The 114,004-nt window shown below is 40.4% G+C and overlaps 3 protein-coding genes and 1 long non-coding RNA gene across 7 annotated transcripts; 2 read left to right on the top strand and 2 right to left on the bottom strand.

The window, feature by feature from the left end:
- Positions 1-420: 420 nt before the first annotated feature.
- On the bottom strand, positions 421-66,794 carry PDS5B (PDS5 cohesin associated factor B). Its single transcript, XM_081860066.1, has 35 exons — positions 66,633-66,794; positions 51,848-51,971; positions 47,884-48,087; positions 42,599-42,685; positions 42,313-42,410; positions 39,610-39,736; positions 37,053-37,133; positions 35,745-35,885; positions 33,739-33,854; positions 32,511-32,605; positions 31,552-31,697; positions 30,271-30,422; positions 29,184-29,297; positions 27,643-27,724; positions 23,071-23,119; positions 21,876-22,015; positions 21,674-21,789; positions 20,394-20,499; positions 19,535-19,695; positions 18,400-18,523; positions 17,824-17,982; positions 16,924-16,992; positions 15,521-15,657; positions 13,580-13,703; positions 13,204-13,408; positions 12,329-12,443; positions 11,862-11,994; positions 10,262-10,381; positions 9,539-9,601; positions 8,608-8,753; positions 6,241-6,340; positions 4,706-5,148; positions 4,512-4,613; positions 4,118-4,256; positions 421-3,024 (listed from the first exon to the last, which is right to left on the bottom strand). The coding sequence occupies exons 2-35, from the start codon at positions 51,953-51,955 to the stop codon at positions 2,989-2,991; spliced, it is 4,338 nt and encodes a 1,445-aa protein (XP_081716192.1). The 5' UTR covers positions 51,956-51,971; positions 66,633-66,794; the 3' UTR covers positions 421-2,988.
- A 9,462-nt stretch (positions 66,795-76,256) lies between these two features.
- On the top strand, positions 76,257-99,528 carry LOC309340907 (NEDD4-binding protein 2-like 2). 2 transcript variants are annotated; one of them, XM_081860111.1, is made up of 11 exons: positions 76,257-76,410; positions 77,946-79,255; positions 81,048-81,175; positions 81,879-81,967; positions 82,344-82,420; positions 83,422-83,565; positions 91,090-92,798; positions 94,810-94,895; positions 95,157-95,202; positions 96,872-97,052; positions 99,341-99,528. In XM_081860111.1, the coding sequence occupies exons 2-10, from the start codon at positions 77,946-77,948 to the stop codon at positions 96,943-96,945; spliced, it is 3,663 nt and encodes a 1,220-aa protein (XP_081716237.1). In that variant the 5' UTR covers positions 76,257-76,410; the 3' UTR covers positions 96,946-97,052; positions 99,341-99,528. The 2 variants fall into 2 exon arrangements, with proteins under 2 accessions (XP_081716237.1, XP_081716238.1); XM_081860112.1 differs by lacking the exons at positions 91,090-92,798; positions 94,810-94,895; positions 95,157-95,202; positions 96,872-97,052; positions 99,341-99,528 and having other exon boundaries at positions 76,262-76,410; positions 83,422-85,061.
- Positions 92,495-99,344, bottom strand: LOC309341330. 2 transcript variants are annotated; one of them, XR_014156219.1, is made up of 5 exons: positions 99,186-99,344; positions 97,788-98,695; positions 96,560-96,648; positions 94,951-95,060; positions 92,495-92,633 (listed from the first exon to the last, which is right to left on the bottom strand). It is a non-coding gene; the product is annotated as an uncharacterized lncRNA (long non-coding RNA). The 2 variants fall into 2 exon arrangements; XR_014156220.1 differs by lacking the exon at positions 99,186-99,344 and having other exon boundaries at positions 97,788-98,794.
- A 1,448-nt stretch (positions 99,529-100,976) lies between the features above and the next one.
- N4BP2L1 (NEDD4 binding protein 2 like 1) lies at positions 100,977-111,671 on the top strand. 2 transcript variants are annotated; one of them, XM_081860771.1, is made up of 5 exons: positions 100,977-101,419; positions 106,330-106,457; positions 107,740-107,828; positions 109,758-109,834; positions 111,382-111,671. In XM_081860771.1, exons 1-5 carry the CDS (start codon positions 101,178-101,180, stop codon positions 111,623-111,625), a joined length of 780 nt encoding a protein of 259 aa, XP_081716897.1. In that variant the 5' UTR covers positions 100,977-101,177; the 3' UTR covers positions 111,626-111,671. The 2 variants fall into 2 exon arrangements, with proteins under 2 accessions (XP_081716897.1, XP_081716898.1); XM_081860772.1 differs by lacking the exon at positions 100,977-101,419 and adding an exon at positions 101,674-101,922.
- The last annotated feature ends 2,333 nt before the right edge of the window (positions 111,672-114,004 follow it).

Here is a 114,004-nt window from a genome sequence, read left to right as displayed (position 1 = left end):
GTGATGTCAACCCAGACTAGTCCCTGAACAGCCCTCTGGAAACCGCAAGGTAAAATGGGTGAGAAATTCAATATTTAATAACAAGCCTAAAACTGATGGAAAAATGTGTGTGTTCATCCCCCTGCCCCCCGCCCGCCCCCCGTAACAGAGATTGCAATTGTAATCTAAACATATCTAGCATAACTGCATTTTTGGGAACTGATGCAGAGAAAAGTATTAGGTAAAACCTTTGGAAGTTGTTTGAAGAGTTTTGCCTTTTTTAAAAAAAAAAAAAAAGTACAGAGAGAGTGAGAAATCACTGTTTCCAGTTGCACTGCAGCAAGAAAATGGTATCTTTAAAATGGATTAGTATGATTGGCTGCAGACTGTTGCAATATAACTTACTGTAATCATAATAATTTCATACTTGAACTTGTGACAGGGAGTTCAATTTGACTGTTTAATGTTATACAGTACATACTATAAACTGAACATAATTGAAGAGCACGCTAACTGAATCTTAGCGTATAGTCTCTTTATACATTATTTTACTGCAGCTACTGTATGCAGATCTCAAAGTGTTAGTACATAAGATATTCATTATACGTGTATGAGGAGGATAAAACCTAAAAGGTTTATAAACATTGTCATCTGCACCTGTTTTCCCAATTACACATTAAAATGCAAGAAATGAACATTTAAACTGCAAAACTATAGATTAAATTTAAACATTGGCATTTTATGATTAACTGATGTGCAGCAATATCAATGGAAATATGACCAAACTATGTCCATGCAAATAAATCTTCAACAGTCTGCAAGTCGTTTCAATATCTGTTCCATACTTTGTATAAAATGGTCTTAACATATATACTCCGTAAATGTTGTCAGTGCAATATTGTCAGTGAAGAAAATGTGGTGCTAACTTCCTTTTCCCACCCCCCTAGGATATAAAAACTCTCATTTGCACTGCTAAACTTTGCGAACCACTGAGGTTACTTTGTGCTAGGGAAGTTTCTAAGTGAAGTCATCTGAGCTACCTTCAGCTAATGTTTTCAGACAGCTGTTTACCCAGAACTACAGGCATAAAAATATAGGACAGCTGAAGAACAGTAATTACTAGCTAAAAGAGCCACTACAAAAAGCACTTAATCAGAACAGCTTGATAACACAAACTGTCTGGCTTTGTCTATTGCTGCTGCTGAATAATAATACAAATCAATACAAATTATATAATAAAAAAAGCTTAGAAAAAAGTTGAATCACCTCTGAAAAATATACTTGCAAACATGTTTGCTAACTACCATGATGTCTCACATCCCTTCCCCAGCATATACTTCCTTGGAATTATAACTTAAAAGGATGCCTTTTGTTAATTTTATGACAATGTCCCATTATTCCATGAGATAAAATATTAATAAGTTAAAATTAGATTCTTTTACATTTACTGCTAGTAAGCAGGAGGAAAACAGCATGTTAAAACTATAAAGTGTGCTTGACTAAGCATAAATAGTAACCTATACATTTTGGTTCAAAGACAGTTTGTAAAACTGAATACAGGAAAATGCCTTAAGGAGTTTTCCCCTAGTTGTTTTTCTTTTCTTTTCTTTTCCTTTTTTGTAATTTTACTCCAGAAACAAAGTTCAATCACTTTAAGGTAGGACATAAAGTGAAGCTTCATACAGATTTTGAATACCCTGACTGGAATATTCTGCAGCTGATCATTCAAATGAAAACACGGCCCTCCTAAGTCCCACCCCCTAACTGCCCATAACCTCACTCACAAAAATAAAAATTTTGGTTAACAAAGAAGAAAGTACAATAAACTCTTGGTAGAACGTTCTTCTCATGAGGCAAGGTAGCATATCCTACAGCCAGATAAGACTTAAAAAATTACATTGCAATTTCATTACATTTTTCTCATAAACATGCAACTCACTGTGAAATACAAAACACTTGGCTCTGAAGAAAGAACAGCTTTATAAAGACAGACTGCATCAATAAAATTTTCTTTCCGATTTTTACATGGTTATAAAACCTGCTTTTTCACTAAACTTCAGGTACCAGGTTTCATATTATAATGTAATAATTTGCTCTTTGTGAACATAATGTTCAAGAGGAAATATACACATTGACATACTAGACTATTAAAAATTCAGTTACAGAATTTTATTGATACAGCAGATTAAACCAATAAGGAAAAATAAGGGGATAGGATTTCATTACATTATTTATTAACACATAAAAAATTAACATATTAAATCTTTTTCTTTTTTTTTTCTTTTTTAATGCTCAATGCCACGAGAGGTCCAGGAGTCTGGAATCAATACTGAGGTGCATAAAATGAATCGACTTTCACAAATCTGCATCTGGCTGTATTATTTTATCCCACATCATTCAAAATCAATTTGGCACCTTTGAAGACAGATGGGTGCCAAAGGTAAACACTGGATTAGATACATAAAGATAAAGAGATCATGTATTTCCTTTTTCAAGCAAATAGTGTCAGAAGTGTCACTATTTGTCAAGCTGATAATTTGTTCACAGTTAAATGCCAATAAAAATAAAAATACAGACACTGACAGATATTGCTTGATATCCATTCTAACTCCCCCCCAACCCTCCCTTTTTCGAAATAAACATATCTAACAAACAGTCTGGTACTGTCAGGTTTAAAGCCGCTGTAAAAGCTATACAAGCACTTTAGAAGTCAGAAACATTTCTTTTTTTAAAAAAGGATTATTTACAGGTGGTTTCTTTACTCCATGTGTTTATATAGCCAGTGCACATTACACTTCACAAGAACCCACAGTTAATGATATTAACATGTGTGTGGCTTATGCTCGTGAGCTACGAACTCCAAATGCAAGGGGCGGGAAACAAAAGATTGGTCTAACTTCCTTCAGCAACCCCACTCTGAGCAGCAACAGCTTCCTTCAGCCTTAAACTATGCATAATAAGAGCATTCTTCAAAAAGACTTCACTCCAAAGGCTGGGAACGTGGATTGTTCATCGCCTTTCCCTTTTGGATGTCCTCCGGCTCACCTGAGGGAAAAACACCAGATGAAGAGTTATAGGCTCTAATCCAGAAAAGAGATCTGTCTAGCTAAACAGGCTTCCACATGACTCACCACCTGCTCCATCAAGAACCAAAAGCAGAAATGCAACGCACAACCCAAATTCATCTTAAATTGTGCAGCTGGGTAGCCAATGGCTCCTTATCAACCCTGGTTTGTACTTCCAGCTACCTTTTAAAACAGGCATAGGCGAACTCGGCGCGCCAGATTTTTTTTGAACTACAATTCCCATCATCCCTGACCACTGGTGCTGTTAGCTAGGGATGATGGGAGATGGGAGTTGTAGTCCCAAAATATCTGGAGGGCTGAGTTTGCCTATGCCTATTTTAAAATAACCTTTTAAAAGTATGATTTAGATATAGGAGAAAAGAACCATTACTACATGAAAATGTTCTGCTCCCTGAAAAGACGATGGGTCTAATGCCAAAAAACTAGGGCTGCCATTCATCCGTCAAATGGCGTCCGGACAGAATTTTCGAAAATGGCAGGCCATATCAGAAGAGTTGTTTTATTTCATGAATTTCCTAAAACAGAACTTCACGGGGGAGGGGGGGATTTAGGAGAGATTTTGCAAAAAAAGCTCAACAACTTTTTCACTTTTTGAAATATGGCAACCCTAAAAAAACTTCTTCCATTTATTTCAGAGGGGTATCGTGAAAGAGTTGATTTCAATGGGACTAGGCCGAATCAAGAAGATGGTGAGGCTTACTAGTAATATATCATGTAATGAGTGCTTATTTGGATCAAGACTGAGAACCAGCTCGCACAGGTAACTTAGATTCCCATTGTGCTCACTTCTCTTGTAGTGTGGCATGTAAATGACTGGCCTACCCCACAATAAAATCCATTCATTTCACTTCCCACAGTAAATGTAGGTACAGAAGGTGTCTCTTTGCTGAAGATCAAACTTTAAGACATGATGTTAAAACAGGCAGACAAGCCATTGTTTGTTTCTGTATCTCTTGAACACTTGTAGTTATATGTAATAAAATAATTCAAACTGGGGGGAAATGAAAAGAACAGATTTAATAGGTAGCTGTAATACACAAACATTTGCTTACTCTGACTGTAGAAACTTCCTCTTCCTCCATTGTTACTTCTTGGGGAATGTCCTGAACAGGGGAACTACTTTGAAATACATCCATCTCTTCAGTTGATTCATTTTCTTTACTTGCTGTTTGCTTTGACCGTCCAGCTCTTCTAAAACGGCAAAGCACAAATCAAGTGTATTAATCAAGGAGTGTTAAGCACAGGTCATCACAGCATTTAAGCAAAACTGAACTTATTTCCCGTAAGCCCTTACAGTGCATACATGTTCAAAGGTTGCTGCAAAACTCTGGAGGGACATTAAGAGCACTGCCCAGCAAGTTAACAATTTTGGCAGAATTATCTGAGGTATCAAAAATTTTAAAACTAAATTCAATGTACCCTATATTAAATTCGCCTCACACCCACCCTTTTTTCTGCTGCGACGGTGGTGTTTTTGGTGGTCTCCCTCGCCTTTTCTGTGGTGTCGATTGGTTCGATTCAGTTGTACTTATTTCAGATGATTCAGACCTGTTTGGGAAGCATATTTCAAAGTTACACAGCAGATTTAGAATTAAAAGACATTGAAAGTTAGAAAGCGGATATCAAAACAGGGGGAATACCTCTGTTGTGCTTTCCTTGGCGTCTTGTACTGCCGACCTTTTGGCTTCTGCTCGATATTTTGCATTTCTTCTTCCTCCTCCTCCTCTTCCTCCTCCTCTTCTTCCTCTACAGGTTTTACTGGTGTGGCTTTTTTCCTACCTCTTTTAGGAGCCTTTACTACTGGCTCTTCCTTTTGCGTAGCAGCCTTGGGAGGTCGCCCTCTTCTCCCCTTCTTTGGTGGGCTATTTTGCTCATCTTCACTTTCTAGCACATCTTCCTTTAGTCTCTTTTCCTCTGACCACTGAGGTTCCTCAGACTCTGAAATGGCCGCTGCTCTCTTTCTCCCACGCTGACCACTCCTAAGTTTTGGTTCTTGTCCTAGTTTATTCAGGTCGTCTATACCCAATTTTTCTTCTGAGTCTGTAATGATTTTCTTCCTTCCTCTGGGCTTTTCCAGATCTGACTAAGGAACAAAGAGAAAATTACTTCTCCTATCAAATATCTTCAAGATTCTACTTCGGAAAACAGATTCAAGATCCAGTGACGCCCCCCTAAAATGGGTTGCAGTATTTTATCCTTTTAACTTCAAATCTTCTCTCTTAACCTTTTTGGCTTTACAGTCATACCTTGGTTTGAAGTAGCTTCATGTTAAGTATTTTCGGGTTGCGCTCCACAGTGACCCAGAAGTAACGGAGCACGTTACTTCCGGGTTTCGCCGCTTGCGCATGTGCAGATGGTCGAAATGACGTCACACACATGCGCGCAAGCAGCGAATTGCAACCCATGCACGCACAGGCGCGGGTTGCGTTCGCTTGAGGATGCGAACAGGGCTCCGGAACGGATCTCGTTCAGATCCAGAGGTACCACTGTATTGTGAGAGCACATAATCTGAGGGGGAGGTGGTTAAAAGCAAGGTTAAAGTGAGTTGGGGGAGGAGTTAATAGCCTGCAGCAGTTCTACTTCGCTGCCTGCAATCTCTGGGAGTTCATGACCAGGACATGTAAAAGGAGCATTTTCAATGTACTGGTGGAAGAGACTGAAGAGAGTGAGATTGTGACTTTTGGATTAAGGCTGGTTGCTGAGGCTTGATTATGGGTTGTTTGTGTCTCTTTGCTTGTGGGTGTGGCAAAGCACATGATCTGAGGGGGAGGGGTGTTTGAGGGAAAGGCCTGGAGTGCTGTCGCATGGTGTATGTAGGATCAAGAGACATGGGCGGCAAGGGAGCTGTTGCAGTGACTTGCAACACCGGTGCATGTTTGGCCTCCTGCCTGAGAATGTGCAAAACCAAACCTGCAGCAAGTGTAACCTATGGAACCCAAACAGCTTTGCATCTTCTTAGTTCATGTTGTCCCCCTCCAGATGTGGTTGACTCCAACTTCCATCCTTTTTAACCATTGGCCATGTGGACAGACACTGACCGGAGTTGGTGCTCCGAAAGCAAATGTGCTAATTTTTAAAAGCTGGTGCCATTTTAAATTTTCAAGTGTATTCTTTTCTTTTTATTTAGATACCTACTGGAGGGGGGGGGACCACAATACACTTAATTCATCCTTACAATTTCAGAATCATCTCTCTTGTCATTCTTCTTTCCAGGCAAAGGCGAAGCCATTGTATAGTCTTCATTTTCGCTGTGGTCCATTTCAGTACTATCAAGTCTATAACACACATATTCAAAGACTTTTTAGAAATATAATTAATACTGCCACTTCTGATTTAGAATCAAATTAACAATGGCTTCAGGAAAAGGCCCGAAGCAACAAACTGTTCTTAATGGATTTTTAGATAACTTAAAACTGCTAAAACATATTTCTATTAGCCTCCAACATAAATTTATCATCTATTACGACAGATATACCTGCATATTTCAAGAATACCGGGGGTGGGAGAACAGGTGCTATCCCATAAATATACTATGCCTCTTGAAGACCTAGCAGGCAGAAAGTCTACCTCAGTGCACTGTTGTCCTGAAATACACTTTTTCCCAAAGGAAGGAATGGCATCCATTCACTTAAAAGGAAGACAATAAAGGGGTACATTCACTGGGGACTAAAACCTGATCCAAGTGACCCCAATGCATGAGGAGTAGCCGGGGTGGGGGCAGCTGCCCCTCCCAAATCAATACTAATCTGAGGTTTTGCCCCCTAACAAAAGTCTGCCCCCCCCCAACGAAAATCCTGGCTATGCTCATGAGAGGAACAGGAATACCCCTCTCAAGTAGGGCAAAATAGCTTCCCTTTTGTTCCATTTCAACTCAAAGGAAGTTACTGAAAAACAAGCCATATCCATACACCAGCTTGTTTCATAGGATGCATTTCTTTCTATACAATAGAATTGTAATGATGCTGGCACACTGCAGCACGATGGCAGAGAAGCCAGTGGGCAGCCCAGGCAACTAGCATGGGTGGTGGGTAATCCAGGAGAGACGCAGAGGAAGAGCCAGGACAGCTCATGGCAAATCTCCAGGAATCGCCCTGCTCTGTCGCTGCTGTGCACCTCCTGCCAATGCCACCACTGCAGCCTCAGTAGCATCAGAGCAGGATGGTTTCTGGGGAGCTGCTACACCCAACCCTTCTGTTCCTTTGTGCCTTGCCTGAGCCATGGCTCACTTGAGCGGTGGGGGAGGGCAGTTTGACCGAGCAGGTGGACAAGCAAGGCTGGAAGGGGGAGGAAACCTGTGGCAGACAATGATGGCAAGGGAGGGGAAATAAAGGAGCTTATTTTTCTCCTTCCCTGCAACCCCTTCCACCACTGTTGTTGTGGAAATCTCAAGGAACAAGCCTGCAGGCTTCTTCCCTCCTCCCACCAGGGGCAGCAGCCCCCATTGCACCTGTGTTTTGTCTAACTCCAGCAATAAAGGATTTCACTTCTGCACTTTCTGTGTTGCCATTTCAGTAAAGAGCTCTGCAGTTCTGTTCCACCCCACCCAACTGGGAAGAAAAATAATGGCAATCTTGTATAGCAAGATAGGGAGCATGTAGGATTCTGCCTTTATAAAGGACCCCATGCCCAACAATGTCTCTCCAGTATGGAAGTAGCAGAGGGAATGGCAGGGTCTCAGTAGAGGAGAACGTTCTTTGAACTGCGAAGGCCCCGGGTTCAAAACCCTGAGAGGCACTGCCAGTCATAAAGCAAAGTTACAACTGTGTAAGACCAGAGATACAAGAGTTCTGTGAAATTATTATTATAGAGCACTTTCTCTTGGTACATGCTAACTGAAATTCTCACGTTGTTTAGCACATTATCCTAAGGAACGTTAGGCTGAAATACAGCAACTTCAGCTTAACTGAAGCCACACAGTACAGCTAATGGCAAAATTTAGACCAGGCTTCCTCAACCTTGGCCCTCCAGATGTTTATGGCCTACAACTCCCATGATCCCTAGCTAGCAGCACCAGTGGTCAGGGATGAAGGTCGATTGCAGTCTCAAAACATCTGGAGGGCCAAGGTTGAGGAAGCCTGATTTAGACCTCAGCAAAAACCTACTTCAAATTAAAAAAATATGAAAGTAGCTTAACATATAATTCTGTAACTTAGCATGCTTTCGAGTATTATTGTTACATTATTCTGGTAGGCCAAGTTGTATCAAGAACGTCAACATTGATAGATTCATTCATTTAACAGATGTGTCAGGCAATGATGACAGCATATGGCTGTCACAGAAATGACATAGCAGACTCAAAGAAATAGATTAGAGCCAACATTGCAATAAGATTACCGTTAGTGGCACCCATCCACCCAACTGTGGCTATCTGAAGATCCAATTGCCAATTCGGCTGCACATTTTGTTGCATGAAGTACAAAAAATGACACTCCTTTGGAAGTTAACACTAGTATACCACTAAATAATACCAGTATAAGGGAAAGTTTTATATAGGGTTTATATATTAACTACTGACAAGCTAATCGTTTTGCTGTGTACCCACCTCCCTTTGATTCTTCCAGGTGAGGATGGATTTGAATTACTGCTGGCGTTGCTTACGGTTTCCATTCGTGAAGATTTGGATTGAGACTGCTTGCCAGCTGACGATAGAGGCTTATTAACTGCTCCAAGAACGTTGGCAGCTTTGGGCTGGTGGAGGGGAAAAGCACATTCTCAGTTTCAGCTTATTATTTTTAGTATTAGGAATATCCGTCTCTCAGGTAACAAACCAATCTTCAAACCTGCAGTAGGCAATCCCAGAGCTTGAAAAATTAAGTTTCAAGACAAGACAAAAGGCTAGACAAACGTTGCAGTTTTTACCCCTAAGGTGTTGCAGTCTTGCGCCTATAACAGTTTCCACGAGCAAAGTCAGACATATCCTGGCCACAGTTATCCATGCCCTGCTCTCAAGACTTGTTCACTGCAGTGCATTATAGCATTTTGTACACTGGAAATGTCTATTAATTCAAAATAGGTTGCTAATTGGAAATAGGGACTAGGGATAACATCCTGCCAGTTTTGAGACCAGGCGGTTGCCAATTCAAATTGTACCTGGCTACCTGAAGGGCAACTTTGGTCACATGTACCTGCCTGTGCATTGAAATCACTACTGTAGGGCCTTCTCCTGATGTTCCCCCCCAAAAAATTAGGTGGGATGTGGCACCACATTCTGAAATGCTCCCCCAAAGGTAACTTGTCTGGTTTGTTCTCTTTATGTTTTCCAGCACTAGACAAATAACTTTATTATATTTTCTAGGCATTTTTAAAAGCCAGCTCCCTGGTACTCATGTGTGTTTCATCTAAAAACCACCATCCTAATCTGCAGGGTTTTTTCTTCTTCTTTTTTTAAAAAAACCTCATTTAATAAAAAGGGGGGAGTGAGACAAATAAGTTTAATTTGGTGCAATACTAAGTAGGTATATACAAAAGCCCACCTTTCCTGGCGTGAAAAATGATTTCATTTCTGGAGGCAGATAGTTTTTGGTATTACTGAAATTCTGCAAAGAGAAACAAAACTAATTAGAAGAAATATTTCGATAGCAGTTTAGTCAGTATCCTTCGTTGGCTCTTGGGAGCCACACTAGTAAAAAAGCTTTATTGTTATAGGTATCAGAACAGATTTTTGATTCAATATTATGATCACAGTAGCAGATAAATTTAATGAAAAACAGCCAGTTTCCCAGCAGCACTTTATAAAGACTGAATACCCTGTGTTGTACACAATATTATGGAGTAGAATTTATTAATCTTTCAAGTCTATAAAATTGAGAGTCCTCCAGATACTATGTTGTTTTGTTACCATAGAACAGTGGTTCTCAACCTGTGGGTCCCCAGATGGGACTACAACTCCCATCATTCCTAGCCAGCATGACCAGTGGTCAGGGATGATGGGAGTTGTAGTCCAACAACATCTGGGAACTCACAGGTTGAGAACCACTGCCATAGAACAAAACAGCTCCCCTTTGTAATAAGTTGCACTTACCATGAAACGTTATTCTGGTCAGCAAAGAGTGGAGCACGCAGGTAAGTCTTCACTCCTCTTCTGGAAAGCAGGGTCAAAACTTTTGTTCTTGCCTTCCAGAAGAGCTAGCCCATACCTGTAGGCTTCACTTCTCAATTGAACAAGGAAAGGTCCCAATCCACAAGCCAAATTTTACCTTGTCTGGTTGAGTGAAATACCGAGCTGGAAGTACAGGGTCTTTGGGTGATTCCAAACTGTATGTTGTGCTCTTTGATATTATGATGTTCATTGCTATATCACACACCGTGTAAAGTTTCTGGGGAAGGGAAAGAAAGTGATTTTGAACACTATCAGAAAACATCCTAAATTATAACACAAAAGGTCTTGAAAGGGTCAAACTTACGAGAATTATTGTTTGAGACAGTCAAAATATCTAGAGTACTATAACTAAAGCAAGTTTTGTATGTAAAAGCTCATATATATTTTGTAACACCATCAATCTACATGAGGGCAATGGATATTGCAGCGCATGACATAATGTCACCTCTCTGCTCAGCATATGAATGCCTGCAAATATGGAATCCAGATTATCTGAGGGTTAAAATGGTCCAGCCCCCAATTTCAGTTCTATAAAAAATGGAAGCAACCTTCAGTATAAGAGGAAAGTAGAATACAAAGTTCATTTTATCCTGAAAGAACACACTGCCCAATATGTTCCACCTTTTACAGCACTTTAACTGGTGTGTCGGGATTCACTAGTGAGTCACAGCCTGATCCAAGTGGATCACAGCACAAGCAGGGCAACCATGTAAATATATAGTAAAGGATTAAGAAATGGGGTCCCCAATTGCTTGTTTGGGGTTAAAGTGGGTCCTGGATATGAAAAACCTGAAGACACCTGTTTTACAGCACAGCCCTTATGAGGAATATGAAATACATTTTAAAAAAGCTAACAAAATTTATAAAGCAGCAGCTTAAGAACATCTTATACAATTGTCAAGCACAATTCAAGCAAATCAGCTGGGATGTTCATGAACATCCTATGATATGATAAAGGGCTGTTTCTTTGGATTTTTGGAGTCAAGGCTGATTTTTGAACAACATATCTCACAGAGAAGCATAGCTGATAAGAAGCAGCAGCAGCAGCAGCAGCAGCCCTGTGTTGGGCAAAAAGATTCCTGCAGTGCAGGGGTTTGGACTTGATGACCCTTGTGCGTCTATGATTCTCTCTATGATTCTATAATTGGAGGAATTTATTATAAAGAATGACAGAGCAAGAATAAAGGATTGCATTTATCTTACAACGATCTTGGGAGAGCTAGTGCCTATTGTTGAGTTAAGATGGAATCTGTTAAAGAAACTTCCCCAAGGAATCAGAAGCTATCAACGAGTTGCATGAATCTGAAGAATCATAGCTGAAAGCAACTTTTTACTTGTGACCCACTGGTTCATAGACTTCATTGTTACTTGCATGTGTTCATGTTGTTGATATGTTTTATTCGTATAACATAGATACTAATTGAGTCTATTTATTGCACATGAACATCCTAGATAATCACAGCTGCTCAGCCAACCTTCACAAAAAGCTTAATACCTAATAATATAGTACTCTTGAAACAGGAGAGGCACTGTGCAAGTGTCTAAAAATCATAATAGAGTAACTGATCTCTCTCTCTCTCTCTCACACACACACACACACACACACACACACAAAATTCAATGATCCTAATTCCTGGGATGGAGACATGTTAGGTCTAAAACTATCTGCAGCATCCAAATATTTTAATTCAACTTACTTCGTTCATTTTTGGGTCATCGGGTCCTTGAGCATCTTTTGTCTGTTTAATGTTTTCTACCATTTTTCTGATAAATGCATGGCTATTATTTTCATTTTTAGACATCAATATTTCTAATATGAACCAAAGACACCTAAAAGAAAAATTCTTTATTAAATATACAACTGTCAGAAAACACAACCATATACTCTGCAAAAGTGCATGGTCATGGATGCTTTAGCTTAGTTTCCTGCATTGCAGTGGGTTGGACTAAATAACCCTTGAAGTCCCTACTAACTTTACAATTCAATGATTCTCTATTCACAATGGTTAAAAATAATTAACTGATTTCTCTAGTCTGGGAAAAGAGAGAATTGAAAAAGCAATTTCCTTAGCAAAACTAATACAAACTACAAATCAGCATATGAAAACAGACTGACACATACTATCAATTGTATAACGTATCTGATCTTTTTGGAAAGTCTTACTCTTTAATATCTTTCAGTTGTTCGATATCTTGAACTTTGACATAATCGGGATCATGAGCCAGAAGATGTATAGTATATGGAACAACATACTCTGGTAAAAGCGACAAGAGTTTTTCTGAAAGTGCAAAATTGAGGGGGAAATAAGTAAGGTTTAGACTGCTTCATAATAGCGATCAAAGAATATTCAATTTATATAGATTCCAATACAAATCATTTTCAATCTCATGCAAATACATCCACAAAGACAAGTGCATATATGCGAGGGGCCAGAAGAATCCAACTTCTGAATGAAGGCTTAAAAAAGGTGCAGCCCTAAACCTAGAAATAACTGAGAGGCAACGACATCAATATTGGGCAAAAGGCAACTTTGGTCAGAAACCTTGCTCCTGCACATACACAGCTGAAGCTTCCAGGAAATTTAAGAAGAAGAAGAAGAAGAAGAAGAAGAAGAAGAAGAAGGAGGAGGAGGAGGAGGAGGAGGAGGAGGAGGAGGAGGAGGATAGTAGTTTGGATTTGATATCCCGCTTTATCACTATCCTAAGGAGTCTCAAAGCGGCTAACATTCTGCTTCCCTTCCTCCCCCACAACAAACACTCTGTGAGGTGAGTGGGGCTGAGAGACTTCAGAGAAGTGTGACTGGCCCAAGGTCACCCAGCAGCTGCATGTGGAGGAGCGGGGAAACGAACCTGGTTCACCAGATTATGAGACTACCGCTCTTAACCACTACCCCACACTGGCTCTCACTGGCTTTAAGGGCAGCCCCACATACAGCACAGGACAGTAACCTAATCTAGAAATGATTAGGCCGGGCCTGTGTCATTGTGACCATCAGAATACCCTTTGCATACTTCTGCTTATTCCATTTCATTTCTTACCGCTAACTGCTGCATGCTGCTTCAGATATTCCCTTCTCACATTGATGTTTTTCACAAGGCACTGTCTCGCATGCGCTCTTCTCTCTTTTACGGGGTCTTTTGCACACAGTGCACATATCGCCATATACTCTAGTGGCAACCGTAGCCTTGCTAGTCCTTTATGAAGTTTCTGAGCAAATGCTTGTCTAACCTGGTAACATTCATCCTGGGGGGAAAAAAAGATGTTATACAACAATGACTTGTTCCCTATATGCTCACCTTTTCTTAGAAGTCCAACGTACTTTGCTGCACACGTTAACACTGTAAAATTTTGACTGTGTCAAGCTATGTATAATTAGCATGCAAATGCCCAGCAATGCCCTTCTGTTTAACTTACATTAATAGCTAATGCACACAGCTGGTACTGTTCTAACGTAATGATTTCGTGATAACAAGGCTCCTGGGCTAGCTTCACAATAGCACTCGCAGCAGCTAGCCTCAGACGAGACATATCAGGTTTGCTGAAAAATAAGAAACGGAATATGAACTAATTAGGATAATAACCATTAGATTATTGTGCAAAGGCTCTTGATGCTTGGCTCACATTTGTTTTCTCACAACCCCCATTATGCGTACCCGAAAGGCAGGAAGGGTCACCTGTCAAGATCACATGATCTGCCTTCTCAGCGTGGGAGTATTCAAACAACCATAGCTCAGCTTATAAAGCAAAGATGAGCGCTGGCCTTCACATATCACCATCAGTAGTTTATTTGGATGCCACTTTGGATGACAAATTTGTGTCCAAAGCGGCTCACAGCGTATCAAATGAACAATAAGTACAGGTAACTCGCATCTCACCCTTATTTCACTAACGTGGTTGCAGCTTTGTGCATTTGGCCAGGAAGTAATTAATTCAATCGGAAGTGGGTGGGGCGGGCCAAAAGATGGGGCAGCAGGGGGTCTGGGCACAGAAACACCCCCACCTTCTCTTCCTTTCAATGACAAGAGCAGCACCAGCAGCCTCTGGAAGGAGCCAATCAGCAGCATGGAAAACCCAGCACAAGGAGACCCAGATATATAAGCGAGTTTGAGGGCTTAACAAAAAAAAGTTTGTGGGTTTGCAGGGAGAGAAGCAGCAGCAGCTCGAAGAGGATCGAGGAAGGCTAAGGGGAGGAGGGCAAGTGAAGCTGAAGGGAGGGGGTGATAGGTCACTTGCCAAGACCTCATTAAGTAAGCTTAACAACCAGATCTCAGGAGGTGGAAAGAGTTCTGGGGGATCGTGCTAGCTTTACACAATTTTGCTTATGTGGACGATGGCCAGGAATGTAACCTCCACGAGCTACCTGTATTAACAATTTTTAAATTATATATTAAAGCAATTAATTGCATAAATAAATACAACTTTTTTAAAAAGAAATACAAATAAGCTAACCTAATTTAAAAGCTGAAACTAATAAAAATAATAGCAGCAGAAAAATAAAAGATTTCCATTTGAATGTTCCAGATGTTTCAACTGTATCCAATAGCTTGGATCCGAGACTCAAACTTTAAAAATCCAAAGGCCTCTTCATGCAGCTGTTTCACTCCTCCCTTTCCCACAATTAATCCAGGAAGTCTTCAGTTAATCATTGAACGGGAAACTATGGTTGCCAAGCTCTGGGACATGCCAGGCTACTCAACCATGGTTTGACATTGGTTTAATCATGGCCTGGGTTGTTCCAAAGCTCAGACAAAACATAAAATAATGACTGATTAGAGACTTTTTGGATTAACTTGTGATTTGCAGAGAAGTGAGGGGCAAAGGGGCTGTGTGCATGGTAAAAAGACCTTCTGCATATCTTAGCTTAACAAGCTGAGATATAACTGGGCCAATTTCAAACTATAAAAATTGTGACCCAAACTTGTTTGCTTTCCTCTTTCCTTCCATTTTTCTTTGGTGCACAGTGTATTAGACTGCGCAGAGTCTGTGGGCAGAGACGGTCTTATCTTCTGATTTCTCCACAATGTTTACCAAACTTTATGTGCTTTGAAAGTGATAAAGGACAACAAAAAAATCCTTAAGAAGAAAGAAAAACTGATAGTGTCTACTACAGCTTCAAGAACTTGGAATCCACAGCCACATGTGCAAGTAAACAGAGGGGCCAGTTGGCAGTTTAATAACATCAATTACCTGTTTAAACACTACCACCCTCCATGTTGACCACATATGTGCAGCAGCACACAGCAGCATTCTGTTTCGCAGGCATATCACTGGATCAGAGCTATAACATGTTTCCACTTTCTATGCCAGCTGAAATAAATTACCCCAAAACTAGCTTTCAATCCATTATTTATATACCTAATTTTCCCCTGTTCTGTCAGGTCTCCATCACTGTGCAATATTGTTGATAACAACCTCAGGGTAGAAGTTCCTGATTTACTGAGGTTGTTCTTCATTCCTATCAACCATCGAACCATCATCTTGATGGCCTGGATCTGAAACAAATATGACAAACAGCAGAGGCAAATTATAACAAGTACAGTAGATCAATATAATGTCTCTGTAATTACATAGCAGGACACTTTCCTAAAAATGCTGTTCATTTAAAAAAAAAAAAAGCTTTATAGGAAACTGCATAATCTGGTGAATGGGAACACACACACACAAACACGTATAAAATCTCCATCCCACCAAAAGCAGCTTAGAAGCTAATTCACATCAAGTTGTGGCTCTTCTTTTTGAGTAAGTTGCTTCTTCCTCTCACCTTGCTGTTCCACTGACTACTGAAGATAAAAGTAAAGGTAAAGGGACCCCTGACCATTAGGTCCAGTCATGGCCGACTCTGGGGTTGCGGCGCCCATCTCGCTTTATTGGCCGAGGGAGCTGGTGTACAGCTTCTGGTTCATGTGGCCAGCATGACCAAGCCGCTTCTGGCGAACCAGAGCAGCACATGGAAACGCCGTTTACCCTCCCGCCAGAGCGGTACCTATTTATCTACTTGCACTTTGACGTGCTTTCACACTGCTAGGTTGGCAGGAGCAGGGACTGAGCAACGGAAGCTCACCCCGTCGCAGGGATTCGAACCGTCGACCTTCTGTTCGGCAAGTCCTGACTACTGACTACGTCCCTGACTACTAAAGATAGTAGACTATAAAGCAGTCTCCAAGTTCTAATCAGATCCATCCAGCATGGTCAATGGTTGGTGATCAGTGCAGAATTTGCCTTTGTGCCTTTGCTAAGTTTGCAGGCCTTCCTGACCAAGTTGCCCTACTTCGAAGCACACACCATATTTAAATGGTCAACCAAGAATGGCTTCTGTGGCAGTTATCTGTTCTCTACCACCCTAGTGAGTGTCTTGCTGTTGTTCTTCCAGCCATAAGAAAAAAACCTGCCCTACCAGAGAGGCAGAAGTCATTAAACACAACATGTATTTAGCCACCGTGTGGTAGGCCTCGAAGAGAAGTAAAATGGTACATAGAGAATGACTGACAGGACTAAGGAAGAATCACAAAGCCTGATAAAGTAGGAAAGACAGGGGGGGGGGGGAGGGAAAAAACCCTGCAGGAACTCGCAAGACATTTTCGTCTTGCGAAGCAAGCCCATAGGGAAATTCGTTTTGCGAAGCGCTTCCAAAACGGAAAACCCTTTCGTCTAGCGGGTTTTCCGTCTTGCGAGGCGTTCGTCTTGCGGGGCACCACTGTAGACAAATAAAAAAAAAATGTGATAAGAATTATGTAAACACAAGTATTTAAGTGACTCACCTTTGCAAGTGTCTCAGGAGAAACCTCTTCATCTGGCACCCAGAGCTTAGTTGTCTTTTTACCTGGCATCTGAATAAAATTATATGATTTGTTTCATATACAATATTCAGAGAAGACCACTGTTATTTCTCTACTTCATCTTAATATACAGCTTCTGTATAGATATATATTATATTATTCTTATGAACCAAACCAGGAATACAGGACTGGGTGCCTATGCATACACCAATTTAACCATGTAAGCTAAATGGATTTTTCTTTTACCAACAAAAACCACATACTCGGAAGGCATGGATTATAGTTGCAGCAACACTAAACCATCGCTTGTTTTAGCCATGGTATGTTGAGTAAGTTAGGATCCTGCACACCTAATGCTGGCTTGTTTTCTCTTGTGGAAAAAATGCTGTATATATGTTCATGTTTGCAAGGAAAAACATGTTCTGTGACTCCTGAGAGCTAAACAAAACTTGACTTAGCATTGTGTCAAATGCAGTGTTTGCGACACTTTATAAAAGTTGAAATCGAGGATTATAATTCAGAGATATGCATGCTTTGAATTTATGAACACTGTAATATTCAAGAGAATCCATGTACCAGTTTGTGATAGCAGAGAATCTGGTTTTCTGTATTTTAATAAAAAGGGGGAAGGGAGGGATGAAAAAGAGATGATGGGGAATTTTTTTTCAAGGATTTACTGCTTTGAATTAATATTAGGTTAAAGTAATTTGGTTACTAACCCAGGGAGGCTTATTTGACACAGTCTGAAAAATATATTTATGCTTTTTGCTCATGTGAAGAAAAGGTTTATGCAGACATTATTTAAGTAGTACTTTATTTTTCCTGTTTCTGAATTTCTTGCTGTAAAAAATAAAGTTATGAGTAAAAAAAAAAAGTACTTACCCTGTCATTCATTAACAAGTCTTTAACAATAAAGGTGGCCACCAAGGTCTTTAATGGGGCAGCAAACTGATCAGGTGCCAACAAGGCTATGTGGCCAATGGAAACCAGAGGTGTAATCAGGTGTTCAAGGTTGGTTGGATCTAGACTCTTATGCAGTGGCTAAAAAATAAATACAGCCATTGAGTATTAATAAATATTAATGAAAGTAAACTTAATTGACACACCCTTAATTAGCAGTCTTTTGAACTAAGTTAAAAATAATCACTTTTGTTCAGAACACAGAAACATAGGAAACTGCCTTATATTGAGTCAGATCTTTGGTCCATGTAGTTCAGTTCATCCAAACCCAGAACGGTCTCCAGGCAAGGAAGATGTCCTACCAGGGTGCTACAGCTCTTCCCCAAACAAACAGAACAAGGAATGGAACCAAATGTTCTCCAAGAAGCACATTTTAACTCCACACATAACTGCAATATTTTCGGGTATCAAGCATTTAGTTATGGCAGTTTCCCAGAAAAATACAAATCCGCTCTAAAATTCCCCTCCCCCCACCAAGAACCCCCCCCCCCCAATTACCTCAAAAATCTGTGCAAATTGGGTTTCTTTACTGGAAAATATTGCATGGATGCAGTGAATAGCATACTTGGCCTGGCGAGGCGGTCCTTTCTTAGCTTTATGATGCAAAACTGGAAGCAAAGCACTAAAAGTAAAAAGTTTTTTTATTAATGTATATCTGTCACATTTCCTTTGTTTGCTTTAAATAGATATAAATGTAGCAGTCAAAATGTTTTCTTTTTTCTTTCTTTTTTGCAATGTGGAGGGGGAGAAACACGAAAGCTATATTCAAGTACTTAATTTTTCTTCCACAGCAGTCTGAAAAAAAACAGGTCTTCCCTGAATGCAGAGAGCAAATCCACCAAGCCAAAATCCACAGTCTGTGGTTATCATTTTGAAGATCCATGGATGTATTTCCAGTCTCTCAGGATAATTGGTGCACCGAAATATCTGTCTCGTTTGTATTAAAATCTATGACTTTCCTTTCTAAAATGTTTTTTTACTTTAAGCAATATGAGGAGCATTTCTCTCAGCACTATGCTAAGGAAAACCGAACAATGCAGGCCTCAAGTTGACTGTGAAAAATAAAAGTCAACCAATTTCAACAGAAATACATCATCTCCAGCTGTGTCCTGGCAACTATCATCAGCAGAGCTTGCTTTGTTTTAACATAATGGCCTGGTTCTCAGATAAAATTAAACCACAGTTAACATAAACTATGTTTTAGAAGCATGCTGTTGTGCCCTGCTCAAAAAGTCCACACTTGGTTTCTTTCCTGATCCACTCCTGCCACGTCAGGCAGGAAACAAGCCCGTCTGATTTGTCGTTTATATGCGAACCCAGGCTCATACTTTGTTTCGCTTCAAACAAACTACAATTACAAGCCAAGGTTTGCTCCTTGCTTATTGTTTATGAATTTTTTTGGGAGAGAAATAAACCACGATCCCAGATTCATATATAACACAAGCCAGACTTTGGCTTGTTTCTGTTCCAGGGTGGTGACAGCACCTTGTTATTTAGTGGAAGCAACAGGTGCAACCCAACGTCATCAAAATTAAGTGTTTCATTACTGACTTCCCTAAGAGCTAAATTCTGCCCAAGAATTCTAAAACTGTAATTTAATATGGACGGCCTAAAGGTACTGTATTTAACTCACGATCTGATGTGTGGGAAATCCTCTTCAATTTTGCCCCCCGTGTTCTTGAAAATTTGCAGTGCAGCTTCCGCCACCTTTTCATCATCCATTTTCAGACAAGCCAGGAGGGATTCAAAAGTTTCAGCTGAATGGAATGAGATAGGGTGTGTAAACGAAAGCACCTGCAAAGTAAGCAATATGGTTCTTTTAAAGTTTATTCTCACAACACCCCCATACAAACCAAACCATTATATTACTATATTTACTCAGCTCAATTATTAAAGTAATCTTTTATATACCAGGAGAAATCAACGGCAAGAAATACATCCACTAAATGCCAAGTTGTAGCCAGTGGCAACGCTTCAAATAATATAACAGCAGCTCTCAACTATAAAATTAAAATGCACAGGGAACATATGGCAAGACAGACTAACACAGCACTCATTCTCTCCATTTATCATCAATAATATGATCTGGCTATGCAACAGCTGCACCCTAAATACGACACACATCCCAGCCTACATAATACTCACATGTTTGTCTCATGCTTTAGACCAGGCATGTCCACCAGGTAGATCGTGATCTACCGGTAGATCACTGGACGTCTGCGGTAGATAACTAGCAGATCACTGGCTCCCCCCAAAGAAGCTGAACAACTGTGGCTCCCCTAAAAAAAGCTCAACATTTTACCTCCTCCCTGAAAAAACCTCAACAGCTTTGACCCGAACCCCCCAAAAAAGGGGTAGATCACTGCCAGTTTTTAACTCTGTGAGTAGATCGCAGTCTCTTGGGAGTTGGCCACCCCTGCTTTAGACCATCCCAACCACAGCTTCCATTTTTCCAATAAAGTTTCTCACTAACTACAAGAGGAGTTCTTTACCTTAAGCAATTCAAGACCTGCCCTGATTGCCTGATCAGTCGGTACACCTTCATCCTCGTCATCTGCTGTTCCATCTATAGATTTGTTCACTTGTTTAATTAGGGCACTAACAAAGGACAAGATCAAAGTTAATCACCAGCAGATAATTTTATACTTGCTGAGCTATAGCTAGTGTTATTTACATTACTAGTACCAAAACATCCTTTTTGGTTCCTTGCTAAAGTTGCATGACATATTAAGATAGACATTTTCCTTACTTAGCAAGTAAATAACTATACATTCTTAAAAAGCTTTGATTAAATCTCAACTGACAGTACTGATTGTGATGTACTACTATGAATAACCCATAGTCGCCTTTGTAAAAGGAAAGGACCGTCCTTTACCTTACCATGAGTAATACTTTCTATTACCTTTATGTTTTTTATAGCTAAGCAAACATCCTAAATGGAAAGCCAGAACACTGAATTAATGGTAATTTAAAGTGATTTTTAAAAATTTATTATTAAAATTATTTAGGTGATGTCCATTATGTTGATCATAAACATTGTTATAAATGCACAGTTCTGTTATTCAGCTATTGCTGTTTTTACCGGTTACAACTAGTGATGAACCCAACACCTTACCCCTTTTGGAAGCGACAAATTTGGGAGAAACATTTTGTTGATTTCATGGGTGGAGCAGCTGTACCTATTCATTGTTTTTTGTAAGGGAACATGCTTACTTTAAAAAACACATCTTACCTGTAATGTTGTGAGAATTCACTGACACCAAAAGAGGACTTTTCTGGGTAGCTGTGATTCCCCACCTGCCCCATATACCTCTCGAATAATGCTACACACAAAGTACGTAGCATAATTTCAGCAGCCTTTGGGGTGGGAAAACTATGGCTGCCCAGAAGAGCTCCTCTCTTGCTGCTCCTGCTAACAGCAATGACTGCAAAAGCCTTTCTTATCTAGTGCAAAAAATTAAATTAAATTCTAAAACAATGAATCTATTGCCACCATAAGCAACTCCCTGCCCCAACACATTGCTAATATGTTTGGCCTCCACCCCTGAAATTTCTCCCTATTCAGAGGACTTACTTCATTTTTCCTTATGAAAAGTGGTAAAAATTTAATTTCTGCAATTTTCTTTGTCTCGGCTTTATAGTTATTACTATTTATAATATAATCATCAAGAGAGGAATAAAGTAAATTTTCTCATCAATAATAAACCTGTCTGTGCAATACCTCCTGCCAGTTTTATTGAATTTTACCGCTAAATTAAGTGAAAAGAGGTACCTGATAGATTCTGTATCAATGTGCACGGGGGCTATCCTCTCCAGCAGGAACTTTATCATTTCCAGAAATGGGTTTGTAGGTTGCTTGGGATTTCCTAGCTTCTTTGTAATTTCTCGCTGCAATATTCAATGTTAGCCAACAGTTAATTGACAGACAAGACAATTCAATAGCCAAAAAGTTATGCTTTAATACCTATTCTTACCACGCATCCTTCAGCTTGTTTGCATGAACACGTTGGGCTAACAAGTGTTTCCAACTGGTGCTTAATTTTGTCGTCATCTTCGAGAACTTGTGTGAATTTCTTCATGAAATCTTGCGCTTTGCCAGGATCTGGCAAGTTTCCTTTAAGGGAGTGAAATATGTTTAGGTTCAATGGGACTTTTATATCACTTAATAGAAAAAAAATTAAGAAGCCTAATACTTACAAATAAACAAAAACCCCACCCCAAAACCAGTTGTAGTTAGCTTCTACTGTGGCTGGCAAGCTTCAGTGATGGGCCACTTTGAAGCATCTTAAGTCTGTGGCAAACATAGTAAAGGTAAAGGGACCCCTGACCATTAGGTCCAGTCATGGCCGACTCTGGGGTTGCGGTGCTCATCTCGCTTTACTGGCCGAGGGAGCCGGCATACAGCTTCCGGGTCATGTGGCCAGCATGACTAAGCTGCTTCTGGTGAACCAGAGCAGCACATGGAAACGGCGTTTACCTTCCCGCCGGAGCGGTTACCTATTTATCTACTTGCACTTTGACATGCTTTCGAACTGCTAGGTTGGCAGGAGCAGGGACCGAGCAACAGGAGCTCACCCTGTTGCGGGGATTCGAACCACCGACCTTCTGATCGGCAAGTCCTAGGCTCAGTGGTTTAACCCACAGCGCCACCCGCGTCTGACAGAACATATTACAGTGGTACCTCTGGTTACAAACTTAATCTGTTCCGGAGGTCCGTTCATAACCGGAAACCATTCTTAAACTGAGGTGCGCTTTCGCTAATGGGGCCTCCCGCTGCGCACATGCCTCTGGCGCATGATTTTCACTCGCATCCCAGGGCAAAGTTCGATACCAGGAGCAGCTACTTCCAGGTAAGCTGAGCTTGTAACCCACAGTGTTCACAAGGAGGACAGTTCGCAACCAGAGGTATTACTGTAGTTAGATACCGCCCAGTGAAAAAATATTCCCCCACTACTTCTCAGTTCTAAATTTCAAACCACTAACTGTACTGATTATGTATGTGCTTATGCTAACAATATTCTTCACACAACTTGTTCTGGGGCATTTCAGACCTCACTGTCTTAATACTCCCTCCAAATTAGAAAGTACCTGAATCAACAGTTGAACAAAACAATTAGCAAGGAAACAGTGTTAAAGTATTAAAGCTTTAAAACATTTTTAAAAACTTACTTGTTATTACCATCACTTTTGAAAATATAGCTTTACTACTGGCATCTGTCTGGAAATTAAATGAGAAAGCACTTTTGAATGTCAAGACTTTGCATTGTGAACTCACACAGCATCAGATATAATGCTGCACCATCATTTCAGAAATAGATAACATCATTTCTATACATCATACTTATATAGAAGTTGAATACAATATAAAGCTGGATTTTAACACAGAGCATAAGGTAATTGTTCAGAGTCCACTGCTGCTCTGAAAACCATGATGGGTATATAGATATATATATGTGTGTCAGGGGCTCAGGAGCAGAGGCACAGGGGAGAGAGGAAATGGAGAGTGAAGGGGAAGAATCTGAGGGCAGCGTAGGGGAGTATGACAGTGGCACGAGAGATTCCATGAGCTTCTCCAGCGAATCAGAAGATTCCCAGAGGGGGGCACCGAGGGCCAGGGCAAGGGGGGTCCCAGGGGGGATGCACCAGAAGCAAGGGGCCAGCGGGGACTCCCAAAGCAGCAGCGGGAGATCAGGACCAGTTCCCCCACCAGAGCGTAGTGGGGGGGAAGAGTCCCATGTATCAGGGCCAGCGTCACCTCCAGCAGGGAGAGAAGATGAGTCAGGGCTGACCACGCCTCTATCGGAGAGTGAGGGAACGGAGGGGAAGTCAGGCCCAGCTAGCCCCCCCGAAGGGGGAAGTAGTGACAGGAGCAGTGTAACGGTCAGGAGAAAGGTTGCCGGCTGGGCGCGCGCGCCAAGTTCGGATGTGCAGGCGTGCGGGACAGTAGAAGACCCGGATTGGGAACCAGGTCCTAAAGCCCGCCGGAGGCGGGGGGAAGACTCAGGGGACTCAGCGTCAGAAGAGTCTAGAAAGGGCAAGACCCCAGCGGACAGGCGGACCCAGAGGAGGAAAGAGCAAAGGAAGAGGTGGAGCAAGGCTAGAGTCTTAAACTGGTGTCTGGGGGGAGGAGATTCAGATGGAGCTTCAGCGGTCTAGAGTTTGAGACGTAGAGCTGTGCGCCGCGGTTTTGAAATCGAAACTGAACTTCAATAAAGACTTTTGTATATAACAACGGACTGGCGTTGGTCCTTGTGAGCTGGGACCTCGGGCAGCTCTGACAATATGCTACATTCCTAAGCATATTTACTCATAATTGGTTTACATTTTGACAAGCAGGTTTGTGCTGTTGGAAATCACCAGGGGAAAAATTAAAGACCAAGGAAAAGACCAAGCAAGCCTAATAATAACCCCAAAATGTGGGTTTCTGCAGTAGCCACCTAACAAAGACCATAATCTACTCTATTTTTACCAGTGTATTTCTTTTTATAACAGCAGGCAAAACCATCTGTAGTGTTTCTTTAAACCATATTCAGGTTGCTGCCTTTAAAAGTATATTTATCACCTTACCATAATATAAATAGTAGCAACAGTTACAGTGTTGCCAATTTGAAAAATTACACAAAAAAGTTAATGCAAAGAAAAATACTAAGAACCAGCCCTCTTTGAATAACTGAATTCCATTTAGCATTCTCCAACCTGGTACTCTGTGGACTACAGGTCCCATCATCTGACCATTGGCCATGCTGGCTTGGGCTGGTGGGAATTATAGTTCAAAATATAGAGGGCACCAGGTTTGAGAAGGCAGCAATATGAACGTTCCATTTTATTTTATATTAAAAAGATGTTTTACATTATCAATGATACTTGTGACTGTGTTATTTCATTTCATTAATTCAGTGTGCAATAAACCGTTGCTGTTTTTCTAATAAAATACCATCATAATCCAAAAATGTTCTCATTTTTACATTGCCAACACATGAACTCCCTACTAATTTTATAAACAACTGCCTATAAACAGGGAAGTATGAACACCTGTCAGAAAGGGGCAATCTAGTTATAATGGGAAAAGGAGGACTCCTTTATTTTTTAAAAAAATTACTGAAAAATACTTATTTTTAAAAAGGAGTAAGATGCCAGCATGTAGCAATAAATATAATTTTAGCTTATTTGATTGAAACCGGATAGCTGTCAGAAATGATTTCATTCGCCATATCCCTATCTCACTTCATGCAAAATTTCTCAAAATGTTTATTTTTTTTAAGCCATCAATAAATTCTACAACTCAGTTTTGACTTTTGAGTCAACTGGAAAAGAATGGAGAGGCAATGTTTCTAATGGCAACCGCTAAAAGTTCTGAAGTACAGTCTAGCCTACAGAACAACTCAAACAATTCAGACCCATCATTAAGTGGGAATGAAATCCAATACTGGTGCTGAAGTCTGTCAGGTTCTTGCTGCAAAGTTTTCCAGAGGATTAAGCACAAACGAAGCAATTTATTTGAATCAAGCTTTTCTACTCCTTATCAGAAAAGCCAGGCAGCATAAGTCACTGATTACCTGTCAGAATTCTGCGTAATCTGCTTTAAAGACCCTTTCACAGATCACAGATTTAGATATACAATCCCATGGAAAACATGCTCCTTCCGAGTTGCCATTACTACCACAATTTTGCTGCTTAATAGACTGCAGAACACCATTTCTTTAAAAAAGCTTTGATAGTTACTCTAGTATGGGGAGCTAAAGAGGGACAACAGAAATTTGAAATTATTCCACATATTACTTGCTTAATCTTAAGGAAGAATGTTTCAGGATGAGGGGAAAAACAATAATGGCTCCATAGCAACGCATACAATTCTGAGGCAAGGGATGCATTCCAACACGTCCATCAAATTTTAACGTGCAAATGTCTTGTCCATATCCATGCATCACTCCGTGCCCTAAACAGCAGAGCTACAGTTACAGATAGGTAGCCGTAACTACATTTTGCTATCACTTTTGCTATCACAGAGCTACATTTTGCTATCACTTTTGCTATTTTGAACACAACAGCTCCACTTGGGAAGAAGAAAAGCTGATAGCAAGTCTAGGCCCAATGGTTCTTCTTCAATTCAGGATACCACCTCACACAAGGATGAACTATACTAACCAACGGTTATGCTCATCCTAGCCTAAGAGCAGTTTAATTTCCAACTGAGCCCTGAAGGAAAGTAAAAGACTTAACTGCCAAAACAGTTCTCTTTTTAATTCACTACAAGCTCTCTAAGAGTCATTTAAATATCTTTTCAAGCAAACAAAAATTCTCATGAAGAGCCATACTGAACCAGACAAGAGGTCCACCAGCATCCTGTTTCTCAAAGGAACAAGCCCAACACTTCTGGTTGTCAACCATCTAAGACAAAGTCATCACCAAAATCTTGCAGCAGTAGCAGCAGCAGCAGCAGCAAACCCCATTAATTATATGCTGTGTAAAATACAACCCCTCGTTTTAATGTTGAGAGGGGTGAAGAAATCTCTCTATTTCTTTATAAGTTTCTATCACGTCCTCCTTACTTGTCTTTCATATAAAAAGCCCTAAGAAGCCATTTTTAAAAATCCTTTTCCTAACAACCACATCTCCTCCTCCCATTATTCCCTAAGCCTCTTTGGATGTCTTGGGCTGTTAAGCCTCATCTCGAGGACTGTAAACTCTCGTTTGCCAAAGTAAGCATGTTTCAACCTTAGAGGTACAGAAACATTCTTTCCAAAGCTTCCAGATTAATATACAGACAAGTAAATCCAGATGTACACTGAAAGCTTGTTAAGAAAAGGAAATCAGTAGTTTAAGGACCAGCTCTGATCTTAAAGGTGGAGGGAGATTCAAAAGATCTTCTGCAAACCTCCCCTCCTCCCACTTAAGATCAGAATGAAAGGGAATTATTACAGGTGGGTGGACCCACTCATTTGCGAAATCTGGCCCACTAGGCAGATCCTGATCATAATCTGTCCTGTAGAGAAAAATGATTACCTTCCCCTGAAATAAGTCATACTGAAAGTAGAATTAGTGAAATCCATGGACTGAAGGTCTACTCCAAGTATGATTTAGTTTGACACCTTATGGCTGTCCTGGATTGTAAGAAAGATGTCTTTACCAGAGAGTCAATATTAATAGGGATATTTACTGCACATTCATTCACTCACTTCATTGTTATCCTGCCCTTCCTGCAAGGAACACATACATCGTTCTCATCCATTCAGCCGATTTTATCTTCACAACAACTTTGTGAGGTAGGGTAGACTGAGAAGCAATGAGTTGGCCCAAGGTCATCCAGGGAACTTCATTGCTGAGCAGTGATCTAAGCATGGATTTCCCTGGTCCTAGTTCAATAGTCAGCTGACAGTCCTTTTATTTTTATTATTGTTATGAAATAATAAAATTTAGTAAACACAATTAAATAAATGTTTTTAATGCTTTTATTTTCTAAAACACCCTAATCTCTCACATATTTATGAACATGTTAAAAGGACGATATACGATATCTTTATTGTCATTGCCCCATACAGAATAATGAAATAGACAATAGCTAAATAGGATAATTGCTGCCTTAAGAGTCTTCATAATTTCTACTTTCCTTTTGCTTATTTGATGCTTCTTAAAAGGGATAGCAGTTTCACAACCACGGGTGAATATTGAGTTTTCTACAAGAATTAGCATGAACTAAGTATTTTGTAGTATGCACAAAAGTTAAAAAGGAAATAAACTTACTTTGGGCTGCTTGATTAAGTCAACCATATCCTTTACTTGGTGCCGCAGGAGATTTTGGCATTTCCACATTTCATTCAGTGCTCTGATAGTTAAAATATAAAGAAACAAATAACTGATATAGTACTCATCACTGCAACTTCCTAAACTGTTAGCACTATGAATAGGGAGAAACTTCCAGTTAACAATTCACCTGGCTATGAGCCTTTTAAGGCCTACTCTTCTGCTGAAGAACTAACAATATTTTGTTCTTGCCTTTAATGCCTTTAGCAAAATTTATATTATTCAGATTCATTTATTTGGGGCTTTTTTGCATCCCTTATTGCCTGCATGCATTTCCTTTGGCAATGTTTGTGTTCCCTTTTTCCCTCTCATTTGGATGACACTTCCATTTTTTTATCTGTAATAACTTCCTTAACTCTGTTCATTACCCAAGATTGTATCCTCTCATAGCTTTCCTTATACATTCTTGTTGAGCTTCTATTACTGCAGTTTTGAATACCATCCAAGCATTCTGGAAAGATTGGTCCCTATTGACTTCCTCTTTCAACTTCCTTTTTATCAATCCATTCCCTTCAATTATTTAAATACTTTGGGTGATATTCAGCGAAGCTGTACTCAGAGCAGACCATTACGATTTAGTCATATTCATTCATCTACATGAGCCTACTTTGGGGAAATGTTAGTTGACTACCACCCACTAAAAGCAAGATACCAGCTAGGGAGGCAGTTTGAAGTTTGGACATGTGATTCTCTTCCTTCCTTTTTTACCCTAACAACAACCCTGTGAGGTAGGTTAGGCTGTGAGAGACTGGGATAAGCCGAGTGAGTTTCTTGCTAAGAAGGGATTTGAAACCTGGTCTCCCAGGTCCTAATCCAACACTTTAACCACTATACCACACTAGGTCTCATGTTAGAGATCATTGGAAAGGGACTAAAAATAAAACTGTCAATATCAGAATGCCATTATACAAATGTTTCTTAATTTATGCAGTGTTTATACACAAATTCTGATACAGAGAAGCAGCTAAAACTTTGCACATAGTGATAGTTCGGATTATCCTATAATTTCTATCAGTATTGTTTTCTAAGTGAATTGTACCCAAAGATGCTAATACCTATTAGACAATAATTAATGACACCCATCATGAAATAGTGGGTATGTGGGGCAGACTAGAACCAAATTCATTTTAGCCTTGCCAATTTGTTTCCAATTATAGAGTGAAATAAACCAGTTTCAACTCTGTTCCACCCATAATATATTTGCAATATAGTTTGAGGAAGCACTAAATAGCCTGAGAAAACTGTAATTCACAATCAAAGTAAACAGTCAAAAAATATGAAAGACGTAGCACGGTCTCTTTCCCATTTTCTCTTCTTTCATGTTCAAGGATGGATTTTGATAGAAATCTTAACCTACTAAATACCAAGCACAGTCAGTATCCAGATATTATCCAAGCAAAAATTCTGTCACACTAAGATTATTAGCTCTATTAGCATTGCAAACATCATTATTAGTTCCAAATTTGTCATGTAAAACGTACTTAACAGCATTTGAATCCAGGGTGGCGTAAAGGTAGTATAAACATTTCATTCTTTCATTTGTTTCCAAATTGTGAGGGACCATATACTGAGCAAAGATGCGTTCCACCAGCAGTCTAAAGAGAGATAGTCAATAATAAGCCTCTGTTATATGAAACAAGATTGAAGTTACTAAAGCAAATTTCTCAATATCCACTATGATTAAGTGCACATGAAAATTAAATTGATACCAAACTGATCTAAGTAAGTCAAATTTAACAAATAAAATCAGTAATGAAATGTTACAAACAGAATTCTACTTATTTAAAATATTTATAAGATCTATAGAAATACACAATTGTTTGATTCAGATGTAAATAGAAACTATTGTTTTTGCCAGGTGAACAAGCTTCTAGAAAATTTGAGGCTTACTCCCAGATAATTATTTATAAGATTGCAGTCCTAGTCTCTCAAGCTCTGCTTTCCCTTCTCCTTTTTGAAGTACCATATGTGTTTATCAAAAGCTATCTTTTTTAAACCAATCACAGTTCCCCATTATGCCTGAACTGGAAAAACTGTGCCTTACTTAAACTGTGTTGAGAACAAACCAGGTTAAAACCTTGAGTTCAGATCCTATCTTGCTCTCAATAACCACATTATGAAACATAAGACCTCAACTCCAGAAAAAAAGGGCAGATCAAGATTTGTTTAAAAATTGTGTCTTTCAATATCCTCCTCAGAGGAGCCTACAGGAAGTCTCTAGGCTGAAGCAAGTTGATTCACATAGCTGGAAATCATGGTTTTCCATATAAGAACCCTATGGCTTAGTTTAGATATAAGCTTCATTTGATCAAACGAACTATGTAGGCCAAGTATGAATATCACACCTATTTCTATGAATGCAAAAGAGTTCTGGCCAGATAATTCAGTACACTTAACATTCCAAGTTCCAAAAGCAGTACAGACTTTGGAATTGCTGTTTGAATGCCCTCCTAGACTCAATGAGCTGTTTGGGTTCTTTTCTGACTTTATTGCTATTGGTCAGGAGGCATACTCACATAAGACAAAAGGATGAATACTTCCTAATCATATATATTCAGGTCAACCTACCGATCATCAATACTGTTTTGATAATATATATGCAGCAGCTTGTCCTTTATCCAGGCAATTTGTTTTGAAGCTTCTTTTCCAGCTTCTGACTGCAAGGAGTACTTCTTGTATATCTGTGCAAGTCCCATCATTGCTTCTTTTCTCACTCTCCACTAAAACAACAACATGTCTCAAACATCAAAATATACCTTTGTTTCTAAATATATTTTCATACACATTTCAAAATTTTGGATTGTTGTAATGTGCTTTACGTGTTGCTGCCCTTGAAAACAATCTGGAAACTATAATTGCTAGGTCCTTCTCCGTGGTGGCACCCTGACTTTGGTATGTCTTCCTCCAAAAAGTGCATCTGATGCCAACTCTATTGTCATTCTGGTGCCAGCCTCCAGGCCTTTATGAGTGGTTAGGTGCTGCTTCAATGACTTTGTAATGATTATGCTGATTTATTTATTCTTGCTGTTAACTGTTTTATTGGCTTTACTGGATATTCACTTCTACTATTGAGTGTTTTAATATTGTTGCTACCTGCCCTGGGTTTGAAATGAAGGGTGCTATGCATCTTTACACAACGCGGGCAGTATACTTATCAAAAGAGGGGAGTTTGCTACAATAAGGTAACAAATTAACACAAGGAAAGAAACAGTATTCAACCAGATTTTTTCCCCAGCTCGCTCTCTCTCTCTCTCTCTCTCTCTCTCTCTCCGTGTGTGTGTGTATTAAAACCAACAGCCAAAAATAATAATACACAGTTCAATAAAGGTTGTTCCCTATACTTTTGCTCTTCATGCACTAAGATTAAGTAAGTAGCTACATTGCTTTTTCGTAAGATGTGCTACAGACCTAATCTGACATTTGAACAAATTATAAATTCAACTAATCCACTAAACCTAATAATCATAATAATAATAATCATACACTGGGTTGTTTTAAAGTACTATGGCTAAGGCAGAACAAACTAATTACAAAGACTTCTTTACACATTACAAAATCCTGAAGGCACTTCTGTGTGGATCATATAATGGAATCAGTTGCACACAAAACTTCCACAGTATTCACAACAAGTTCACTGTTTATTTTACTCTCATGTTTATACAATCTCATAATTTAGGAAATGCAAGAATATGTGTGGGTAAAGTAGATAATCACAGTATGCAAATATGCAATTAGTCAATTCTTGCGGGAAGTCTTAACGGAAAGGAATTTTTAACATGCTTGAATTAGTTGCCTACTCTTGGACTAACAATGACTCGAAGTAATTGACCTACATATACAATGACTTACCCGTTTGTCAAGCGTCCGCTCTCTCACAAAGTTAAGAAGATGATCATTGACTAGCAAAAGATCTTTCTTAGCAGCAGTAACTATTGATACAATAACATCATGCCTGATAGCTTCTTCAGGGTCATGAGACCTCACTTTAAGGTATTCTGCACAAAAAAAGACGCCCTAATTAAAACTTTATACTATTATATCGAGTATCCTAAACTGACGTATACTGATGCTGACACACTAGTCCCAGAGAATGAAGGGCAAAAGCTTGTATAATGGGAGACACTACAACTACAATTTAATATTCTCCTCTTAATACAACTATAACTACAATTTAATATTCTCCTCTTAATAAACTCGCTGCCTGTTATTATCTGATAAGTTGTGAACAAAAGACTTTAATTCATGAAAATAGCTAATTTAATCACTACGGTGTTATATTTGCTTGTCCTCTAAGAGTTGAAGAATAAGATGCTGGCTACAGGAGCCTTTAATTGTTTTTAAAGGCTTTTATTTTTAATGGTATTATTTTATCACAGCTGTGCTTGCTGCCCTGGGCTCATTTGGAAGGGTGGGATGTTAATTTAATAAATAAGTTCTTCATGGGAAGGCTGCTTTAGACTAGGTATCTTCAACTTTTTCAAACCCAGAACATGCTTTTGACCCAAACATAAATTTGGGGACCCATTTCTTAATCTTTTACTATATATTTGTATAGTGGTAGTTTCCCTGCTGTGACCAACTAGTGCCTGACCAACTAGCGCCTGACTTTATTAGTCAGATTAGGCCACAGGTGAGTGTGAAGGCTTGCTTCCCTACCACATGCAGAAAAAAAAGATCAGGAGTAAATATCAAAAACCAGGCCCTTTGTAAATGCACTATAAAAACAGTGCTGTTATTTTGCTGCTACTACTAAAAACAGAATAAATGCTAAGAGTTCCTCTTCTTTTGCAGACTCAATTTACTGATACCTGTTAAATCTTTTGCTAGATCTGGATGGTTCATAAGGCAGTGACTAGCAAATTTCACACATTCAAGACGGATAGGTACATGGATATCATTAAACCTGTTTAAAAAACAAAAAAACCACAGTATGTTATCCCTCGTTTCAATTTTCATCAAAATGCCATACCTATTGCTTCAAAGAATCAAAAGATAAACAGTCTGGTAAACATGACGGATTAGATCCAGATATTTGCAATCAGAAGAAATTCTACAGGTATTACGTAAACTGTTATAACAAAGACTTAGAAGAATACTCTGAAAAGATATCTCAAGGTGCTGTGCAAGAGCCTGGAAACACAACAGCTGATTCCAGCTTTGGCAAGTCTGGATCCAACCCAATATTAATAAAGTTATAATGGCAATGAAGCTCCACTGTTCAACTTTCTAATGTCATACAATCTGACATCCAAAGCTTCACTTGCTTATGACATTACTAAGGTATTCACTGTTCAAGAGAATGCGCTATGTTCCATCTAGCTTGGTACTGTCTACACTAACTGGCAGCAGCTTGCCAGGGTTTTAAGCAACAGTCTTTTCCAGCCCTACCTAGAGATGCCAAGATTGAACTTGCAACCTTCTGCCTGCAATGCGAGTGGCTCTGCTACTGGGCTACAATTCTCCCCCCTTAACCTGCTACCCAACTTGTGTCTGATAAATCAGGCTTGGCCATTTACATCCAAACAGATACTTAAAAAATGTAATACTTCAGCCTATTTCTCATTTTAACCAAAGGACAAATCAGCTGGAAGATATACTCTTTAAGCATGCATCTCTTTCATGCAAATGTTTATTAATATATGCATTTGTCACCTAATTAAAAGTCTAAAGCCTTGTTTTTGTTACTGTTCCTTGGAAAGCTCCACAAGTGTTGAATATTAATCAAATCCAATATAAACACAGAATTTATTATTACAGTGTTGTGGTGTTGACAAGAGTCAGATTAATCTACGTTAGCAGAAAGAAGTGAATGGCAGTAAACTAAGTAAGATGGTTTATAATTGTAAGGTTTGTGGAACCACAGATGAAGATCTAGCTTTATTTATGTCAATTTCAGAGGATACAGAACAAATAGTTCATATGTATCTATAGCTCATATTAGACATAAAAGAATTTCTAAAATGCTGCAAAATAACAAAATGTTACATTAAATTTCAGTATTTAATTCCCAAGGTAAAGGAACTAAACAATTTATACCTCCCCAGATAGCACTGCCAAAGTGGTTTGTTTTGAGATGCCAACTCTGAATCCTTTGCCCCAAACATTTTTGCTAGTAATTTTACAACCTGCAGGCGTTCTTCATTGTCATTGCTCTGGAAAATAAAATAAGTTTCAATATAAATATATAATGCATACACAGAGAAAGAGACAGACAAGACAGACTCTGTAAAAACAGGTTGTCAAACAAACCTATTTCTTTTTTTAAAAAAAGCATACACATATATCAATCTAAAATTTAAATAGGTAGCAAATAATAGAAGTGGAAATGAACCAACAAACAACAAAGTCAGTTTATAAAGGAAGTGATTAAACCTGTCCAGCCATATGACTCTGATAAACAATTTACGAATACCATTTGAGGACCAAGGTATCACTCACTTATTATACTTCTCATATGTGCTTAACTTAAACCCAGTCCTATGCAAGTTTACTCAGAAGCAGGTCCATTATGTTCAGTGGAGCTTGCTCCTTGCTAAGTACACCTAGCATGCATTAGAAGGCTACAGTTCAAAGTCCTACTTTTGCTTAGGTATAGTTAATAACATTAGTTGTGCATACACTGCCTGCTAGTGCATCTGCTTCACTCCTCCCTACCTCCAGCAATGAAACAGTCCACAGGGTGGTTGGTTTAGCCTTATGTTCAAACATGTGCCCTTGGTTTATTTCTCCCAAGCAAACTACAACTGGGAAGTTTAGAATATGGTCTGGAGAAAAACAAATCCTGAGAACTGGCTCAGATATATTATAAGACAATTGCATTGTGGTTTGTCTCCCTGCTGGAGGCAGGGAGTGTCAAAGTGGAAGAGCTCCAAGTTACATGGCACAGTCTGCGCTACTTTCCCATAGTTTATGGCTCAGCATTGCGTCCAAACGCTGTCATAGACACTAACATAGAGATGGATGCTATTGCATGCTCTTTCCCCGCCCCTTTTCAGCCTACAGGGCCAATGTTAAGAGGTATGGCAAATAATGACAAAGTGGCATTAGCTGAAGTTAAGACTACACATACACCAGAATTCTGTTTCATTTCCCTTTTCCCCTCTTCATTCCAGCTGCTTATGTATACTCCAGTGCTGCTCCTCTGCTTTTATCCCACAGATGCAGAGGGCAACAAAGAAATTATTTACGACCATGTGCTCCTGTGTTCTTTGCAAGCAGATATATGGAGCGTTGAGGGGAATATTAATTCACCAGCTTGCCAACTGAAACAGCATCTGGACACAGTTACTGCATGTAAAGAGAGCCAGTGTGGTGTAGTGGTTAAGAGCGATAGACTCGTAATCTGGTGAACCAGTAATCTGGTGAACTGGGTTCGCGTCTCCGCTCCTCCACATGCAGCTGCTGGGTGACCTTGGGCTAGTCACACTTCTCTGCAGTCTCTCAGCCCCACTCACCTCACAGAGTGTTTGTAGTGAGGGAGGAAGGGAAAGGAGAATGTTAGCCGCTTTGAGACTCCTTCGGGTAGTGATAAAGCGGGATATCAAATCCAAACTCCTCCTCCTCCACTCCTCCATTGCGTATAGGTAGTGGACCCGGAATGCTGCAGGGCAGAGGTGGGGAGCCTTTTCCAGCCTGGCCCCCTTCAAGTCATGTGGTGCAATGGGTCAGTGCAACTGGCTGTTAACCAGAAGGTTGGCGGTTCTAGGCCACCCAGGGACAGCTGTGAGCAGGATTACTGCACTGCAGTATACTAAATGATCCTTGCTGGTTCCTTCCAACTCTATAATTCTATGTTTTCAGGGGCCACAGACCAGTGAAGAATGGTAATTGGAAGGGGGTGTGGCCTGAGGAGAATCCCAAGGGCTAGATAAAGAGAATTGCTACAGGGAAACTAAAAGGAGCTCATAAGGAAAAGGAGTTGACACACCAATGTTCACTGAGGTGCAATGAACATGCTGTATGAAAAGTTGTGTGCTTGTTGCCCCACACCAGAAACAACCTCCCAAAGGATCCAGATTTGATACAACTGATATAACACTTACCTTTAGTTTAAATTCAAGCTGTGGCAAAACTGACAGTAAAAGATGACTATCAATATTGTATAGCTCCAGAATTAAGTCAAAAACATGCTCCGAGAGATCGCTGATAGACGTTTTTCCTAACATAAGCACTTGATTAAAGAACTGTAAGACAAAGCAAGATGTATCAACATCAGAAGCAGGTTCTCAGCCTCTCTCAACAATCTATTCCAAGCTGTTCTGGGGAAACACCACAAAGGGCTATCAAAATGCCCAGAGGACAAACATATGACCCCCAAACTCCCGAGTAACTACCTTCTCACAGTTGAAGTATTTGGAAGCCCATCTTAAGAACAAACTTCTATTTTTAACTTCAGCTTAGCTCTTCATATTTCTAAAAGTACATCATTTGAAAGCTAACAAGTACTTTAAGAAGGCCCACTAACCTAGCATTCTACCCAAATGCCTGCCATCTTAGATTTCTGGTAACTAAGCTAGTTAACTGCAGGAAACAATAACATACTAACCCTACGTAGGAGACTTACTCTAGTTTCAACTGGTTTTACTTGCTTAAGCTCATAGTCTAAATTTCCGAGTGCCCTTTAACGCAATGAGCTTTCAAACGTAAGAGAAATCGTATTTATTTATTATTACATTTATATCCCGCCTTTCATCCCAAAGTATTCAATTTTTGTACAATTTGTTTTAAAATGTACGTGCAATGGAAACCACATTTATGCAGAATAAAGGATAACAATTATTGGACACAGCTGAAAATAAAACATTTCACAATCTACATTAATAATTCTCCGGCGGAACACTGCTGTGCCTAGAGCACTGCTATGACAGTCTTTTTCATTTCTGGCAGACAGACTGTCTTTTTCTTGTACTGAAACAACACCACAAGCTATCGGGAAGTTTCAGAACTCAAATGAAAGCACTGCTCTTAACCTTTAAAGCCCTAAACAGCTTCGGACCCAAATTATTTGTTGGATTGCCATATCAATCCACCCATTAACCAAGAATGCCATCTAAGGCCTTTCTCCAGATCCCTGCACCATCTGAAGTGTGCTAGGTAGCAGCTGGAGAAAGAAAGAGTGCACTTTTCGTGTGGTGTTCCATGTGGAATACCTTCCCCGAGAAGGCCTGCCTAGAGACCATGTTACTATTATTTTGGTGTCATACAGAAACAGTTCTGCTTTCCAAGGGTTCTAAGCAGTTTTAACTTAGGACAATTTTAACTGACTCTATGGATGTGCACATACTTAGTCATCATCAAATTATACATTTTATTCAGTTTCATCTGCACAGTCATTTTAAATCCTCACTTACATTAGTAATGTATGGTTCAATAGCTTGGGCCGTCCTCTTCAGTAAAGCCTTTGCCAAGTCATATGCTTGTTTGTTTAAGTTCTGAAAGGTATATTTCAGACAGGAAACGCTGTAAAAGTGTGCTTGAAATGTATGCTCAGATACAAATTAGTGAATTCATGTAACTGGCTTTTTGCAAATCTTCACAAACAAGATGGACAAATGCCGATTTTAAAAAAGGATACTACAAGTATTGCACACACACAAAAACCCACTATGATTACAATATATAGAAACAACTATAGAGTTGGTCAATGCAGTGTCAAACTTTCAAAGCTCAGAAAAAGGCTACTATGCAGGCTGCAATCCTGTTGTTGTTGTTGTTGTTGTTTAGTTGTGTCCGACTCTTCGTGACCCCATGGACCAGAGCACGCCAGGCACTCCTGTCTTCCACTGCCTCCCGCAGTTTGGTCAAACTCATGCTGGTAGCTTCGAGAACACTGTGCTTATCTGGGTTAAGTCCCATTGAACTCTGGGACTTACTTCTGTGTATGCATGCATAAGAGTGTGCTGTCGGCCATAAATCCTGGTTTCTGCTATCTTCCATCTCTCAATCTAACAGTTTTCCTTGGTTTAGTTATTTTTCAAACCAATAATTATCTACATTTTAACATTACAACTGACAAACTAAGTTATGTATTACTATTTATTGTTTTATGCTTCTTAGCAAATCACCAGAACTGCCAGGACTCCGGAGATTATACAGTATAAATCACTAGGATCATTTATAAAGCCCAGATGAGTGATCCTGTACTCATATTCTATGCTGTCCAGCTACCTGTTCTTCTGAAATGTGTTCAGTTCTCCAATTTATGTCTACTTATTTAACAGCACCAACATTACTTATCTGTCCAACTGAGAAATACTATTTTGCTCACTACCAACTCTTGCTTTGCTGTACTGTTTTTAATATTTGGCTGGGAGCCACCCAGAGTTGCTGGGGAAACCCAGCCAGATGGGCAGGGTATAAATTTATTATTATTATTATTATGAAAAAGTTCGGGACACTTACAGCAAAGTCTAATGCAACTTTACTCAGAAGTAAATTCAACTTTGTTCAGCTGAACTTGTGTATAAATAAAAGCACATACAACTGTAGCCTTAGCCTTTGAAGTAATTGTTTTTGTACAGTATCCTTGCATGGATACAGAAAGAGCCTAACAAAAATCTGTCTTTTGCCTCTAAGCAAGTGTAATTCTGCAGTGTATGTGGGTTGCACGTCCAAAGGTTTGGGATTATGTTTCAAGGTTGTATAAAAGCTTTATTTAGTTGCAAATGAATATTTAGTTGTTATAGTAACCAGTTAACACACATCCTGGTTCACAAAACATGCAAAAATGAAAATCAGAAACTCAATTTAAATTGCTTTTTTTCCTTGATGGTATTAAATTATTTAACTCAATTAACCCTGTGAAAAACGGAGTCAGGTTAAATTCAGTTATAAAATACTGTTGAACAATAGCTAGATCAATTTCATTTCAAGATCAATTAATAATGACTAACTGAAAAGTGTACCGTGTGACTCCTAAGATGTAATGCTTTCAAATAAAAATTAAAAGCCAGTTGATACTCTTGTGTTTTCCAGATATTAATAGTTCTTTGCATCCAGAAATCTGAAACAGCTAATTACACTTCCGAAAACTGGGAAAACCAACATGAAATAATATACATGTAGCCAAGGCAACTTTTCAACAGTCCTCCAAATATGGTGCCTCAAGAAATAACAAAATGGCAAATACACGCAGTCTTTATACTCTTGACCAAGCAATGAAGTATTGATAGGATTAACCACAAAAAGGTAGAAACATGAGCTTTCCCTGTGCTATCTAGCGTTGGGAAAAACAGCTTTCCTTCCCAAACGTAATTGTTTTTTCCCAAATCAGCTTCAGGAAAAGAACAAATATTTGGCTGCGACACAGCTAGTCAGAACAACGGAGACATAGAGAAATAGTGTGATTTGCACCCTTATGTTCCAAGACTGCAAGACACCTCAAGTACTTGAAATATGAACATTTATATTAACATGATTTAGTTAATGTTAGCCTTACAAATTATTATTCAGAAGGGTCATCCATCTGCCTACGTAGCGTACTGTAGTTGCACACAGCTTTTCTGCCTGCACTCCCCTATCCCAATAAGCGCCACAACAGGGAACACACTTGCCCCTCTTTCTAGAATGGAAGCATTACTAACAATGCCATTTGAGGACAGAAGAGGAAAACACACACGTGAATGGTGTTTGTCCAGTGCTATCTGCCATTAAACTCAAGCAACTCAAGCAACTCTGAGCTGAAACAAATGCAGTTCTCCAACGTCTCACAAAAAGAGAGTTGATCTCTGTCTAAGAAGTGGGAACAAGGGATGGAGATCTTGGCCAACTTTATCGCTTCAGTTTGGCAGTCTAACCCTCGTTACAGAGCCACGAATAAAAGGTAGCTGCACTATAACTTTGCCACATACATGCCACTAAATAAAAGTAATGGAAGTGCCAGGAAATTAGGAAAATGTTACTGCTTACCTTATGTGCAGGCACCAGGTTAACTAAAACTGTATCCAAAAGCTCCTGAGACACTGTATCACCTTCACAAATAATAGAGCTCATCAAATCCACCATATGCATATGAACCTTTTGATTATGACCATTGCTGAAATCAAGAGGAACAAATGAAATGTTTAAAAAGGATCTTAAAGAGAGGGGATATATTGAAAGAGAGTCTAGATTTCAAACAGAGATAATAAATAATGATTGTAAAATAATGTCAAAAATGTATTAAATGTTATTGGAATGGCAAACAAAGGACGAAGAGATCAAATCGGTTATGATACATTGGGCCAGGGATTTTGGTTACAATATACAATTAGCAGACTGGGAAAAAGTATGGAATGAAAATATGAAATTCACTGCATGTATGACGATAAAGGAAAACATTATGAAAATGGTATATAGATGGTATATCACCCCGGTTAAGCTTGCAAAAATGTTCAAAACATGTAATAAGTGTTGGAAATGTAAAGAAAAGAAGGGTCGTTTTTCCATATGTGGTGGGAGTGTAGGAAGGTGAAGGGCTTCTGGGAAATGATATATAATGAGTTGAAAAAGATGTTTAAATATACATTTGTAAAGAAACCAGAAGCTTTTTTGTTAGGAATTACAGGAAGAGAAATCAATAGAAGTGATTACAAACTTTTTCAATATGCAGTGACTGCGGCAAGAATTTTAATGGCCCAAAAATGGAAACAAGAGGAACTACAGACAGTGGAAGAGTGGAGAACGAAACTTATGGACTTTGCAGAATTAGACAAAATGACTGGGAAAATTAGATACCAGAAAGATCACAAGTTCATCGAGGACTGGAGAAAGTTTACGATTTATCTGGAAAATATTTGTGATGAACAGACAACGCTAGTCGGTTTTAAAGAGGCTTTGTGATGAGAAAAGGATATTGTAAAAGAAAACGAGGCGAAAGAATATTATTAACTGGCAATATATTATAAAGGAAATGCGTACCAAATATAAAACATGAGGATTGTGGGAGGAGCTGGTGGAAGTCAAAAATTTGTAAATTGGTGAATATGGTTATGTTTGAATAATTTGTAAAAGAAAAAATTGTAAAAAAATCTAATAATAATAAAAAAAGAAATCAAGAGGAACAGGTTTTCAGCTCATTAGCACAATATAATTCACTATGGTTTAGCCATAAGATAAATAAGTAAAATAAACTATTATTAAATTTATCCAATATTTCCTTCAAGGAGTTCAGAGTAGTAAACATGATTTCCCCTCGTTCTATCCTCACAACAAGCTGAGAGATAGGTGACTGGCCCAAGGTCACCCAGTGAAATTCATGGCTGAGGGGGCATTTGAACCCTGGTATCCCAAGTCCTATTCTGCTTACTAGACAAAATCATTGAATTAAAAGTCACACATATTTTCACACTTTTTTTTTTAATTTGGAGGAATGTGGCCCAGTCCATTTGTCATGGTCATTCTCTGATGTAAAATTAGTGACAATGTTGTAATTTTTGCTTTTCACAACTCTAACATCAAATAGAAGGCTCAGCGGAGGTGAAGTCAATACATTACACTACTAAACTATGACTAGAAATGTCCAGATCTGGCGATCTATCTTGGTTGATATTTAGTATGGTGTTTCTGCAACTGTTCATGACCATAAAGATATAATCTATGAGTTGTCATAAGAGTTCTGCGCATGGGCCCCCTGTGTGTACACAGAGACTATAAACTCATTTAAAATCGAATATTTAAGTGCAATCTTATATATCCCTACTCAGAAGTAAGCGCCACTGAGTATAGTGGGACTTACACCAAAGCATGGATGGGAAACAAACTGGTAGCCAGTGCAATTGTCTCAGCATCAATGTTATATGTTCAGATCATCCTGCCCCAGTCCCCAATCTAGCTGCTGTAGCCTACACCAGCTACAGTTTCCAAGCTGTCTTCAAAGGCAGCCCAACATATAATGCACTGCAGTAGTCTAAATTATGAAGTTACAGGAACATAGACAAGAGAAGTTAGGCTGCCCTGTTCAGAGAACTAACAGGAGGACACACTCCTTCCCTCTCTCCTGCAAATGTCACCATACAGAGCAACTAAGGTAGTTTCTGTACAAATATTGGGTCAAAACCCAGATTGAAATGGATCTAGAAAATCAGTTTCAGCCAAAAGAACCTGGATCTGGCCCATGACCACCTGCTTGAAGACCTTGCCCACGAAGGGGAGATTAGAATGTACTTCATGCCTTCCCTTTTCAATTCAGCCCTGTGGATTTGTCTGCCCCATCAGTCTAACATCATATGATGTCAGGTGGATGTGGTTTGAGTCAAACCATACTGCTGGCCAAATGGAGACATCTGGCAAGTCAGAGGTTCCCTACCACTAGCGTATAGGATTGCAACCTTAATCAATTACTTTAATGAACAGTGCATCTGTGGCTTGGAAAACTCAGGGTGTTTTAAGTAGCCTGGGCACCTGTAACTCTGGTACTGATCCCTAACAATTTGAAATACAGGCAAGCCCCGATTTGTGCATGGGTTGCATTCTGGGTCATTGTGTGTTCCATCCCATTTTCCAGCTACTTCCAGGTTGCTGCGATGTGCGTGTGCATGGTCACATGAAAGTGTGTAAATTAGTTGTTGCTTGTACTATTTTAATCCCAACCTTTCCATGAATAAATTTGTTGTTAAAGGTATATATACTTACTTGATTACAGAAAACAATGTTCTGTACAATTGTGTGAAAATTTCATTGCTATCTTCGAGTTCAAAGCATATGTTGTAAGATTTAACCCACGCAATGTTCTATATAGGAAAAGAAGACAGTTAATGTATCTGGAACAGCAACCTAACAAAAAGATAAAAGTTAAGTCATGTGGTGTCTACTAGCATGATTTTGGATCTCCACCCATTGAGATTTTTAAAAAGTGAACATTTTGCCTGTTTTAAAGCAACTGTGGATAGCTTATGAATAGAAAATAATTTACACTTGCCTCAAGCAAATAAAAATATCTATTGAACTGTGGACTTTTTGTATCTTCTAATCCTTTCAATTGTCTTGTTATGAACATAAATATATCCTGCAAAGGAAAGAACAGGTATTTATTCCACATACATAACAAATATATACTAGTTGCATAAGCATTCACTTCAACTGAAAAATCATTTCTCTATGAACTAGAATTCGTAACATATTTTAACTAACCTCTTATTCTCACAATCAAAGTCTGAAGCACATAAAAAGACAGAAAATATTAGGAACATCAATCAGGATTTTGCAGCACTTGTTTTCACTTTAATTTTATTCTGAATCAGGTTTTGAGCTTTCAGTCTATTACAGTGAATAATGACAGAATGAAATCCTGGTAATAATTATTATCATTATTAATTATTGAATTTGTGGGAGAGAGTCCTATAGTTTAACTATGCACTGCATGGCAGGAAGAAGTATTTTTCAGCAATTTCAGGAGCAACAAGAGATGCAGTGGGAAATCATGGGAACAGCTCCTCAATCTTTCCATGACTGTTCAATTCACACACATGGTCTGACCATCCTAAGCCTTTTCCAAGGGAAGCCAGAACGGATTATGAGTATAAAAACTCATTTGCGTTTACCAACCTGCAGAAAGCAAAATAAACGAATTTTCACAACTCTCCATACAGAGTGCACACAAGTCTTGAAATGAAAAGGGCTGCTGGAAGCAAGATTTCCTAGATACAGCCACCAGGGGGCTTTCCTTCTGACAACTTGTGTGCATAACAGCCCCCATACAGTGTGTGAGCCATTCAAGAGGACAAACCAAGTGTGAGGGAGCTGTCACCTAAGAAGTTTTAAAAAATAGGGGATGCTGAGCAGTAGCCTAGAGAAGAGTAACAACTGATAACGAGAATATACAGATGGAGGTGCTGAAAGACACGAGGAATCAAAAGAGCTGTCAAATCTGCAGACACATGAGTCAGAAGCGTAAGGCACAGTGGAGGAGCAGGTTTCAGAGCTTGGCATTTCAGCATCGCCTCAAATAAATCCAAACAATGAGGTGGAATATATGCTCAAAATAATTTTGTCTTCTCTACTAGAAGGTCTGGGTGTCCAAAACGTTGGCACAACACCACGTCTTCCAAAGCGCTTCTCGGTTTTAGCTCTATGTCTCACATGCTAGAGTCAATGTGGCAACTGGGTCATTGAGAGCACTGCCGTTTGAGAGGTTTTGCTGAAGAAAACTCTGCTCCTTGAAAAGTTTACACGTATTCTATTGGGAAAGTGAAAGTTAATTGGATAGGGTTTTTGTCCTCCCTTCTTTCGCTTGTTTGAAATGCCTTTTCCCAAGTAATTTGTCTGGCTAAAATCAAAGTACTGTAACATCAGCACTGACAGACATGCATTTGAAAAGCTAGGTTTATGAAATATATTGTTGTTGGGAAGAAACATTTCAAAATAATTTGTCTGGGAATCAAGACTGTTGACACTGACAATGTTAAAAAAGCACTTTCGAAAAGCTGTGCTTGTGAAATACATCGTTGCGATGAAGGGAGTAAATGTGAACAATCTAGTAAAAGAGGACTGTGAAGCTAGACATCATTTCTTTTAACTGTTGACTTATAAAAAGTAATACTGAACACTTTCAAAACACACTACATAAAGGTTAACCAAGTAGTCATTTCAAGTGGAAACGAATGTACTTGGCAATTTAACATAACAATACTATTGCCTAAAAGAAATGTACCAATCTAAATTTCAACAGAGGGGGTAAAAAAATGATGATGAGGGAAGCAACAAGGGAAGACTATGAATAAGTCTAGTTAGGCTTCAGTTCACAATCAATTAGCCAACCTGAGTTAATATGGTACCAATCCACTTACTTCAAACTGGTCTTCTACAGTCAAAGTGAGTTATCTGAACTAACTGAGACATAGACCGTAGCTTCAGAAATTTCAGTGTTGACAACAAGGTAAAGAGACCTACACCTATCAAAACCATGTAGCTTCATTCCAATATAACTGTAAACTTTTTAAATAGAGTTTACTGGGGTTTGTACATCTGAATCAGATACAGCTCACTAACAACAACAAACTACAACCTTTATGGCTTGTCAATCTCAGACTGTGCTAACTGTATATTATCATTATCTTTACCTTTTATTAACTTGCTATCCTAGTTTGTTGCTGTCCACCTGCTGACCGAAGACACAAATGAAGAGGAGCTAAAAAATTAAACTCCTCACACAGCTAAGGAACTCTCACTGGTGCTATCTTAGACCTTGCACTGTGTCCTCTCTCTGCATGCTAGGAGACTCCTCTTTTCTTTTTTTTTACAATTTAGTACACCATCCAACCTAGAGCTGTATACACATGGCCTCTCTAAACTTTTCTCCTATATGTGGGTGGAGAAATGGGGAGGGGGAGGCATTTCACTGACTTTCCCCAAAGAGAGTAGAAATTATCCAGTAACATCTTAGGGCTGAGGCTCACTGTTAGAAGCAGCACTGTGCTGACCCTTTACCAGTACCACAAAGCAGAAACCACATCTGGAACTGTAAAGTGGATTAGTTTCCCCACTCCCAACAGATCAGTATTACATCCAGAGCCATGTAGTCCTTTTTTCCATTCTCCCCAAAACACCTGTATGTGAAAATACAACAGCTAGCTTTTCACATGCAGTAGGATGTGGGAATTGTTGGGTTATTCAAGCAAACTGATTGATCAATCTATCCCACAGCAATTAAATTGCCAGATTATTGTTCTAGAGAACAAGAAATCTACAGTCAGACTTGGTGAAAAGAAAATAAGGTTGTTGTTTTTAAGAAACTTTTCTGGAAACAATGTTTCCCACACTTGGGACTCCAGCTGTTTTTGGATTGCAGCTCCCATCATCCCTAGCTAACAGGACCAAGTTTGGGAAACTGATATAGAACAAGGCAACTTCAAAAAACCAATCTGTCCATAGTAAGGAGCATAAGGAACTCTAAACTGAGTTCAGACTCAAACTATGTATTAACAGTAAATAAATTCACAAAATTATCTTTACTGTATTTCTGCAAAAACCAGGAAACCACTAATTATAGGAGAACCATTTTCTTTAAAACCACTGTTCTGAGAACTGTACAAACACAGAAAGATAATCAGCATAATTTATTCTGCATCTTTAAAATGGATTACAATTAGGGTTGTGTGCCAATTAAAATTTAAATCCATTACTCATGTGTGTTTTAGTTGATTAATCTGTTAGCTAAATCTGCATACATTTGCATATGGGTAAAAGCAATATTTCAGAAGAAAGAGGCGTATTCACTTGTTTTTACATGATGCACACATTCATTGTGCCAGGTATCATCATTCCCATGAGTCAGAGAAATGGGGGGAAGTGCCTTCCAAGATAGTCCCTTCCTTTTGCAATTTAAGTACTTGTATTAAAATATTTTTCTAAAAAAAATCTTCTGTCCAATTAATCATGAACACATTTTCATCTGATTGAAAGGATTTAAAAAACAACACACTTACAGCCCTAATTAAAATGAATGTCACATATAATGGTTTTAGAATCAATAAAAGCAGCAATAAGCCACTCAGAAGTGCTGAAACGGAGGATAGAATAGCTGAAAAAGACAAGGACTTTGTTATGGACAATAGCAGCCAGACACTTGTAAGGAACTGAACTGAAAAACTAGAGTCCATGACACACAACACACCATTTTTGATGCCCATTCCATTACAAAGATGCAGCACTCTGCAACTCCTTAGAATTATTATTTTAGGAGGAAAAAGAACATATGTAACTGGAATAATCCACTATGGTTTATCATAATGTGCAATCCCCTCTTCTGGCATGGCCACAAGGAAATGAGAAGTCCTTGCTTCAGTTTCAATTAATCAGAGTTAGTCTTATATGGTAAACTGTGGCTAATCTTAACTATGATTCGCTTGTTAACTTCAGCTTAAAGTTGCACTTGTTTCAAACAAGTTCATAACAATTAAATTATTGTTATAAATGAATCGCAGTTGAGTTTAACCCATTTTGCCAAGCTCAGATAAAACAACAAGCTGCAGTTAATCCAAAACAAAAATGAAAGCTTCTGAACCCTTCTTCACAACCACACTGGAGGAGGAAAGGTAAGAGGAAGACCCCCAAGGAAAACCTAGGCTCTTCTCAACAGAAAACCTGAACCATACTCTAGGCCCTGATAACATTATGATGAAACTACATTTTGCCTGGCGAGTTTATAAAACAGTGCCCATGTCCCTAGCAAATGGCCACAAAATGACACTCATTTTCATTCACTACAGGACAATGTTTTTCCAGCAGCTTCTTGACAGCGCTATCATAAAAGAGGCAAATGGGAGTCAACAACTAAGTTCCATAACATACAACTTTGTCATTTATTGTACAGATGCATGAGTCTAGGAAAACAAATACAACAAACTGCAGACAATATAGCTGAGCAAGATGGAACTGCTGAAAGCCATAAACATAGATACTACTTGCTAAGATCAGAACACTTCATAATACAGAAACATATCTCTACCTAAAATTCAAACTACTTTAGAATTCACGTAGTCAAGGGAAAAAATGCCAAATGACTTGCCATAATTCGACCCCAAATGCCATAATTTAACAAATTAGTATCTTTTGATAGCAGCCAACTGACAATATTTATTATTCATATGAACACACACACACAAATAACTTTACGGTCATTAGAAGGCATACAGAATGCCAGTGGTTATTAATTGTTTAGTTTTTGCCTGTTGGAATAGCTTTAAACCTACACAGCTCCCTTGCCAACAGCTACTCAAATAAAGTTCTCATTTAAGGGTCATAGGAACGCACAACTGCATTTAGCACTTGCAAAATTTTATTTCAGGATTCTTTTAACAGGCAAAATGTCCCTGCTTATCGACTTTTCAATTTTCCTAGGCTTTGTTTTGCAACATAGATCAATCTGTGATAAATAACAGGCAACTGTCACTCCAAGCCTAAATACACTGTAGCAAATATTATCAGTATTTCCCTTCAAACTGGGCCTATAAAACCAGACTACACCTTAACAATTCCCACACTGATCCTACAACAAATCACTTAAAAATACCTAGCTAACTTCTGAAAATGGAGCCAGTGCTTTAAAAAATATTTAATTCACATCAGTTAGAATATGCAGTGTGAAAGCTCTGCTGAAGAGTTCTAACCTCTCGATTGTTTGTTTTTGAATGTTTAGAAATAAACATAAAACAGGACTACTGCTCATCCGAAGTCACAGAAAATAAGGATGACATGCAATCTTACCTTAAGTTTATCTGGTGACGTGTATGGTGCTTCAGGAGCATATATTCTAAAAATATCAGCAAGACAACAAGCTACGAGCAAGCGTACATCTTTATCAGGATGCTTAAGGAAAAAATCGGAGGCAAGATGTAAAGCGAGATTTAGATAGAGCTCCTTTTCTTCTTCAGAGTCCTGGTCCATATCCATGAATGTTTTGACAACCATCTGCCAAAAGAAAGTTCCAAGATAAGCAACATTCTCTAGAAAAAAAACAGCCCATATTAAAAAAACCACATACATTAAAAGGGCTATTTTTCTTTATGCGCTTCTTCATTTTCCTGACTATTTCGACTTTTCCATAATGAGGGTAGAATATTGTAAGCTTCAAAATGGTTGAATGTCAAAGTATTTAATCTACAGTCATGTGACAAATAATATTTGCATTACATCTTTGCTAATAGAACATACTGTGGTACCTCGGGTTAAGTACTTAATTTGTTCCGGAGGTCTGTTCTTAACCTGTAACTGTTCTTAAGCTGAAGCACCACTTTAGCCAATGGGGCCTCCTGCTGCTGCTGCGCCGCTGGAGCACGATTTCTGTTCTTATCCTGAAGCAAATTTCTTAACCCGAGGTAATATTTCTGGGTTAGCGGAGTCTGTAACCTGAAGCGTATGTAACCTGAAGCATATGTAACCTCAGGTACCACTGTATCAACATGCAATGGCACTAGGAATAAATACACAGCAAAGATGGTTGCTGCTGACAGGAATGTACAGTCAAAATAAATCTGTATCTGACAAATAGATTCTGGCTAAAAAGGTTGCACTTGTTTAAGGTGCCACAAGTTTGCTTTTGCTGCAGCAAATCAACACAATCGCTCTTCTCACTTCCCTTGGGGAAGGGCCATAGCTCAGTGGTACAGACAGTCCTGCATGTAGAAGGCCCCAAATTTTCTCTTCCGGTAAGAGCTGGGAGAGACTCTTGCCTGAAATCCTGGAGAGCTGCTTTCAGACAGTGGAGACAATACTGAGCTAGATAGACCAGGGTTTTGATTCAGTGTTTGGCGGCTTCCTATCTTCCTATATATAAAAATGTAAGTCTGCCATCGTACAGCCCCTGTTGGGAGGATTTGCAGGAGCAAAAGAGAAGACAGGTTGCACAAATGCAGTGAATATGGTATGTAAGTGAGAAGGGAGAGACATTGAAAGGGGGGGAGTAGTGGTTTAAAACAATGGCTGAACTTCAAGTAAAGCATGGAAAGAGAGGAAAGCAACAGAGGTTTGAGAGAAATGGGGATAGAGGGGCACACAGGGAACTTGTGATTTAAAACAACAGAACTGTTTGAATAAAGCGGGGGTATAAAAAACTATGCTTTTTCAGACTGTCATTTAAATATTCATTTCACTGGGAATCTTTTGATATATATATTAAAAATCTATGTTAGTCATTCTCAGAGTCGAATCATTGATATCAATGACTTGGACACACTGATTTCAATGGATTTATTTATTATTTTAAAAGAATGTAACAAATTATTCAAGCTTCTCTGGAGTTCAGCTTTGTCATTCAAAGTACTTTACGAAAACTTTTGAAGTTCACTTACACGGCAACAAAACTTCTGGAAAATCTAACATGAAAAAGACTGTATTCTCTAACAAAACATATTTATTACCATAAAATATTGCAATATTTTTTGCTACACACAAAAACCAGCAACCAACCTCAAACACTAAAATTATTAAGAGCAATTTTACTCAGGCCTAATTACAAAATTACAAAGAAAAGAGTACGATTAAAGGTATACCTAGAAACTTATTTAAAAACCCAGAAGGCATCAGGTGTTTACTCTATTGAATCAATTTTGAAATTTCAAGATTTTGTAATGCGCTTGGTTGCATGAAGCACAAACAGCTGTCTATCCATATCGCCCTTTTACCAGGGGGGAAGCTAATTTATATCTGAGAAAACGTAAGCGAATCACGAATCATTTGGCCCCATAATTGTATCTTGTCTTTGAAGTGTAATATAAATGGCGTGTGATCAATTTTTAGGAGTCTCTTTTTTCAAATATTTAAAAAGTAATCAATTATGTACTACTTAACACTCTAAAGATCTATACAGTTCTTTCCACGAGAGACTTATTAAGGCATCTATAAGATGATGACATAGAAGATTCCATAAAACTAAGTCGGAAACTCCACTTCTCCTTCTCTGGCCTCTGGTAATGCTGATCTCAACCAATGATTCAGCTAACTGCAAATAGGAATCCAATTAAGATACCAGCTGGGTACTGGATTCTTTTCTGTGTGCAGAGAGAATAGGAGAAGCACACTGTGGAAGCAAGAAAGGGTGTAATATTTAGGCTGCACAATGTTGGGAAAGCGCCGGTTTTCATACTCAGCAAGCAGCCTACACATGATGGAGCATAACCATGTCATTTTAATATGCACAGGTTTCATGCATGGTGGGGCAACAGAATTGTACACATACATCCAGCCTAGGTCGTGTCTCAACTGCACCTCCCCTTGTATTTGTGTCCATAGACCCAGTTCCCAACATGTACGATACTGTCAGCATGTATGATTCTCTCAAAATTCAAAACGTGCCTGCTGGTCCGAAAAAGGTTGGCAGCTTCACCTTAGACCAATAAATAATAACTACACCCAATAGGATCTATGTAAAAACTATTACATTCAATTGGGTATTTAACTAAACATTATATTCAAATTTTGACTTCCATGTCATTATTTCATTCTCCGTTTCCCACTATCTGTGAATTTCAGAACATACAGTGGTACCCCGCAAGACGAACGCCTCGGAAGACGAAAAACTCGCTAGACGAAGGAGTTTTTCGTTTTCTTAGCCGCTTCGCAAGACGCATTTCCCTATGGGCTTGCTTCGCAAAACGAAGCTTGCCCCGCAAGCTCTGGGGATAGTGGGGAAGCGCAGCGCGTCTTCCCCGCTGTCCCCGGACCTCTTTTGAAGCAAGGGGCGGCAACGGGGAGAAGCGATTCTCCCCGCTGCCCCTTCCCTTGCTTTAAAACAGGCCACGCGCCTTCCCCTCTGTCCCCGGACCCCTTTTGAACCAAGGGGCGGCAACGGGGAGAAGCGATTCTCCCCGCTGCCCCTTCCCTTGCTTTAAAACAGGTCCAGGGACAGAGGGGAAGGCGCACGGCGCTTCCCCTCTGTCCCCGGACGATCTCCATAGGAACGCATTGATTGATTTTCAATGCATTCCTATGGGAAACCGTGCTTCGCAAGACGAAAAACTCGCAAGAAGAAAAAACTTGTGGAACGAATTAATTTCGTCTTGCGAGGCACCACTGTACTGTACTTACTGTCACTGAGCTAGCTATGACATCTTTCTCCTTCTCCCCCCCCCCCGCCCCACCCCCACATATTTACCGAAAAACTGTGACAAACTCTTACCTCTACAGATCTGAGCAGAAGAGAGACTTAGGGGAAGGGGACCCTTGTTTGAAAGTTTGGTAGATGTACATGATGAGAATGCTCTGCCAATTTCAGCAGCAAATTACCGTATTTTTCCGTGTATAAGACGCCCCCATGTATAAGGCACCCCCTCTTTTTGGGGACTCCAAATTAAGAAAACACCCCCTTAGCAGACAACCCCCAATTTTAAACCTAATTTTTTGGTTAAAAAACCTAGTCATACACGGAAAAATTTGGTAACTACAGTTCACTATGACACATTTCCATCATGTAATAGAAAAATAGATTCTGTGGGGAAGTTTACATTCATTGCTGTAGCTCTGCCAGCCCTATGTGACACAGCTGAAGCCATCAACTGCCACCCCCCCACAACTCACAGTAGTGTTATTACTGTTTTTATTTGCAAGTAACAATATATTTTTTTCTAGTAATGTTAGCAGTAGTAAAAAAAAAAATTTCTAAAGCACAGGAGAGAAAAAATATAAGTGCATGAATTAGAACTGTCCAAAATGTGTAATAAAACTGGTCACTCACTTTTAACCGCCGCACCATCTCTTCTTTAGAAATTTTATCAGATATTTCCTTAACGCCGGGTGGATAAGTAATTTTTCCATCATTGGCTCGAGTCTTTGAGTGAGCCATGATGCTGGTTTAAAACCTGAAACAGAGAAAAATTGAATTAGATAATATTTAATATCCATCACACCGTGATCTAATTTCTTTTTGTTCTGTTTTTAAGACACTGAAGTCCAAGTGGCCAATTTTATAAAGCAAGGAACAAATTTAAGTGACGTGCAAACAATTCTACCTGAACTGTGCTACACTTTCACACATCCAATACGTATGCAATTGTACCACATCTGCTAGCAATCAGACACCGAACAAGCCAACTAGCTCAATATGAAAGTTACCATAGATATAGCCAAGACAAGAGTTTACAATCTCATTTTAACTAAACCTATATAATTTTTCCTCCTACTGCAAATGTAGAGAAACTGACATTTTGACACTTTTAAGAAGCGGGTCAGGGATTCAGAATAAGAGAAAGCAAAAGAGACAGCCATAATGCATAATTTCAAAAACGGAATTAGTTAATTTATAATTTAATGTCTGAATATAGCACATGCTTCAAAGGACACTCTTAATCTCACCTCAACAGAATCCTCCTCAAGTTTTAACTTTTCTACATGTAGACAGAAATACAGTGGTGCCTCGCAAGACGAAAAGAATCCGTTCCGCGATTCTCTTCGTCTAGCGGTTTTTTCGTCTTGCGAAGCAAGCCCATTGACAGCTTAGCGGATTAGCGCTATTAGCGGTCTAGCGGCTTTTAGCGATCAGCTGTTAAGCGGCTTATCAGCGGAACAGCTGATAAGCGGCTTAGCGGCTTAGGAAAGGGGGGGAGCGAAAAAAACCCGCGGGAACTCGCAAGATTTTTTCGTCTTGCGAAGCAACCCCATAGAGAAATTCGTTTAGCGAAGCGCCTTCAAAACGGAAAACCCTTTCGTCTAGCGGGTTTTCCGTCTTGCGAGGCGTTCGTCTTGCGGGGCACCACTGTATATATATCTAGAAACATGGTGTGTGCATACACACACACACACACACACACAGTGGTACCTTGGGATGCGAACGGGATCCGTTCCGGAGCCCCGTTCGCATTCAGAAGCAAAAATAACTAGCGACGGCACGTCTGTGCACACGTGCGTCGTTTTTCGTCGCTTCTGCGCATGATGTCATTTTGAGCGTCTGTGCATGCGCAAGCGGTGAAACCTGGAAGTAACGCGCTATGTTACTTCTGGGTTGCTGCGGAGCACAACTCGAACACGCTCAACATGAAGCATATTCAACCCAAGGTATGACTGTACATACATACATATATACATACATACATATATACATATACACATACATATATATATATATATATAGACACACACACACACACATATGGAAATTCTGCTATATGAAGAACATTTATCCAAAATAATCTGTGATACAATACATCCCTAAGAACAAATGTGCCTCAGTGGATCGATTGGCACAGGAGCCCTCTTTCTTCCTACCCAGGCTGACCCTTCCCACAATTACTTCAAAAGAAGTAATTTGCAGGCCAGAAATCAAGACAGAGAGATGGTTGTAACGTATAGCATACAGTTAGCAAGCACCAACTTCCCATTACAAGAGTGGTTGGCACACACTGGTGTACATGTTGTTGAGGATGAATCAGGGCATGGAGAGCCTCCGCTAAATACTCTCACACTCCCCTCCCATAGGAGCTACTGTACCTCGTAAGGGATAAGCAAGTTCCCTGATAAGAAACATTACAAGATGGAAAAACATACACTCATATTAGAATTGATGTCAACTGTGTCTTTTAAACTACTATAAAAAGGTAAAGGGATACCTGACCATTAGGTTCAGTCGTGGCCGACTCTGGGGTTGCGGCGCTCATCTTGCTTTATTGGCCGAGGGAGCCGGCATACAGCTTTCCAGGTCATGTGGGCAGCATGATGACTAAGCCGCTTCTGGCAAACCAGAGCAGTGCATGGAAACACCGTTTACCTTCCCGCCAGAACGATACCTATTTATCTACTTGCACTTTGACGTGCTTTCGAACTGCTAGGTTGGCAGGAGCAGGGACCGAGCAACGGGAGCTCACCCCGTCGCGGGGATTCAAACTGCTGACCTTCCAATCAGCAAGTCCTAGGCTCTGTGGTTTAACCCACAGCACCACTCGCCCATTATTTCATATAAAACTATTTACAAGGTGAATAAGGGATAGAAGATAAGCTAGGCATCTATCATCTATCTATCTATCTAAAATAATGAGAAAAGAGGAAAGCAACTCCCAAGAGATGCTGCAGCATTTGATAATGGGAGACACAGCAAAGTATATAGTAAAAAGTCATACCTCTTATCATATGAAAAGATGCTCATACTAAATCTAAGGTAAACAGAATCAGAAAAGTTTCTTGGTTATTCTAGCTAGGACCCCTTTTTTAAAAAAAAAGCATGTCAAATACTACCAAAAATACACTGTGCTGCTTTGGAATACTATAAACTAAAAATGAACAAAACAAAAATTAAGATTATACGCTAGATGCATTTCCACGCACAAGAAAACAAATGCAACAAAAGTTAAGAAAGCAGAATAAAAATGTACTAAAATCCTATTAAAATAAACAAACAAGGAAGTCATTTCTTAAGGAGCCCTGAGCTCAACAGGATTATTCTGTATGCGTCTTGCTCAACCACAGTGTCACTAACTGCCTCCTTCCACTAGCAAGCCTAATAACCCCCAGTCTCCATTCCACACATATTTACTTCATGTAGCCCTACTCAACCCACAAGTGGACAGAAAAGGGGTATTGGTTGGGAAATACGTTAGTGGCCATCCTACCCTAAAGATCCATGATCCATGTCATATTTTATATAACATAGTAAGAGTCAATACAAGGTACACACAAGACCTTGTAATTAAAAGATTCTAATTTCTCACACTTTTAACCATTAGATTGGGAGGGGGAAATTCCTGTGACAGTAAAGAATGTGAATACAGTACAGTGGTACCTCGGGTTAAGTACTTAATTCGTTCCGGAGGTCCGTACTTCACCTGAAACTGTTCTTAACCTGAAGCACCACTTTAGCTAATAGGGCCTCCTGCTGCTGCCGCACCGCTGGAGCACGATTTCTGCTCTCATTCTGAAGCAAAGTTCTTAACCTGAAGCACTATTTCTGGGTTAGCGGAGTCTGTAACCTGAAGCGTATGTAACCTGAAGCGTATGTAACCCGAGGTACCACTGTACATAGTACCGGTATATTGTTAGTGTTGTGTGCATAACATATATTCAGTTTAAAAGTCACAGCAAATCATGAGTTGTAAAGCTTAAATGTGGCTTGACATGATACTGACATTGAGAAACCATGGTTCAAGAGTGACCAGCTAATTAAAAAGTGATGCCAAATTTTGGAAGCAGATCTAGAAGCATAGTTTCCGCAAGCTTTGTTACGGCGTGATGTTGAAAGTGACAAACCATGGTTATGGCCATTGTTCTACCTCCTGAACCTATTGTGCCATAGTAGGTGCCAGAAAAAGTAATGACTGGCCATCCTGGGAAAAGCAGTGACACTAATTTTCAGTTTGAAGTAGCTTGAGCATTGATATCCTTGCCGAAACTCAAGGTTTTGAGATATTTCTGCTGAAGAGAAAGAATAGGAGAACAGATGTGGGTGTGAGAACCATGTGAAGCCTTTAGTACCATCCTTGACCCAACTTCCTTCTCCCCATGCTCAAATAGGCCTGTTAGAGGCCTCACTCACTATTAGAGGTTCTGCTACTTAGATAAAACATTGAAGCGGTACAAGCATAAGTCTGGTTTGGGATGTAAGTGGAATTCATGGTTTTCTCCTACAGGTGCAAGGTTCAGGTTCATGTGCTTTCTACTTCTGCTTCCCCGCACAGAATCAGAAACAGTGTTCAAAATTATTCAGGCACCAGGTACATTTTGCAACTGGCATGGGTCCAATTGTGACTACATGGAGATATGTGGATGCCGGGATGACTACTGATATCTCCATCTGGCTGGCCCCTCCAGCTTTCTTAATCACATAAGCAGAAGACCTTATTTATTGCATTTACAGTGGTACCTCTGGTTATGTACTTAATTCGTTCCAGAGGTCTGTTCTTAACCTGAAGCACCACATTAGCTAATGGGGCCTCCCACTGCTGCTGCACCGCCACACGATTTCTGTTCTCATCCTGAAGCAAAGTTCTTAACCCGAGGTACTATTTCTGGGTTAGCGGAGTCTGTAATCTGAAGCGCATGTAACCTGAAGCGTATGTAACCCGAGGTACCGCTGTATATCCCACTATATATATTCCATCAATCACCATCATCATCACACCCCCCACAAAGGCACCTAGACACCACCTAGTCACATGTGATGACTGTAACCTAGGTTTAATGTACTATTTGGCGATTCGCTTATATATCTGAGTTTCTCACACACTGCAGGAGAAGCTTCCGCTAACTAACCACTGATGCTTGTTATGTCTGAACTTGGGGGAACTGAGGGCTGTAGTTTAACATACCCTCTTAACCTCTTCCCCTCAGAACTGAAGACATGGATCCAGTCTCCAAAAAGATGCTCCCAGCATGCCATAGGGCATACTGCTCAGCAGCAAGGCCACAAAAAGAATTTAAACAATCTAGATCAAAAAACTTACAAACACAGGGGAATAAACTACTCTGAACTCTTAATACCGAACCCTTCTAGCACATGTGGACAATCTTTCTTTCTGTCCAGGGGCATGTTCCCTCAGGGATCATTTATAAGTGGCTGTGTGATGTCAGTGTGAGAGGCTGTAGCCAGTGGTAGGGCAAGAGTCAAAAGTGTGTGGAGCCAACACATTTTTCTCCTCCTATCCATGACCTGCTTTCCCCTCTTTCTGTCACCCTCTTTTCTTGCTGGGTCTTTTTCTAACACTTTTGGGAGGGGTCTTTTCCCCCACTTTTCTTATCCAGCGGTTTGCTGAGGCAGTAACAGATTGCTGAGGTCTGAACTAATTGCTGATATGTGCTTTTTAAAAGTTCAGAAGTCACATAATTTTTGGCCAAGGATCACAGGTTGCCCACACCAGCTCTTCAGGGAACACTTCTATAGGGCATACCTATAGAATAGATGTGGGGGGGGGGCGGAGTATCAGTACACAGATAAAGGAAAACTGCCTGCATTAAAAGCTGTGCAAAGAATTTTCACAAATCATGACTTACAAGAAGTCACTTAAACCAATGAAGGTGTAACACCTCTTAAGTGGAGTTTTTCCAGTATCAAAATTATTGGTTCCTAAGCTGTAAGGGTGGCATGGGAAAAGCCAACCCATTGAAGTGTGTGATATACAACTGGCATTTCAGTTGCATGTTGTTGTGTTCCACAGATTTGTGGTATTCAAGAATCCCAGTTTTCATTCCAAGCACTATCTTGGATCTACACAGAAGCAATAACAACCAATAATAACATAAACTCACTAAGAATTCAGTCCCCTTCTCCGCAAATTAATTTATAGAGTCAAGCATGTTTATCTCAAAATTTTCACACTCAAGGCAACCAATTCCAGAATAAATGAATTCAAAAGCAGATTAAACAGCTGCTTATTACCTAAAAATACATGCCATAGGCCATAGGGTATCTAAATTCCAGCTGTCTTCCACACACAATGGAAGCTAAACTTGGAATGTGTCAAATTTTTCAGTAACTAGAAGTCACTTGCTTTTAAAAACCCAAAACAAGATGCTACAAACATTTGATTTTGTATTTTTAATGCCACTGAACAAGTGTCCAAGACATATTTAAGTTCTAAAGAATGTTTTATTTAAGATTTATAAACTGCTTCCCAACAAACATTCATAACAATCTACAAACAGATTTTTAAAGCATCAAATTTCGAAACTCTGCATAACATGCAATATAAAATGGCTGATTCACTCTTCAGGGAAAGCCTTCTTAAAAAGGTAAGCAATATTGATTGCCGCCCCCCCAACAGTGAATGCTTGAAAAACTTCTCCAAAGGAGAGTAGCAAAAAACCCCACAATAAATTACCTGTCTGTGACTTGGAATCAACCATATTCCTGAAGATACAGTAGTTAACCACAATCCTCAGATTCATACAACTTTCAGGGCTTAATCAGTTGATTATCATAGCATTCTAAAGCAACAAATTACTAGCCAACTGAAACTCACCACAATGCTCCCCAAGAAATCAAACATTATTAGTGATAAGTAACCTTCATCAAGAAACCATGAAAAGGAACCTCTCTCACACAGCTCTATTAACTTGCCACGCAGTTTCAAATATTTAACAACAGAAAGGAAGCAAATATGAGCAAAAGACAACAAAGATTGCTATTAACTGTATATAGTTCCATTTTACAACTGACTGGCACCAATTTATATAATCTATGCTGACAACCCTGTTTTGTAAAGAAACAAGATTTCATCTTAGTCCATCAAGTTTGGCAAAAATACTACCTACAATGTGAGTTCAAATGTCTCGCTGAACAATATCATAATGCAATCACTAGGACCTATATAGAATTTAGATATTTGTGAAACCAGCTATGTAGGCTAGAAGCAAAACTCATCAGCTGTGATGACAATCCTTAATTTAAAAAAATATTGCAACTCTTCCCCTAACCTTTTGTGTGGATACGAAGAGTCTTCTGTATACGAAGTCATAGGTCTTCAAAACAAATCACTGAAAATATTGATAGGTCAGAGATGAGGACCTCTTTTTTCAGTCTAAGACAGAAGGTAGTAGAATTCAGTAAGTGCTGGAGAAAGTGATTTGACTATTTAAAAAATGTTCTGATCTGGTGACTTTACTACAGTTTCAATGGTGGCACACCCTAAGTTCAAGGCTGCTTAGGATTTGCTGCCTCCCTTCCCGCTACACCCCATGAAAAGCCCCTCCAAGTGGTCAGGGGACACTCAGGTATATAGTCTGGGATACAGTGTGGGGAAAATGGCAAAGAATCAAAGGATGGGAGAAATCACCAAAACTTAAGCAAAAGCAACCTGCCCACAGAGACTTCCTAAACCTACTCAATTTTTGCTGATTCACCACATCTCAGACTGTTCCTGATTGTCTCCATACCATTAGCAGAGACTTTTTAGGGTGGCATCAAGACCTAGAGCCATTGTGTAAAGTGTCTCTTGGTTGGTTGCAAGTGGTTTCAAGCCTATAATAGCCTTGTAATGCTATAGTCAATGTTCTTATTGCCATGTTGCAGATGCATGGCTGAAGCCAAGGCTGAAAGTGACTTACCTAAGACAATAGTATTTAGTGTCCACATCCCATCAGTTGAGGACAGACAATTGGTTGTGGACATACTCAGATTATGGAACTTCGTGCCTTGGAGAGTTAACATCAAGCCTCCTCTCTTTCGGTCTTTTGCAAAACAGTTTAGACACTTTTTATTCTGGCAGGCATGATCTGCTAGGACAATTTTTAATGGTCTGATCACTTGCCTTAAGGTGTTTTTAACAACTGTGCCTGTACCTTGCATAATTGCATTGGTATGTTTTATAAACTGATTTTGTGAGTTGTTTTTAGCCTGAATACTGTGTTATACTAGAATAATGCAGTATATATTTCTATAAATTCATAATAGTGAGTTCATGGCAGAAATGAGATTTTTACCAGGCATTTTCCATAACTCAGTCTCAGTTCAACCCCACTGTTTGTATAGGCCAGGGCAGAAGGAAGGAACAAGTGGGAAAGTGTTTCTAACCCTGGCCCTTGGTGGACACCTCCATTGCCAGTCGGGTTCTGCTGACAATGGAGGTGCCCTAGGTGGACATCTAAATTCCCTCCAGTGCAGTAGATTACAGGGTTGCATTGCTCTTCCCACTGCCCTTTCCTGTATGTTTTCCAGCTTAACAATATCATTTATGAAATTAGTTGTTCGAGGATGTGCATGGTGTGTTTTTTAATGCTGTACCAAAAATGCATATAATTAAGCTTCTTCATGGCCACGGTCAGTTCAGACCCACCAGCAGATTTTGTTAGTGCACATCACTTGACACATCCTTACATTCAGTCTCCCTACCATTTTGTTGCCCAACAACCCCACACAGGGAATATCCTCTGCTTTTCAGAGTCTGCTTGAGATTGCACCATTCTGAAAGCATCTCTGCAATCTACAAATATACTTCGTTACTTTGATCTTTGGAGTTCTTTTAAGAACTGAAATGTGGACACCAACAGACTCCGAAGACTAGTTTCTTTTTAATTTTTCAGTCAGTTCTACAACTTTATCCTCTTTCATCCCCATTTTACACAGTTCTTCACAATTCACTTCCCCAAAACACTGCTTCACATATGGGCTTTTCTCTCCCAAACTTCCTTGCAATTTAACATATGTTCAAGAATTTGTTTAGCTTCCCTGCAGTTTCCTTCCCTTCCTTCAGTGTTTTCTTTTATACTGACATCTTTCTCCAGAGAGTTTCCTACTTCTAGTGTGTTCACTTTTTAATAGTATCAGTTTGTTCCACAAGTACTTTCTTGGCTTGCCTTACTGTCAACTTACATTTACTATGCCATAATTTGTGCTTTTTATTTTTCTCATTTTAGCGATGCTTCATTTGTACAGCTTTTAATGCAAGTCACATTTCTTTCTACAGCCTCCTTGACTGCAATTTAACAGCAATTTCAAGAAATAGTACATTATAAATATAACTGTGACTTTCTTGATGATTTCCCACTCAGCTGAAAGTTTGGTGGTGTTACACTCACTGTTTTGAAGCAGTTGAACAGGATATTTCACATCAAATTCAAGGCACCATGGGATTTAATCATAACTCTTGTCAACCCAAATCTGCAATTATTTATTGTGTCTTAAGCTTCTGGGTTTATCACAATGACATTTCCCAGTCAATTTTATTATATCAACAAGGTGGCTCCTTGATTTACTTTATTTACTTGATTTATATTTATATATAAATATTTATATATTTACTTGATTTATATATTTACTTGATTTACTTGATTTACAATGACATTTCCCAGTCAATTTTATTATATCAACAAGGTGGCTCCTTGATTTACTTTATATATACCATCCAACTGTCAGTCAATGAGCGGACCATACAGTGTATTTAGTACTTATTTAGCTGGAATTTCTACATACACTGGTACCTCAGGTTAAGTACTTAATTTGTTCCGGAGATCCGTTCTTAACCTGAAACTGTTCTTAACCTGAAGCACCACTTTAGCTAATGGGGTCTCCTGCTGCTGCCGTGCTGCTGCCATGCAATTTCTGTTCTCATCCTGAAGCAAAGTTCTTAACCCGAGGTACTATTTCTGGGTTAGTGGAGTCTGTAACCTGAAGCGTATGTAACCCAAGGTACCACTGTATAACAATTCTGTGGATAAGTTTGTTTCCTTTATTATGGTAGGACAGAACTTCCAACCCATGGGCCAGATTATATCAATAGGGGTAGGATTAGCTATGGCTCCCATCATCCCCAGCCAGGATGGACAATGGTCAGGGATGATGGGAATTGTTGTCCAACATCTAGAAGCTACCCCAGTTCCCACCCTAGTGCAACCAAATATTGCTTTGAGCAAGGATCTTCCTTGGGAGCTCATCTGGAGTTGAAGCCAGGCTGCAAAGTAAGGTAGGAAAAAACCAGGAGCACACTTTAACCATTCAATTTTGTGGGGGTGAAAGCACCCCCCTGGGTCACTTTTCACTGTGCAATTCACAGTAAGCAGATCTAAAAAGTAGTCCTTCTAGGACGCAAACTGTCACCCACACAGCATCTTCAAACTTCAGCACTTACCACTTACCATTTTTCTACTGGAAACAATAGAAAATCTGTAGCATACAATGCTCCCAAAATGAATCACATTTTGCCATTAGGGTGTATTTACTATCCTAGTCACTGTTATCATTTTTTCATAGAAAAATGGTCAGGGACACATCACCAAAGAACACTGAGATCAGTTTGCAGTTACATGACAACGGATTAACCAAATTTGCAATCACTACTCCAAGGACCCACTGTTGCAGCGCAGATCTATCAAGAATGACACAACTTTGGCCAAAGGTATTTTCATTCATTTTACAGAGAGCAAAACAACTCATGATTATTGAGTGTCAATAGGTTGGCACAAACCACATAATGTTGTTTTGGGGATGTTTCTCTAACCTAGGACAACTTTCTTGCAAATTTCTAAATGGGTTTAGGAAAACACCCAGAAATAAGTGTTTTCTGGCTCTTAGTGTTTGTGTATTGTCAAACACACTTCTTACACCGCAGACAAAAATATTTTCTGGGGTTCCACTTCTACCCCACAATACATTGAAAGTTTCATTGAAGCAGACAATACACCTCCAAAAACTTACTGTGATTGTTTTCCCCTGACAATGGGACAGTGTTTTTTTTACTAGAAAAAGAGGAGCAGAATCTCCATCCCTGTCTTACAATTCCTGATTTATTTAACATGCAGAACAACAATACTGTCAATGTAAGTTTACTTGATTCTCTCAATAATTTTTAAGTACTAAGTATACTTTCAGTTTCAGGTGCCACAAGTCACCTGTTTTGGCTCTCTTATCATCAGGAAATAGACATATATGTTTCTTTACTCTTTGTTTCTACATACAGTGGTACCTTGAGTTAAGTACTTAATTCGTTCCGGAGGTCCGTTCTTAACCTGAAACTGTTCTTAACCTGAAGCACCACTTTAGCTAATGGGGCCTCCTGCTGCTGCTGCGCTGCCAGAGAATAATGTCTGTTCTCATCCTGAAGCAAAGTTCTTAACCCGAGGTACTATTTCTAGGTTAGCGGAGTATGTAACCTGAAGCGTATGTAACCTGAAGCATATGTAACCTGAGGTACCACTGTATTTTTGTAGACATTACAGTACATTTAATCTTCACATTGAGATCTCAGTTTGAATGCACTGATTTTAGTTTCTATCTATCCACCAGTGCTTTGAGAAAATAAATTGTCCCCATTTCCTTAACCTGATCAGCTTTGCTAGAAGGAGCACCAGCAAATGAGTTATATTGCAGTTCTACATATGTGCTCCCTCCCCCAAAACATCCCTTGTTTTTTAATAGATTTAAATTCTTTATTCTAACACCAGCATTACATTCATGCATTGAGATTTCACATCTTTGCCTGTCGTCTCACTATGAGAATCTGGTCATAACCTATGTAGCAATCTAAATTTGGCTTCCTGGACTTCCCAACTAAATTATCTGCCTTCTCTAGTAGCCTAACTAGTCATTTTATGATATCAGAAACAGTCACACCACACAGGAAGGTAATGTCATGCAATCAAGCTACCCATCACAAATCTATCTATGTCTATCTATGTCTCTAAGGTTACTACATGGATCCTACACTCTATACTATGGGGAAGTCTAAGCCATTGCAAGAACTCTATCACCGTTAGAGAAATGGTGAGGTTATAGCAAACACAGCATGGAACATTTTCTGATCCACTTTCCTCCTCTGTCTGGATTCTGCAAATGTTTTTTTCAATAGAATAAATGGGCAAGAACTCTTGAAAGTGCTACATTCCAATGTGTTTGCCATCAGCTGAAAATTCAGTCATATATTTTCTCTATTTTTAATATTAGACTACCACCAAACTATATTTTAACCTCATTATAAACTCTTTTATAATGGTAAAGCAATGAAGCACAAGGTTGTGCTCTAATAATGTAAGAAGTGCCAGATAATAGAAGAAGAAACCAAATTCCTCAAGCAACACTATTCCTAAACATTTAAGAACAGTAAGAGATATTATGAACATTATTCTTAAGAGCTTCAGCGGGGAAGGATGTCTTATTTTAGCTTGAATCTGTTTAACAGGACAACACTACTCAATTCATGGCAAGACTCTCCATAGGTGAATTTTCTACATTTACACAGTATTCAGGAACTTCCAGTCCAATTCTAGAAATGTCTACTCAGAAGCCCCATTTACTTCACTTATACTTACTTCCAATAAGGAAGTGTGTAATTACAGCCTTAGATAGTGCTACAACTCTTACAAATGTAAACAACGTTTTAGAAACAGTCATTGACTTAAGGATGCAAGCTGATTACATTCTTACCTGGCACTAACAAGAAAAGTATCCATTGAAACGATCTCCAGCATTTTGATTCTGAGTAGTAGACTGCATCTGACCTTGCAAACAGTGAAGTGAAGTCAGATACAGTCACTCCCTCTAACATTCCTCCCTTGCCCCTAGCAGTAAAAGCAGTACATAAAAGCAGTTAAAAGGTATGGGAGAATTAAAAGAGAGTTGCCTTTCCTAAGGGGACATTTGAAGTAGGTGACAAGTTAACTTCCTAGGGAGAACATACCACAACTAAGAACCACAACCAAGGTTTTCCCCCTCTCTGAGAAGGAAAAGACAGTTTCATTCACAAACTTCCTAGTGACAGTATGGACACAACACACCATACAAATAACAAGTTTCACCTATGAGTCCCCCTCACTTTTCCTGCTAGGTAAATACAACCATTGCTTTAATCATATTTGCCAAATACACACACCCCAATTAGGTAGTGGAGGGGAAGAAAGGTAGTGAAGGAGCGTCTCCACCCCCATCGTTCAGCCCGGACACCGAGGTCCAGCGCCGAGGGTCTTCTGGCGGTTCCCTCACTGCGAGAAGCCAAGTTACAGGGAGCCAGGCAGAGGGCCTTCTTGGTAGTGGCACCTGCCCTGTGGAACGCCCTCCCATCAGATGTCAAAGAGAGAAACAACTACAGTACCTGACATTTAGAACACATCTGAAGGCAGCCCTACTTAGGGAAGTTTTTAATGTGTGATATTTTAATGTATTTTTAATATTTGTTGGAAGCCGCCCAGAATGGCTGGGGAGATAATAAATTATTATTATTATCATCATCAAAGCATGATTTCAGAAAGTGGTTATTAGACAAAGATCACCAGGCAGTTCACTATTTGCAAGTCTACTATATATAGATTTATGACCAATTTAAAATAATAAAATAAGAAACATTTTGGAATTGTTTCTTAATTAAAAGATACCAATACTACATATAAATTTGAATAGTCATCCTCAAATACTTAAGCATGGCATTTATGTTTTTCCTGAAGTAACAGATTTCACAGCTAGCTGCCAATGAATACTATTTAAAGACATTACACCCGTTCAGAATAGTATACTTAACACATGCAAAATGGGATTGCTGCAATAAGCTCCACCCCTGATTTTCCACGTGTAGACTGTACCTTATGCACAATGCCGGTGTGTGTACAAAATACAAGTCCTAGCTTGCATGTACAGAGCCCACTCTCTGTGTATAAGGCGCAATTTACTCATGAAGGATAGAGGAAAACCAAACTGCCAAAACCTTGTCGGCAGACATCTGCACAGCGCTAACACTATCCCTCACAATGCAGCAGTAAACAGAACTACCCATGTAGGGTTTGACAAAATATTATTAACATACCTATAACTGTAACAGAAAAGCAGTGTCATCCAAAAATGCATTAAATCCAAGTTAATGAACAGCATAACCGTGCAAGACATACTTCACATTGCAGTTAAAGGTCTCCACAAGAAATCATTGCAAAGTGAAAATATCGTGCACCTGTGAATTCCTTTACTTTTAACAGTAAAAAAATATATATCACTGCAGGAGCTGTACTAGTCATCTTGTTGATCTGAGGCTATACCCACCCCTGATCTGTCTTTTCTCCATTAACCATGTAAGGAGCAGAGCTGCAGAGAGAGAAGCATCTTTATTTACTACACTGCAAGGCTGAAATTTCAGGTCCGGGATCCGTGGATCAGACAAACTCTCTTTCAAAAAGTAAAGGCTATCCGAGAGCGACCTATCACAATGATGGCAATCCACTGGCCGGAGGAAAAAGTGCGAGAGGCCTCTGTTCAATATATGAAGCAACGGGTGCAAGGCAAACTAGCACGATTTGGATATGCTATATTCGAGGCAAGCAGCGCCCACCCCACTTCCTCCGTAAAGGAGGGAGAGAGAAAGAGAGAGAGAGAAAGCGACACGCCTCCAATGCACGGCAAGTAAAGAGAGCATAAAAGGAGGTGGGGGAACGAGCCTGGAGTCCCTTTTTCCCCTTCCCTCCACCGCCATCCTTAGCAGGCCCCAGCCAATGGCAGCAGGAAGGGGCTGAGCTGGGGCAGGGTGCCTCTGCGAGGAGGAGGAGGAGGAGGAGGAGGTGGGGGGACTAGGCCAACTAGGGAAGCCAAAGCACAAGGCTGCTCCGGGGCTCTCGGAGCCGCTCAAGTCTTGCAAGGAAAAGCGGCTCTATTGGGGCGGGTGGGGAAAGGGCAGCCGCGCCACATTTGAGGGTGCAAAAGCCTCCTGCCGCCTGCAGCTGCTGTCTCTCTCCCAGAGGCAAGGATTGTGCAAAGGGGGACCTGGGCAGGGGAAGAATGGGGCGGGGGAAGGGCAGGCGGAAAAAAAATAAAAATAAAATGTGTGCATTAAAGCGGGATGGGGAAGGCAGGCAAGGTCACCCGCCACCACGCTGCTCATCCTCCCGCCACCCCCCAAAACACAGACCCACAATCGCCCCACGGAGGAAAGGGCGGCAAGTTCAATATGCAGAGAACGGCCGAGGCGAAGGAGGGATGGCGGCCCCGGGGGGGAGCTGGAGGAAGAGCCATGGGGGGCAAGGAGTCCTCCTCCCAGCCCCCTTCTCGGGTTGCCGCCTGCCTCGATCGCCGAAGGGCTGGCGGTGGCGCGAAACGGGCTTCCTCCCCGCCTAGAGAAAGAGGGCGCTGCGCTTACCTTCCCAGGGGCTGCCGCCGCCGCCGCCGCCGCTGCTTCTCGTGAAGACGAGGCAGAGCGAGCTGGTCCGCTCCGCTCTCTGGCCCCGCCGCGCTGGGCTCGGGGAGCCGCCGCCGCCGCCGCTCGGCCCCGCAGCCAATCGCCGCGCACCCGCCTCCCTCCCTTCCGCAGCTCGCCGCGGTGCGTCTCCCCCCCACCCCTCCCCACTCGTCGGCTTCAAAATGGCGCCAACTCGTCTCCGGCGGCTGCTTCTCTCGGACGGACCCCGCCACCGAGCGGCAGGGAGAGGCCGGCGCCAAAGTGAGGCAGGAGCGCCCCCTGCAGACACCGGGAAGGAAGTGGCGCTAGGAGACGGAGAAAGCGGGGGACAGCCGTCCCAGAGACTGCGGGCTGCGTGGGGGCAACTCTTTCCCCCCTCGCGAGGCGGGTGGCTGCCTTCGCAACACAGCGCGTCGGCGGATTCCACGGTCGCCTAAATAAATTGGGTATAAGAAGGAAGGAGCCACAGAGGCATGAAACTTCGGGTGCACTCCGCAAAGCACCTCCGAGCCTGACCCTGCTGTTTGCAATCGTGCATGCCGGAAGGCTCGCAGCCCCTCGTTCTTTTTTTTGTGTACGGTGGCCAGTGCGTGAGATCTCAGTTACACGGTGCAGTTTGAGCCCCGTTGAGTTCCATGGGACTTAGTCGCAGGTAAGTGCGGGACTGCAGCTTAAGGAAGTTGTTGTTTAGTCGTTTAGTCGTGTCCGACTCTTCGTGACCCCATGGACCAGAGCATGCCAGGCACTCCAGTCTTCCACTGCCTCCCGCAGGTCAAACTCATGCTGGTAGCTTCGAGAACACTGTCCAACCATCTCCTCCTCTGTCATCCACTTCTCCTTGTGCCCTCCATCTTTCCCAACATCAGGGTCTTTTCCAGGGAGTCTTCTCTTCTCACGAGGTGGCCAAAGTATTGGAGCCTCAGCTTCAGGATCTGTCCTTCCAGTGAGCACTCAGGGCTGATTTCCTTCAGAATGGAGAGGTTTGATCTTCTTGCAGTCCATGGGACTCTCAAGAGTCTCCTCCAGCACCAGAATTGAAAAGCATCAATTCTTCGGCAATCAGCCTTCTTTATGGTCCAGCTCTCACTTCCATACATCACTACAGTACAGGAAAAACCATAGCTTTAACTATACGAACCGTTGTTGGCAAGGTGATGTCTCTGCTTTTTAAGTTGCTGTCTAGGTTTGTCATTGCTAAGGAAGTTAGCAGTATGTATTTAGTATCTGAAGGCGCAGGTACATAGCTCAGGGATACTTCTGGATCCCTTGTTGTCCCTTGAGGCTCATGTGGCCTTGGTGGTGCGGAGTGTCTTCCATCAATGTCTTCTGCTGGTGGCCCAGCTGTGCGCCTGTTTGTACAGGAATAGCTTAACTGCCGGTGTCTATGTTCTGGTAAGCTCTAGGTTAGATTACTGCAATGTAGGGCTGCTGCCTATGAAGACAGTGTGGAAACTTCAGCTGGTGCAGAATTCAGCAGCCAGGTTGCTCACCGGAGCATGTTGGTTTGAACATACTACATGGATCCTTGCCCGACTCTACGGGCTGCCAACTAGTTTTTGGCCCCAATTCAAAGTGCTGGTTTTGACCTATAAAACGGCTCAGGATCATAATATCTCAAGAACTGATTCTCTCCACAGAAACCTACTCAGACACTGAGATCAGCATCTGAAGCCCTCCTTTATGTTCCTCCTCCACAAGAAGTCTGGAGGGTGGCAACACAATAATGGTCCTTTTCTGCAGTGGCTCCCCGCTTATGGCTCTTCCCAGGGAGACTCAACCAGCACCTACATTATATATTTTTAAGCACCAGGAGAAAATGTTTCTCATTAACCAGGCCTCTGGCTGATTAACATTCTACACCCTTTTAAATGTGTTTGTGGGAGGAGGGTCAATGGTTTGTTTTGTTTTTATTATATATTTTGTGTTCTCATTTTGTATTTTTATGTTGTGAACTGCCCAGTGATCTTTGAATGAAAGGCGGTGTACAAATTTAGCAAATAGTAATAATAATAATAATATGGAGTGCTAGGGGAGGGGTAGTACCTCAGGTGGGGGACATGTCATACTCCTCCTGGGGTAGTTTGTCCATCTCTGGTCCCCACCCTGCATTCAGCTCTATTTAAACAAAAAACAAAAAAACTTTTAATGGAGTTTATATTTCCTTGGATACTTATTTTAAATCTATTTAATTAGTATATCGATTGTTAAATTCCATTTTGACCGTTTTAATGTTTATGTAAAAATGATGCTGAAATTCTGTTTTTTACTATGCTGGCTGTAATAATAAACATTCACACTACACTCAGCTCTTAGCTGTGGCTCCTAAAAGCATGAGACTGCAGGCACACCCTGGGAATGGCTTCAACTGACCAGCTAAACCAGGTAATGACAGCCGAGGGGGTCTCAAACCCTCGGTGACTTCCCCTGCATACGAAGACGGGCTCTGCCAAATTGAGCAGACGAGACTAACAGTGGGTCCAACGGTCAAGAAGGCGGTTTTGGCGCATGCTGAGTGTAGAGGCAAGTGAGGGGCAGATGGGTCTCATCTAGGAGAAGGAAAACTCTGATCCTAAACCTCCACTGACTTGTGAGACATCTTTGGGAGAAGAAAAGGCTAAGGAGTAAACCCTACACAAAGCCTGAGTGGAGTCCCTAAGACGGCTGGATGGCAGCTTTTGTGCTTCTTCCGGCAACTCCTGCAGCCAAGCTAGTGCCAAACATATTCCTCTGCTTTCCTTTGGACTACATCAGTGAGGCCCAGAGGTAGGGCTTGTCATCTGGGCAGCCCAGGACCTCCATACACACTGCTCAGGACTGTTCCGCAGGGGAGGTCACTTCAGTGCTGCTTCACCCCCAGAGATACTCTCTGTTGTCTCTCAAGACGGACGGATGCCAACAAGTTAATGATGATAATAATGGTATGTTCAGTAACTGAAGGGAGTACTTTGCTGATCAAATATTATAAAAGTTCAGGTTGCTTGACACAAATAAGCCACCCTACTAACCCAGCTTTTAAAAAGCAGCTGCTTATGCTCCATTGCAACAAGTAGTAAGTACAGTGTAATAGTTAAATTGAAACTCAGCACAGATATTGAAACAAAGTGACCATAATCCAGGGGTCAGCAACTTTTTTCAGCTGGGGGCCATTCCACCGTCCCTCAGACCATGTGGGGGGCCGGACTATATTTTGAAAAAAAATATGAACGAATTCCTATGCCTCACAAATAACCCAGAGATGCATTTTAAATAAAAGGACACATTCTACTCATGTAAAAACACGCTGATTCCCGGACTGTCTGCGGGCCAAATTGAGAAGACAGTTGGGCCGCATCTGGCCCCCGGGCCTTGGGTTGCCTACACCTGCCATAATCAGCAAGTCAAAGTTGGTCTTATCACAAAAACAACCTTGGTCACCCTGGTTGAGAAGAATGGGGAGTGTGACCCTACTGCTTCTTCTTGATCTCTCAGGGGCTTTCAATATCATTGACTGCTGTGTCCTTCTGTTAGTTGACCCCATGGCTTTTGGTCTGCAGGGTCTTGTAGACGTCCATTCTATCTCCTATGCTATATAAAATGGTTGGGAGCTGTCTTCCAGGGATTTGAAGCATGTTGTCATCAGTATGCTTGTGGCATACTGATTTCTGTCTGAATTAGGAGTGAAGGTACAGAGGTGAAACAGGAACACACTGCAGTTGCTATGCCACCCTACAAACTCCATTACCTGTGTTGTGTGGTGACTTCAGCTTCTGACGAAACCCCCCCCCCAAGATTTTCACAAGATCTCACTGGAAACCAGTGCCGCTTCTCCGCTGGCAAAAATACACCTGATCAGTTATTATTATTTTGCAATGAACTTACAGCTTTACACACGTTCCAAGTATTACAATGTAATTCCTTCTCGTAACTTACAATGGTTTTAGCACTTGTAATTTATTATACCCTCATCCTAAACACACTGGCTTGGAAATAAGAGCCACTGATTTGGGGGATACTTAGAAACAGCTTAGAATGGCTGCCATAAAACAGCACAGCTGAATTTGGAACATGGAGGGCTGATCACATAAGCTACATGACTATATCCGATTTGAGACAGGGCAGTCTTCCCAACGCATCTGACCTATTGTTTCATTACGTGAGATCACTTCATATGTCACACACACCCAATAAACGTGCAGGCTGGTCATAAGCATATTAACTTGTTGAGTTTAGTGGGCATTCCCAAATAATTGTGTATGGGAATACATCCTTAAGATCAATGAGCAAAAGGATATTTTCTCTTCCAAAAGGTACACTGAAGCAACTGGGATTAAAGATAGAGATCTGCAAGAAGCCAGCAAATATATAACATGTTAGTGTTAAATTAATGTTTCTGCTACAGCAGTTGTGACGCTGTATTTACAAAATACAGCTAGCTTCAATGCTTTCAGTTAGCAAACAGGCGCCCATGCTACTTTATGAAACATTAACCTCTAGAGATAGAAGATAAATCAGCTTTTGCTGAGCCATTATCATTGTTTGCTCCACCTTCCAGCTGCTCACTAACTAAAGTTCTGGACAACTGATAGGATAGGAATGTACTTCTTCAGAGGATAACCAATCAGGCTGACTTAGTAACCAGCAACCATTCACTTTTAGATTTGGTGTTTTTAAAACTAAAGTAACTGTTCCAAAAGGGATATATCATTTGTTCTTTCATTTGCATTTCCACAAATCTCCTTTCCCGTTTGTTTTATTAGCTAAACTTCTAATATGCCACCTTTTCTCCAAGGAACTCAAAGTAGCACACATGATTTTCCCTCTCTTCCATTTTATTTTCACAACAACCCTGTGGGGTGGGTGAGGTTAAGAGATAGTGGCAGGCCCAAGGTCCCCCAGTAGCTTTGCAGCTGAGTAGGAATTCAGACGGTTGGAGAGTTACAGCGCCTGCTGTGGCTGTAGAGACCAATATGGGAGAGACATGTTTTTGTTGCAGCTGGGGCAGATGAAGATGCACTGTGGCCTTTCTTCTCTCTGTGCTCCTCCCAGCTTGTTGCTTCATGGGTAGAACAAGAAAAGTGGGGGGAAAGCACCCCAAATGAACAAAATGAAAAAAAGAAGAACAGGTAATGATGAGCTCTAATGAAAAACGCTAATGGTTCGGAGTAAAACATTTATCCATCAGGAGCCATGAACAAAAGCAACGTACAACATGAATACAATGGTTTTTAAAAATATGACATAAATAACAAAAAAAGAATTGTGTCATAAAATGTTAACATATACATACACTCGTCCAAAAAATAAATAAATCCTTAAAACACACACCCATAACATATCATAAAACTGCATCAAACTCATAATATTTTTAAAAAGGAAAGAGAAACAAAACTTTTTGTTCTAGGCTCAGAAGAGCAGATGTGCAGGTCCCTCTATTTCTAAGTACTTTCCTCTACAGTGGTACTTCAGGTTACATACGCTTCAGGTTACAGACTCCGCTAACCCAGAAATATTACCTCGAGTTAAGAACTTTGCTTCAGGATGAGAACAGAAATCGTGCTCTGGCGGCAGCAGGAGGCCCCATTAGCTAAAGTGGTGCTTCAGGTTAAGAACGAACCTCCGGAATGAATTAAGTACTTAACCCGAGGTACCACTATATCTGCTATTTCATTTGAGGGGCCTGACTTCTTCATTTAATTAATAGCAAAGCCACATACATTCAGTGTGTACATTGGAACATTTATGGAGCTCTGGATTGGGATAATTTCCTGTTGATATCTGGAGGGAAGACATTTGCCTGAATAAAATTAATTGGAATAAGAAAGTAATCTTATTTCATTTCTAAGCAAGTTTCTAAGCAAGATCTGCATAGATATCAATAGCCACTGTAGTCACCCCCAGAACAACTGCTGTTAGCACAACATTCCAAGATGTTATGTACACAGTTATAGAACAATATAATGTTAATAATAACAATAGTAATAACTAAAAAGTTGTTCAGTCCGATATGTGCCCACTGTGTTCATTGCATAAGTCACATCTCTGAATTCCATACTGTCCCTGCTCATTGCTAGAGTTCACTGAAGCTACAGCAATCTGAGATGGATTCAGGAAGAGAAGGCAAGCACTATACTTCTCTATTTCAATCAAAGATCAACAAATATTCCAAATGTCTCCTAGAATTTCCTTTGTAATACTTTTAATCAGCTTTAATGATGGCAAATGAAACTTAGTTGCATGCCACTTCCAGCAGATGGGGCAGCTTAAAAATCCCAGTCTCAGGATTTGAAAACCTTTATATAAATGTTTTGAAGATTGCTGCCTTGCCATTGCAACTGGAATTGACCGAGGGAGAAAACTGGACAATGGAGATTTGAATAATTGTAAATACGTATCAAGTTAAGATGAAACCATGCACAGAAAATTCCTTTAATTAAACCTGAACTTCTACTGCTGCCGTGTAAAAAATTAAATGTATTATAAAATTTGAAATGTGCATTAAATCATTCATTAAAACTGCATACGCATAGAACTAATTTTGCATGTGTCGAGATGAATATAGAACTAAAGAAAGTGGTTGAACTATTTGAAGCTAATTATGCTACAGGCAGCTTTTGGGGTGTACCCACTCTGAAGATGGCACTTTTTGTCTGGTTTCATGGGGCTGTGTGGAATAAGGATGCATGATTATGTTTTCTGGCAGAGGACTGAATTTGATCAGAAGTTTTCGATCCATTCTGCCTCTATTTTTATTTGGAATATATGTACAGAACTCTGGTCTCCATTTCATTTGTTCTTGGAAGCTGGATACTCCAGATGACAGTCCTAGGCATGCTCAGTGGTCTAATAACTATCTGTCCTCTTCTGTGTAGTGGTAGTAATAAATTTTATTTTTTATATACCCCACTCATCATCTCACTGGGTTTCATCACTATGCAGAGCAGGTGTGTTGTATTAACATTGTGTTAATTATATGGAAGTGGCAATATTTGCTGATGCTAGTGCCTTTAGGCATCCATTTGTACCAAGGCATCTAGGGGGGAAATTGTATGCAGTCTGGTGTGAAGTAGTGATCTGCTATTAGATATTACAATCAGATTTCTTTTGCTACATCAATTGGCCATTTCTCAAAGCTACCTACAAAACTTCTGTACTACTATTTTGCTCCTTAGATATTTCTAAAGAAGTTTCTTTAACTTCAAAGTTTTTAATACACAATTTAATACACAATTACACACTTCAAAAATTTTAATACACAATTTATTTCCTATATTCTAGAGAACTATTCAGTTACAACATACAACAAGGTACTATTCTTACAGCAGCTGTAGCCATATCATTTGGGAAATGTATTTTACTATTCTTGCTGAGGAAAATGTCATGAGTGCGTTACCAAGACTCCCAAAATTAGGGAAATGGGTATTAGGAAACTCCCAAAATGAAAGGCATCTGAGGCAGAAAATGATTGTTTTAATAATAGAAGGCTCTTGAGAGATTCCATGTCTAATTACTGGATTGAAAGGTGCAAAAAAGGAAACAAAAACTGCAGTCCAGGAAGAAAATCCTATTGAACTAAGTGTGACTTCTGGGTATAGATATTAGGCCCCTTTTGAAAGCACTCTATAGCCACATCTTCCTTTCTCTAACTTAAATATTATTTAGATGAGGATCTTTCACTTGTGGAAGAAATAATAAAGTTACAGCAGTCAGATCTTCTACCCTAAAACATCAGCACCACTTTCTTGTTTATTTTGAAAAATCAGAATAATTCAGATAATTAGAATGTCCTTTCGGTAGATAATGAAAACCTGCCCTCACATCCTTAAGATCAAAGTGCACAATTTCCGGGTGGGTTTGTGCCATTTCCCCACCCACACCTCAAACAGCAATGGCACTTTTTCAAGGTATGGAAATGGAAGAGTAAGAAAAGGTCCAGCAGCTGATGTAACTGTTCCTTGAAGGTATAGGGGTCCTGCCAGTAAATAAGTATAAATAAATCATAACCTTGGCAACCTAGAGATTAAACACTGACAGTTTCTGACAGTTTTAGACAGGGCAGGCCCATGGGCATAGCCAGGATTTATTTTAGGGGGGCAGACTCGGGGGGGGGGCAGAACAGAATTATCTTAAATGCAATTGGTCAGCAAGTTAAGTATTTTTGTTATTTACTTGATGGGGGGCAGTTGCCCATCTGCGCCCCCCGACTACACCCATGGGGCAAGATGAGTGAAGAGATTTGAGCAGCAGGATCCATGGGGGCTGCAGAACCCAATGCAGAACTTTATGCCCACCCCACTTGTCCCTGATGTAGATCTTCACTCGCCCCTTCTTCCCTGGCAAGGTGTGGGTGTCATTTTGTGCTTCGCTTCAGGTGCCCCAAATGCTTCCAGGTGGAGCATAACACTTATTTAAAAACAAACGAATGAAGATGTGAGCACAGTCCTGTGCATGCATACTGAGTCCTCCTGGTATGTAAATTCAATTAATAATAATAATAATAAATAATAATAATAATACTTTGGCAGAAGCTCTATTTGACTCAATCCTATTTGGTGTGCCTACGACTGCTTCTTCAATTGCACAGGGCTAGATGTGCCTGGCAAATAGAAGGAGATGAAATGGAGGCAGTGAGAGATTTTACTTTCTTGGGCTCTATGATCACTGTAGATGGTGACAGCAGTCACAAAATTAAAAGACGCCTGCTTCTTGGGAGAAAAGCAATGACAAACCTAGACAGCATCTTAAAAAGCAGAGACATCACCTTGCCAACAAAGGTCCGTATAGTAAAAGCTATGGCTTTCCCAGTAGTGATGTATGGAAGTGAGAGCTGGACCATAAAGAAGGCTGATCACCGAAGAATTGATGCTTTTCAATTCTGGTGCTGGAGGAGACTCTTGAGAGTCCCATGGACTGCAAGAAGATCAAACCTCTCCATTCTTAAGGAAATCAGCCCTGAGTGCTCACTGGAAGGACAGATCCTGAAGCTGAGGCTCCAATACTTTGGCCACCTCATGAGAAGAGAAGACTCCCTGGAAAAAACCTTGATGTTGGGAAAGATGGAGGGCACAAGGAGAAGAGGACGACAGAGGACGAGATGGTTGGACAGTGTTCTCGAAGCTACCAGCATGAATTTGACCAAACTGCAGGAGGCAGTGGAAGACAGGAGTGCCTGGCGTGCTCTGGTCCATGGGGTCACGAGGAGTCGGACACGACTAAACGACTAAACAACAACAACAAAGATGTACCGCGGGTAACACTATCCATAGTTGACAGCCACCACCATATCAGCACCAAAGCTCAATACAGTAAAGGACTTCAGGATAGAGAAAGAAACTCTCTTTGCTTCCCATATTCCCAGACACCGCTCTCCCCCATTGAAATTGGCCCCGTGTGAGCCACTGCCGCGTCTTTCCTTCCTGCAAAAAGCCTGTCCCTCTGAGCTCTCTCTGTGGATTTAAATTCTTCTCCTCCCTCTCCAGAGTTCCACGTTCCTCATCTCCGCAGCGTCACGTGAGCCCGCTAAGGATTCGGGGCGCTGTAGTTTTTGCCCCCGGCCTCGAGAACTACAACCGCCTCCCTCCGCCCCCACACGCGAGAGCAGTCGCCACTCGCGCATGCGCAGCGCGGCGCTCGGCCGCCATTTTGGAAAGCGGGGGTTGGAGCCTTTTCCGGGGGTATGTTTTACCTCAGCCCCGCGAGCATGGCGGTGCCCGTCTGACCTCAGGGAGCCCGCTGGAAAAGCGAGCCGCGTCGTCCGTTTGAGGTTGGTGTTGCTACCTAAAAACGCGGCTTTGGAGGGGATAAGAGTCAAAAGCGCGGGTCGGGTGTCGGGTCCGCGTGAGCGGGGACGCGCCTGGGGTCCCTCGAAAGGATCCCTTGGGTCTCTTGTCCTGCGCTTCCCGCTCGCTCTCTGGCGCCGGGGTGGCGGGGTCGGGGCACGTTGTTTCCAGCCGGGCGGGTGGGGGGTGGGGATGCGTGACACGGGAAGAAGACGGAAGGCCAGACCCCGGGCTCGGTGAGGGTTGGCTAGTAAACACGCGGACATGCTGCGTGAAACGAGTGACATCCCATAACCTGCGCCTGGTGGGCGTCCCTCAGAAAAGGGCACGATTAAAATAGCACGGTGACACAGTGTCTCATTATTAACCCACAGGGAGACTAAAAAATAATAAAAATTATAAGATGCCTGTTGGGAATTATGTTCTCAGATAAGCAAGGGGCTGGCTTCAGATTATCATATTTTTCTGGCCTATTCGTTTTGGTGATTATAAATATGAAGTTTAACATACTCCGATTGTATGTTACTAACGCACAAGGACAACATCATTTTATGTAGTAACCTGCAGCTAAACAGATGTGCTTACTACGGTCGCAGGCAGGGCTGGATTTAGGTTTGATGAGGCCCTAAGCTACTGAAGGTTTGATGAGGCCCTTTATATGGCCAGCTGTCCTTTGTCAACAACAAATTGTCGCTGTTTTTTATGTTGAATATATGCCATATGGTAATTTATGGATCTCATAGGTATCTAAAGCCATTTGCCTACACAACACAAAACACTGTTGCTGTATGTAGGTTTTATTTTATTTGTTTTTTATATTTTGGAAATGTACATCTTTTTTTCTTTAATTTTTTGGGGATCCCCAAGAGAGTGGGGCCCTAAGCTATAGCTTATTTAGCTTATATGTAAATCTGGCACTGGTTGCAGGCCCTTCCCCATGATTTCTGACTGATTTTAAAATGCAGCCCTTCACTTATGTCCCACTCTCTTTCTCAGGGAAGAAATGCACAAAAATGGAGCTTTACAGAACAATCCTATATAAATAAGTTCCATTCTGTTTCATAGGATGGCCACGGTTCGGTAATAGATCATCTGCTATGTGTGCCGAAAGCCCCATTCTCTGACATCCTCATGTAGGGCTGCGAATGTCCCATGCTTAAAAACTTGGGTTACTGCTGCAAATAAATGTTAACAGGGGATAGGCAACATGCTGTTCTCCCTCTGTTTTTTGGAGATAACTCCCATTATCCCTGACCTTTGGTTGTGCTGATTGGGGCTCATGGGTGTTGGAGTACAACAACATCTAGAGGACACCATATTGTTTACTGCTGGTATAGCCCCTACTGTGCTAGATGGGTCAATGGTCTGGCTGAGGGCAAGGCAGCTTCCTATGTTCCTAATGTACCATCTAACCATGCGTAGGATTGCAGCCTTAATTAAGAAATGAGTCAGGTGTAGGTGGATACTGGAGAAGAGTAGCTGATATCATGCTGTAAACATATTGTTTTATTATTTTAAGATGCTTCATGATGAGTGTAAGCCAAGATACCTTGAAAGTCAAGATGCATCAGCAACAGAGCCCTGTTCTAAAAGGATGAAATCAACAGAAGAGCCTTATGGTAAAACCTATGATGGCTTGCAAAGACTTCATGAAGAAATACATGTTAAAAAAACCCATAGTGGGTTTATTCCTTTGTCCATTTCTGATGAAGAGGCACAAAATGAAAAAGAAACTGCAGAAGTAAAGGCATTCATGGGTAAAATACCAGTGTTACCAGAGCCTTCAAAGTCAGTAAACAATACTGAGATTACAAGAAACAAAGGTTTTGCTCCTTCCAGTACCAATATACGTAAAAACAGAGAAGACAGTGACTTCATCAAAGAACATAAGAATGAAGAGAAAGAATTATATAGCACAAGCAAAGCCTTTATTGGACCCATTTATAAAAGTAAAGCTGATTGCATACGTGATCAAAGGAAAAAGAGAGAAACCGTGCCTAAACAGGCTCTCCCTGGTGATGTGCCAAAAATAGAAGATGAGTTGTCCCAATTCTATAATGAAATTGATCAGCTTGAAAGTGATGAAAATCGTTTTGATAGTCACTTACAGGGGACAGAAACAAATTCACTTGGGGAATATAATAAATGGAATCCAATGGCTTGTGTAAATTCTCAAGAATGGTCCTGTAGAACATCACCTGGTGGTGATCAGTGTTTTTATAATAATTCACCAAGTGATCGTAGAATAGGCAGTGAACAGTATTCATACAATGACCCATCGGGTCACAGGAGTGACAACAGACGGTGTTGTAACAATGAAAGAGATGTATGGGAAATGAGACAATTATGTAACAAACAGGATAGTTCTAGATTCTGGAATGATTCTATGTCTCAGTTAAGGCCTAATTGGCAAAACACACATCCTTTTATAATACCTTATGGCCCACCACCTCCTCAATTCACTCCTCGTTTTAATTTTCAGGAACCTAATTCCTCATCACTTCGTTCAGATACTTTCCATCCCCCAAATGTGGGACCATTCAAAAACAGCCATATTAACATGAGTAGTGCAACATCTGATGAAAATAATGCCTATCATTTTAGTAATGATAATATACAGCCCAACAGAAATGGATTTAACATGCCAGGTGGACACATGGATAATGGTTTCTGTGAAACTCGACCATGTTGGAAAGAAATTAAAACTTATCCAGATGAAGGATCAAGCAACGTTTCTCAGCAGTTTCTAGAGGGCAAGTTATATGAATCACAAAAGCAACTTCTGATCTTAAGAGGTCTTCCAGGCTCAGGGAAGACAACATTATCTCGGTAAGAGAATGACAACTTAATTTTAAGAAAGAAATCTGTTTCGTTTGATTTATTGTTTGTTGTTTCAAACATCATGGTCATTTCAACCCCCCCCCCAAAAAAATTCATATATATAAATACAACATTAAAACAATATCAACCTATCTATCTATCTATCTATCTAGAAAGCTGAATATTTTATGTTGTAGAATTTTGTTCCATTAAAACATTTTTATTTTTTGAGAGCAATTCAAATCACCCAAGACATTTCACTGGTGAGACAGTAATCATTAAATGGCATATGTGTTAGTAATTAATTTTGCTTTTTCAGTAAAAAAAGTTGTTGACCATTGCTTAAATGTTTAAAGCATAATATTGTTTCTATTTTGTAACAACTTTTGAGTTGAATAATTCCATGATTGTATATTGTTCCTTTTAGTTTGTATTTTATTGTATTCTTTGTATACTGTACTGCCCTGAGAATGTCAGTTGAAGGGTGATTGTTGTTATTTATTAAATGTGTAAACTGCCCTTCATCTGTACATCTGAGGGTGGTTCACAGCATAAAAATACAAGATAAAAACACAAAATACATAATATAAGCAAGAACAAAACAAGCCAATAACCTGTCCTTTGATATTATTAAAACAGTTATGATAATTATAAATAATGGGCTGTATCTAAAGTTGTGCTATATGAATGTTCTGTCAGTGCAATGATTTTTGCTTGAACAATTCTCCCTTGCTCTCCTCCCCATGCACATGCCCTAAATTTGTTGTAATGGTCCCCCAAACCCTCCAGAACCAATTTGGGGAAGACATGGGCATAGGAGGGTGGGAAAATTCCATTGCACAAGCATAAATCCTTGCAAAATGAGTGCACAGAATACTGTCCATTATTATTTAATCCTGAAAACTCCCAGTGATTGAAGCTGATATTGAATGGTACTGATATTTTTTTAAAAAAACAAAAATATTGGAATGCCTCTTACTTTCTATTGAGGATCACAAGATAGGGGTTAGGATCTTAGGAGTCCTGACTTTGGATTTCAGCTCAGCTATGGTTGATTTGGTCTGAAAGTTCTTATCCAGAGTTTTCCCCATGTATGAGATAGCAATAATGGTAGTTTGGTGTAAGGATTAATGCATGTAGGGCTATAAAGAGTACTTGTTTGTTTCCACGCATTTTAAGTTTAAAAACAAAACATTAAAAGTAGAAACTAGGTACAACAAAATAATTTTGTGGCACCTTAATGCCAGGCATTTACTATGGCTTTTGTGGTCTATGGTTGGTAGATTATCTATTGAGTGTTTCTTGTGGCTGAATTTAAAACTGCTCCTAGTCATGGAGCATTCTAGGTAATGAGGTTCTAACTTGTGCAGATTGGCTGACCCTTCAGTGTTTTATGTTCTACAAAGCAAGTCTGGATGATCCCACAGTTGATCCATCAGGAGTAGAAATTCACATCTTGTATCCTCTGGGATATTTTTTCTACAGTCTGTGGACTGAAAGGAAAATGAAGGAAGCCAGGAATAATATTTGCCAATATTGTATGGCCAGTTTTAGCAAGTGAGCTGATGTAGAAGTTTTCACCAGAGAAGTTTTGTGCTCTGGGCTTCAGGGAAGGTGTGAAATGTAGTGAGATAAATATGAGGTTTATAAATAGTTGGCTTTGCAATGGAAACCAAAAGTACCTCCAAAATAAATGAATGGTACTGTATAATAGAATGGTACTGTATAAAGTATAATATGTTTTGCTTTCCAAAAACAAGATTTGGCTATCTTGTAATAGTGTTGCCTTTTCCTTTAACAGTATTCTGCTTGGTCAGAGTCGTGATGGCATAATATTCAGCACTGATGAATACTTTCGGCAGAACAATGGATGTTGGTCATATGATGTTGGTCAACTAGGTGCTGCTCATGACTGGAACCAGAAGAGAGGTGTGAATATATTAATCATGTATAATTTTGTTAATGATATACTTAAAAGTATAGATTTATTGATACAAGAGTTTGTGGTAGAAGATCTACCAGCATGTGCAGTTGGTAGCCTTTTCCAATATACAGAATGGACAAATGAGCCTGTGGTTGTCAGATGCAATAAAGGAAAGAACTCCTCCGCCCTTGGTAATTCTGGGGCATGTAAAAGTTTAAAACAGGTTTTCTCATCTTCCTACAGCGGTAGGAAAAGTTACATTTTCTGAAATTCTTTTTACGCAGTTATGAAATGCACATGAGCTCTACTCAGCCCCAAACACAACAGTATCACTGTCACACTATTCTTGTGTACAGGAGCTGGCTTCTCTTCTCTTTGTAGATGCAACCATTTTGACTTGCAAAGGCCACTTTGTCAATTTCTTACAGAAGTCTCTTTATTTGGAATTACTTGACTAATGAACTAATCAGTTTTGGTCAATTGTGAACCTTGGTGGGAAAGAACAGATAAGGCAGCTATTGGTATTATATAGGAAAACTTTGCCTCTGACCTGAAGTTGATTCTAATGAGATCCATGAGAGATCTAATGAGAGGAGTTTGTTGTATTGTTGGCAATTTTACAGAAGACTTTCTTTTTCTAACCTTGTTAATTGAAGCAAGTGATATTTATAATTGCTGTTTGTATAATTTATTATGATTTTATTGCAGCAAGACAAGCAATGGATCAAGGAAGATCCCCAATTATAATAGACAACACTAATACACAAGCCTGGGAAATGAAACCTTATGTAGAAGCGGTAAATAAAGCAGCATATTTCTTATGGAAACTCACTTCCTTCTCAGTGAGAAAACTAAATGAATTAATCAGTCTGATTTTATTTTTGACATAATCTACATTTTGTATTATCTTCATCTTATTATAATTTATGTATGTTTCTGTAAATCCTAAGCCTTTTTTCCCACCAAAATACTGTTTTTTAGTCTGCTGAACTTGCAGCCCAATCCTATGCATCTTAGTCAGAAGTAAATTCCACATATTTAAATGGACTTACGCCCTGATATATGTATAAAATAGCAGCCTTTATCAGAAAAGCTAGTTTCTTATAATTTATTTTGGAAGTTACTAATCTGTCACTATTCTTTTTATAAACATAATTCTTTATCTTTGTTTAGGCTCTAGAAAAGGGCTACCGAATAGAATTCCATGAACCAGACACATGGTGGAAGTTTGACCCAGAAGAATTAGAAAAGTGAGGTCTATGTTTTGGTTTTATTTAAAAATACACGAAAGCTTTAAAGTTTAATATTTTGGTTATGTAACCAGTGAGTCAGCTTTCGAACAATGGCATATATCAACTTGTAAGGCTTCTCCCTTCTTCAGTATTAACCCTGCCACTAACTGTCCTTTTGACAACCATTGTATCCGCTTGTCTCACTGATGATTGTGTTCTGCACACCTTTCAGTTTCACCCTCCCCTTTTCTATTCATAAAGCTTAGTAGAAATGAATGGTAATAACAGTCTGATGAAGCTTACAAAGCTTTCAATTTTATTTTATTTTTAATAAGGCTGCTGCTGAAAGCATAATGGAAGTGCATTTTATTTGGATCTGACAAACTGTTCTGCTTGCAGAACAAAGCTTTCCTGCCTCCCACTTTTTCACAGCCCCTGAAAAGTCACTCCTGAAGGATGTGGAATATGACATGGCGGGCTGCAAATGATTTAAATTGGGGACTTGCCCTTTTGTGAACAGAAGTGCCTTCTGCATATGTCGTCACTCCACTGGATCCAAGCCAGTATTTATAATTATTTCAAGAAAGCAGTAAATGGAGTTATTGGGTGCACCACCTAAAAATATAACCTAGATTAAAATATTGTCAGACTTTTTTTAGTGTTTTCTCATTCAAACGTAATTTCAGATCTTCAAGAAACATGCATATAATTTCCTTAGGATCATGATGATGCTCATTTAAGAGACAGGGCTGGTGGTGGTAGGTTTTGGTTTTGCTCTTTAGTGAAAAATGACCACTGGGAAACTACAACTTTGCAAAAAGGAATAGCAAAGGAGAGCAGCAGCAGCCTAATCCTTTCTGCCAAAAATTGCTGTTTGCCAGATGTCTTTCTGCCCATGAGCAAAAACATATAGGAACCTGCCTGACCCTGGACAAGCTTCTTGAAGAAAGGCAATTTGAAAGCATTCTGAGAGATTCTATAAATTGATCAGACTTGAACTTCATTTCTTGTTTCTGTAGGAGGAATGAACATGGGGTCAACCGTGAGAAGATTGTTCAAATGTTGGAAAGATACGAATATCAAATATCAATACCCATTGTCATGAATTCGGTCCTGCCTTTTCACAAAACTTCACAGTGGCCACCTCCACAAAGAAGACAGAGGTGGGGAGCCTCTTCAGACTCTTGGAATACTTTCAGTGTATCAAATAGCCGATAACTCAGGGTATACTTGCTAAGGCTAATTCTCTTTTCAGAAAGCAAGCTATAATAAAACACAGCGTTAATAAATTGAAATTTTAAAGCCAGCTTAACTCCTAGTGTCGGATTGTTTCCAAACTATTCTGCTACTTTCTTTTGAGGGTTAAATAATCTTAATGCAGATCATTATCCCTTGGGGAATGTTTATAAATAATGTAAATACATGTTTAATATTAAAATTGAATGTTAAATATTTTTAAAATATATATTTGTACTAATCTTGGTTTTGATTAAGCCCTGTGACTATGTGGATACACCAGGTGGTTTATCATTGGATTTTGACACAAGAGTTTTTGCATTGTAAACTGCTGAGCAGTTTCTTTAAGAATTCTGAATAGAATATAATGAATTTTTAATAAATGCAGGTAACCAGAAGAATAACTCAGTATATATATAGGTGTTGCATTTGAATCGTTTTTTTAACTGCTTTCAATCGCAGTCCAGTTCTAACAACTTTATACCAGTTATTTCAGTTAAGTTTATTAATCACATGTTGACATCAAGCTGAAGCTCACTTTTCCATTGCCATTTATTCTTTGGGGTTCTTTGTTGTTCAGTCAGTCAGTTATGACAGTAGTAGTCTAGACCCTGCCCTGCAGTTAAAACCTGTGACTTCAAAACATCAGCATACAGTTTAAATGGAATCCTGATAAGTTCAGTTCTCGAGATTTTAATTTGAAGATTACATTGTCTTTTTCTAAGTTCACACTATTGTGGTATGTGCAAGTTTGCTTTTTTTGTTTGGTTATGCGGCTTTGTCATGAAAGAAGCAATAAATGAAATACATTGAAAAAGCTGGAACTGTATACATATATGTGGACATTGGAACCAGTTACTTAAAACCACATTACATGAACTATGATATAGGCAGTAGCCAATTAATCAGAAGTTTGAGGCTGAGCTGGCATGAGGCTTAATTATTGTTCTAATTTTGGTTTTTTACCATGTAGTGAAAATTTACTGAATGTTTGCCTCTTTTCTTGTCACCCAATTGCTGTGCTCTCTTGTACTATAGTTTCAGCAATCCATTGTCAGTGTAATACAATTAGTGTCTTGAGTCTAGCTTTATGGTTTAAGTTGAATGAAAATATTAAAATACCAGTGTGGTCCATTAGGGCTCTCCTGTTGTGGGTTGAGAGGTGACTCTTGGGAATATCAGGTAGTGACTTTGTCTTAAAGCAACCTTATTTGTCCTGTTCTACATGGAAAATAAATCTAACATAAAAGACGCACTTTCCATCTCTTGATAAAGAAATATGTTTGCATGACACACAGTTGGAAAATCTTGACTTTACATTCAGAACATTTTTGTGTTTGCTCTGGAAACATGCTTTTGTCAAACTTGTTGGTATCTATAAATCTCTAAACAAAATAAAAACGGCTTATATCTGCTTTATAAATATGTATTCTTAGGAGGCCATTGCCATCTTATTTCAGTATTGCTACTCAAAAGTGCCTGCTTTGGCCCTTTGGCAACTATTTCAGCTCTGCATTGTTTCCATCTGAGAAAGCACAGTGTAGTTATCTGTTAGTTGCACATATGCTTTTCATGGCTTTAAAGGGTAGTAGTTGTTGGGGAGGCAGAGATAGTTTGCTACTCACCTGCTTATTTGGAGATAAATATTGCTCACCCCAGGTGAGCAGAGAGACTGCAAATTACTGTTACTATATGCAGATGACTTAATTGTCAAAGACAATTATGAAACCTGGTTTTGAGTTTAACTAATAAGGGGCTGTTAATATGAGACCTTTGTGGAGCAAGACAAACTTTAGGCTTCTGTGAAGGAAAATGCTAATTGCTCATATGTATGTAAATGAAAATCTGATGGCTGCACCAGTCACTGTAGAAATCTCAACTTCTTGGCATTAGCTAGGAAAGGATTTTAAAATATGTCAATCACATTTGCAACTTTTGCATTAAGCTAGCTTACACAATTAAACAATATAATGCTTTTTACCGCATTTCTGGAGAAGCCACTGAATCACTAATACAAAAATAGCCTCATTTAAATAGCTAGGATTATAAGCTGTGGGCTGAGTGTGTAAATAATTGGTACCCAGGATGTTCAAGTTAAAAATGTTCCTACAGTTTGCCTCAAGTACATTTCTCTCCCTCTTTTATTGCTCTTTTAACATGGAGATTCAACATTCGTGCTACTGCATTGTGGTCATACAGTCCTTAAAAAGGCAGGATATATTTAAGGATATACTGATAATTGGCACTTTGGTAAATACTGTGATTTAGTAACCATATATATGGAAGACCAGCAACTTAGTATATCGTGAACTACTATGGAAGCTCCATTGGAAATGCATGGCTGCTGCAGAAGAGCACAAGAATGACCAACATAACCAATAAAGTACATGCATATTACACGTGCCTCATTTGAAGAACGCAACAAGAGTTGCAAAACAAGTCAACTTTGGGGAAAGAGGCTGAAGACTCCATAGAATAGATTGGTTGTATGTTTTCTATCATTTTGCTCTTGTGTTCAGAGCCCTGCTCATTTGCATGGGGCTTACTCATGTAGTTTCTGCTACATTGCACCAAGTTTGCAAAAATATAGTAAGTGTGTGCATCAGCCCTGGAATGGTGATCAGATATAACCAACATACTTTTGCTACTGCGGGGGGAAACTTACATAGTTCCTATAGCTTTAAAGGTTAGTTAACAAAGAGATGATTTCTGTGGATGAAAACCAGACTTGCTCCACCTGTCTACCAGTTTTTAAGATCTTGCCTTGAAGCAAACCCTCTAAAAAACTGCCACCAGAGATTTTCAGGGAGCCTATGGAGTGTTTCATCCTTAATGGGATTTTCTTTTTCTTGTGCTTAAGCGGAGGTTCTGTGTCACATACACAAGGGTTTTAGATACTGGTTTATGCTTTGCAGAAATACCTTAAAACTACTTTTTAAAAGTTGAAATTATTCAAATGCTAACTTATACTGTTTAACAAAGTACTCAGTTACTAAATCTGGAAAAGTAGAAGCAAGATAGTAGGCATGATCTAGGGATGTTGGCACAGAATGTATTCTTTGTCGCTCCTACCACACTGAAAATTTCTGCAGACATCAGATGTGGATATTCACGGCCATGGCAAGAGACTGATTGAAAGGCTCATTCTCACATAGCCTGACCAGAGTTGATGTGTGTGGTAAATGAACCTGTTACGTCATCTGGTAGATCGTTTTATTTGAGTTTTAATTTTTGGCTTTGTGTAGCAAGCAATTACCTGCAAGTGAAGAGGGTATATCTCTGGATCTACCCTTATTTGCCCCACACACTTAAAACCTGAGTAGGGTTGCAAATGAGGTTACATGGATATGCATATGTAGGAACTCTATGAGGTAGGTAGGATGTTCAGTTAAAAGTAATTTATTGAACCTTAGTTATAACAGTCAAGTGTGCTAAGCCTTTTATCTTTTCTAATTATTTCTTAATAGCCTTTGTATCTGATAAGATTTGCTGTATAGGTGTGTAAACAGCAACAAATTACCTTTGTTCGGTTTGATTATTCAAGGTTTTTGCTAGCACAGCTTTCTGTTTCATTTTTTAAAAAAGATAAAAGGGCAGGAGAGGATCAAAAGCTTGCTGTATAAGTCAGACTTGTCAGGAATAAAGTCTTTAAAATATTTAATGTTGTTTTTGTTCAGTGACTTGCGTGTGTTCTGCTTTTTAATGTGTATTTGTGAAATGTGCATGTAAATACTTTTTAATAGAAATTTTATTAAATCTAAAAAATTGAATGATATTTTGCTGCTTAATTTGTTTGCAGATGTTGCATTTTGAATGTTTTCCAGTAGTAGAGGTTGCTATGAATATCCAGTCTGGTAACTTTAATATGTTAAATATATATATATATTTAACAATGTTCATTTTGTCACTTGATTGCTGTGTCAGTATTTTGAGTACAGTCATACCTCATGTTACGTCTGCTTCATGTTATGTTCTTTCAGGTTACGTCCCACGGAGACCCAGAAGTACCGGAAAGGGTTACTTCTGGGTTTTGCCACTTGCGCATGCGCAGAAGCGCAAAATGATGCCACGTGCATGCGCAGAAGTGACGAATCGCAACTTGCGCGTGTGCAGATGCGCCACTGCAGGTTGTGCTCTTTTCATGTTGCGAACGGGCCTCCGGAACGGATCCCGTTCGCAACCAGAGGAACCACTGTATCTACAACAGGGATTGTAAAAATATCTCACTTTTAGTAACTGGCAAGGTGTATTCCCCCATTGGTGAGTGGGATGTGTAGATGTAGCTCCACCCATTCACCAGCGTGATGCAGTTACATCATGTAAGTGTGGGTGGATTGTCCTGCCAAAAGTTGGCATGATTTATCAACAATCAGCCTGTATTTCCTCCTTATAGCAGGCAAGGAGCTACATTGTTCCTAGTCATAAACATAGAGAAACCTTGTGTTCATAGTTCCTGCATGTTGCTGCCATAAATGGGGGGGCGGGAGCAAGAAATAACTTGTGTTAACAAAGAATTAGGGTTTTGGGAGGAAAACTAACATTTCCAAGATGGGCTTCTTGAAAGTGTAATGGTAATGAGAGAGAATCAAGTACCTGATCTAGTGAATGAAAATGAATCTGCTCTGCACAATATCTTCCAATACTCACAATGTGTGAAGAGGGTGGGCTGTGGGTATAAAAGTGGTTGGTGGTGAACTAATTGCTTGGTAAGGAAGTAGTAGGATTTTAAAAAATTCTACCATGAGAAAGAATACATATTTTCCATTTGATTTTGATCCATTTAGGATGCAGCCCTATGGTCTGTGTCTCTGGGGCAGCAGGACATTGTTGACCTCCCTCTCCGTTGACAAGGATGTCTGCTCCCAGAGGTCTCTTTGTTGCAGCTGTGGAAGGGGCTGTTGGTACTCTGGCAGCCATAGGAGGCAGATTGAGAGTCGCTTTAGATGAGGACGCAAAGCTCCCCTGTTCCCATGACAAAGCAGGGGGTGGGGGTGGGTGGGAGGAGCTTGTATGCTTATTTTCCTTACAGTCACTACCCCCTCCCCTCCCCCATCTTACTTCCGGGCCAGTATGTGAATAGGAGGGCTTTGTATTTGTAGCCCTTCCACCAAAGATTCTCCCCCAGCTCCCACAGAATTGCTTTGCCCGGTAACATCAAAAATGTGGCTAATGCAGCTAACAATAGAAATCAGTCAAAGCAAGACATTAAAATGTCAAAACAAAACCAAGTAGGCAAAACCAAGTAGCCACCCAGAGTGGCTGGGGAAACTCAGCCAGATGGGCAGGGTATAAATAATAAATTATTGTTATTATTATTATTATTATTATTATTATTATTATTATTATTATTTTATTTTATTTTTATTTATTTATTTATTTATTTATTATTATTATTATTATTATTATTATTATTAAACAGATGAAATACCAAATAATGCTAATCAGATAAATTAAAGTCCTGCCAGCATAAATATAACTTAAGGAGGTCATGTTAAATTAACCAAGTAGATTGCCCCCTTTGTGTTTCTGCCAATCATACTTGGGGAAAGGTGGGACATGTAAAATGCCTACTTGGTTGATCTTAGATAGCAATAAGGTTTACATGGCAGTCCTCTTGAAATCCTAGTTCCAAACAATTTAGGGCTTCAAAGATGATAACCAGTATCTTGAGCTCAGCCTGGAAGTGGATCAGTGGTGAGTACAGCTGGGGGGGGGTGGCAAAGCAGTTGTATGCTCTAGAAAACTAGCCCCAGCTAGAACTTTTGTAGTAGTATTTGTACCAGCTGTACTTTCCAAATGCTTCTCAAGAGCAATCACTATGAAGAGTGTGCTGTCAGTAGTCCAAATAATTAACTAAGGCATGTGCAACCAAAACCTGAGCTCCTCTAAGAACGGGTGTGGTTTGTGCAGCACCTTAAGATTTTGAAAGGCTTAAGATTCTGTTTAAGATTAGATCAATGATTATTCCTAAACCATGAGCCTACGGTAATTTGTGGGGAGGAATGTAGTTCCATCCAATATAGGCAACAATCTTGTTCCCTGTTCTTAGCGATCAGGAGAATCTCTGGGATGAGTCTCATTTTATTGGCCCATATTAAGTCCTTCAGTGATATGGCCCTGGTTCAAAACTCTATCGCCTCCTTGGACTCAACTGGAAAGAAGAGAATATTGGTGTCATTAGTGTACTGATGGCACCAGATGCAAGAGATTTAATATTTCCTTTACACACTTTCAAACTTTGTCTTTCAGACATTTTCTCAAATGCACACTAGGAATAGATAGCAAGCCAACAGCTTGTCACTCTTCCCCCAACTGCATCTCTGTTTTTATGCAGCCATACTAAGTAATAATGCTACCCGTGAATGCTGAATTCAATACATAGTCAGAATAGGCTTACTACAATTTTTATGGTTTACCAACACAATCTTACATTTGCCAAGCACTACTTTCAAATAATTCCCCTTATTTTCACATCCGTAAAACAGTGGCTTAAGCACTAGAATATGTTTTGAAAACCTACAGTCAAGGTCTAAGTCATTCTAATTGAATTAGTGGGGCTTAAGAAGGGCATGACTGGATCATGCCCTTCTTGATCGGCCTGCTTTTAAAAAAGAGTTTATTACTATATTGTTTGGAAAGATACACTTGCATCTAGCTGCTCCATAAGAATGTTTGGGCACTTGCAATCATACAAAAATGACATGCCTAGGTCAACTCATGCAACATAACTTGTGTCAGAGAACTGGAAAAGTACTACCAGAGAAAAAGGGTTGTTCTAGAACTGATGTTCCTAATGATATTTTTCTACATTCAAAAACTATATCCACCTGTAATCCAGTGGTGCAGTCTTTTCTAGCACCTCATTATGTTGCATATGCAGACTCAGCCTTAATTTCCCTCATTTCACTGAACCAAAGCAAAAATTAGGCTGCAGTATTAACCTCTACTGGGCACGGGTGGTGCTGTGGGTTAAACCACTGAGCCTAGGACTTGCCGATCAGAAGGTCGGCGGTTCGAATCCCCGTGGCGGGGTGAGCTCCCGTTGCTCGGTCCCTTCTCCTTCCAACCTAGCAGTTCGAAAGCACGTCAAAGTGCAAATAGATAAATAGGTACTGCTCTGGTGGGAAGGTAAACGGCGTTTCCGTGCGCAGCTCTGGTTCGCCAGAAGCCGGCTCCCTTGGCCAATAAAACGAGATGAGCGCCGCAACCCCAGAGTCGGCCACGACTGGTCAGGGGTCCCTTTACATTTACCTTTATTAACCTCTGCTAAGGAAATGCTATATCCTAAATGTATTCTAAATACATTTATTTCTTCTGGACAACCTCGTTTTTTCTTCAACTCAAATGCATCATGTTTTGGGGTTTTCATTTTAATTAGGAACTTTGTAACTTATGCTTTTATTAAGATTATTCTTAATAATTTGTTCATATTTAGTTCTTATTCTGTTTAGGGAGTCGGTTGTAAAGAAGAAGCACAGGTTGCACAAGATGAAACGGAGGAAGCAAAAGAGGAACAGAAGAATGAAGGGTGCTACCATGAAAGCTATGGGGAAAACGTCAGGTGGACATTTCACTCCAAGTGATGAAGAGTCATCACAGAGTGGCCTGGAAGATTCAGAAGACAATGGAAAATCAGCATATGTTATTGGGCACCAGAATGAGCTGAAAAAATGTGTTGAGAGTGACTCTGCCAATGATAACAGTCTAACACATAGTGAGTTGCAAGAAGGAAGTGTCATTGTTTCTGATATGGTGGATCCCGTGTTGGACAATTCATTAAAAAGGAAAGCTTTTGCAGGAGACGGTAGTCTACCTCTAATGCATTTGCCATCTGCTCCTAATGAAAACAGAACTGAACAATCATTCAGTGATCATTTGCCAAATGAAATCAAAAATGTAAACTTTGTAGAAGGCAAGAGCAACGACTTGGAGTATGAAAAGCACGGTTCTCTGAAGTTGGACCACGTTACTGAAGATAGTCCAAAAATACTGACAAATAGAGAAGACAAAGACAAAGCTGCATCTACTGAAGTCATACTTGAATCTGGCCCAGAAAGGAAACGGCTCAGCGATGAGGAAAAACTAGCCGCTCCTCATCTTCCTGGGCTATCAAAAAAGAATGAGGGAAATACCTCCGCTTTCTTTTCTATCGACTTGGCTGAGAAACAGCCCCAAACCATCTTGGACAAAAGTGATTCCTGTTTGACTTGGCCTGAGGGTACATCTAAGATCATGTATGAGCAAAGGCCAAAGAGGGAGAGGAGGCCCAAGCAAGTATTTTCAGGAATGACAGGAGAATTGATTGATTATCAATCTAATAAAGAATTAGTGAAAGGAGAAGTGTTACATGGAAATAACAGTATAACAGATGGCGCTCAAACACCCCAGCTAACAGAGAACATCCATAGAATGCCATGCCCTGGGATAGGTGAATTCATGACAGAACCTAGAATTAAAACAAGTGATCCAAACAATGCAAGCATTTTAGCTACACCAAGGAAAAAAGGAAGATGCAAAAGGATCTTCAAGTTGGCCCCTAGCTTTGGTTTACCCAGACAGATTCCGGTTAGAAAGGACGAGCAAGTACTAAAGGATATTGTTGTACTGGTGGAACAAGAGGAGACTTCAAATGAAGAGGCTAGAGAAAAGAACAAGCAAAGCCTTGGCTGCTATAAATGTCCAGTACCTTCTAGTTATGATTTAGTAATAGAATCATCTCCTCATCTTGATGTGGATCCTCTCTTATGTAAATATTCCAGCCAATTTGCGCAGAAATCTATGGACTTCTCAACAAAAGTAGTCGCTTCTCCAATTCAGATATGTACTTATGTGTCTTGTAGTGCTTCCTTACCTAGCGAACAGCAAGTCGTTGCTTTTGATCTAGCTGTGGAAGCTAACACAGAGAAAAAGAGGGAGAACGTATCTTCAGATGTTTCAACTACTCAGCCAGATATTTTGTGTTCAGTTCAAGAAACAGACTCTTCTGCTGAAAACTCTGAAAAGATACAAGAAGCTAATGAAACTGAGCAGCCGGAGTATTCCCCAATCAAATACGAACAATATCCTTTGAAAACGAAATCCAGTGTTTTGGGGCTTCCTTTATCCATAGGATTTGCACTTCAACTAGTAGAACATTTTGGTTCTCCAGGAATTCCACTGGGTAACTACTCTTTTTTTGAAGAAGAAAAAATACAATTTGGCAAGTTAGGTACTTATTGCTTAGCAAAGTTGCCTAGTGAGCCAGCCACTGCTGTGTGTGTGTGTGTGTGTGTGTGTGTGTGTGTGTGTGTGTAGGTGTAGTTAAGTCCAAAGCATTACAGTGGTACCTCGGGTTAAGTACTTAATTCGTTCTGGAGGTCCGTTCTTAACCTGAAACTGTTCTTAACCTGAAGCACCACTTTAGCTAATGGGGCCTCCTGCTGCCGCCGGAGCACGATTTCTGTTCTCATCCTGAAGCAAAGTTCTTAACCTGAGGTACTATTTCTGGGTTAGCGGAGTCTGTAACCTGTAGCATATGTAACCTGAAGCGTATGTAACCCGAGGTAACACTGTATTGCTTTGGACTTAACTTTTCCTAATAGAGAGTAAATGCTTTTGGGTAATGGGTAATGGTTAGTGTTTAACATCCAATAAATTTAAAATTCCTCTGGCTATTTTAGAATGAAAATTAAAAATCACTATACATTCACAAAATATTGATTTTAATCCTCCAGTAAGTGTTCTTAATCTTTGGATTTAACCTTTGCCAGCCTGGCATTCATATTATTTATACTTCAGCCTTATGTGTGGTCTCCTATCCATAGGCATTTTAGTCTATACTTGCTTACCTTCAGCAATGACGTAGCCTTCAGCGGTTTCTGGAACATTAACTGAGCCCACAAACTTGGCCTATTCAAGTGTTACGTTATTCCTTTACAAGTCTTATATACACATTTAGTGACTTTCCCCAATTTCCTTAATTAGGCTTGCATTACAATAGCAACATTTGTAATTGTAGAGGGAAATACTGCAGTGGGGAAAATTACACTGCTGTTCCATATTCTTCTATAGCCTCAATCATGCCTAAAATCAAGAGAAGTGCTGATTTATTTTAGCAGGCCTGCTCTGCCTACTGAATGTGGTTACAGATTACCTGGGTCCTTCACTTTCTGCATACTCTTGGTCCCCTTAATTCTGCTTACAAAACCCAGCTTTCAGTTTCAACACAGTATGGAGGTTCAATTATTTGTAGATTCTAAAGCATTCACTACTGCTTGACACAACAAATTCAATGCCCAGCTACTGTTTTCAGCATTTTCTTCCCAGCTTGCTTTGGAACATTTAACAAGTCTACATGCACATACCCACGGAATAAAATTAAGCGCTACCTGTCATTGACAAATCTATCCTCCATAAATTTGTCTTAAGATTTTTTTAAAGCCATCTAAACCACCAGCCATGGCCACATCTTGTGGCTGTGCAATATGTTAAGTATGCGCTATTGTAAAGAAGGAATGAGCTCAGAGGCATTGTTTGCAGGATGTCCCGGTTGTAATGCCCTGGCACCGCCTACCCGAAATCTGTCTCTAGCAGTAGATGCTGGGAAGGACCTCTGCCTCATGGAAAACTGATGCTAACTGAAAAAAATTGGGCAGGGTGGACCAGGAGACTTCAGTATGAAGCTGCTCCATATGGGCATATGAAAAAAGTGGATTTTTTTGCCCACATAAATTCTGTTTTATACACTACTTCGTTCTCTGTGCTGCCACACCAACCTTTTTGTATTGGCCAGTACAGTGTGTTTACAGATACTCCCAACACTTTTTGTTATCTATGTGGCCTTGTAGGTTCACAAATTATTTACTGCAACATCAAGTGATAACTGCACGGGTGCATGAACAGTAGTTGATCTAGCCCCACATACTGATTTCTTGGATCTCCCAATACAATAATTATTTTTATCGGAATTTGTGCATACTCTTTGTTGCTAGTTCCCAAATATTTTAACGGCACGGGAAGTCAAGATATCAGTGCACGTGTGAGTCAACTATGGGGTATCTGTATTTTGCATGCTCAGGTTGTGACACTAGTAACAACTAAAATTACTAGCATGCTTCTCAGGTTATGGTTATTCTTCGTTATTTGCAGTATGTAGGTCAAATAACCACTTTGTGTAAAATCTTGTTTCGTAGACACTTTATTACCAGATGATTATGTAGTTCCCCTTGATTGGGCAACATCAAAGGAGATCTATTTACTGTGGAAGACTTCTGTGGAGGTATGAATGTTAGTTCTCCAGCTACCTTGCCACGCGGATTATGTTAATAACTTACATCATGATAATTGCTCCACAGCCATTGGAAAAAACCAACATAAGCAGTGAAGGAGCATGCACTGCTTGTTTATTCTGTCAGGAATAGCTCTATCTTGATGGGCTGTCACCCTGTAGAAAAAAGAAATTTTTATGTTTTCTTGTGGCTGAAAGAAATAGAAGACTCACATTTTTTTAATATAAAAAACCCCTTTAATTCTGTTTTAGAAGAAGCAGAAAACTATCATATCAAAAGAAGACAGCTCCATACCCGGTGAGTATAATCTTTTGCTTAGTAGAAGGAGAGGAGGAAGGAGGAAGAGTTCACACAATTCCCAAATTATTACCAGTTGCAAAGTATTTTCTGCATACTTTTGGAATGTTGTGCTCAGGTGTATGTCAACATTTTTGCATCTACAGATCTGATTGAAGCGCAATGAGTTGTTGTTCCTTTTAGCTACTATTTGATATGGAGTATAAAGTGGAAAGGTCTTTTGTTCTTCTGATCTTGGAAAATGTCATCGATTCTCACCTCCTTGATGACAATTTATTTTCAGGCAGCCAATATATGATCTGTTGAAAGGTGTTAGTAGCAATATCTGCACTGATCCCAGAGACTCCAATGTCAAAACAGTTCTGTTCTTCTAGTGCATAATCAAGCTATAGAATTAATTGCCACAGAATGTGGTGATAGGCACCAACCTGGATGACTCTTAAAAGTACAGATGGATTCATAGCGACAAATCATGCCTCTGAATGCCATTTGCTGGGGAACAGTAGCAGTAAATAGTATTATCCTGTGCCCTGCTTGTGGTCTTCTCAGAGGTGTCTGGCTGAGCATCTACAGGGCCCTGCTGTAGGTGTCTCCTCATTCTGAACTGCAGAAGATTGGCACAAGGCAGAAGGCCTTCATGGCAGTGCCCCCACCCCACCCCAGTTACAGAATTCCCCCAAATACCTGACTGGTGCCCACATTAATGTATTTTTAGTGCCGGGTAAGACCTCTGTAGGGACGCGGGAGGCGCTGTGGGTTAAACCACAGAGCCTAGGACTTGCCGATCAGAAGGTCGGCAGTTCGAATCCCTGCGACGGGGTGAGCTCCCATTGCTCTGTCCCAGCTCCTGCCAACCTAGCAGTTCGAAAGCACGTCAAAGTGAAAGTAGATAAATAGGTACCGCTCCGGCGGGAAGGTAAACGGTGTTTCCGTGCACTGCTCTGTTTCGCCAGAAGCAGCTTAGTCATGCTGGCCACATGACCCGGAAGCGGTACGCCGGCTCCCTCGGCCAATAAAGCGAGATGAGCGCCACAACCCCAGAGTCGGCCACGACTGGACCTAATGGTCAGGGGTCCCTTTACCTAAGACCTCTGTATTCTCCCAGGTTTTAAATATTTTTAGTGCCATTATAATATCACTTTAACAGTTGTTATCAGTATTAATTAGCTGACTCTGCTGCTGCTGTAGACCCCTGAAGAAAGCAGGATTGAAGTCTCTGCTTGTATCTCCACCCCCACCCCTGTGGGTCAACTTTGACCCACAATCCATCAGATGATTGACAGGTGGGTCAGCACACCCACGTGTCAAAGTTGGGCTGTGGGGGAGATTTGGTCCAGTGGAGCAGAAAGTTCCTTACCCCTGTGTTATGATGATTGGTGTTTTTCACTCTGTGAAGTACTTGACTCTCTAACTAATCCCAACCTCAGAGGCTTTGAAATCATTTATCTTTGGGTAAAAATAAAATAAAGGGACTTAGAGTTGGCCTGGAAAGTTGGATGAGGATATCTGTTGTAGAGATAGAAAGGACTGCATACAGCAACAGGTTGATGGTGGGAGCTGGGAACCAGCCACACTTCCTGGTTCCTCTTGGAAGACAACACTGATCAACAGGTATAGATAAATCCATGTAAGATTCAATTTCAGGCTGCTAATGTCGCTTTCTTTGTAGCTGGTGAAACTGCCCAAGAAGGTTCAAATAAAGATGATCAAGACAGAAAAGCATCTCCTGAAGCCAATCCATAAATGCACTTGGAAGAAGCACCCTTACTTTGTCAAATAATCCGAGCAACGATGGTGGCGTGTTCTGAACTTTTGTCTAAAAATTAAATATCAGCATAATGTGCAGAAAGGTACAACATGGAATTTATTTATACATATGCATGAGAAGATCTATTTCCAACCTGTGTTTCGATTTTCTAGTTAACTATAGGCATCTATCTTTTCTGTAAACGAATATCCATAGACTGGGGCTCCATAGGATGGTGATATAACTCCTGCTACATTATTATCTCAGCTGCTGAGAGCAAATGTTTAGATTGGGATACGATATCATATCAGAGTGGCAAATAGTAAAAGGAACTATTTGCTTTACTTAAATAAGGCAGATTTGATAAGCTTTAAATATTGATGCTATTAATTTTTTTCTCAGATGTTGGATTCCATCTGATAGCAGCCCTACACAATACAACGAATTATGAAAGGGGAAAGTGCACGGCTCGAGATCATATGACCTCGAGAGCAAGAGCCCATGTCCCTTTCTCCTTTGGATATTGAGTGTACAAGTGCTGCGTGTGCGTACTGCACATAAACAAATCAATGTTAATCTTTTAATATGGAGGTATTGTTGGCAGTAATAGAACATTTTTGCAAAGTCATGCTTAAGATGTTTACCTCCTCTTCAGATAATATTCCAGTCTGAGTGAAAAATTTCTGGCATCTGACCACCCAGTTGGGAAGGCATGTAGCCTTAGGTTTATTTTTGACTCATTTTTTAAATCCTATGTTCCCCAGATTTTAATCCATGGCATAATTGTGCCACTTCTGCCTGTATCAATTGCAAAAATATAGCCCTTTCTATCTGTTACCTCGGGAAAACTCTGGTTCATGTCCCGGTCATTTCTTACACTTTTCCAACTTGGTCCCTTTGCATCTATTCAGCTTTCTGAATGCCAAAATAATTCACCATTCTCATTGTCCTAATCATAAGATGCCTCTCCTTAGATCAGTGGTCAGCAACCTTTTTCAGCCGTGGGCTGGTCCACCATCCCTCAGACCATGTGGTGGGCCAGACTATATTTTTTGGGGAAAATATGAATGAATTCCTATGCCCCACAAATCACCCAGAGATGCATTTTAAATAAAAGGACACATTCTACTCATGTAAAAGCGTGCTGATTCCCGGACTGTCTGTGGGCCGGATTGAGAAGGCAATTCGGCTGCATCCGGCCCTCAGGCCTTGGGTTGCCTAACCCTGCCTTAGATCAACACTGGTTTCCTGTCTATTAATGAATACAGCACAAGTTCCTTGTTAACTTGAAAGCACTCCAAAGCCAATTCCTCTTAGCTCTCCATCCTTATATCTTGACACATCCCTGCTCATGACCTTTACTCCTCCACTTTCACTACTCTCACCTATCAGAAGATCTCCTGCTCCCTCAAAAGAAATCGCCCCTTCCTTTTCCTTTTAAACTTTTCTATAAAGCCTTTGCACAACCCCACTATATCTCAGCTTGTTACAGAGCCTAACAATTGCATCCACTTTCCTTTGTTGAATTTTTTGGTCAGCAACCATTTAAAATCTTTAAAGCACTATGTACACAGATGGCACTACATTAATAATAAAATAGTAATAATCAATGTGAAAAATACATATTTTCTGTGTTGAGAAGTGGTGTTTGCCAGTTGGCAAACTGAATATATTTATATATTCCTCTTCCAGCCAAAAGAATACTTCAAAAAACCCTGCTCCCCACAAAAACACAGAGTGCCCAATCTGAGTTACCGTATTTTTCACTATAGGGTGCACTTTTTCACCTCCAGAAATTAAGGGGAAATGTGTGTGCGTCCTATGCAGCAAATGCAGGCTCCTTGGCTTCAGCGATAGCAACGCGATGCCTCCGAAGCGCAGAGGGAGTGCTCCGAAGGTGTCGCGTTGCTTTCGCTGAAGCCTGGAGAGTGAGAGGGGTCGGTGCACACTGACCCCTCTCGCTCTCCAGGCTTCAGGGATAGCTGCCTGAAGCCTGCGGAGCGCAGCGGGAACTCGTGCTTCTGGTTCCTTTCGCTGAAGCCCGGAGAGTCCTGCTTCAGCAGAGAGGGAGAGCTGCGCAGCGCCCCTTCAGCCAAGCGGGAGGAGAAATGGAGGGGGCGCCGTTTCTCCTTCGGCTTCGCTGAGCAGAGAGGGGGAGAATTTTTCCCCCCTTGTTCTCCCCCTCTAAAACAAGGTGCGTCCTATGGTCCGGTGCGTCCTATAGAGCGAAAAATACAGTAATTACAAACATTATCATGTGTGTGTGTGTGTGTGTGCGCATATTTCATATTCTGACTGAAGGTGACAATTGTCAAACTTTAAATCAGCACCAGTAGGCTTGGGATTTTGGTTTGATACTTCACTAGATTTTTTAAAAATTTTGTATTACAGAGTTTGCTCAGTTTTGGCTTTGTCACGGATGGACTCAAGTTAAGTCACCTATAATTAATGGCAACAACGGCGGTGAGGAGAAATGCAAATTCTAAAGGTTGTTGAAAACATGGCCTACAGTCACACTGCTGCTTTCTTTCCATGTAGCCTTTGAATTTTGTTTTGAAATAAAACGAAGGTTTGAAGAATGTTTTGTCATTGTCACTATGAGAAAGCAACTTGAAACCTGTGTTGTTTCATCTGTTTGCCTCCTGTACATGTGGCATGAAGAAACTAAGAAAAAAGTGGTCAGTTTTGAGTAGGGAGACTGCTAAATTAAGACTATAACAAGGACTGGGACAGTGCAAGAAACTGTACTGCTTGTATCACCCCTGCTGTCTACCCTCCTCTCCACCACTTACTTCATTTTCCATGGTGCTGGGTCTCCCCCACTCTAGAAAGGGCCAATTGGGTACTTCCTCAGCACAAAGCATTCAGGTGAGGTGGCTGGGACAGGACCTGCACAGCTATTGCCGTGACTCTTAAGATGCACTCTTTAAACTAATATATACAGCACTCTACCCACTTGTGATTCCTAGCACCTGGCATTCAGATGCATACTGCCTTAAATAGTGGAGGTGATAATTCACTGAAGATTTGGATAACTGAAGTAAATTCAAGCATGAGGGCCTTTCCCCACAGTGGTCAAGATAATATAATCATTCTAGCATTACTTGAGAGTTGCTAATACTTGTCAGATGCTTCAGCAATACCCATTTATTTAGCTGAAACAAAACATGTCTCTCCCATATTCGTCTCTACAACCACAGCAGGCGCTGCAACCTTCCAACAGTTTGACTTCACCTCCAAAGACACACTTCTCCATTGTGTCCCGAGACGGACAGATGCCAACAACCAACAGCTTCTTTAAACCAGGTGTGGAACCTGTGGCCCTTTAGATATTGTTGAACTACCAAGTCTCCTCAGCCCTAGTAAGTATGGCCAATTGTCAGGGTTGATTGCAATCCAGCAACATCACAAGAGCCACATGTTAGCCTCTCCTGCTTTAAACAAAAGGGAGGGAAATATATGTGAATATATTGTATAGGTTAGCCACCAGGAGTCCGGAGTTTCTTTTTGGATCTTTTCTTGTTTAAGAGAGTAAAGTTTTTGTCCAGTTTCCTCTTTGGCGTGCTCTTAAACCTCCCCTGAAAATAAATGGGAGTATAAATGGGAGCACCTTTGTTCTATTTTCTTATGAAGACTCGACTTCATGTCTTTCATGCTTTTTTCTTTTAGCACTATCTAATTGTTTTTGTGTGGGCACTGAGCATATGGGATGTGGCTTCTGAGCACTCCTGTCTAGGCCCACTCCCTAGGTGTAGGTGAGCCCATAGGTACGCTCTCCCTTATCCATTAGGCCAGGTGTGGAGAACTTTGGCCCACTAGATGTGGCTTAACTAGAACTCCCAGCAGCCCCTGCCAGCACAGCCCACGACTGTGCTGTAGTTGAAGGGGGCTGTAGTTCATCCACTTCTGGAGGGCCAAAGGTTCCCCGTGCCTGGATTTCGGCCTGGCTCTAAAGCCAGCCTTTTTGGTCCTCTGCTCCTCCCTGCAAGAAGCAACTGCTGTTTAATCTTTTAATGACTTGGGCTGCAGTCCTACACCTGCGTGCTTGAAAGCGAGCACTATTGCACGAAATGGTTGCTTGCGAGTAGAGCTGCAATGGGGCGGCTCTTCTGGCCGCAAGTGCTCATGGTTTTGAGTTTCGAAACATAGGTATTTTAGTCGTAGCCGCAGCTTCCTTCCTCAGTACGCGAGAGCACTTGTTGTTGGGACAAAACACTCCTCCGGGTGAATGCGAGGCGCCTGCAAGCAGCGAAGCAAAGAGAGCCGCTGCATCTCGCACGTGCGGGCAACGAACGCTTCTCGCTGCAGGAAAACATTTCCTATCTCTGCAGAGGAGGGCAAGCGCTGCCAGCGGGGGCCTCCAACCCATGCTCCAAAAAATAAAAAAGCAAAACAAAACAAAGCGCGGTGCATTACAAGGCTGCATGTCTGTCCTCGCCAATGCCATAACACAAAGAAGCACGCCTTGAGGTAAAGAAAGAAGAAGGAAAAGGGGGGGGGCAGGGCAGCGGAGGCCTTTATAGCCTTGTAGGAGTGCGCCGTTTGTGGCTCACGCAGTTCTGCCACGGGCCCGCGCGTGAGGGCCCTGCTTCCCGCTTTAGGGATTGAACCTTGACTCCAGGCGGCTGCTCCCTCGGGGGTGGAGGGAGGCCTGTGAGGGGAACGCGGCGCTCTGCCCCTTTGCCCCTGGACGCGCCCGCCTTAGCGGGGCGGAGAGAGCGGACTCCGCCCGCGCCCGTCACGAGGAGCCGTGTAAACAGTGTCGGTTCGCAGGCTTCCCGAGGAGGCGGCGGCGGCGGCGGCTGTTGCCTTTCCTCCGCTATGGAGGATAGCCTGGCCCGCGCCTTCGGAGGCCTGAGCCTCCGCCAGCCCCCCGCGCAAGGCAAGGGCCCCCCTCGCAGGAGGCGCCGCTTCAGCAAAAGCCTCTACTTGCTGCGAGGCCTGCCCGGCTCCGGGAAAAGTACTCTGGCCAGGTAAAAAAAACCACACCCTTCTCCTTTCGAAGGAGAGAGGACTCCTTCAGCTCTCGAGTCGTAAAACGACGGGGACGAAGTCTTGAGCGGGAAAACCGCGCTTTCTCACCTCGAAGCTCCGTGAGGGAGGGTAGACGGGTTGCTCAGCAGGCGCTCTGGACATGCTCAGAGGCTCTTGATCGGCGCGGGAACCCGCGACCATCCAGATGCGTTGAGGATTCTGTGAAAAGCGGGCAAAGCTGGTGGAAGTTGGCGTGCAGAAGCGACTGGAGGGCCTCGGGTCCCCGACGCCACTACCTCTGGTTTTCAGGTTCTTGGCATTCAAGAAGGGTTCTGGGATAAAGAAGCCCTGGCTTCAGCAAAACGCTGCGTGCTCCATGTTGATGGAAAGAGCGGTGTGGTCAACTTTATTTTTTTCTAGTAGGATGGCCCCTTTGGTCGACATTAGATAGGCGTATTTCCTTGTCACTGTACCACCATGCATAGCTGTCCACTTTCAGATTTGAAAATAAGGGATCAGCAGCCTTACCTGTCCAGGGGACAGTCTACAGGATATCTAACAATCCAGGATCGCAGCGGGAAACGGCGCTGGAATAAGGGAATTCCCTGCAAAAAAAGGGAAGGTTGACAGCTATGCCACCATGCTGGGAAAAACCTTTGTCTCTGGGGGTTCAGACGTGCTCCTGCAAGATTGTTCAAGGTACAGGTGCACGTCTGAAACAAGTTGGGGCTGTTCATGGTAGGTCAAGGCAGAGCTCCAAGATAGCTCAGGGAAACAAGAAGAGAATTGGTGGGGTGGTGGCTGCTACTGCTCCTTCACAGCTGTCACTCCCTCTCTTTTTCTGAGTTGCTGCAGTTTTGTTTTCTTAATTGGTTATCAGTTCCTACCACCAGTGTAACCTTGAGCGATAAGAGCAATTGCCAGTAATTAAATATATTTTCTTTTTGTAAACATATATTTGGTATATTTCCCTGTTTCGACATGAATATTTACCGACGGGAATTTCCCAATCCCCATAGGGCCTTGGTTCAGCTTGATTCTGAGAAAATCAAACAAGATACTTTGGAAGGCAGTCAACATTGCACTGAAAGCACAGTCACAAAAATATCGCTTTGATTTTAATGACTCTGGATTTTGCCCTCAGTTACCATTTTCTTATGATTAACGGAAGTGGAAAGAACTGTTTTGATCACTTTAAGGAAAACAGCTAGCGCCTTTGTTTTCTTTGTGATGTCCCACGTTTTAATACAGAATTTGAGTAGAGTCAACATCAGAAACCTATAATCAGTATGCAGTACTGTAATATATTTCCTGATGGCTTAAACTAATATAAGCATTTTCCAGCACAGGTAGCTTTCACCAGGGTTCCCTGATTTGTGGCACACAAGCTGCACCCCCCAACCAAGTATTGTGACCTCCCAAGCCAGCAGCAAAAGCAGGAAGCAAATTTATTGAACTCTTAGGAGGGCCTGTTCTACATCACTTTTGGGCTATATGTGGCTTGGTGGGTCACAAACCTCATACTGGATGAAATGAAACAAGACACCAACGACTAACAGCAGGTTTTGCAACTTTTGTAACTTGCACGTCCCTAAAGGTAAATTGAGCTGAACTGGAGTATAATGGTAAGATTCATATTACTCTCCGTTTCCAAGCACAGGTGTTATGTTGTCTTCGAAGAGCATATAGTTACCATCAAAGGCACAGCTCTTGATTTTCTGCATGAACCTGCTTGGAAATGGCTTGTTTTTAATTTCATTGGCTTTCAAAATGTGCTTCTGGCAAGCCAATCATGGAAACATTGGCTCTGGTTTCACATCTCACTGATTTTAGGAAGTGCAAAAAAATCTCACTCTATTAGTAAGACATGGTTCTGGTTCAACAGAACTGAAGAGTTCATACTGGAGGCATGCTGACTGAAAAGTGAAGGGTGAAGGAAGAGTTAAGCACTTTCCCCTCGCCTCCCTCACCCCCTGGATATTTAGTCTTCTTGTCACATCTCCAGGATAAGGAAGCACAATTTATAGCAAGTGTGAAGAGAAGCATCTGGTCAATGAGGGCAGTATTTTAAAAAATGCACCCGAGAGTTGCACAAAGTCCACAGTAGTATGCATTTTATAAGCAAAGCATATATATTAAACAGTTGGGAGCTTAGAGATAAATGTGACCTGACAGTTCATTTCAGCTTGCTGGCCTCTCTCTTTACTCTTTTGATAAATTGAGGCCTGCCTCTGCCATTGCTCAACAAGATAAGGAATTAAGAAATGAAAGTTTGCAGTTCGACTCTTTTTTTTCTAGATCGCTTTTGGCTTAACTCACTTTGGGAAAGGATTCTTTTATTGTGCTGAGAGATTGCAGATGATACCTTGACATTCCACCTCCAGACATCAAGGCTCCATTGCTGCAGCTTTACCTTTTTCAACAAATCTTTCCCATGAGAAGTCTGACATATTCTGTTGTCCTTTACTGTCAAGAGGAAACTTTATGCTAGGGATGGATGGACGGCATTTGTTGATAGTATCTTATAAGAGTAGACAAGTTGGGTCTGGATTGAACAGATGCTGCTTCATCCATATCAAAGTGAGTCTAAGTCCAACTGGTTAAGTGCTATAAACTGGTTAAGTGACTGGGTCCTTATCATTCAGTGTCCTTTAAAAATATTGTTGTGAATGTAATACATAGATCTGGACTGGGGAACCTATGTCCCTCTACTGTTGAACTACAACTCCCACCGTTCCTGACCAGTGGCTGTGGCTAAAGGGCGTTGGAGTTCAACAACAGCTGGAGGGCTATAGTTTCCTTATTGATTATATAGAGCTTCATAGAATCATAGAATCATAGAGTTGGAAGAGACCACAAGGGCCATTGAGTCCAACCCCCTGCCAAGCAGGAAACACCATCAGAGCACTCCTGACATATGGTTGTAAAGCCTCTGCTTAAAGACCTCCAAAGAAGGAGACTCCACCACACTCCTTGGCAGCAAATTCCACTGTCGAACAGCTCTGACTGTCCTGAAGTTCTTCCTAATGTTTAGGTGGAATCTTCTTTCTTGTAGTTTGGAACCATTGCTCCGTGTCCGCTTCTCTGGAGCAGCAGAAAACAACCTTTCTCCCTCCTCTATGTGACATCCTTTTATATATTTGAACATGGCTATCATATCACTCCTTAACCTCCTCTTCTCCAGGCTAAACATGCCCAGCTCCCTTAGCCGTTCCTCATCGTTTCCAAACCATTTTGGTTGCCCTCCTCTGGACACGTTCCAGTTTGTCAGTGTCCTTCTTGAACTGTGGTGCCCAGAACTGGACACAGTACTCCAGGTGAGGTCTGACCAGAGCAGAATACAGTGGCACTATTACTTCCCTTGATCTAGATGCTATACTCCTATTGATGCAGCCCAGAATTGCATTGGCTTTTTTAGCTGCCGCGTCACACTGTTGGCTCATGTCAAGCTTCCCTACCAGTCATACCCACCTGCACTGGATTTTGCACAGTTTGCTATAAAAGCAGACTCGAGGACTGCTATCCTGCCCTGAAAGGCTGTGGTCTTAACACTGCACCTGGATGATTGCTCCTTTGCTGTTATAATAGCTTCTCCTTCCCAGGGCAGTATAGGACTAGGAGCAGGAAGAAGAAGAAGAGTTTGGATTTGATATCCCGCTTTATCACTCCCCTTCAGGAGTCTCAAAGCGGCTAACATTCTCCTTGATACAGACCACATCAACATTCTCCCCCACAACAAACACTCTGTGAGGTGAGTGGGGCTGAGAGACTTCAGAATAGTGTGAATAGCCCAAGGTCACCCAGCAGCTGCATGTGGAGGAGTGGAGACGCGCTGAGACTGAGACTCAAATCCCCATGGAGCAGGGGGAGGAGAGAAACACGCATGTTACTTTACAGCCTGAAAAAACTTGGGACCAGGATACATTACAGATCAACCCCCTTGATACAGACCACACCAACCTTTAAGATCTTTCAAGGGGGCCATGCCTCTAAGCATATTGCCACTGGGTGACAACATGGAAGCTGGCAATTTCTGTGGTAGAAGCAGCTCTCTGAAACGCCCTGGAAATTTCATTGAACGTTGTGTTTTTATTTTAATGCAAGCTGCTTAAAGGTGGTTTTTATTTTATTGTATTAAGTGGTATAAAAATCTTATTAATAAATATTTTCTCCTGCAGTAAATTGGGGGGGGGGTTAATTTGCTGGTAATTCAACCCTTGCTCGAATGGTGCTTTATTTTCATTTGACGATTCCTCTAAAAGTGCACAGGGAACATTTGGGCCCCAGTTAAATTGAAGGGTGGTGATGGTGGTTAGAAAATGAAAAACTTCACTTCTAATGGTTATACTTACTAATCCGTGTGAAATTTTGACCTTTCCTTCCTTACAATTGTTTGGTCTCAACAGGCAACTGAAACATGAATTTCCCAGTGCAGTTGTTCTGAGCACTGATGACTACTTCTCTGCAGAGGACGGCACATATGTGTTTGATCCTGATGCTCTAGAAGATGCACATAGATGGAACCAAAAGAGAGGCAAGTACAGCCCTTCCTAGTTTTGTGTGTTAGGTTTTGCTTCCTATCTACACCTTGTACTCTTCAGCAGTTTTCTTCTACAAAAAGTTATAGCTGAAGAGAGCCTTGCTGTAAGAGAATGTCTTATTTGTCGCACCTGCGCTATTCATTTTGCTCAAAATGGCTTTCAGAGTTGATCAAAACGTCAATTACTAGTAGTAACAAGTGAATGATTCTATGGAGAAAACAATGAGATGCTATTTAGGGGCTAATGTTTGAGTCTCTAGTGTGGACATGTAGAAAAAATGCATTATAAAAGTTCCTAGCAAATGAATGAAGTGTACAATATATGCTCTATAATCAGTTGGCATTGCTTCCGCTGTCAGATATCTAAAGACAGATTTGTATGCCCTGATAATAAACTTTTAATACTAAAAATATAAGCATGACCACTGCCATTAAATAACAAGAATAACAATAACAACAATAATAACAACTTGTTTTCACATTTTATTTCTAACTTTGTTGTATCTTCCTCTTGGGTTTGAACAGATTGGTTAAGATTGTGTCAGTCATAGTTTCAGCGGTTCTGATGTTAAATGAAAACATGGATAACTGAAGATTTTCTGGATTAATTGCAGCACTCCAAGAAGGCAGGAGGGGAGCAAGCATGGCACATGCCTTCACAAGGCTTCTGTATATCTTGTCCCAATTAGCTGAAATAGGTACATTGAAACTGGGCCGTTGTGTGGATTTGCTCACAGCTCCCATGTAGATAACTACGTGAAGGAGAAATTTGTTTTCAAAAGTTTTGTGTGACAGTCCACATTTCCATTGTATCTCTAATTTTGTATGTGACTGAGCGCATGTTCTTCGTAACGGTTAGTGCAGTGTCTCCTCTGGACGGCACCAGATTTATTATGGAGCCTAGCTATTGCTAGCCACCTTCGACCACCTCTCAGAGGCCAGGTCTGCTGAAGGCACAAATCTTTCCCAGCTTTTACAGCAGCCTGAATTCTTTTATCCAAGACCAGTGTTTCCTTCCCTTTATATCCCTTGCTTGCAGTGGCTAGTATATTCCTGCCTGACATTAATATGGGTGGAAATCAACAGACTGAAACTAAAGCACATTATGGAGTAAATCCTGTGTCTTCAAAAACACTTGCTCATTACATTCAGCACATCAGTACTTGTTTGTGACACAGCGAATCCCCAAAGACTTGATTCAGAACATCTGTGTAGGTAACAGTATGGTTTCACTGATTGTCTGGTCTTTTAAAACATTTACATTGTTATGTTACAGCACGTAAAGCCATGAAGAATGGGAAATCCCCAGTTATTATTGATAATACCAACGTCCACGCTTGGGAAATGAAGCCATATGTGATAATGGTAGGGGAAACTGACCTGTTGTGATTCTTAATATTTAGCCATGGGTTCCAGAAATGAGCAGATAATCCTGCTATTTGCTATCAAGAGAGGTGGAAAAATGGGAAGAACTTCTAATGTGCTTAACATTTTTTTTCAAACATTAGCTTTATTTCACAGATTTTGCCCAAGCCCTGGAACATTTTGTTGTGCCACAACTGGATTGATTTCTACCCCCTCTTGCTCCCTTCTTCTTTGGGTTCTGTTTAGTCCAGGCATGTACAAAATCCATTTTGGGGGGTTTAATCCAGCCCGCCGGTCGGTTTAATCTGGCCCCTGTGGCAGTCTATCTCCTGGGTTAAAATCCTAAAAAAACTCAATAACTTCAATCCTAAAAAAAAGGTCGACTACTTCGGTCGGCCCTCACGCATGTTCACTTCATCAAATCTGGCCCTCTTTGAAAAAAGTTTGGGCACCCCTGGTAGTCATTGTGTTTTCCTTTCAAGGTTAGGTCACTTAACATTATCTGACTCTTAGAAACCACTAATGGTCCTAATCTTTTGCACAATACGTGGCTGGATGTGCCAGTAAAATGCTGATCTTCCATATGGTCTGGTTTCTATGCCTCAATGAGCATAGACCATGCAGTCTGTGTGATCAGCTTTCTGATCTTGCATATGAAACTACCTTTTTGCAGAACCAAACCACTGGTTAATCATATTATTGGTTCTGACTGGTGAAAGCTTTCCAAGATACAGCCAGTTGCCCAAGAACCATTTAACTAGACATGCCAGGGATCTTCTGCAGTTAAAGCATGTTCTGTGCCCAGGGGCTATGGGACAGCATCCTTCAAGTCAGAAAGAGTGTCACTCTCTTTAATCTATATTATATGATTCTTCTTTTCTGAATTGAGCATGCTCTGTAACTCCTAGGTTACAGGGGGGACATGAGTACCTTTCCTCCAGATTGCATTATCATTGCTGGGATCCTAGTTCTCAAACTGCAATTAGTGTACGCTTGCCTCCAGCTAACATCTGGAGATGGTTTGGTTACTGTGCTGGGAACCTGGTAGGATAGTGCCTATCACTCATAATGAGATGTGCGTTCTGCCCCTGCTTCTGTATAACTTTTGGTATATTTTTGCTGTAGTTCAAAATCACTTGAAAAAAATCACCTTGGAATCTGACTCTAGAATTAGGTCAGTCTGCTAATTTCCCTTTCTTTGTGTGTGGTTAATAAAACTTTGACAGCTTCTAAATTATTAATGAAGCAACTATTTCAACATCCGTAGCTCATCACCTGTGTTAAGAGCACATAATTTGCTATACTATTGCATGGCTTTGCTGTTTTTCTTGAGAAGGAATGTTTGTCAGAAGTGGGCAGCAATATGTGATAGTGTTGTAAATTGTTGCAATCTTGTTTTCTAACTTACCTTGGCAAGCTTTATGTTTAGAGATCTTATGGAATTAAAAGAGGTAAATTATTTTGAACTGCAGGACAGCACAAGATTTTGAGATTTACTGACATGACAAATATATGGTATTAATAGTGTGGCCATGTTGTACTGAACTAGTCTCACTAGAGTTTAAGGCTAATTATACAGTCGTACCTCGGGTTCAAGTAGCTTTGGGATAAGTATTTTCGGGTTGCGCACTGTGGCGACCCAGAAGTAACGGAGCACGTTACTTCCGGGTTTCACTGCTTGCGCGGACCGACAAAATGATGTCATGTGCATGCGCGGAAGCAACAAATCACGACCCGCAGACGCGGGTTGCGTTCGCTTCTGGATGTGAACGAGGCTCCGGAACGGATCCTGTTCGCATCCAGAGGACCGCTGTATATGCTTTATTATACTTTTTTATTTTTATACTTTGTTGTGTTGTGCATATGTAAATCATGAAAAGTAGCTTTTTATTGTGACTTGATTACAAATTCAGTACTCTTTCACATCAGGCACTTGAACACAGCTATGAAGTTCTTTTTCGAGAGCCAGATACACACTGGAAATTCAATGTTCGGGAACTAACCAGGTAGTTTTTTTGCATATGTTTTTAGCTGCTATGAGAATACAAGCGATACCTGCAACAAATCATTGCACTATAGCATAACCTCTAACAGGAGCTCACCTGTTCAGAATGCCAGCTAGCCATGCCCTCTTGCAGAATCTTCCATTCTACCACCAGATCTGTTCTGCTTTTTCATCTGATGCACAGCCTTTCATTGCTGTGCACCATAGTCCTTACTGGACTGTTTTTTTGCCTCCTTGGAATTTTTTTAAAGTACTTCTGCAAAACTTTGGGGTCTGTGGAGCATGCAGATACCTCTGAAGTTGAAGTGATTTCTCCTTTTTGAGGGTCTGTGGCTGGAAAGTCAGTTGCCACGGAGAGAGAGAGTTAAGTCAAGAAAGACTTTATTTTATGATTGCAAAAGGTGGGAGTACTGCTGTAACCATATTTATAGTCTTCTCAAAGATAGGAAGAATTCAAAACAGCCAACCACGACATTGCATAGGGTATATAACCTTTTATGGCATATTACATACACTAACCACCTTTCGGACATGCGTACTGTATTGCAGTCAGGCAGTTTTCAGCATGTTCCCTGCATGATCAACGAGTGGATAGTTGCTCATATATCATTTCTTATCTATCACTTCCCCAGCAATAACTCAATCCCCCCTTTATTTATTCTTTCCTTTGTAACGCTAGATATATTTACACAGCCAGCTCATCCTGTAACATGAACCACTTCCTTTTCTTGTCATTCTCTTCCTTTATTGACAATCTGCAATTCAAGCAAACAGGGCAATTCTCAATGAGATTTTATTTTTTCCTTTTTAAATAAAAATTTCCCTTTACCTCCCTCTTGTGTATCTGTGGCCCCATTTTGGCTTTCCTTTTGTCAGGACTAATCACCTGTGATAGCTAGTACAGTGGTGCCCCGCAAGACGAACGCCTCGCAAGACGGAAAACCCGCTAGACGAAAGGGTTTTCTGTTTTGGAGGCGCTTCGCAAAACGAATTTCCCTATGGGCTTGCTTCGCAAGATGAAAATGTCTTGCGAGTTCCTGCGGGGTTTTTTCCCTTTTCCCTCCCTTTTCCTAAGCCCTAAGCCGCTTAGCTGATCTGCTGATAAGCCGCTTATCAGCTGATCCGCTAAAAGCCGCTAATAGCGCTAATCCGCTAAGCTGTCAATGGGCTTGCTTCGCAAGACGAAAAAACCGCTATACGAAGAGCCTCACGGAACGGATTAATTTCGTCTTGCGAGCCACCACTGTAGATGGATGAGTGGGACCTGCAACAGCGTGTTACAGTGTGGAGAGCTCCACCCTGCGCTATAATCGATACTGCACTCTCCATTTTCTCTTTTGCTATTAGAGGGAATAGTTGCCCTTAACCTCTTAGGTCTCATATCAACAATGCTGTTCCAAACCATGAACACACATTAATGGGTTAATTTGTGAACTAGATTGTCATGAAAATGGAAGGAGCAGTTCACATGATTGCTGGTATTCACATGCTGTTTGGATATGTAGCTAACTAAATATACTTATGTATATGTTTACATTTATTCCATAGACGGAATGGCCATGGTGTTCCACGAGAGACAATACAGAGGATGAAGGAGCAATATGAGCATGACGTTACCTTTCATGATGTGCTTCATTCAGAAGAACCAGCCAGACATTTCAGTAGATCCTATGGCGTTTATGATACTGGTTATTCCCATGTGAACTCAACATTCCCCAACAGAAGAGCTAACAGCAACTCCAGAAATGAAAGATCATTTAGTAGGAGAAATGATTTCTACGAAGTATTTTAGAGTTTTTAATCAAGTTGTATAAAATTTTGTTTTATACCTTCAGGAATTCTGTGCTTAAAATATTTGTATTTTTCTATTGGGCTAGATTTAGTTCTTAAATCTCCATATATTCTTTTGGAGGTTAAAAACCCTGTTTTAATATTCTTCTGATGCAGATTATATTTCTTCACTCATGTTTACACCTGGCTATTTTATATATATATATATATATATATATATATATATATATATATATATGCATGCAGTTTTGACAGGATTACTCACACTTAGGAGTGTAAACATAATGAAGAACCCACAGTAATTTTTAGCAGCAACATAGAAAAGGATCTCCATGTCATTGTGCTCATATACTATGGGGGGGGGGCGCCAAGGAATTTGCATCCCTGCGCAGATCGAGCTAATAGTGGTGCTATACAATGTTTGGTCCTGGTAAGGATGCACACAAATGATATTTCATATCATTAGTGTACCATTGCTAATCATAGTATAGTGCAACAGTTAGAACTCCAGTTCCCCTGACTTCCATCAATTGTTCAGTATACAAGGCTGTGGGAATGTAAACAGATTTCCCTCCGTAAATATTGACACAATAATTAATTTTACAGTATACAAATTTTAAAATGTTAGTTTCTTCTGTACCTAAGTTTTAAAATGTAAGTTTTAGATCTGCATTTCATAGGAACACCTTCTTTTCTACATTCCACATTAATTTAGCTTCATTTTTATGCCATTTACCTTCTTTGACACATCTGCTTCTTTACTTTGCAGTTCACCTCCTTTTTTGCATCATGTAGATTTCCTTTCTTGCTGAAACCAATGAGGAGCTTTATTTAGACCCCCATTTGTTGTCATTGCTCACCCTATTTTTTATTATTATGATTCCTGAAACACACACCAAATAGTTTGCAACCGTAGGAACAATTCAGGAACTAATCTTGACAACAGATTAGTTCTTCTGTGCTCCACAGTAAGAGTTGGGTAGTCATCAATTTCCTGTTTGGTAGTAGCATATGCTAAAGGTGGGTAGAGCAAGGAAACCTGCCTAAATTCAGTGGCCATTAGAACTAGAGATTAACTGAAATGAATGAGAGCAATTGGCACTCTTGTGACTTTTGTTAACGCTCAGTGCCAAGTGTTATTTGTGCCTTTTTGCAGCCTGCTAGTTTAATTTCTCTAGTCGTGCTTTTTCTCTTCATCTAATTGTTTCATCTAATATACTACTCAGTATATTTGCTTAATCATTCCATCTAAAAGCTCTTCAAGGGTAGGTACTTATTGAAACTACAGTGGTACCTTGGGTTAAGTACTTAATTTGTTCCAGAGGTCTGTTCTTAACCTGAAACTGTTCTTAACCTGAAGCACCACGTTAGCTAATGGGGCCTCCTCTTTTCTCTTTTTTTTTTTTTTAAATAATTTTTATTGGGTTTTTACATTTTTATAACAACAGACACACACACAAAGACAAAGACAAACAAACACACAAATACAATTACATACCCTAAATTTCTTTACCCACTTTCATTGACTTCCCCCCACCCCCTCCTCTTACATCCCAATTCCAAAATTAATTCAGCAAGTTCTTACCTAACCTCTTAAAGATATTCACATTGCTTTTAAAAATTAAATTCTTTTGTTTATCTATATTCAACTATCCAATTCTCTTATAATCATTAATTTCTTTTTTTTAAGGTCGATCTAACTTCCCCTTCACAAATTTTCCCTTTATTATATTAATTATAGGTCACATTGACCAAGTAAAACAAAACATAACATTTTATAGTTCTATTCTCTCCCCCCCCTGCCCCGGTTTCTGTCCCTTCCTAGACAAATGTCCAGAAAACAAACAAAAAATAGTTCTAGCCCGGATTCCTCACGTCCGAGGCGTCTGATTCTCTGTCAGTCCCTCTCTGCCAACTATATTGGTAGTCCTCTTTGATGGTCCTAAGACCCCGAAGGAGTTCAGTCAGAGTCACATCATATTTTCTTTCGTCCAGAATGTTGAAGAGTGTTTGCTGCGAAAGACCATCTAGTTTTCCATACTCAAGAGAGAAGTCCCAATCATGTTGCTTTGTTCTTTCTAGTTTTAATATTCCAAGTACTCCAGGGGCTTCTCTCTTCTTCTTTCTCATCTTTCGCAGGTCTGTAATCCAGAGGTCTTCTTGCTCATACTCTAACACTGCAGATTCCTGGTTGATATTTTCCACTTGTAGTGTCTGAACTCCTTCTTTTTTCTCTGTCAATTCCAAAGGCATCTCTTCCTGCTCAGCTGCAGAATTTTTATCATGCGTCTCCTTTGTGCATTCAGCAGAGTTGTTTGTTTCAGGATTCAAGGTCATAAAAACTTTACTCAGAGCCATACTCTGCTCCTGCAGGATTCCC

Source organism: Podarcis erhardii, assembly GCF_964252035.2.
Source record: "Podarcis erhardii genome assembly, chromosome: 4".
Lineage (NCBI taxonomy): Eukaryota > Metazoa > Chordata > Lepidosauria > Squamata > Lacertidae > Podarcis > Podarcis erhardii.
The sequence above is the reverse complement of the archived record's forward strand: the minus strand, read 5'-3'. Positions and strand labels throughout refer to the sequence as shown.

Coding starts and splice junctions, on each gene's coding strand:
- LOC309340907 (XM_081860111.1), top strand. CDS start 77,946: ATGCTTCATGATGAGTGTAAGCCAAGATACCTTGAAAGTCAAGATGCA. Junction 81,176..81,878: donor TGACTGGAACCAGAAGAGAG/GTGTGAATATAT, acceptor ATTTTATTGCAG/CAAGACAAGCAATGGATCAA. Junction 83,566..91,089: donor CCTCCACAAAGAAGACAGAG/GTGGGGAGCCTC, acceptor TATTCTGTTTAG/GGAGTCGGTTGTAAAGAAGA.
- PDS5B (XM_081860066.1), bottom strand. CDS start 51,955: ATGGCTCACTCAAAGACTCGAGCCAATGATGGAAAAATTACTTATCCA. Junction 11,995..12,328: donor CAACTGAAAGATATTAAAGA/GTAAGACTTTCC, acceptor TTTTTCTTTTAG/GTGTCTTTGGTTCATATTAG. Junction 10,382..11,861: donor ATGACCCAAAAATGAACGAA/GTAAGTTGAATT, acceptor TCCCTTCCCCAG/AAACTTTACACGGTGTGTGA.
- N4BP2L1 (XM_081860771.1), top strand. CDS start 101,178: ATGCGAGGCGCCTGCAAGCAGCGAAGCAAAGAGAGCCGCTGCATCTCG. Junction 101,420..106,329: donor ACAAAGAAGCACGCCTTGAG/GTAAAGAAAGAA, acceptor TGGTCTCAACAG/GCAACTGAAACATGAATTTC. Junction 107,829..109,757: donor TGAAGCCATATGTGATAATG/GTAGGGGAAACT, acceptor CTTTCACATCAG/GCACTTGAACACAGCTATGA.